General features: G+C 36.4%; 3 protein-coding genes and 1 long non-coding RNA gene across 4 annotated transcripts; 3 read left to right on the forward strand and 1 right to left on the reverse strand.

Annotated features, from left to right (window-relative positions):
- Nucleotides 1–23,929: 23,929 nt before the first annotated feature.
- LOC122833623 (neurexophilin-2) lies at nt 23,930–90,441 on the forward strand. The gene is made up of 2 exons (XM_044121343.1): nt 23,930–24,534; nt 89,055–90,441. Exons 1-2 carry the CDS (start codon nt 24,481–24,483, stop codon nt 89,859–89,861), a joined length of 861 nt encoding a protein of 286 aa, XP_043977278.1. The 5' UTR covers nt 23,930–24,480; the 3' UTR covers nt 89,862–90,441.
- Nucleotides 78,870–83,369, forward strand: LOC122833624. The gene is made up of 5 exons (XR_006371003.1): nt 78,870–78,931; nt 79,277–79,439; nt 80,201–80,272; nt 82,957–83,016; nt 83,330–83,369. It is a non-coding gene; the product is annotated as an uncharacterized LOC122833624 (long non-coding RNA).
- Nucleotides 90,442–93,235: 2,794 nt separating the features above from the next.
- Nucleotides 93,236–118,898, forward strand: shmt2 (serine hydroxymethyltransferase 2 (mitochondrial)). The gene is made up of 12 exons (XM_044121344.1): nt 93,236–93,389; nt 101,004–101,195; nt 105,255–105,334; nt 107,226–107,426; nt 107,672–107,753; nt 110,471–110,593; nt 111,707–111,846; nt 112,502–112,664; nt 112,962–113,061; nt 116,024–116,179; nt 117,061–117,168; nt 117,346–118,898. The coding sequence occupies exons 1-12, from the start codon at nt 93,357–93,359 to the stop codon at nt 117,471–117,473; spliced, it is 1,506 nt and encodes a 501-aa protein (XP_043977279.1). The 5' UTR covers nt 93,236–93,356; the 3' UTR covers nt 117,474–118,898.
- An 8,929-nt stretch (nt 118,899–127,827) lies between these two features.
- On the reverse strand, nt 127,828–137,624 carry LOC122833823 (NADH dehydrogenase [ubiquinone] 1 alpha subcomplex subunit 4-like 2). The gene is made up of 4 exons (XM_044121737.1): nt 137,364–137,624; nt 132,931–133,016; nt 129,992–130,055; nt 127,828–128,974 (listed from the first exon to the last, which is right to left on the reverse strand). The coding sequence occupies exons 1-4, from the start codon at nt 137,403–137,405 to the stop codon at nt 128,918–128,920; spliced, it is 249 nt and encodes an 82-aa protein (XP_043977672.1). The 5' UTR covers nt 137,406–137,624; the 3' UTR covers nt 127,828–128,917.
- Nucleotides 137,625–144,179: the final 6,555 nt, after the last annotated feature.

Below are 144,179 nucleotides of genomic sequence, written 5' to 3' on the forward strand. Positions count from 1 at the left end.
TCTGCTTTTGAACCTAATAAAATGAAATTATTTTTTTTTTCTGTGCTTGTAATGGAATAAGTGCAGTCTGTACTAACTCAAGCAAACAAAAAAAGAAAGATTTTAGTTTGAGCTATCCTAAGTCTGAGATTGGGCCATTTAAAGGTGTTACATTTCCCGTCAGTAGCCTTGTTGTGCAACAGCTCTTGTTATTGCAGAGTGTAAGAAAAGTACATGTGAGTCAGAATTCCAGTTCTGCAGCTTTGTAGACTTTTTATCAACATCCATAAGTACAGAACTTTTCCTAAATGGAATGCAGCCTTCATTGCAACATCTATGTCTTTACCCTTTACTATAAGAAAGACCAAATCCAGCCTCACTGCTTTTTAATCTCCAACTAATTTCAAATCATATTGGTTTTTCTACATCCTAAAACAAAATAGTCCAATCCTGGCTCTCAACCTATTAACTAGAAATAGTTTAGTTAACTTCCAAAAGAATAACAGCCCTTATTTTTCATTGATTAAGCAAGTTTAAGGTATATAATGTTTAAAGTAACATATCCCATTGATCAACAAATACTATTTTTAGAAACATAAAGAATTCTAACAAAATTAGAATAGCATAGAAATATCATTGGACCAAATGCATAAACTTGGATATGCTAAACTTTGTTTCTATTAAATACACCATAGGAACGAGAAGCCAACATGAGCACAATAACTCTTAAAATAACTTCTTCAATAATGTGGGCCAGGTTAATGTGGATTTTTACAGGTACTGTGAGTAAAAAGTGGTCAAAGACGATACCAATAAGTTTCTTTCCTAACTGTGGTTGTTGTTTTGGTGTTTGTCTAGAAAATGATGTTGTGCCTTAAATCTCACCGAGTCAAAAGTCTAACCAGCTAAAAGAAAGTTTGGAGGAAAGTCCTCAGAAATGAACCTTCTTAAAACGATTATTTTGTTGTATTTTGAACAAATGCTTTTATAATTAGACATAATTTGAGTTTTGTTGCAATGTTTTGCAGAGGGTTTGATATTCCTCAGAAAAAAAGCACTCACCACATTGATATCATTGGTTTTTACATTTGTGCTTTAAGAACAGAAGAAATTTATCAAGGTTGAGAGAAAACTTGTTGCAGGATGTGATCAAAGTTGCTATTCTTTTTATCAGTTTAATCACCATCATGTTTCAGTTGCAGTCAGAGGGAGGGAGTGTTTTGACAAACAAAAAAATGTAATTCCCTTTTATCTTAATTTTTGTGTTCTTCATATTAAAGAAGACAATGTCCACTTTGTTTCCAGAAGCTGATTGTTCAAAACTCTGGCAGTAATTAAGCAGGGAGACACAGAGATAGAGAGCATAAACAGAAAGACATCCTCAGTGGTTTTAATTGGAACAACATCTCACACCAAACAGAAGTGTTGTTCCTTTCCCGTCAGCAGCAGCAGACCCTCGGATTGTCTTTGTGCCCGTGCTTGCTCCTCTTTTTCCCACTTCGTCACTCTGGTTTTCTTTGTCTTCAATTAGCGCTAGCCAATCAGTTGACCAATTAAGCATTTTCATGACTTCCCGCCTTTCCTCTCCTCTTGCTTATAAACCTTCAACAACTTCCTAATTAGAGAAACATTAATTAAGAATAGTCTGTACTGTGATAGCTTTTGGAACCTATTTGTTAAAAACTAAAAATGTCACTCTTCATGGAGACATCATAGCAACATCCCGATAGACTCATAATCCATTCAGCAGAATCGATTTGACAGGGAATCAAAAGGGAATCTTGCAGGTCCATCTGCGCCCACTGTTTTCTTTCTGCTGCTGCTTTTTTCAGCTGCGTTCCTTCATAAGCAGACGGAGGAGAGGCAATGAGTCAAAGCGGCCATGCATGGCCCTCCCGTGCTGCTCCGTGAGCTTTGTTTGAGCTCGAGGATGCTCAATGAGACGCAAAGAGTGTCATTTCTCAGGCCTGTCCCGCAGGCATGCCGAGAGGGCGGAGAGGGGAAAATAGAAGTGTTACAAACAGACTGTTCAATTAGGGGCAGGCTGGTGTGAAATTGCCTCCGAATGATAAGCTTCTATTATAGCTGTGGCTGCTTGTTCGCCTGGTAGGTGAGTCGTTTTCGTATCACTTATCAGTGAGTGTATCTTCATGATAAAACAAACATGACGGCTGTTATACTTTGTGCTAAAGTCTTATAAATGAAGCCATCAAACTGACTTAAAAAACAGTTACAAGGTGCATCAAACAAAACCTTCTCCCAGAAATGTTGCCTTTCATGTTCAGCCGTGGAGCCTGTCTATTTCACAGAGAGATACTCTTATTTAGCTCTATCTAACTCCACTGAGTTTATGTTGGAAAAAAGCCAAGATAGCAGCATAGCTACAATCAGTTGCCTCTATAAAGGATTAAAATTGAATTTAAACACAATCTGGAAAAAAAAAATCTCACAAAATCATGCTTAGATTTTCTAGATCAAAGATATTCTTTCCTTACCTGAAATATTTCTAGTCAGCAATATAAATGTCAAAGATAAACATGAGGTAACGTGTGAAAGCAAAATGAAAAGCAACTTCTGTGAACAGAGAATCACGCTAAATTGGGTCTTTTAATTATTTAAAGGCAATTAGAAAGATAAGGGTTCTGTTTATGGCTTCCTTGCCCCCCTTCTGTGCTGTCCTCCACTTCTCTCTGACATTATGGATGCACCGGCCTACAGCCACTCCTCTAAGCTCATATATCACCGGGTAAAGGTTACAGAACAAAACTCTCTTCAGACAATGGCTCAGGAAAGGGCATATGTAAGTTATTCTGTGGAGTTCTTTCTTTTTTTCCCTTCTCCTTTCTACAAAAAGTTAAAATTTTAACTTCGCAGAGTAGCATTACTCACAAAGTTGCAGTCACTTTGCAAGCACTTCTAACTTGAGAGGAGCTGATTAAGAGTTGCAGTGGCTGTGGAAATCAGGAGGGGGCACTATGATGACTTCTCTGGCTTCTTTTTCACCTCGTCCCCACCGGATGTGAAGCTTTTAACTGTAAAAAGAGATTTTATGTAAACCGTTGAAGGAAAAATATGCATGAATCACTTTTTGTTAGACTTGTGGCTGAGCAGTGCTTGACCTAAAAGGACATGAATTTGACTTCAGACTTATTGATGTAAATGCAGCATTAAACATCCCAGAGCATTACGAGGCACATATAATTAGCTTAGATGAGGACATAATCTACTCACCTGTTCTCTGACCTGATATATACAGTATAAACAGCAACCCGTAGTTCCATTCTCTGTTGACATCATTGCCCACTGTGGATTTAGTTTTTGTCCCGGATTTTATGTTTTATGCAGATTTCTATTTTGCATTCACTTTTCCTGTATGTATGACTATTTAATGCAGTCCCCATTGCAACAATTAATAAAACTTGAAATTCAGAACACAAAAATAGTTTTAGAAATTAGTTTTAACCCTTGTAATTTAATGCAGTGATAAAAAAAACACAGTGGAACATTTTTTAAAATTACTTTTCAAAGAAACAATAGATCTTTCCACATTGTTGAGAAGAAAACAATAAACACTTCTGCAGGTTTTTGAAAAATTTACTATAAACATGCATGTATTTTAAAAATAATAGAAGCATTAGGTGCAGCCTCTCTGGGGTGACTACTGGCTACAATCAACAATACAATTGCTAATCAACATTAAAGTGTGGTGGAAATTGTTAATGACAAATGTTTAAAATCGAAGGGAAAAAAGAAGACTAAATCTGGTATTCAACTCCTGTTTGTTTACAGGACAGTGCTTGAACTGCAGCACAGGCAGTGGAAGCAGGAGTATAGAAACACAGCATAGTAATGATTATGAACTTAAATCAAGATTACCAAGCATTTTTCAACATCATTTAGAACCTGTTTGTTGGAGAAATATATCTATAAATCTGATCCCGTGGATTATGAAGAACAAATATGGTTAGCATAGTGGTATTTCTGATAGAAAAACATTTTTCAGGCAAATCAAAATTATATGACTCTTCACCACAAAATAAATTTTCATCCATTGTGGCTGCAGCAGCCACATTTACGGTACATTTTTTGTACTCAAGTACAGAAAATGATGCTTGTATTTATTAGTTTCATATCAAAATAACTGTCAAATAGCTAGTTTCCCTCCTATAAAAATAACTATAGAAAAGGTTCAATATTAATGCTGGCTCACAATAACTTATGCATTCAGTCGTGATGGTTATTGTCAGGGTTTGGCCCGAGTCTTATCTACAAATGTAACGGGGGTCAATGTGCTGTGTCCCCAGTCTGTTAATACCCCAAAGAGATTTTAGCTTCACTGCCCACCACTGCTGCCTATCGCCAGCTGCCAAAATCCACTAAAGAGAATAATTACATTTTTACGGATGGCTTTATCAAGCAGAGTAAGGAGGCTCTCCCACTAACAATGCCATGCAGGTATGATGTTTAAATCCCAATCCTGCTGAAATCAGCAAAGCATATCAGTGCTGTTTTTCCTCAAGCAAGTTCCTGACAATGAAAAATGTCCATATCTGCAACTACAGACTGAGATGTCTGTGCGTGTGTGTGCGTGTGCATGTGTGCACATGGGTGGGGCTGTATGAAAGACGCATAACAAACTACTTTAGAGAGACTGCCAGCAGTGGATAAAGATCCTCTTCGTATTTGCATGAGTCTGTAAGCGGTTCCGTATAGAGCTGCAAAGTGAATTTGTTAGTTTAGTTAGCTCCCTGCCTCTGTTATCCTTAATCAGTGGTGTAAAATAACTCAATGGGTCCCTGTACACTGTGTTCATTACCCTACCAGCTGGCCCTTCCAGCACCCTCCTCAGACAGATAAAAACTCCACCTGTATGCGTGTCTGAGCATCTCAGAGACACATTACAATCCACACCTATAAGACCACACCAGACAGGCTTTTAACAGACCGAGAGGAAGTGGTAACCACCCTCACCCCCAAAGCTATTATACAGTCGTTCAATTTGTGAAGAAGTTTGAAGATTTATGGCTGACAGCTTCTGAGTAGGTCTTTTTATGCATTCCCTCACCATTTTTCTTCCTCCTCTTCTTCCCTTTGCTTGCTGCACCTTTTGCTGATCATGCTGACGTAAGCTGAAAAGTCTCGCCGAGATGTTTGGGTCTCTTGCAGCTATGATTAAAAACCCCTCAAGAGAAGGTTGTGACCTCTCCATGCAGAGCAACACCAGATGTCTCAAGGTAATGATGTCTTTAGTGTCAATAGAAAGATAAGAGGAACAGAAGTTTTAAAAAAAGCAGAGAGCCGAAGATATTTCCTGCTGGTGATTAACTGTTTGATTCATCCGCCCACCCTCCCTTCTCAGGATTGCCAGATACAGCAGGTGTTCATACACATTTTTTTTTTGAAGCCATGTTACTGCACGACAAACATGATTTAATTAAAAAGTACAATTTTCTGATTAAAAAAACAACAAAGATACTGAGATGTCAGATCATTCATACATATTTAATTATAGTGCAGATATTTATTAAAAATTTGCTACATTAGCAACATGTCATCAAAATAAATGTATCTTTGGAAGTGAAGGCTTCTAGCATGTGTCTACCTTGACTAGATTGTACTTCTTTAAGTTAATTTGAACAAGTTCTGCTAAATGTTAATATTAATGTAAATGTTAATTATTAGCTTTTCTGAAATATTCTGATTAATGTCCATTCAGTTGTCCATCATTTGTATTCCACTTATTTCAGATAACGTTTTTAGGGAGTCAGATCAAAAAAGGAAACCCAGACACCCAGAGGTAGGAAAAAAACCTTGGTTTGATTACATTACCTTACCTGTACAAAATAACATTCAATAAATTAAATATATTTGACCATATTAAATCTTTTGCTGTCGCTTCTGTTTTCTGACTACCTTCAAAAATGTATCTAAAGTGACACATTTTGGTCGTAATCATCAGGTATAATTTCATCTGCTTATAATATCTGTTTATAATATTTGCTGCACTTAGTGCAGCAAATATTAGTGCAGCTAATGCACTAATATTAGTGCAGCTAGTGCAGCTTTTCAAAAGAAAAGCTTTGTCTTCTTTTTTGGTAATAACTTACAATAATACAATAGTTGTTTTTACTTTTAAGCAAAAATAAGTTGACATTAAAAAACTTAGGGTGAAGTGATGCTTTTTCAAAAATAGTTTTGCCTTCCATTTGACTGCTTTCACCTAGAGTGAAGGAGCAAACCAAGAGTTCACTGCAGTTGCAGAAAGAAGCTAATAACACCCATTGTGTTTTTGTAACGTAAGAAATGTAATTGTCCTAATATCTCTCATTAGCAGTTGGATGACTTTAGGGCATGAAAATGAGCTGGTATATGATGACAATAAAGGCCGTAAATTCAAATATGAGGCCTATTTTTTGCCTTACACTGCAGATGATATGGAGGGACATAGCACTCTGGGTCCAGACCCCCAGGAGCTAAAAGAAGCAGAAAATTATTGTCTATTTCTGTTCATCAGTATCTACCGTTTCTCTTTCACCTCCCAGAACTTTTCTAACACTTTGACTCTCGGGCTTTAATTATGCCTCGGGCGCTATCAGCAAGCAGCTCTCTGAGCATAAATACATAAATACGTGACAAAAAATAACATACAGGCAGTTGGACAAAAAGACAGAAAAAGCTGTGGACCTCAGAGATCCACAGAGACGCATCATCTGAGCTGCAGCAAACAGCTCATTAATCCACGTCATTGAAATGTAACAAAGATTGTGTCAGCTGTGGTTCCTCAATCCAGCTAGACAGTTAGGTGTTGTCTGCACTAAAACCAACTCTGAATATAAAGCAAAGCAGTCATTGTAATATTGTCTGACTCCGTTATTATGGGCTGAGCATCACAAACAAAATACACACGTGGGGAATACAGTATGCATGGACCATTAATCAGGTACAGGGCCTGGAATATGATTTGATTTGAATAGGGAGCACAAATCCAATACAGGAATGTAGAACTAAACAATAAATTTCCGTTACCATGTACTGTGCATGCTGGATTTTCTCACTGACAACCAGAGCAAGGAACGTTTCAAGACTGCATTAAATCCCCGATCAGACACTGGCAGTGTTTCCAGCACCTTCAGACTCCATCATTACCTATTCAGAGCCTATTCCACCGGACTGTCATGGGACTCATTACTCCATCGCTTTGTGAAGCCAGAGACAGCTGCAACGCTGTGCGGTGGGTGAAAAAGAGAAAGCGTGCGCTGACCCAGGGCACAGCCGCTGACATGGAGTGTCTATCAAAACACACACCGAGTATACAGGCTTTGACTGCACCGAGGGAGGTTCAGAGGTAAAACAGTGGCACACACAGTCAACCAAATGTTCAGGGGCCTCAGTGGAGTCCGTGTAGGCTTAATGTGGGGAAAAGATGAGATTGTGTGAGGCTTTTGATAATTGGGAATGCAAGTGTTGTTTGCCTCATGCTAACTTATCTACATGCAATGGAAGCAAATGCTTGCCTAAAATAATTGAACTCTACATTATTGCTTTAGTAATGCTGTAAACAACTGAAACACATATCTTCTGAAAAGATATGTGTTTGCTTTATACTTGCATGTTTTATTTTAATGTAGAATTAAAACATACGTGATAAAGTAATGGCAAAATTCAGAGCCACATTCTGATATAAATCATAAAGAACAAAAAAGCTATGTTGCACCAATGAAGACAATGTTCCTCCGAAACATTTAGAAACTTATATAGGTGCAAATTTTTCAACCAGAAGCCACTGTTCAGACATCTTTTCCTCCGTTCAGTCTGTGTCTTCTGCTAAGGTAAAGTTAAAATTGCTTTAAAACACATTTGGTGGGAGTTTTGGTGGCGTAAAGATAAAGCACAACCCATGTATGGAGGCCTTAGTCAAACCTGTGACACGGCTTGCCCAATCACTCCCCACTTCCTGTACTAACATCATAACACAGAAAAGAGAAACTCTGTACTTGTTACACATATTTGTGAACAACTTTCAGTAAATTTGTTTTTCCAGTGACCTAAATTGTGATATTCATTGTGCGTAGTAAAATGAGATGGTTAAGTATTTCATCTTGGCATACATAAACAATGAAAAAAAAAAAAAAAATTGTTTCCCAGAACCAGAGGCGCTGGTTAAATCAAAATGGGATGAGTCTGTCATAGGCCTCAGTTGATAACAGTGAAATGAATTTTAACTGTAATGAAAAAATTTTAAAGAAACAAAAGTGGCACAAGCCGGTACCCTATGCACACATCAGCAATTACAGCTAAACACATACGTGCAGCTCAGTGTGTTATGATCCAGAAAGAGTGGGATAATGGAAAAGCCCGGGGGCGTGAGTGGATTGTGTCTTCTCTCTAGCTACAACCCTCCACTGTCGGCTGCCTCACAATCTGTCAGGCTACTCCACTGAAACCCACAACCAGGCTTCAGAACGCAGCTCATTACAGGAGCTTTGCAACAAAAAGAGCAGGAACCCACACATTGCAGCAAAGCCTATTTGTTTAATCTGTCTTATACCTAGGGGGTGGCTACTCAGGCAGTGATTGCTGTGATCATGCTAAACAATGTCTTCTTGCGCTGAATGTGAGACGATGCTGATAAAAAAAAAAAACTAAGTGTTGTGCACTCAGCCTTCCTGTTTTAACCCCGAGGACTTCAGATTTTAAATTTTAAATACCACTTTCTTATATAGGTCACATTTAATCACACATAGAGGAATGACTACATGGATGTTTTTTGTGTCTATGTGTTGCCCTCTGATGAACTCCTGACCTGTCCAGGAAGTACTCTGCCTCTCTGCCAATGACTGCTGGATATTTCAATAGTAGGGTTCCAAGACTGTAGAATCAAGACATGTGAGGCAATACGGTTTTTTAATAACTACTAAGCCATATATTCCAGCCTCAAAACTTTATGTGTCCCTAATTCTTGGATTATTCAGGATCATCTGACATTGATCATGCCTATTTGCTTCTAACTACATTTTTTGCTACAACGGGACAAAGGCAAAATCTACTTTTTATTACTGTTATTAATTATAAGCTGGCCTTTCCTTCCTATGCCATCTGCTTGATTCAAATCTCTCTTCAGTGCTCCATCTGGACTTTGTCCCATTGACTTGGATGCCCTCTGGTAGATTTTCTACCGGGCCAATCAGCGACCAGAAGAAGTTGTGAATGTAGATTTTTTGCACTGTTTTAGAATTGGAGTCTCTTTGTAAATTTTAGCAATGGCAGCGGTCCCTATGTACGAAGCAACAGAGGGTTTGGGCTTATTTTTTACCAGACAAATTATAAACTGGATCAGATTTTGTTAATCTTCTGTAGATATTTGGTTCTGAGTCTGTCTTACTGAACCTCCACTTGTGTTCAGCATGACAGTTCACACTGCTCAATTTGGCCTTCATCAAGTTCAAGGACAGACATTTATTTGTCTTGGAAATCTTTAGTTTTAAACTGTTGTTAAAAAAAAAAATCATCTTTTTATTTCCCCCATTAATTGTGTTATGATGGTCTTTAAAGTCAAACTGAGAAGCTGAGCTGCATTAACACTTTTAAAAAAAAACTTGTTAATGGCTCTTATTTTTTTTCTGTGAAGCATTCTCACACATCTCATTGAACTGATGACACAGCTTTATTAGCAAGAATACCCATGTGAAACAAAAAGCATAAGTACTGAAAGTTATGTGGTAAATATAAAAGAAATTCTGAACTTTTTAACAAACTTTTATTCTAGTGTCAAAGTGAAATCTTCCTAGCTGTAAAAACATTAGTTTTTTTTTTACAGATTTCTCTCAAGATGAAGTATTTCTGCCAGGGGTGTCAAACTCCTTGTCCTGCAACTTTTAGATGTGCCTTTGCTGCACCACACCTGAATAGAATAATTAGGTCATTAAGGCTCTGAAGAACTGATCTAGACAAAGAGGAGGTAATTAAGCCAGTTCATTCCAGTGTTTTGTACCTGTGGTACATCTCAAAACTGCAGGACACCGGCCCTCGAGGACTGGAGTTTATGATTGGACTGTGATTTATGCAGTTCTTGGCACAGAAGTTTGCAAGCTTAAGCAAACTAAGCCACTACATTGGATCCGCCAGATCAATTAATGAAACATTAAAAATCAAATAGATTTGACAATGTGGAAACACAAAAATGTAAAAGAATTATAGTTTGACATTATTGTTTGAACTTTCAATACAGCTTTACCAAGTCTGTATTGAAAATCTGAGTACAAGAATAAAGTACTTTAGTCACCTACTCTATTTTTTTTAAACATATGAATGTAATATTTTTTCATAAATAAGGTAAAGAGTTCCTGACTTGTTAATTAGTCAAATGATTTACTTAAAAAAACTAATTCATTGTAATGCAAGCAGCTTAGATTTTACGTTTCACCTATAAGAGCTGTCCTTTTTTCCAGATCTCTTTAATTTTCTTGTTCTATTGTGACATTTTGGGGGACAATATTTAACAAATTAAGATTTTTCCAAGTTTTTATAACATCCTTTTTTCCTTTTCCTCCTACATTAAAGTAATTAATTATTCAAGAATTAAAATTTAGAAATAGGCAATAAAATCTTGTTCTTTTGGACTGAAAGATTACATTTTTTTTCAATTTAGGTAAAGATGATCCGTAGTAAATAGAGTTTAGTTGATTAGAAATAAATTCTTTAAATTTTCATTCTAACTACTTCGCTAAAATGTTAGTCACCCTTGCACCTAGTTCAAAGAAATTTAAAACGCAAAGAAATTAATAATATCAAAATTGCTATTTTTTGTGTAATCAAATAGAATGATTACATAAAACATTTTTCAATTTAATTAAATTTGAAATTTTTCAATTTCAAATTTAAGTTTTGATGAGTTATGAGACTAACTGACTTATTAGCAAGGACACTGCACATTATCTACTAATGTGGTACTGTGGTAAAACTCTCAAATCAATTTCTCACCAGCCCTGGTTTGCATTGATTTTTAAGATGTATTGTTTGCAACTTTTGCTGCATTCATCCTCCACTTGCTGTCATACTGATCACTCCTACATATGGCATATGCTGTGGATCTGTTCTCCCAGGAATCCAGAGCTATCTTCAGATGACTCCAGGGAAATCTAACTGATCTGAGTGAGGCTAAAAGAGATGGTGGGACATAAAAAGAAAGAGGTGATCGAGTCAGGAAGAAACAGGCATGACATAATTTAATTCTATTTAAATATAGAAACAAATGAAGGAATGGGATGACTGCTGGTAGACAGTTGTTCCAAGGGGATTGCCCCTTAACAAGCTCCCTGAATGTAAGGGTAACTCATCCCATTGATAATGAGAAGACACAAAGGAGCTCATTATGAGCTACAGCCCGTCTCTGCTAACCTGCCCCGTCCTGCTCCATCCACATCTCTAAATGAAGGACAGGACGTGAGCATTGCTTCCTCTTCTGGACAGCACATGATAATGAAGCTCTGAGCTGATGTTTGATGCTGATGTCTTGGTGTATAATTACTCACTGTAGAAGGCTGAACTCTTCATGGCTGCCTTCAAGTGTTTAGATATTTCAAGTGTATTCCTCTTCTCAGGTGGATCATGATAAATTCATGGTCTTTGCAGCAGAAAGCTCTGACAATAACATAGACGGCACTGCTTGTGGAAGCAGAGAGCTGCTATTCAAAATCACAGCAAAACAAGATTTCATTTATTGGAGATGAATAAAATTTTTTTTTTATTTCCTAACAATTTTTTTTTCTCTTTTCATGCTTTAGTGTTTTTGTGTCTACAGTTCATGGTGAAAAAAAAAAAAAAATTCTAATCAAAGGCTTCTTTCCACTTGTGACTTTCAAACACATTTAATTGTGCGCATTGAATGATTTTAAGGGCTTCAAGCCTTTGTACTTAATTTTGAAGATGAAACCACTGGACTATTATTAGCTGTATTTTGTGCTGTAAATCTGTACTGGGTGTTTGTTCTGCCTGTCAGCTAGAGCACATAAGGTAGCGTAATATTATTTGTTTTATAAGTTACCATGTGGACGCTGCTAACGTTACATGAACTCTCAGCTTTACTTCAAATGACTAATTATTTGAAATAAACAATAACCAGAATCATATGCAACCAGTATCAGCCTCTTTAAATCATGTCAATGAAATTTATTCTGGGTGAAACATGAATAACACCTCCCTATAGAGTTTTTATTAACTACCATCTTAAAGTTAAAGACATTTCTTTTTCATTTTCATATTTAGATTTTGAAAGAATAAACAGTAAAGCAACAGTCTAATAAAGATTACAGAAACAATTATACCATATAGGCTGCATGGCGATGCATTTTGGGGTTGAATCTTAGCCTGGAATGTTTCTGCATGGAATTTGCATGTTCTGACTCTTGCAAGCATGTGTTCTCTCCAGAAACTCTCCGGTACGACTTGAACTTTCTTGGTTCTTGCATTTGCACCAAATCTCATCAACAAATCAAAGCTGACTTTTAGACAATGTCATTGTTTCATATTATCCAGCCAATGAGTTGACAGGAATTAGGAGTTCTTTCTCTTCAATGTCTCAGATTTCACAGATGAGAAACTCTAAAAAATCAGGTTTTCAATAAAACCATGTCCACCAAAAGTTACTCTGCGTGCTAAGCATATTTTAAACACTTCATCATTTCACAGGAAAACAGCAGCTGCACGTTCAGAGTGTTATCATAATAAACAGTGTGTAATTTTATAATAATAAAATAATGGGCTACTTTGATTAAAGTGAAATAGACTCATTTTTTTATGAGCTTGTGTTTTGTCATGAGTCCAATGTAGCTGCAACTGTCTTGCATAAACAAAGCGATGCAACACTAGTTTCTAAACATCAGAAAAATCAGACTCATTTGGAGAAAGAAGCTGAATTTGATCTTAAGTAGGAATTCATTTTATCAATTTAATCCACAAAGCCATTTAAAATGGGGAGAGAAGCAGTTTCCTTCTCAAGATAAAGTTCAAGGTTTTGTTCACGCTACATGTAATGTTTGCACACTAGTGCTAATAAGACAGTTTGTGGTGATTAAATTGTGTTAATTGTATTTGATCAAAAATATATATTTGATTCATGAAAAAGTCCTTCATCTGAACATATTACAAGGTTTCTGTCCAAGGTGTTTTTCAATGACATCTTCCTTGTGCTGCACCAAAGTTAAAACAAAGACAGTGTATGTATATTCAATAATATACTCTTCTGTTTACATTTGGAAAATAAAATTAGTGTGATGAGACTAAATTTCCCCACATTAATTTCTTACAATAGTTGCTCTACAATCAAAACACAACTTTGAAATTTCATATTTATCCGAAATGGACTTTGATCCCTGTAAAAAAAAGTCAGTTTGATATTATTTACAGGAGGAGGGTGACTAAAGACTACCAGTTTGAGTTAAGAAAATAACTTTTTGTCGACTGTAATGTAAATAATGAGAGAGAACATCTTTAAGACTTTCACCTGATTTTCTCCTACACAAATCTAAGGCTTAAAATATAAGACATGATGTCAGAGAAAGCAGAATTATCTCCAGTGTTTTCTATTTAAAGTAATTTTCCAGTTTTTAAATCATTCTACAACCATAGACCTAACCAGAGTCATTTTAAATTTCAAGTAAGTCTTGCATTTATACTCTAGGTATATAAAATTAAAAAGTCACCTTTCCTCTCCTGAAGAATGAGGCTAAAAGAGGTGCCACCCTGGTTCTCAATAATGAGAGCAGGGTGGCACCCAGATCTGTACTAGCTGGCAGCACATTCCCTGGAGGGGAAGTTCACACTAATCAGCCTGGTGTGAAGGTATTATCCTTGTTGGTGTGCTTGAAGTGCCTCATTAAACACCTCACTTGATGGTTATACCACCATCTAGAACTTTATCTTCAGTCTCTTAACTTTGCCTCTCTCTTATACAAGCAGCCAGTGCTTCCAGAGGAAGGAGAGCACCAGCAGGGCTGTCCACTGTTTACAGAGCTGCTTTTGCAAATAAAATGAAAACTAAGAGTCACGCTGTGATGCTTTAAAGGGATATTTTTCACCATACAGACATGATCTGGGATTTTTATTCCTCCTGCAGATTTACATGTGATACAGTGATGTATTAACCTTCCATCTGTCAAAATAAAACATTTGATAACATCAAATTTACAGAAGGAGATTAGCTTATTGTACATTTGCTGTCTAAAACCATCAATAACACTAACTTATCTCCAATAAAACTAACGTATGTAATAAAAACATCAAAATTATATGGACAACCATAAAAAAAGCAGCATTTAAGTAATCTGTGAACCACAGCTTAGGCATATAAACATTATGAAGAAATCAATAACTTTTTATACATCTATATAATTATGCGGTAAAATTCAACACAAATCCTAAAAGTAGACAATGAAGCAACCCATCTAATAAATTCCAATTGAAGAAAAAAATAAAGAATTACAATTGACTCTCCTCCTCTGCCCGCTCTATTTTGGGTCCTACTTCCATCGACAAAGTATGATTGTTGCAAATGTTTGAGAGTTGTGTGTTTGAACCTTTATTCTTGTATCTATTGAATTTAGCAGCGTCTGCTTCCAGGCATTTCCAGTATTGCTTAAATGTCATTTCTTCTAAGATGGTTTATCTGCATTAAAAAGTCTTAAGAGGTATTGGATAAACCTTTCTGTAAAATACAACACAACGTACTTAAGATGTAGTTTGTCAGATATGAAAAAAAAAAATATATATATATATATTTGTTCATTTCATATGTATTAGAAATTCAAGAATGCATATCTCTTGTGAGAAATATATATATGTCCTGAGTATTTTCATGTGCATTACAGTTTCTTCCTCCTGTACGTGTATATTTTAAACTCAGTTTCAAGTACAATTCACCAAAATTGTTTTGATGGCCTGTGATATTACCTGCACAGTGGATTTGAGATGTTTTTAAAGGTTGCAAAAGAAAATCTGTTTTTTTATGATTAGGTGTTTCACAGAAGAGAAGAAATGCAACAGCAGCTGCAGACAAACCTGTTTGAAAAATAGCAAGTGCAGAAAAAACAGGCACTTTTCCTAACCTACCAACCTCCCTGGTGGCTGCTGTGGGCAGCAGCTTATTTGCTTTAACAACACAGTGAATAAGGAGTCAAGTGGTTGGATTAATTTGTTGGAGTGCAGAGGGAGTGCTCAAAGTTAGGAGTGCTGCAGGAGAGGACGAGAGGGAATGAGTGTCGGAGAATAAAGAAAGATGGCAGGCTGTAGGAGTTCAGAGGTAGATAAACCTGGAAAGAGAACAGACAAGCAGACTAAAGGCAACACAAGTAGGAAGAGGACAAGTGAGACGGAAAAGAGAGGCTTCAGTTCCCAGAGCTCTCTGACAGCCACTCATCCCCTGAGACCTCTTATCTACAGGGGGCATCTTTGACTTGATAATCCTGCTCTTCGTCACCCGCATCACCCTGAAACCCTTTCTCTCTACACACATCTCTAGATCTACACCCCTTCCCAGGAGGGCGAAGCGCTACCTGTCACAGTGCCTATACCTCCAGGCTGCTTGTGGGGCAGGATACTGAGGGAGGTGGGGGTAGTAGAGTTGACACTGTGCCCGACTAAGAAGTCACCTTTCTGGGATATGAATCCTAATGAAGGCGACGATGAAGGGGGTGGAGGAGGTGGAAACAAAAAGCATGCTGCTGCTGCTGCTGTTGCAGAATGTGTGTGTTTCTCTGTGTGTGAGACAGATGGGGAGTTGCAGAGTGCTGACAGGCCCTCTATGCTTCCTGGCTGCCAGATTATTTTTGGTAATTTATAACCATTGTTGCTTAAAGGAGCTTTTATTTCTAACGGTTACAGAAGCAGCAGCACTGCAACAACAGCAATGAAACTCACTCCAGCAGATGATGTGCTTCTGCTTTTTGTGGATTTTGTGGATTTAAAAAAATAATTATATATATATAAAGAGAGAGGGAGAGAATTTTTTTGCTTGTTGGCGAGCACCAGAGATACAAATACTCATGAGCAAGTAAACAAAAGGCCTAAAATTATATTGCAGCATTGCAAAAATAAAAATAAAAAAGAAGCACAGGAGACAGATAATATGGCATGAAAACGTATTTGTTTATTTGCAACCTCTACTTTTTTTTGGGGTTGTTCTATTGACACTAATTTGTTAATCTGCGGCTGAGCCCAGAATTATTCATACCCCAAACAAATTTGGTTTTAAAATTATTTTCCTTCAACCAGGAAGTTTGTTTCTGGCTGGAAATTATGCAGCTATCAAACAATACAAAAGAGTCGACTCTTTGAAAAATAACATCAGATTTAGTACAAGTGCTTTAAAAAGAGTAATTAATTAATATAATCAGAAAATAAGAAAAGAAATACTCATGCCAGAGGCACAACCTAACCATAACATTCAACCATGTAATTATTTATCAAATGAAGATAAAACCAAAAAGAAACAAAACAATTAAGTAGGTTTAGGAATGAAGTTGTTCAGGAAGACCTCTTAAACCGCTTGTCAATTTACTTGTGGCATATACTATTGTATTATGTCAATCTGAATTATTTCTGTGGCATTATGGTTAGGTTTCACTACAAAGATATTTTGTCTAAAGTTGATTGATAAAAGTAGTTAGTATTAAAATCTAGCTTATCTAGACTTGATTCAAGACCACAAATGTCATCCTGGAGCTACTGCTGGAGAAAAAGCCATGAGGTTAATGATATGATGCTTCATTCACTGGCCATGATGTATGTCCACCAATATTTCAGTAATAATCCAACCAAAAGGTTAAGATAATTTTGCATTTCACTGAAAAACTGGCAGACAACCTGCAGAAAAAAATCAGACTAAGAATCTGTTTTTTATACGTCTGCACAGCTACAGACTTTCACACTGTGGTCAAGTCAAAATCACTTCAGCCGCAAATTATATCCTGTCCTGTTCTGACATACGTAATCAAATCCAATTATTCCACTCCTCCATTTGATTCCCATCAGTGTTCATCTCTCATTCTGCTCTCAAATTCCCATCCCGCAACAAAACATTTGAATGACAATGGCACAGGCATAACACCCGCAACAGGCTCCCTCCTCAGGCTCAGGCTCTTCTTGCCAGCGTTTCTCCCTGTTTCTCTCCTCCCCACACCTCCTCCTTTCTGAAATCGATAAAAAGGAAAACAAAATGACTGGGATTCATATCACCACTGTGATATCTCAAGACTACACAGGGAAATGACTATTTCCACACACAAAAGGCTCCATTACTGCCAGGTGACCTCCTGTCTTTGTGTTCCTTAACCTCTGAGTTAGACACCCCAGGATCTGCGCTTCAGCGTATGTGGCAGAAAGTCTTTGTGTGTGTGGGAAGGCGTGTGTGTGTGCGTGGGCAGTGTAATTGTGTCTACACTGACGCCTGTCATGCAGTGGTGAGGAATTTATCCTGTCATTCATCCAAATATTTTTCCCTCACATTCCTGTTGCTGTCATGTTTGCGCTGATGACATGTCCTTCTATTTTTAGAGCTTAAACTTCCAGCTATTTAAAGTGTCGGTCTAGTCTGGCTTTCACTTGGAACTCACTCATACTTATATTAACCTATTATCTATAAAACAAATACAGTGATGGCCCTTTTCCCACAACCTCTTAAGACTCCCTGTGTCATACAGTGGTTTGATAAACAAAAAAAGATACATATATATAATGTTATTATGTTTGCTAAAATTAGATGTGTATTTATATTCAAAATTAATTAAATTTAAACAACATCTTCAGTTGTTGCATTAATGTAAAAGTAAAAGTTATACTTTTGTTCCATAGATATAATGTTACTGTATTCTGATTACTTAATCAAAACAAGTTTTCAAAAGGCAAACTTACATTTCTCCATGTCTCATTTGTATTCATCCCTTCCTGTTTTTTTCGTTCCTGCCCTCTGCTCCTCCTCTGTCCCCTTCGTCCATCTTTTACCACCGCCATTTTTCTTGCTGATGCACTTTCTATTTCTGCCTCCTTTTTCTTTAATCCTGCTTTTACCTTCTCCATCACACTCTCATCATTGTCCTCCTCTGTTAACCGTCTTTAAATTCCCCTCCCCACAGCCAACCCTTCAAAGAGCAATAATGCTAAACTATGTAAACTTCTTCCCACTTAGTCTTTGGTGTAATTCATTCTCTTTAATGATACATACCTGCTCATTTGTTTGCAAACACAGATGATAAACACAAGTCGCCTTTAGCTCTGCAGTTTTGGAAATGATGAAACTTTCTCTTGACATTTTAGGAGGCAAAAGAGGAATAATGATGCAAGGATGATATTTGTGAAAGTAGATGCACTCGGCTGCTGCTTCAGAGCGTGTTCATTCATTTACCATAACCATGCAGCGACTGAGTGACTCGAAATAGAAGTGTTGCTGCTAAGTGGAACAGAGAAGGGGAGCAGCTGGGCGAAATTCACCTGCCACTTCCAATGTGGATCAGAAATTGCGCTCACACCAGCAACCTCTTCTCCAGCTCCAGGAGAACAAATTTGGGAGAAACAGGAGGACAGAGCGTGCTGTGGCCAAATAAATCACAGACACTAGATTGAACGAGGGTCAGTGATGGAAACGGGAAACGGTCACATTCTTAGAGACCTGCTGTGTTTGATAGAAGGGGTTTCATGGTCCGCTAAAGATGAAGCAATGGCTGTAACACAATGATTTACAGCAGACCGAAGAGTGACAGAAGCCAAAACGCTTCATGGTCACAATTAAGGTAGAATCCAAGTTCAACCCATGTTTTGCCCATTTTTATTGATGGATGGGGAGTACTTTTCCTTTAGTTAAAGAAAAGTGAAGTGAAGTGATCATGCAACATGCTCCATCTGCAAATGAGAAATTTTCACAGTTACAAATGCTCTATTACAAGTATTTCAATTGAAATACTAGTTTAGTTCAATGCACTCTGATGTAGTATGTTATGGTTGATCTTCAGAAAACAAAACACACTGTGTTAAGCAAAGTAATGGTTTAAATGCCATTGCACGGCATATTTAACATTTCACATAAAAATTGGCCATATTTGACAGTGTATTAGCTTCTTGGATGATTTGTATCTCTAAAACCATTTTCAGCAGAGGCTGTGCTATCGAGGGCTTTGGTGACTACACACATGGATGACACAACAATGCTTTCTATACGCAATGGGTCAACAGAAGGAGTTAAAATTGAGTCATCAATTGAATCAGACCATCTTACTATCATCCTGGTTAGTTATTTATATATTAGCTGATGTAATATATGTACTTTTTCAAACATATTCATCATTTTGCAGTGATTTCATGATGTTGAAATTCCACAGAGTAAAAATCTTTATAGGTTGAGCACTGCATAGGTTGAAATAGATCACAATGCACTTTGACCTGACTGAGTATCCCCAAAGCAAAGTCATTCCCTTGATATCTGAACTGCTAAACTATTCATTTCTCTCCACAGAAATTCAAACGTTTTTGAAAACGAGTCAAAAACCATGACAGTAAAATTTAAACACTAAAAATAAACTGTTAGCACAAACATAAAAAGCCAGATATTTCAGGAATAATTTTGCTTCTGATCTATTTGTACATGTGCTAAGACTTTTTGGTGTGAAATATTGTGTATTTTTTGGAATAATGTACATTTCCTGTCCTGACGGTTGTGATACAGTTTTAATTTTTACAACAATGCAAAAGTCGTAGTTATGAAAAAACATCTGATTACAACTATGTGATCTTCACTCAAAAATTTACAAAACATCATTTCCATCTTAGCAGATTTGAACAATTTTTATCCTACCATGTATAATTATAATGTATTTTTTATTTTTCACTAAGGACTCTTTGCTGTTCACTTCAGCTGGCCAGCTGAATTTATGGATTCAGCCCAAATGAACCCTTAGTTTAGAATGGTTTGCTAAAAATAGGATTATTTCTTGAGAAATTAATAATCTTCTTATTGTCCTTCTAGTTTTTTTTTGTTTTTGTTTTTTTTAAATCACAGTTTATGAGACGTTTTTAGTTTAGAAAATGTATTTAAATTTATTGGTCAGTTGTCTAGAACAGTGATCTCAAACTTCACTCCTCGTGGACCCGGAGTCTTGCTACTTTTAGATTTCTCTCTGCTTCATCACACCTGGCCGCAATATCACCTCATTAGGGGAGCTTGACTATACTAGTGAGGCAGTTTATCCATTTAATTCAAATATATAGGAAAAGGAACACATTTAAAAGTTGCAGGATTCTGGCCCTCGAGGACAGTGGTATGAGACCACAGGTCTAGAACTGGTCAACCATACAGCTTCTTGAATGGCTGCAAGAAGCTGGCACTTATATTCCATGAGTGAATGGTGAGGTAGACCCTCAACAAGTTGCCAGTGAGTCATAGGGCAAAAGAAACAACTGCCCAGGTACACACTCTTACCTCAGGACGAGATACATTTTTAATTGTTATATTATTATATATATGGGCTGCTCAGAGGTACAGTTAGTAGAGCTGTTGCCTTGCTGCAAGAAGGTCCTGAGTTTGATTACCGGCCCAGGATCTTTCTGCATGGAGTTTGCATGTTCTCCCTGTGCATGCATGGGTTCTCTCCGGGTTCTCCGGTTTCCTCCCACAGTCCAAAAACATGACTGTTAGATTAATTGGTCTCTCTCAGTTCTCCCTAGGTGTGAGTGTGTGTGTGCATGGTTGTTTGTTCTGTCTGTCTCTGTGTTGCTGTGTAACAGACTGGCTACCTGTCCAGGGTGACCCCGTCTCTCACCTGGAACGTAGCTGGAGACTGGCACCAACAACCCTCCTAACCCTGCTAGGGACAAATAGATGGATGGATGTTATATAAAAAAAGCCCACCATGTTTTGATAATAAAGCAAGTTTACTGTTGGTCAGAAACTGCCTTGAGTACTTGTACTGTTTGTAAATTGGATTTTCAGCACATTTGAATATTCAGGTGTCACTTTCTGTGGAGTCAGACACTGCAGGGTATGCATATTCTCTCATTGTAGCTTGCAAAGTTATTAAACAGCTGGACAACTGTTTGATAGACATTTTGCTGCAATAGGTATGTCATTACAATAGGCATAGACATACTAGCATGACAGTCTCTTGCTGGTTTTCCACAGTTGTTCTGGTACATTTTGCTGAAAGATCTTGAGTTATTTAAATCTTTCTCGCACTCTATTTCCTCTATCGTGAAAACAGACAGCTCTGTCCACTGAGTCTTTGTGTTTGCCCCTGTGTGCAGTGAGACTTTGGCTCGCATGGAGGCAGTGCTGTGTCATCCACATACTGAAGAGAGTGAGTGAATCATTGCAAAGAGCCGGAGTTCCAAACACTGATCCTGGATTCAGAAGAAAGAGGAAAGGTGGTGTCTCATTCATGAATTGTTCATCATGGTAGATGTTTGGAAAGCTCAGACACAGAAGCACATGGAACAACAATAGGACAGAAAGGTAGTCAAAGGATATTGCATACAAGAAATTGAGAACAACACTTTCCCTACATAGGCTTTAAGATGAACTTACTGCACTGAATGTAAAGAAACACTAATTACCCCAAGAGCATCAAGAGCATTCAGGACAACATAAAGTACTGATTTTCTCACAATGGTCACTTTTGAAAGTGAAGTAAGAGTGAGTTTTTTGATGAAATCTCGTTTGTATAATTTGAACCAGTGGCCTCCGTCACAGCAATTTCAAAGAAGTTGAGTCACATTCAGCATTTCTGGGAACTTTCAAGAAATGAGCTTAATGTCAGTAATTATGGTTTTCCTTCAAATTTGTAATGGGTGCTGAACAAAAAATGAAGAAAATTGCAAACATGGGAAAAATAAATTCAAAAAAGTATTTTAATCCAAGCTATTTGCTCACTTTACTATTTACTGTGCTGAACCTTATCGTCTGTATATTTCCCATCCATACACTATAAAAAGTAATTTTTATGAATTTGATTAAAATTAGCCATAGAAATTATGTAAATGTAAGGCTTTTAAGTCAATACAGCTTGTAATGTGACTGTGTGAACTTGGTAAAAGTTTAAAACTTGTCATAAAACCTCCACTGAAGAAAGTTTGTGCTCTGAATCAAGAATGTATATTTGTATCCCACTTTAAACAGCTTAGCAAGAGGAATAAAATTTTGGTATAAACTGAGTTTATCTTCTTCTTTAAGTTTAATCATAGGCAATTCTTATTCTCCGAGATCCAAAAGAGAATAGAATAGAACTTATTGTCTCACAGTGCAGGAATTTGTCAGGTGTATCACCAACAAATGAAAGGTGAAAAGTAAAGAATTGTGATAATTTAACTAATTTACTTGTGCATTCCAAAAATGGGATATATTGCATTTATTTTTTTAATGTTGTACATATATAATTTCTACAAAGAACCACTAACCAAATTCTAGTCAAATAAAAAATATGCAAATTATTGCACCAAATTAATTAACAGTTTGTTTAATCAATGTATAAACCTGCTGGTTATATCCTTGGAAATGAAAATGTCTCATGACCTCAAGTTTGCCACGTGACAAAAAGTTTAATATAGAAGGCTTATGTACAACTACAAAATACCATATTTTAAATTAAAGTGGACCAAAGTGCTGCCACCATGTGAAAAAAAGTTTCTTTGAAGAATATTTCAGCAAATCTTTGTCATAAAAAGTTAGGTAGTCAAAGTTGATTGTATACACACCGACTCATGCTTTGCTTTTACATAAGAGATCTTACTTGGTTTACTGTGGCCAGAAGATAAAACTGTTTGCAGACATCTGCTAAGCTTCTTTTAGTGAAGAGAGTTTATTATTTTAAATTTACAAGTAGCGTAGCATCTTGAAGTATTTTAATTTTATCTTCACCTTTGTTCTTAATCTAGGATTTGATGATCTATATTCATGTTGTGCTGCCGTTGAAGTCACTGTAATTGTTAGTAAATCTATAGAGCTCCTAATTCCCCTCAAACATGCCTCTTGTCACACTGCAAAACCTATTTAATTGGGGTCAAGTAAGGATTAGAAGACAGTGTTAATTATTTTAGACCTTAAGCAGAATTTCAGCCACTGATACACTCAGATAAAAAAAATCTATGTAAATTGTTTGAGATTGATTCATTGTGTGTTGAGTATTTAACACCCCTACTGCCATGAATCACTCATTAGTAAACAGTTAAATTAATCAGAAAATGTTTCCTTGACCCTAATTTGTGGTTATATACACTATTAATTAAATAAATAGCATTTTCAGTTTGGAGTCAGGCATACTTCAGTCTTAGTCATTTAGTCTTCGATCTTGACTCAGTAAAGTAAAAGTGTGTTTTTGTGGGCAATTCTCAGTTACTCATTGAAAATTATTTGTATAATTATAAAGTTATTGTAAAATAAACACAAACATAAGCACTGACTGGTTACATTTGCTGTTTCACATTAAGATTGTCACCATACGTAAAACTACGAATATCACATGGTTGTAATGTGTATTTTTCTTTCTTTATTTAAAAAACCCCGTTAAATTTCAATGTAATTTAATGTAAATGGTTTTTAATTTTGGTATTCAAAACTCTTTTTTTTCTGAAAATGAACACCTATGTGCAATGTCAATGTAGTCAAATATTAGAATTTTATATTTTACCAGAAATTATACGTTCTTGGGGGCCCCCTGCTGACCTGGAGGCCCTAAATTGGTCCAGATTTATTAAAATTTGACTCTAATTAGAGAAAGTGTAACAGACTAGAATATTAACTGAATTATATAGTAAGTGATGAACGAATTAAACGTATCAAGATGATAAAACGTTAACAGAGACGTTCATTATAATAACTAAAAAAACAAACAAAACAAAAATCCAACATTATAAAACACCAACATAGATTTGGATATCTGGAAAGGATTTATATGTTTACCACAACTCACAGTTTTCTGTAAGTTATCACCTCATTATTTGAACATCGACTGGACAAACTGCTCCACATGCAGCAGTGGTTAGAGTGGTTTCCAGTTAGAGAAAAATCAGCTGTGCACAATCAGTTGCGCTTGGACGGAGAGAGAGGATACAGAAGAGACAGAGCTGCTGTGCGCGACACATCTCATCTCTCAAAATCAACCAGTCAGTATCCCAAAACACGAGAAGAGCTTCTGATCATCAAACGAACCAGCTCGCAGACTGACTTCGGTCTCCGCGCAAACTTCGCGCCGAAGCTCCAGCATGTCCAGCGGGGACCAACGCCGCGGATGTGCCACATGAGGCGGACCCGAGAAACTGAAAGCAGTGCTCAAACTTTGCCCACGGAGACCTCTGTGACTCTTAACGAAGCGCGCACGCAACTTTCAGCGTGGTTTCTGCTCCTGTGACACTTTCCGCCCTTCTCCTGGCCCGTCACTTGGGATTGCTGGGATTCAGCGGCGTGTCTCTTTTATGTTCAGCCGAGGAGACGTGTAGTTTTTCAGGGTGGTCCGTTCTAAGGAAGGTGACATGCAGGTTCTCGGTTGGACCACAGTTCTCCTCTGTCAGTGGATCCTACAGAAGGTGAGTTGTACTTATGAATAGATGAAGAACAAACTGATATTTTCCTTATTTCCTAGAAATCACCTGCTGAAAACTGCACAGGTGCATGCTTTCAATGCTGATTGAACATGTTTACAACATAAGAAACATCCGTAGTTAAATGAAAAATAACTACAGACAGCCTATAAAACATGAAACAGTCCTGATATGTCTTTGTTTCTATTGCTTTCTGTATTTTCTTTCTTTCCGTTTTGACTGGAAAGAAAAAAAAAACGCATGTGCGCCTCCGCTTCCAAGCGCGCAGATTTGTGCTGCCTGAGCGCTTCCTTTTCATTCCCAGTTAAGCAGCCCTCCTTATCCATTTATCTATTTGCCCTTCCAGCAACTTCCTCTAAAATTTTCTTCAGAAGTTGAATACGCCCGTGGCTTGGTTTATTATCTTCCCATCGCTATGTGGCAAAGAGTTGGTGCGCTCAGTTGTGTTTGCTGAAGCTGCTGCAGTGTGAGCTGAATGTGTACGCTTATGCACACACATAAGCGCAAGTGGCTATTTTGGAATCAAAGTTTTCATCAAAATCTCACTTTGACCGTAATGTTGCTCTTGTTCTGTCTTTACTCCCAGGAATAGAAGATTAAGATACACCTGAAGTGAAAAGCTAATACACAACGCACCTCTGTCTGCTTTAGCTAGAGATTATATTTTTAAAATTTTTTCTTATCTTTCACCAACTCAGCCTCTAAATATCACACGAACTTTGCTTCCTTTTTGTCTTGTTCATCTCCATCTCTCCATATTGCCTCAGCTTAAATGTTATAGCATATACTTTCTTATAGTGAAAAAAGGAAAGCCCTTAATTTTTTCGTTTTCTCTTCTCTGAAATTTGTTTTACATAAGATGCACCTTAATAAATTTCAATGATAACAAAATGTTCATTTATTTTAATAATTCAATGTAAAAAATAAAGTGATATATTCTCTAGATTTATTGTTCACAAACGGATATATTTCAGATATTTAATTCTGATTTAAATGATTCTGTCTTACAGCTAATAGAAATCCAATATTTAGTTAATCAGATTTTTTTGTTGTTTTGTTTTCAGAAAAAAAAGAAAAAACTTTTTATGCATGAATGTCATCCAGTTGAAATGTCTGCGTATGAAACTGTACACCATATATCATGAGGACCTGGTTGGAGCTCCTTTTACGTTATTTGCTGCATCAGTGCAGTGTGGCGTAGAGGTGATCAACCTGTAGCTCTGCTGAGATGTTAATGAAGCCCAGATTGCTTTTATAGTGCTTTCAGCTGGTCTGTGTTGTTCGGTATCTGAACTTCATCTTGAAAATCATTCATAGACTCTCTATGTAGTTTAGGTCAAGTGAGTTTGTGGTCTAGTCAGGTGCAGTATCAAAAAATGTGGAATCTTCACACTGAACCTTATGCACCTCGAATTTTGTGCTTCTCAATCTTCCTCCAGTCTGTGGGACTTTGTTTTCTAATTCAATTAAAAAATCACTTTAAATAAAGGTTCTGTCCTGTTTCAAACCTTTTCTCCTCCAAGAGTGGCTTAACACAGATACTATTGCAACTAGAGCACAGTTCTTGGAGACATCTTCCTGTGGCTGAAGCTTCAGCCTCAACCACAGTTTCCCCTAAAGTCGTGAATGAACTTTACTTCACAATTCTTTCATAACTGTGGTTGTGCCTGCTGCTTGTGCAACATTTACTACCATGCATTTTTCCTTAAACTTAACTTTTCTTTAATATGCTTGAACACAGTAAACTGAATAGCAACTTTATTAACAAGGACGTTAGGTGACTTATCTTCCTTATTAAGGATGTGATTGACTGTTGCCATGACTACTGTCAGGTCAGGAGTTCTTCCATGATTATGTATACCAAATTACTACATTTCTGTATCAAATATATTTTTAAATCATTCTTATGCAATGCTATATTCAAAATTTGTAAGAAACAGAATTTTTGATTTTTTTGTTTTCCTTCAAATTAATGAAAATAAAATTATGAAATAAATCTCTGTACGTAATGGCTCTTCAGTAACATTTAAGAAAATAAATTAACTATGATAGTATTCTAGTTCAACGAGATGCAGGTCAGGGTTCAATGAGCAGCCCTGATGTGTAAAGCAATTCTTATTAACAGTCTAATGTTACTTGATTCAAGTGACAAAGTGAAGGGTTATGAACCCAGAGGTGTGGATGAGTTGGGAATCTTTGCTGCCCACAGATTTGCCTGGTGACAAGAAACCACCTGTGTTTGTTTTTTCCTAAAAAACAAAAAATTCATACTTGTTCTTTGTTTTTGATGGATTGTTCACAAATCAGGAGATGGGGAGGGGGTTATTTTGTTTAGTGAAAGGTGAGATGCAAGCCTGTTGTCAAGACTGAATGCAAATAGTGTCTCTCACAGGGGGAACTGCCACAGCCGCAGTTTGGGGTTCAAGTGTTAGGATTGATTCTGTATTAGATTATATCAGCCAAGCGTTGCAGTCTTTGTGTCTGTTGGTAAAAAAAAAAAAAATCACCTCTGTGGAGCTTGAGTAATTTGGCTGAGATTGCATGACAAGTGGCATCTTTGAGAGCACAATTAGTTTGAGGGATATAAATGTAAGGCGGTAAAATATGGAATGAAAAAAGCTGAACACAGATAAAATAAAAAATGAGAAAAGGAGGTAAACAGCGTGGAGACAACCTAAATTTGATGATTTGTTTAAACTAAACCAACCCAAAGTCATTACTCAAGATGACATAATGACATTTTGCAAGAAAAGTAAAAAGCGGGTGGCATTGATCTAAATTTACAAAACTGTTTATTTTTAATTGAATTTTAACCGTTTTAGTATATTTACACAATTGATCAAATTTTTTGGTAAAGAAAGTAATGAAACTGTAGTTTCCTTATGCATGCACTGCGACATTATAATATATTTCACCTTGTTCTTTGAAATCATATCTCCAGTAACAGCACTACAGAAGAAGAAAAGATGTGTGAAAAGCTTCTTTGCTCCTTTATGCTCCCAGGAGAAACAATAGCATTAGCCAGCATCTCAAACTGACGAAATCCTCTTATCTCCCCCCATAAAACAACTATCCGTATACCCCAGGGATATTACGGCAACCGAGTCACTTTAATTTCATTGTAAATCGCCCCTCTTCCTTCTCAATCGTGTCTCATATATTCTGCATAGCTTTGCATTTCAGCGGTATCTGCGTCTTTGTAAAATGTGCATGAGAGATGCACCCGTGCGTTATTCCGTGCCCACATGTTATGATTCCATTCTCAACATGATAGTGGTGGAAAGAAAAAATGATCAATCAGCAAACAGCGGGATCAGATGTTTTTCCATCATGGATTAATCCAGGTGGTTGGTGCTTTTCCTCCCACTCTTGTCCTTTCGCCCATCTCTTCATCTGTGGATCATCTTGACTGTAAAAACATTCCAGCTTCAGTCATCATGAGCCACCACTGCTCTGTAATCCGTATAAATTATATTCTCTATTCACTGATTAGATGTGTAATCTGTTGAATCATGATGACAGAAGCAATCACATTACTGCCATATCTGTTGTCTCTGAAATTGCTCCCAGAGATCAGATACATCTTTAACCTAAAAAAAACCAAGATGGATTCATACAGTATTTTAATGAATTCTGACATGAATTGCTTGGGATTAACCAACAATTCATTTTATTTAACTTCTTTGCTTCCTTTTTAACAGCTATATGTCTCATTTTTGAGCCACCATTGCTGTTGAAATGAATCATCACGTTTCTTTGTGTGGTGAATGTTTAATTTTTTTGTCGTCCTTATAGGAGAGATTATTCTGTGTAAAGATTATATATGGAAAAGACATATACATTTTATCTTAACATAATTTAAAGCATCATGGATTCTTACAACTGACAAATGAAAGCAAAACCAGAGTCAGGCGTGCGTGCTGCTAGAAGAGCTTCACTGCCGCTCTAACAATAACACTTTCTGTGAGAAAAAAAAGAAACATTGGGGGTTAAAGTGGGGCGGACGAGAGCTGTTCAAAATAACCACCCAGAATCTCTTTTTATTCACATGTAGTGAACATAAATGTATTTGCACATCATTTTTGTTTTGCTCAACAAATCATTCATGAGAATTATCTGTATGTTATGTCACAACGCTTCCATCATTGTAGGAATTAGGGACATACCAGTCCATCATGTTTGAAATATGCCAATTTTCCTTTTTACTAGGTTTTTATCAGTTTCTTGCAAGCAAAATAATAACCACTTAATTAAAAAAAAAAAAATCTTCACAATATTTTATTTGTAAACACAACAACATTTACTTTTGTGCACTTTAGTTTAGTTTAACAAAGATCAGATAAAGGTTAGGGAAATGTGCTGTGGCACATGAACAGAAAAATGTAGTTGGGACATTTTCTGTTGGGTTTGAAGATACTATTTCCATCAAAGAACCTGGAGTGTATATCTTTTTTTTTTTTTTTTCTTTGCTACATCATGCTTCTAAGAAATAAAGTAAGAATCTTACAAAATCAAAATTGGCAGGTCAAAGGTATCGGCCATGAAAGCAGGTTGATCACTAACAGAAACATTTCATTATAAATAAAGTTATTTTCTACCAGATTTTGGATGGATTTACAGTAGGATATTTTCTACAAGAACAATTGGAACTAATTTGAACCAGCAAAAGGAACTGAGAATTCAGAGGTTTCTGCTGAACCCAATCTGCATCATCTCAGTCTCGTCTTAAAAGCTACATAAAAATTAACGTAACCCATGGCCATATTAGAGCAACATAGATCCTAAAGAAGCAACACTCCACTACCAGCAGCTTTCCTTTTTGTCTATTTTTTTTCAGAGAGGCATCTCTGTCAGTGGTGTTTAAAAGATGGAAAGTAGAACAATAGCAGCTCGGACGGTAAAGAGGAAAACACTGGAAACGGACACAACCGAATGTGCAAAGAGTTGCAAAAATGAGCTCAAAATTAGAAAGATACAGTGAAGTTGATGAAATAGTTAAGGTAAACCACTGTTCAGTCAAGTTAATGAATTGTGTAATGTTGTGGCATGTATAACATAACTTTGCATAATTTAAATCTTTTTATGATGTGCGCACCATAACTGTCTTATGGCCCCTCAGGCAGGTGAACAGCGTTAAACACCAGCCATGGTCAAGAGTGGAGGTAGGATTACTTATACAGTAAATGTTATTAAACTTAATAGAATAAGTATGGTGGTGAACTGCTTTCTATTAGAAGAAATCTGAGATGCTTAGATGATTCAGCTCCTCACAACTGAATTGAATTGATCAGAAAACTAAGAAAAAACGGGATTTCTGCTGAAAATTATGACCATTTTTAAAATGTGATTTAATGTCATTGTCAAAAGAATTTCTCATGTCTCTTGACAATTATTCTGTGATAAACAAAGTCACAGAGACCAGCCCACTGCTCAGGTGTCTATGAATGTTTTATGGTTGTTATGCAGAGCAAAAAAGATTATAAGGTCATTAGAAAGTTGTGTTGTACTCTCAATAATAAACTTGCAGAAAATATTACAATTGTTTTAATGTTTTTAATAATAAAGATCAGATATCCAAGAACACTATAATTCATTCTGGAGAAAAGGAAATTCTGATGTCTTAAAGAATAGTGTTGAAGATTTACCCTGTATCTTTTATTCTCTTATTTGTAAAAATCTAAGTTGTGAGTGGACTGTTTCCTTGCAGAGAAAAAAGAAATAATTGTGTTAAGAGAAAGTGCAACAATTGCATATATATATATATTCTTTTTTATTAAAGGGATTTTAAGGTTCCGACATGTCCCTGAGTTCAAATAACACAATATTCTAATATTGTTGAAAAGAATGTGTTGTGAAGAATATTGTTGGATATGGGTATTGAGAGTGTTTGTTTGAGTTCATATTCTTTATTAACTACTGTGTGGGGAATTAGGCCCTTTAAAAGAAAAAAAATATTTCTAATGACTAGTATGCATGGTGAGGAACAGAAGAGGAAAAATAAGGTAGATTCATTTTCTTAACTTCCATCCAGCTATGCTGAATCAGATGCGTGAGGTTTAAATACAGATACATATCAAAACTTTTCAACCATAACAGAAAAGTCCAAGTTGTGTTTGAAGCTCGTTTCAGGGTCAGGTCACTAAACATTTTTAAATCAAGATCTAGATTGAAACTATGTTCCAATTTAGGCTTACTGACCCGTCAAAACAAGCCTGGCTGTGCTGCTTTCAGGATGTGAGATCCAAGGAGATGCTGCTGTACTTTGGAACAGTTTCTTTATTTTGAAATAAACAAAATAGTCAAAAATAAACCCAAACATAACCTTGCTACAGATGATTCAAAACAGAAAAGCTTATTTTAATTGCTGAAAAAAAAAATCTAACTCATTCTTATTCTTTGTAAAAGCCATGTTTTATTGATCCCAGAAGTTGCTTCCAAACCAAACTACAAAACACTTTAGGACATTGAAAATCAGATGTGCTACAATAATCAGATGAAAACTTGCTTTAAATGATTGAGCTGCATATAACAGGCTTTGTCCATCAAGTCAACAAGTTTTATGCTTTATTCCTTTAGAGTCACACAGACAGCAATGTTTGAAGCCTCAAACAAGGACTGGCTTTTTTTCATCATTCATCATTTTGTATTTTGCATCCTCATAGAGTAGTTTTTTTAAAGACTGCTGATGTTTAATCTTCTCTTCTTGGTTAGTACTGAAATTCTCAAATATTTTTTCTAATTTCTACTGGTTTTTAAACACTTTAATCTAAATGTTTGTTTTATGGCCCACAATGTAACAAAAACTTATCATTTCACTCAGCCAGTAACTTTTCAGTTCCCCAAAAAAAGATTTTCTAATTATTACGTTTCTGTTTAGTTTAATATTGTTATACATTAGGCTTTAAGTTATGATCAATAAATGCTAATCACCGGATGCACCAAGCTAAACCTTTTGTTTATCTATACTCCTGCACCATCACTATAAACTACTAAAGTCTATTTGAACAAGCTGATAAAGATGTCTAATGATTGTAGAAGCATAAACATCCACAGAGAGAGAAGCAGAATGACCTTTGGAAACTTTGTTGACGTTTTATTGATATTATGAAAAATGAAGTCTTGAATTGCAGAGTGAAGAGTCTTGCAGTTGCACTGACTAGTGATTTTCAACTTGTAACCTGTAAAAACACTTGATTACACCTTATTTCTAAGGAATCCTGCTCGGATTCACTTCAAATGACAGACAAACAAAAGCTCACCAGATGATAACCCTGTTGAAGCAGAATCTTCCTCAACATTTTAACCTAAGAAATGTTTTTCTTTACCTTGACATCCAACCCCAAAATACATATTCTGCTTCTGTAATGGTACCTAAGTGCATTAGTGAATTGTATAGATAATTTTAACAAGCCAACAAATGGAAAGAAGCAGACATAAGTGCTATATGAGAGACATGACTATTGAAGTGGCAAAGGTTGCCATTAATACAAGAATGGGTCTGCACCATTCCAAAAAGACAATCCACAAACACTTTCACCTCTGTATTTAGAGACCAAAGCTGAGAACAGTCTTAATGTGTTATATTGAAAGAGTAGTCTTTTCCTTAAATAATTATCAGTTTTGTTTGTTTTGGGCAGTAAAAATTTTGACTAAATTCTAATTAAATCATATATCAGTGTATTGGATTTGTTTTTATTTGATTATTGAAGCTGAAAGTAGGAGGATTTTCACATTGTATAACAATTTGCTTCTGTTTTCATAATTCTTTTTATATTTAACCTTAAGAGGGGGTTTGTAAAGACTGGCAAATAAAACTTCAGAGCTAAATGGCATTTTTATTTGACTCTTAAATTAGTGAATAGTTTTACAATCCTAGAAGTGAAGTTTTAATTGCATCAATTTATGTTCAGCAGTATTTCATAATTGACTTTCTTAAATTCAGATTTTGTTCCCAAAACCCAAAGTTAAGGGTTTCTTAAATATACAAGTTTGCAATAATCTGTGTTAATCTACACAGTCTTTCACTCTGCAGTACAGATGGATAACAGATCATTTCAATCTGGAGAGACTCAGAAAAAACAGCGATTAAGAGGTTTATTGACATACACAGGTTTAAAAGTCCTTTGGCGCTCGAGGTCCGGCGGAGGACATCGAGCTGTGAATTGCAATAAACTCGGATGAGCATTCCCAATGTAGGTTAGGAATGTCATCCCCCGGGGCCCGACACTAGGTGGTGGAGGTCGGTGGATGATGAGTGCCTGGAGAGCCAGGAGTGCTGGAGGACTCCCGGTGGAGGTGGGTTGAGCGCGGCTGAAAAGCGGAACATGCCATGGATGGAAATCCTTATCAACTGGGCCTTGGTCGGTGATTGGACGTGATGTGGCTTGGTCCGGTGTTGATGGGTCAGTGGCGATGAGTGAGACGCGCCAGTTGGATGATGCGGGTGGGGTTAAAGGGTCTACAAGTTTGAATTTGCGCCTAGGCTTCATTTTAGAGAAGGGCAATAAGACAGAGCACATATGCACAGCGAAGAAATGACTTGCTTCTGTTGTGTTTGTGATAAAATGCAACACAGAGGTGAATGGATACAACGTATCGGGAATGACATAAATCATCCCTGAACATGTTCATAAACATGTTCTGAGCTGAGGGGAAAAAAAATCAGCAAATGCTTTAAGTACTTTCCTAATTGTCTCCTGTTGTCGTGAGCAACATGGGGACCACAAGGAGATTGTCTTGTCAGAGCATTACCAAATACTAATGTAGCGAGGGAGGGAAGCATAATGATAGAGGTGGGCGTGTTGTTGCCCTGTACAGTCTGACAAGATCAAACATCAATCACTGAACAAGGCCATATGCTAAGCAGAAGACCAGAGGGAACTGTTTATCACCTCCCTTGATTAGAACTGATGTTAATATTAAGGAAGATCAGTAGATTAGTACATTGTTGAAAATCATTATGCGTGTTTCGTTATGTGTAGAAGTTTCCTAATGTGTAGAAATTGACATTATCACTGACTTAATCATTTAATTTATTGTAATTATTATTTACCATTTTTATGTTTGTCCCTGAGATAACAAAGAGCAATAGGTTTGGTATGAACAAGGAATTTTTTTAAACAATCCCATCCCTGCTTACAAGACAAAAAAATAAATAGGGATTTTAACCAAAAATGGTGGATTGAGGGTTCAAAGTCACCTAAAAGAGCCTGAGGTCACGTGGTATCGAAGCTCGTTAGACATCAGTGTCATATGATCTGCATAAATCTGATAGAAGTAAGGACCAAAAGGTCTGCAGCCAACATCTATAACAAGCATCTCAGGAGACCACCAGGAGCCTCACTGGTCAGGAGTTTGTGCGTTGGACATTTTACAACCATTTATCAAGTTAGACTGATATGGCTTCCTAATTTTGTTTTTGTTTTTAATTTTACTGTATTTTAAAACACTGAATTCCTGATGTAACAAAGCAAATATGACAAATATACTTTTAAAATGCTACTGAAGCATAAAAGAATGATCTTTCTCTTTTTATCCTTTAAAAGTAAGGACATAACCATTTTTCTTTTGTAACATTATATTAAAGATAATTGGCAAAACAAACCAACAACAACAACAAAAAAAAAAATCAAATGTCTCTTGATAGGATTTGACTAGTACATGCAGTAGCAGCAATAGTTGTAGTAGTAGACATGCAAGCATGAGCCAGGCATTAATAAAAATTAAATGGAGGGTTCCCTTAATTTGGGAACTTGATGTGCACAGATTCAGTTAATGTTTAAAATGTATTTTAATTGGGTATTGATATCCTTAGTTTTATGATTTGTAAATGTTGGCCTGCTGTTGCTGTTCCTGGCCACGTCTCTGTTGAAAAAGAGATTTTCATCTCAACGAGGAATACTTAGTTAAATAAAGATTATAAGCAAACAAAACAAAATAAGCAAATTATCATCATTTTGGTTTGTGAAATTAGAGTTTAGAACAAATTCATACTTCCAGGATAAGAAGCAAAACACCTTTTTATTCATCTACAGAATAAAACACAAATTTACAGAAAAAGTATGACTTCAGTTTTCTGTTAAATTCACAACAAAAAAAAACGTGTCGCCATTTGAAGACAAATTCATACACTTTGCAAAGGTATATATTTCACTGTCCGTAAACAACGTTGCAACAAAGAAATAATGGACCAAACATAAATATATGTTCATAATTGTATTGTTGGTTGATATTACCCAGAAACGTAAGTCTTTGATACAAACATTTTATCAATTTTGGCAACTTCTCAGTTGAATGTTACTGAAAATAGAAGAGAAAAGAAGAAAAAAAAATGTTTATTTACCCTCCATGCGGAAATTCTGTAAAAGTGAATCAGAAATGAGCAGATTTGCTCAAAGGTAAAACATTGCAACAAAATCTAAGAATAAGAGAACAAGTTAACAACTCAATAAATTATACTTTACAGGTATTAAAAGTAGCATACTGAGATTAAGAAAATGTGTAGGAGTAGGAGAGTGAAGTAATAAATGTCCAAGTGTATTTGTGCATAAAAAATTACAAGCCAGTTACAAGATATGGAAAACTTTTCACATAATAGAAGTCTGAGTTTGTTGGGAACTATGATGGTAATAAAGTTTAACACCTGCTGTCTGGAAGGATTTATAGTTATGCTCACAAGTGTGCCTAGGATCCAGCAGTCTGTCAGTAGGAGCTCTGCAGTCCAGCAAGATATTGTCCAAGAATGATGTTGTAAATAACAGAGTGCTTTAGTTTCCCACAACCTCCATTGGATCAACGGGGCATCTTAGGAAAAGAGCTGGCTTTCCTGATGACCTTACCTAATCGCTTCCATGCAGCTGTAAAAATCTGCTGATCCAACAAACTACACCGCAGAAGATGGCTGATGCCACCGCTAAGTCAAAAAGGCCTTCAGGAATGCCCCCTATAAACTCGAAAAGATCTCAGTCTCCTCAGCAGGAGAAGTCTGCAGCTGGCCCTTCCTTCAAAGAGCATCAGTGTTGTGATTCTGATCCAGTTTCTTACAAATGAACACGCTCTTCTCTATTCTGTATTAGTGTCAGACATCGTAATTTATAGAAGGTCTCAAAAATAATTTTACATAAGATTTTCTTCCTCAGCTTCACAGTGACAGACATGCTTTTATCAGAAGAATTTTAACATAAACTTGTGTTTTTGTTCAAGTGCAGTGTTGCTTTTCTTGCAGCTCTAAAAGTGAAGTACCATAAATTCTGGACTATAAGCTGTCTCACGCTTTCAACCCTGCGGCTTATACAATGATGCTGCTAATTTATGCATTTTTTCTAACGGCCACCAAGGGCGCTCGAGCAGAAAAGGAAGACGCAAGTTTAATGTAACTTTGTGCTTTGTGCATGAATAAAATTAGCATGAACAGACCCTCATCATGGAAAATGGAAGAAGAAATGCATATGACGCAGCTTTCAAGTTGAAAGCAATCGAGCTGGCCAATAAAGAAGGAAACAGAGCTGCTGCATGTAAACTTGACATGAATGAATTGATGGTGAGACGCTACCATGTTGCTGCTGTGTTACTGCTGCGTCACAGGCACTGTTTGGAAAGGAAAGCTAAGATATATTATTAAAACTTTGAAAACTCTTTCCGTCTTTCTTTGTAAATGTTCAATGTAGGCACATGCGGCTTATAGACAGGTGTGGCTTATATATGTACAAAATGGTTTTTCCTTTAAAAATGTACTGGGTGTGGCTTGTAATCAGGTGCGCTCTATAGTCCGGAAATTACTGTAAGTATTTTTCATTTTAACAATAAAATGTCTGGAATCTCAGTGTCCGAACAAAATGGGCATGTTTTTGTTATTATGTTGGAATCATTATCATCCTCTGTTTGTCTGGAAATTTCTCTTCATATGGGGTGAAAATGTTATTTGTTTTTCTGAGGCATTTCTTTTTCTGGTAAAAATATGCCACTCTTGTTTTGCCTAATTTTCTTCCAGAGTTTTGTTTTTGTCCTCTTTTGCATTATTTAATAAAATAAAGCAGCAAAGGGAGGTTATGGGTAAAATGGTCAGCCCTATTTACTCGTGTTGCTCCACTTTGAGAGGTCCCCAGTCATCTTTGTGATATGGGGAGGGTGTAAATCTCCCTCTCCCCCCTCTGTTTTTCCTGGCTGTGAGGAGCACAGTCGAGCTTTGGAAATAGATCACATCAGAAGGGACGGTTGGCTCTCGATGATGGGCACCATGTTTGTTTCATACATGCTTGATGAGTAGCTCAGCTCTCAGAGGGGGCCACCAGTTGTAGAGTAACACCACTGCTGATGGTCAATGTGTTGCCGAGTCTCAGCTTCCCCAGGGAGGAAATGCACACTGTGCTTCATACTCTAGCTATCTGATCCACCGGTGTGGCCCTGTGTTTGCTGATGTGAGAAGCATGCATTATAGCTCGATACTAGCTCACATGTTGTACTGAAAGGAAACAATTGAATATATATCATTGTGTATGCAAGTTGTTAATATATTTAAATGACCTTCTTTGTCTTCATTTTCAAATATCCTAGGATTAATATCCTCTTCTGAATTTGTGTGTAAACAAAAAAAAGTGTCCCTGTATTTTTTTCTAATGATGGAGCAATCTTTCATTATGCCAGTGAATCAACCATTAATCAATCCCAGTGTTCTGTAGGTGAAATTCAGGAATACTATTTTTTTTATTCCTTTTAGTTTATTCCATCAATAAACAATGTGTTGATCGATGGAGTCTATTTTTAGATTAGTAAATTTATGATAAAGGATGGGGACATGTGCTTTCTTGGCTAACTGAGGATAATCCTGCAATTTATTTATTTCTTATCAAATTTAAAACGTCTACCTTTATCCAGGAACCTGCCGCTCCATTTCTCCTTATAAATGTTGATTCATCGTAATGCTTCAACTAAAACAATCTTCTCAGAAATCAGTCTGTATGTGTTTATTGTAGTTAGAAAATTTGAAATGGAAGATAATACCCTTTAACCTTATGCAACAGAACACCTGTATACTGTTTTTCTATCGTATTTTTCAGGGGTGGGGGTTAACTTTCACCCCCAAAAAATACAATAGAAAAACAGCATGTGGGGTTAAAGTTTGATTGGTGCTTCTTTATTCTGTTTCATATGCATTTAATTTCACGTGTCAATGCTTCAATTCATGTGTTTAGAGTTGAATAAAACTAATGTGTCCACAGGAAAAAGAAAAAGCAGATTAGGTTAGATTTGAACGCCCTGAGTTTTTCGGTTTTGATAACAATGGTCGGCACAGAATTATCTTGCAGCTACCAAGAAAATACTTGAGATTTAAAGTTTGTAAGAACATACCCCAAACGAGAGGAACATGATGATCCAAACTTGACTCTTTGACCTACAAAGCAAATTACAATGTGTGATGAAATATTAACATCACCATGAAAACATCATTACCGCAGTGAAACATGGTGGTGGCAGGATCATGCTACGTGGTTGATTTCCTTTAGTTGAAGGGAGGAGTTATGGGTGGAGTTATGTGCAGGATAAACTACATAATAAAAAAAACAGATTGAGGGTGCAAAACATTTGGGACTGAGGCAAAGTTCAATAACACTAAACATTACAGCCAGAGCTGCAATATGATAGATCAGAGCATGTTCATGTGTTAGAATGGGTCAGTCTTAGACGTAAATCTAATTGAGGACCTTTGGCAAGCCTACAAAACAATCTAATGTATACCAATCTGACTGAGCTTGAAAGATTTTGGAAAGACAAATGAGCAAAATAACACTGTAGAATAGAAATCATTAGAAAATAGATAGTTTTCTGTGGGTAAAGCACAAAAAGCTAGAAGAGTTTTCTACTTTTCCTTTGTAAATTCTGTTGACATAGTCACAAAGGTGAGAATTATACTTCTTAACTCTTTCTAATTTATGCAATTCTCGCCTTTTGCAATTAATTAGCAGGGCTTACATTTTTAGGTCTAATGAATACTAGTTACTTACTTGAGGGAGACATAGGACAGAACTTTATTTGAGTAATGAGATATTGAAGTATAATCCAAGCGACATGTAATATATAACTCATGGCGCAGATGGCAGTGATTGTTCGGGGTCAGATCAGTGTGAGGACCCTGGCCCACGCAGGGTGTGGAGGATGGATTAGTTTTTAGCATTTTTTTAATATCTCTTACAGAGCTTGTAATGCATTAATTCATACAAGCATTGGATTTATTTGAAAACTGAAGCAGAATGAGAAGAGGAAACACACACACACACGCACGCACACCCACACAGCTAGATTGGTGACCCCTTTGGTAAGCTCCACTGACGTTCAGACAAACACTATCCTAATAAATAAAATATTCTGTTCATACCAATCCACTGGTGATAAAATCTGGGGGATTTGATGCTGTTGTGTTGTTTTTTAAGAAGACATGTAATAACAGACCCTTGTTTGCATTCCCTTTTAGTCCAGGCAGCACTGCAGGATTTGCATTGGATGCATTATTAAGATGAAAGCAAGACAATATGATTGTGTTTTTTCTTTTTTTCACAGTTTGTTCACTGTAGTTTGTTTCGCCAAGTCAAAACTTTCTTTATATATTGTTTCCTGAATTCAGGCATATTGGAGAGAGGAGATTTAAGTCCCGATCGGGGCACTCAGCAGAACCATTTGGTCACAGATCCCTAGCACATCTCTCAGTCTTTTTCTGTCTTTCTTTTTGGCTTTCATCTTACACCTCTCTCACCTGCCACCTGCCTGTCAAAACCTTCACAATTGAGCTTCTATCTTTCTCTATATTGCTCTATTTCTCATCCTGAAAGCTGTTCTACCTCCAAGCTGCTTTTCTCCAGCCCTTCAACTACTTGGCCAATGTCTTTGATTAAAATGGAAAATTAGAAGAAAAAAATATATAAGCGTGATATTCTTGTGTTAGTTTCCAGCTTATTTTGCTCTGAAAGTTTCTACAGTAGAGACAAGATTTTATATTTCCCTGTCGCTCTCCTGGTGGTTTCTGGCTCCAGTCGCTGGGTTTCTCCCTGGGTGTTTCTGAATTAAGACATGGCTCTTCCTAGTGCTGAATTATATAAAAATCTCTGCTTGGTTTTTAGTTAATTAGCCAAAGCAGAGAGCAAATGGCTGGGGGGAGAGATGGTTAGGCTCATGGCAAAAGCCGCCTGTGTTTGTGTGTGTGAGTTGATGTGGCTAGGATAGACTCTCCCTCCTTTAACTTGGTCCAACTTGGCTGAAAGGAGGCTGCTGGGAAGGGAGACTGGGTCAGAGCTGTGGATGAAGAAGAGTCCACAGCAAAATGAACTTGAGGCTGTGTGGGCAGCAGGCAAGATCAGAAAAAAAAACATCTGATGTCTTTAATTCTCACATTTTGGCATTGTGATCCTCACAGATAGCTTAACTGTCATAATCTTGTGGCATTTATAGGGTTTAAGGTATACCACTGCTTCAAAACCTAATTTTGTCCTGTTGTGCACCATGATATGACCAGATATGACACTATGACGGTTTTAAATGCTTTCCAAACAACATATAACAAAACATGAATGCAAAAATTCTGTCAAATTTTTTCAGGGCTTTGACAGAAAAGTACTTTTCATCAGAAAAGTACCAAATTTCACTCAGACAATTCAGGTGTAAGTGTTTAAAAGTGTATTTGCCAACATAGGAGTAAATCTGACTTTAGCATCTAGGCTTCAAAGTCTTTACTATTGCTCATGCAGCTCAACATTTCATGGAGTGATGAGCTGACCTCTACCCCCTGATCGTGCCTTTCACATGTCAGGCAATGGGGAGAGGGTCTCTGACCTCGAGTCCAAGGGATGTGCTGGGGTGGTGGAGACTCTGAAGAGAACCAAAGAAAACCTGCGGTAGCACCAGCAGCAATGAAATGAAATGCAGAGTGCAGCAGGACACTTTGTAGCTTAAATACACCCTACTAATGCAAACATTGGTAAGGTGTATTTGATATTAAGGATGAGCTGATCCAGATATCTGTATCAATATAAGGTACCCCAGGATAACTGCTTATGCCATTTCTCAGGCTTTGCCTCTTTTATTAGAATATAGGAGAAAAACATTATCAGAATCTAAACTAAATAAGTTGATTTGTAACTATACTGATCCCAAGTCATTGACAAAGAAAAAAAACCCTGGTCGCTTCTCATGTCCAGTGTCTATGCCAACAAGTGGAGGAAGTGGCCTGGTCACTCTCAGGGTGCTTCCACACCAGGATAGTTCAGATAACTCTTTTTCATTGGGGAGGGGGATGCCAAAATTCAATGAAGGCCAAAAGACCTTCATTGAATTTTGATTCTCTTTGAGCCTGCACTTTAGAAAGCAGACAAAACTGCCTGGACAACATGGAGAAGATACAACAGCTGCTCTCTTGGAGCACTAGCACGAGACGTTGCCCGGTATGAGCAGCAGACAAGGCAACAAACTAACCAACATGTTGCTCTGCATAAGTTAGATAAATACAGCTGTACAGAAAAACGATGAGGGAGAAGAAAAGATCACCATGTTCTGCTATTCTTACATAGACTCAGCAAAGTGTTGAAAGGATTTAAAAGTTTGGAGCTCAAAGATGTCTGTAAATCATGCATTGCTTCCTTCTTTTGCTTTACTTTTTTTCATTGTTTGGTAGACAGTCTAGTAGGTTTCCCATTGAAAATCAACTGTACCAGGGTTCACTTTAAAGGTAACCTGAGACCGATGTTTCCAGGTGGATCAGGTGGATAGTTTGTTTGGTCCACATCAGAGATTAGATGAGCTTTCACAAGTGCAAAAAACAAAGTGGTCAATCCAAGGAAACGCTGGTCTACACCAAACAATACAGTTTAGCAACCCCTTTGTAGCTGTAGTTATTTGGTTACCTATAGGGATTTTCCTCAGGGTTTATGCTGCTTCTTAAACTGAAAGAGAGAGATGGCTTGTCCTCTGCAGACAAATCTCTGTAAATAAAACTTTCTTGCAAATTAAAGACTTGCAACCATTTGTAGAGAATACATGCATCAACTTTATTAATGAGGAATTCCCTCTGTCCCTAGCAGTGAAAGGGCAGATCAGGGCATTTGCCTCTGAAATGCCCTGAACAGATGGACCTTATAGACAAAAAGCTTGATCATTATGACTCTGGTTATAAATACTGTTTAAAATAAATTGCATTGTTCTGCTATAGATTCTGTGGCTCTCATAGTACATCACGGCAGTGTAAGCTCATAACATAAATACTGCTGTGATATATATTTTATGGAGCTTTGATATTGATATCTGTTGCTGCTCTCAATGGAGCAAACAGTGGAAAAGTGGCAAAAATAACAATTCAAATGATATTTTTAGTTTTGAGGGTTTCTGAACTTTATAATCTAAAGTTTATTGCTGTCATGCTAAATCTAAATTCTTAAGAAAAATATCACAGTAATGATAAAATGATTGCACATCCTTAGTCCACAACTTAAGCTGAAAGGGAGGACAAATGTAATCATTTCCACAGTGGAAACAGATGATGAGTCATGACCATTTGAAAGAAGTGCTTTCACAAAAAAGGTCCAAATTTCAGAAAAAAAGTATTTTATGTTTAGTTAATAAAAACACAAAACTATCAAATTTTTCTATATTTTTAGGCTTTGTAACAAGATGCTGGAAAAAGTTATGGATTAGGCAGAGTTGTGGCAAACTGCTTCCCCTCCCCTTATATTTTACTTTTGCTGCCAGTCAGTTGGCTGACTAAACCATAATTTTCCTTGCTTAGAGACACATTTGTCTGTTTAAAGCAACAAATATAGTTTTGGTTGTTAAAAACATGTCATTAAAACTAAATAAGCACCAGGCGTCCAACAACAGTAACTCTGTTTTCCTGGTAAAACCCAGTTTTACTCTTTCAAAAGGAGAAAATAAACAAGAGATAGTCTGAACAAAAAATTATGGAAAAGTACTGCTATATGTTGATGTTATTTATTCTGTTTTACTCCAGTATCAATAATTAAAATAATAACAAATGCTATTAACAACATAATGTTTGTAATTACCAATATGAATAGCAGCAGGTTTAAAAACACTTATAAAATATTTTGTAGATTTTTACACAGTGAAAATCTAATGCCAACCTATGCCTTGCTTGTTACTGAGATCTCATACATTTCACATGTTGTTACACCACATATTAGTGAAAATGAAAGTTTATTTTGTTCAACCAACTTCATTTGGGATTTTTCAGAGAGACAGAATATTATTACCAGTACCTAGATCATTCCCATTTAAGCAAAATAAAATTAATTCCCTTTAATCCAATCAAATCAAGTGCACTTTTCGGTTTTAAGATTTAAATCAGAAAACTAACTTTCTTCTTTTTTTTTTCTACAATGATACTTATTGAGAGGGTTTTCTTAGTCACATTAATGGACACAACAGACATTTCTTCAACCCCCTTTTTTCTCTTTATGTAGACCTGAATAACAACCTTTTCAAACCAGGATATATGGATGGTCAATAGGCTGGTTTAAAATCAACCTCAGCAATTATTTTCCTCTCTTAGCAAGAATGTAATGAAACCTCTGAATGTGAATTATTCCCATTGTTAAAAGTCAATTAGCCGTCTATTTAGTAACTCCATTCTGTTCATTTTTAAACCACTTCTCCTGCATCACTGATTAATCACTTGTTGACACTCGGTCAACGTTTTCAGTGTGCTTTTCAAAAAAGACTTGTAGAATCTGGAGACTAAGTATAAAACCATGATGTCCTTACTAATTACTGCATTAAGAAATGTCGATGAAACTTGAATTATCTGATCTCTTCATTATGCCTCATTTAGACAAAGCAGTCACTCTTGAAAACTATGGGTCAACATTCTTGATTTAACCCAGGTGAAGTTACATTTCCCCAACAAGATTTGGAAAAACAGAGAACAGAAAACCTTTAGACAAACTGAGTGTCCCGAAGCCTCAGTTCACTCTGCTCAGCAGATGTCACCCTCCCCTCAGCAAAGTCTCTGAGCAGACCCTAACCTGCAAGTAGCAACATGACCAGTCAGTGACAGTGACATAATGTGGCACCTAGAGGACCAGTCAGAGAGAGAATGAAGGATGAGAGGTGATAGATGGGGAAAGAAATGGAAAAGCTACCACATATGCTCCAGCAGCGAGAGGCTGGACACCTCTCTGCACAGGACTGCGCTACAGTATGTTCAGCCAAGGAGAGTGTGAACAATGTAAATCAGCCTTTTCAAGAAGGGCAACAGCAGAACAGCTTGATCCCTTAGTGGCCGGCTCCGAGACTGTCCTTATAACTCTGAACTGAGTAGATGTTTGGGCACTGCCGAAAATATGTTGCATGAGTGAGAAGGAGGAAAGGTTAGTGTTACATCATGACAGTCTTTCCGATGAAACTGATGGGAAAGTGAAAGGAGCTCATTTGTACAGAATAAAATAGTCACTAAAATTTCTCCATGTGTAAGGTTGAAGACTTTTTATTTGAAACTTCCAGGAAAAGCAAAATATACAAAGTGCTTTGAATCATCAAGCAAAGCTCCATTTAGTAAACTGCAGAATAAAGAGAATTACCTACCAACAAAACATCTCTTCTGACAATGAGCCAACAATCCTCATGTCACACCTGAGGTTAGCTGCCAAACAAACCCTGCAGGAAGTGTTTGCACTACCCACATCTCTAATTAGCCAATTAGAAAAAAGCTTTTCTTTTTATGTTATTGTCATTATTCTGTTTACATGCTAAACAGCACTGTGTTCATAGTCAATACCATTGGCAAAAGAACAGAAAAATGCTAAACACGCTAAACATGCTTGAAACACGTAGATATCATGTACACTGCATCCTTATTGCTCATCGACTCAGTGACTTCTTAGTTTGTTTGCAGCCCATTTGACATTTACTTTTTAAGAATTGCCTGGTGATTTTTTTAAAAAAAGGTATTTGAATAAAATCTTGTTTGCCTCAATGGATCAAATTACAAAACAAGGAGTTTGTCAGTTATTGACTTCAAAATGAAATCACTTACAAAGTCAGGTAAAACCTGGCTTGCCAGATAAAGAAAGTTTCTGCAAGAAACAGTCAATCTGACCTTGATTAGTAAACAAACACCCATATTTAGTACTTTTGTACAGCTGACGGTAATATAATGTACCTACAACGAATGTAATATAAAATGCTTTAGAAACAGAGGAAAATCTTTCAAACAAAGGTTACCACAATTATACAATTTGCACTGCATATAGTGAAATATACTTTTAAAAGGTTTTGCATGGAGAAGAAATGGTGTGACTTGGTTGTAAGTTTGCACTAGTGCAGATCAGTAATTTGTATGCAAAATACTTCATTTAAAAAAAGCTGGTACTTTCAGAATAATCCCTGAGGGCATAAATGACAGCAATTGGCCAGGATCTGGCTGATACAGTAGAGTCTGACATGACATAGGTGCCCTCATTACCCACTGGATGAAAGATCTGGTCACTGTTTATTTAACCATTATGGCAGGCATTTGCAGAACCTCGTAGACAAGTTTGTGACCGTAATATGACAACTTTATGTAGCACTATGGGGTGTGGTGGCTGTCCTAGTGAAGATGAAATGGAGCTAAGTGCCCAACTAATTCATCAAATTATCCCTTCCTTTCAGATTATAAGAAATAAAGGACTTTGTCATGAGAAATTAATGCAAATGTTATGTTTGACTATGAAATTTCAACTGTCCATGGACAGATCTTTGCAGCTCACAGATCACATAGTATGCCTGAGTGGGTGTGAGCCTTAAATTATGAACACTTTGCAACCACAGAATATGGAACAATGAGACCAGAACCCAGAAAGATGTAGAGGGCACAAGACTTGATCTTACTTGTGTTTGGTTGAACAACTTTGCAGAATATTTTGATTTTATGAGATCTCCTGCCAGTGCTCTTAAAACATGTTCATGCATTGTGTGGAGGAAAAGGAATTACATAAGAGTCATCACCTTTAAATTGTCAAGATAACTGGTTTGGTGAATACATTTATTATGTGTTTTTTTTCTTTTCTCAAACACATTTAGAAAACAATAATTAAAAGAAATACTGGTGTTTTGTTTGTTAATTCCTCTCACTGACTGTCTTGGTTTATATCTCATAGACTTTTGCATTGCTCCAACTTATATTGTATTCCAGGTAGTCATATCCTCCTCCTTTTTTCTCTGTCACTGTGTGTGGTGTGGTGAGGTGTTTTTGTGCAGTCTAGATAAGGAGGCCAGGGTGAAACTGCGTCTTGCTGCATCAAGCAGTGGAGTATTGAGAGGCCAGCTTTGTGTCCCTGCGGCCTGCTGAGACTCATAAATCAAACAAATGCACACACAAGGACAGAAAGAAAGAGATTAAAAAGATATCTGTGAGTGATTGAGCACTATGTTACCTACTGAAAAAGAAGGCCCAACACAAATACTACTGTAAATATACATATCTGTGCAGGAGTGCCTGTGTGAGACCTTGAACGAGTAAACCCTGACATCAGGAGGGACATGTGCTCAAAATTTATGTCTTTTGCAAACATAATTTCTGGGATCGACTTGACGGCTTAACCTTAAAGTAATATCAGAAATGACAAATCCACAAATTTTGCCCCAGTATAATTGTCTGCCTCAAGGTTTATTACATCTAACAGAATCTCATCAGCCAGAGCAATTTCTGCTAACCAGAGGTGCTTTATACAGAGATTGCCACATCCACTGGATCGAGATTAAAATGAGGTTACAAATGAATGTGCCTGATAAATGCTTTGTATTTTTTAATCCACAAGGCCAGTCTTTCGTATAAACCCCACCACACATCCAAGCTGACGTATTTTTATGTTAACATCAGTTTAAATCAACAACAAAAAGGCGTATGTTACAAAAATATTCAAAATCTATTACTTCTATTTTTGTAAACTGTCTCTAATAACTTGCTATGTTTCTTTATATCACATACTGATTTCTGTTTTGATTTTCTCCTGTCATAACAAATGTTTTTTTGTTGAGATATGAACCTACCTTCACATTTTCATTCGCTACATCTCTGGTTGTAAAGATTAGATTCAGTTGCCAAATGGCTTGGTTAATGATTTCATTCTTGTCCTGCATTGAGATATCAGACCTCTCTGTCACCTTTTTATTCATATATCCGATGCTGCACAGGCTCTGCTACGTAGGAGGGTAATTGTATGCTCATTTTATACATCAGGTTCAATGTCAAGTTGGATAACATGCTGTCACAGTTCAGGCTGTTTTATTTCTTTGGAGATGTTTCGGCAACTTTTTCTCAGTTTATCAGTCATGTTTGTGTTTTTTTTCTTGCAAGCAGAGTATTATTTTCTTTCCTCAGTGACACAGATAACACAGTGATGTGTGACATAAAGAAAAATGTGAATAGCTGCAAACACCTTTGATGCATTTTATAGAAACTTTAAATTTGTTTTATTATAATAAATTCTTCCTGGGAAATGAAAGATTATGCCTATATAGTACTTCAATTAGACTTTTTTAATGTAAATAACTGTCAACTAAAAATGTGGTACCATGGGGAAAAAAGCAGTGAATGCATCAATAAAAATCCGACAGCTTTTAAATCAATACCTTAATGGACTTCTGCTAGTGCTACAACTGTGCGATTAAAGTGGTAAGAGTTAACCTTCGTTATAAATACTACGGGTTTATGATGTCATGGTTTTAAATCTGACGCCAGTTTTGGAGCATTAGCATAGACAATAGCTAAAATCCAACAGCATTAAATGTACTCAACACTGCAAAGTAAAATGTTACAAGCAAATGTGCTAGAATGTGGTATATTTTAGCCACAGCATTACTTAAACTGATCACAGTGCAAAGTAAATATTTATGTCTTTCTTATATACATCAAAATGAATAATCATACTAGCATTCATTACCCTGCAGAATAGCTGCGTTGTATTCATAGCTGACATGTCTAGTCTTCTTTAAACAGACCAGAGTTTGTTTTACTTGTTGCTCCAGACTTGTTGTGCAGGTGTAAATACCCTCAAGTGAATCCTGATGTGAACCAAACAACCAGACCGAGACCTGCTTTTTTTAGGTAGCTTCCGTCTGCTTCTGAATGAATTTAATGCAGTTTACTTCTACTCTGATTAAAAACGTACCTCTCTCTGGACAAACTATTGGAAATATACATCTTTTTGGACTCCATGAGCCACCATTGGTGGGAATTATGGTAAAAATGCTAATGCTATTGCTGAATGCACTGAAATTGCACCTGATCTCTGTGCTTTGTAATTGTGCTTGCAGCATGTTGTGGGTCAGGACATGCAGAACATGTCGTCTCATTTACCCTGCAGCAGCATTTTTCAGCACCATTCCAAATTAAATATCCCAGAACAAATTTAGCATTTTATGAGCTCCTCATCACCTGTAGGACCCCACCCATGAGTTCTATTTTAGTGGTAATAAAAATATTTTTTATATTTCTATTTTAAATAAAAGCTGCTGGATAATGTTTTCCTTTTTTTTCTGTGATTTTTTGCTCGGCTTAATTTTTCTTAATGGCTTCTTCTGAATTCCCAATAATTTTGGCACCAAAAGGAGGGGTTGATATCTGTTTTTTTATTTCTTTGTAATTGAATTTCCTTGAAACAAAGTGAGCAGCTTTAACAAGAACAGAAACAAATGTGTAAATAAAGACCAGACTGCTGGCTGTATTGACTTTGGAGTGTATTGGCAAACCTAACAGTGTGCTGGATTGGTTTGTTTATGGGTTAATTGCCCCCTTGACAACAAAGTAACCATAATGAGAGTATCTGAAACTCTCAGCTGCTTCAAGGCTGCTGGAAATGGAGGATGGTTATGATCTGAAAAATAATAAGAAACTCATAAGATTTTGAAGAGAAAATCAATGCCTTCATTTTACTTCACTTTATGAGGAAGTGTCCTTGCTAATATAAGATATTGTTGTTCTTAACACTAATTAACCCCTACAGCACGTTAGGTTTATTAGCAAAGTTGTCCGTGTGGTTCCAATAAAAAATACACAAGACCCGTTAGGATTTTATGTAAATTTAGCACAAATGCTGTCTCAAAATTATTGACTAATTCACATTTGTAACTCAAATTTGCTCCCGGGGATGCATTGAGAAGAATAGTCCACAAGTTAAGAGTTAAAAGACAAGTGGGTAATCCACCCACTTTCTTTTTAATTGAATTTGTAGCAAAAAGACGAAGCCATCAGAAGTTACCGCCAGAATCTTGAGGAGGTGCCTGGTCAAATATTTTTGACTGACTGCAAAGGAATTCAGTGGCAGTAGCCACTAAGGTTGAAGCTTCTACAGTATAACATTAACTAAACTATGAATGCCGCACCTTAATTTCTAGACATCCAACACAACTAATTACCCCAAATCACTAGAAAGGTGGTGTTCAAATAGTTCAAAACTGAATAAACAGGCCAAAAAAGTTTCTGTTTGGTGGCAGGAGATTCAAAATTAGATCATTTTGTGTCTATGGAGCAGCAGTATATCTGTAGGAGAAAAAATGAAGCATAAAAAAACATCATTCCTTCTGTGAGACATTGGTGTGGCTCAGTTATTTGCTGTGGCTGCTTTGTTTGCTCTGGAACTGGAAACACGTGGGGAGCCAAATGCATTCAATCCTGGGAGAAAATGTCATGCTGTGTGCACTGGACCTCCTAATGAGACAATGATTTGGCCCAAATATTAAAGGCTTGAACTAGAAGAAGTTCCGGAAGACACTACAGTGGTGATTATTGTCACTACTATAGTGTGACAATGAACTTGAATATAATTCAAGTATTGCTGACTTGAATTTGTTTAGTTTAATATACGCAGTGCTTGCATAAAAAATAAGTAATAACAGATGATCCGATCTCACTTGCCTGGTGCTGGATTGAGGTTAATTTAGAACCTCAGTTGAAATGGTTCCTTTTATTGTCTTCCAAGCTTAAAAATACAACAAAAGGAGCAGCTTCTAGCAGGAAGAGAAATACATTTTTAGACATAATTTCTAATGCTGACTGAATCAAAATTGATTCATTTTAAATATACAGGCTGTACAGTTTGGTAACATACAAATAAAACCTATTTTTATTATTTTAATTGGGGTTAAATGTTGATGAACAACTGTTCTTTAATATGACATATCTCTCAAAAGGGGCTTGACAAGTAAAACACATGCACATTGCTATCTAAATTACATGTTTTTCTTAGTGTGGTGAAAAGGTGATATCCAATTGCCAGGAATTATTGTTTGCTTTGCTGAAAGCTTCAGAGTGCAAGACGCATAATGTCATTACCGATTCAGTCGGCAGAGGGGTTTGTCAGGAAGGTTGCAGGGAAGGAGGAGAAGAGGAGTGAGCAAAAGGGGGGAAAAAGTCAGCTGAAATTAAAAAAATGCCACAGAATGAAATAAAGATGAGTGCTCCACTGAGCCACAGACTGAATATAAAAGACAATCCTGTGAAATATACATGGCTGGCATGAGAGCTGAGCCGAATGCTAAGCTCCATTTTCTACCTGTTACCCACAATGCACGCCCTGATCCTGAGCCTGTTGATCACCCCGCAACATTCAGGGATCATCCCAATGGCTCTGATCTCTCCAATGGTGCAGTTTTTTTTTTTTTTTTATCACACAGGGAACAAGAGACAGGAAGAAATGGAAGAGTAGAGACCAGCTCCCATTTTTAAAAAGATTTAATGTTATTTTTCCCTGTCAGTAATGCTTTTATTATTGCAGATCGGCTTAACGGTGAAAGGTATTGATTGTGAGCAAGAGCTCCAACTGGGACTAAAGGAAGGAAGAGATGGGAGGAGAGGGCTTTTAATGGCAGGTGATTTGTTTTTGTTTAAAAAAACATGTTTTTTTTCTTTCTTTCCCTGCTTTGTGTAAGATTTTGTTTTCCCGCATTTCATCCAAATGAGGAGAGTGCATTTCTGTATTGGAATAAGTCATTTCAGTCATTCTTCACTCACTTAAGAATCAGCATCTGGAAGATTCTGACTAACAAGTCCTGACGTGCAGACTCAATCTAACAGCAAGAGCAGGTGTTTGGAGCACGAAAATATGACCAATAAAAAATACATTTGTACTGGCATTGCAGTGTGAAAAAGGAAAAAGCGACTTGCAAAATTTATTATTTATTTATGTAGAACTTTTTTGCACTTTGTCACATTAAAACCTATAAAGTTTAAGACATTTTTTGGGATTTTATGCAACACAGTAAGGTACAATTGTGAGGTGGACGGAAAATGATTTCGAGATGTTTTTACAAATATAAATCTGAAAATAGTGTCATGGAGCATACACCTGACTTAATGTTTTGCAACCTCTTTTCACTACAATCACAGTTGCAGGGCTTTTATAGTATATGGTATTTTATAGTATAGTATCATACTATATATATTTTATAGTATAATAAAAAAAATAAAAAAAGGCTTAAATGTTTTCCCGTTCTTGCAAAACTGCTCAAGTTCAGTCTGATTGAATCAACATCTGTGAACAACAATTTTCAAGATCTTTCACAGATTCTCAATTGCTTGTAGTTCTGGGTGTGACTACTAGACCATTGTAGCACAAGAATGTGACTTGATGAATTGCCACCACTGTGTTTTACAGCTAGAAGGTGTTGCAGGTCAAACAAATTATTTGGTTCAGTCTAACTAACCAGAAAACCTTCATCAACAGGTTTGCTGTGTAACAAACTTTGGAATAGACTTCTTAAGACTTTCAACAATGACAAACTTTCTCCTTGACCTTTTTGTGCATCCCTTCATGATTCTCTATTTATTATTTTCTAAAAAATACCTTTGAGTACTTCACAGAACATCTTTACCTACAGTATAAAGGGAGTCTACTTGCTGACTGCTTGACTTTTGAATGACTTTGGTTGCTCTAGATTTGCACTAGATTTTGGTTACTAAATCTAGTGCAAATCTGGAGGTTTTACAATAAACAGGGCTGGATACACTTGAACTTTACACTTTTCAGATTTGTATTTGTAAAACCTCTGAAAATCATGTATCCTCTTCCAGTTTACAATTATGCATTATTTGGGTTGGTCTTTAATAAAATCTGAATAAAATACATTGATGTTTGTAGTTGTAAGTCAACAAAATACTATAATAAATACGGTATGGTGATGAATATGTAAAAGTATCAATACACCTTTTAATACACCTTGTATAAAAAGTATTAATACACCCTGCAATACATTTTGTAAACAAAAAGTTTTAATGCATTAATAACAAGGTGTTATTAATAAATTATTAATAATTAATAAATTAATTAATAAATAATTAATAAATAGTTAATAAGTAAATTGCACTGTTAATAAATTGTGTTGTTTGAATAGAGACATATTTCTCATTTCTAATAAAATTGTGAGTGCTAACAAATCCATAACTTTATGCTTAACTGATAGGTGGATGCTTTCTTGTTTTTCAGTTACATTTATTCAAGCCCAATTTACGATTTATTTATTTAATTATCTTGGCCTTTGAATTACACCCTAAGCAGAGAGATTAAATGAAACTAAAGAAAAACATAGAAGCTGAGCCACAGAAAGATGATGAGTGGCGAACCATGTTCCTATTCTCAGCCATGCAGTTGGGAAGCAGGACTAATGATCTTCCTAACCTTAATATGAAGCAGTCAAGGTCAGTTCTTCACTGTTGCATTGTGGGCAAGGTGTCCCGGACCTGGAGGAGCGCTGCTGTTTGCAGTTGTCTCAGTTGTTCTTTGTGTGTGACATTGCCGCAGAATTGATCAGAGAACAAGCAATTCATCCAGCAGTGCAGCACTTGTCCTGTGAGTTATACACCTGATCTGTCACTGTTTTCACAACTTATACAAGGATTATTTTACACCTGCTCCTGGTGGAAAAATAAACGTCGTTTTTTTTGTAGACATTTTTCTTTAGAAGAATAAACCATTGAATAACAATCAAGGCTTAAAAATGATTATGACCACATTACATGATTATTTTTCATGATACTTAGCTTTTCTCCCAGCTGAGGACATCATTACCTTTTCTAATGATATTGATAAACTTGATATATTCCAAATTTGATGGACTCCAAAACAACACAGGTCAGTTTTTGTTGACAAATGTAAATACTAGTAATACAACTTGAGATTAATTACTGTTTTACAATAACATAATCTTTTATTGGAAAAGTTAGAAAAATCAAGCCTTTAATGAGTGATTTGAGAGGAGACAGGACTTTTAGATCGTCGTGGTCTGGCTGTGAAACAATGTGAAAATGGAGGTATATAAGGGTGTAAAATCCTTTCATTTTCATTGTTAATCATGGTGGAAGGTATGTTATTCTGTAGGTCTGTTTATCTTTTAAGGATCATAGGATCCTTGTTAAAGTGGATGTCATTGTTAACCCCTTGAAATACCAGAAGACTTTAAATGAAGTCTGGCTTCCTTAACCAGAAAACTGAAAGAGAGTCATGCTTGAGTGTTTCAACAGGATAGTAATCAGAAACATTCTCCAACTTTGCAATATGCCATAGAAAAAAGAGATTGTACAAAATGTTAACAGTAGAGATGCCAATAAGATGCCAAACTGACCTTTATATCATGTTATGCTCTTCACTCATCAAAAACATATCTGAAGTGTTGCTATAATTCATTCATACTGCTTTGAGAAATCCTTGAATCACCAGCAGCAGTTAATCAAGCGTGCCGTATGATGAATTTCATTTGTAGTTGGAACTCAGAAATTCTGACTTTCCAGTTATAAAAATCAACTGGAAGGTCCTCCAAAGTTGGACTTGCACTTATTATTTCAACATGGCCGCTCCTCGCATCGACAGAAGTAACCTGAGGTTTATTTTACACAACACATTTATAAGAGTTATTCTAATATTAATATTACTGTAACTCTAACCTAGACAAATTACAAATGGATGGAAAGTAAAGCTTAAAAAGATGCTCATAAGAGGTATTGCAAACAATGTTTACTTACTCATCACCATGTTGAAATCCTGACTTCTACATTTTGTTTTTAAAACAGACACTGTGTTGTATCTCGCACCGCGTTTGCTGTTAGGGTTCTTTATTTTTCTAAGTATTAGATCAGAAGCTGATTGAAGAATTTCACCTGGCATTAAAGAGCAAAAACAAATGAAAAAAGACAAAATATGAAGCTGTGCAAACACTTTAAGGAAAGCTAATGTGGTTGTAGATGGAGCTGAAGGGAGGGTGAAACATTGAATAGAAAGAGGAAGAGTCAGGCTGTCTCTCATGCTTGGATCATTAATTTGTGTTCTAATTAGCAGGAATGCCACAGTTGAAATGTGACGCCTGCATAAGGACGTCCGGGCGTGTGTGAATGTGTCTTTGACCTGCCTGAGCTCTAAGTCTCCTGGCTTGTTAGGAATGACAGATTGACGCTCTCCTGCACCCCTCCATGCAGCCCATCCCCCCACGCACCAGGCCCGATTCACTCCTCTACCCCACCCACCCATCTGCTCTGGAAACATGCCAGATCTTTAGACCTGTCTTCTGTTTACACCATGTGGGTATTTGTGAGAGTGTGTGTATTTCAGTCAGTTCAGTTTTGTTATTATTGAACTGATTTCACCAGCAGGGAGTACAAAAAAAAATAAAACGTAGTCATGCTTTGGTAGCATCCATCATCGTAGCTGCTGGGATTTTCAAGGCCGCCTAACTTTATGTGATGTTTTGCTTTCGCATCTCAAAAAAAAAAAAAATCTGTTTCTGCTCCACAAAATATTATGCCAATGAGATCTATCAATAAATCAGGTTTGTTTGTTCAAGATGAGAAGAATTAGGAGTCCTTGAGTTTAAACTTTCAAGGGCCCAGCCCAAACATCCCGCTCGGTTCTCTGAGAGAGCTGGAATTGACTCCGTAGGTCACTGTTCATTTCCTGTGTTTCTCTTTGTGGATAAACTGCTTCAACCAAGCTTTTCATCAGCTGTCCCCTGACATTTTTTAAAGACCCAAACTGTGCAAAAAGCATTTGCCTCCCCTGGGCCTGAAACATTAATTTAGATAGTGCCAATATCCAATTTTCCAATACGTTTCTTTTGGACATATCTTTAAGGAAGAGGGCAGAAAAATGTATCAGTGTTGCTATCCTCTGGTCAGTGACATCACATTTATTAAGGCTGAGTGTTTGTGCGCTTAAGGGGGGGTTGTTTGTTTTTGTGTGTGCGTGCGTGTGGGGGTGTGTATGGGCCTGTGTGCGTGTATGTGTGTGTGTGGGTGTGCGTGTGGGTGTGTGCGTTTCAGCTATTTTACAGGAGCGTCTAGCCCAGGGACAGAGCCGAGCTGGTCCTCCCTGTAATTGCACTAGAGATCCTGCCAGACTATTAGTCACATGTCTCGCTCTGTCCAGAACCTTTTATCGTTGTTGAATCAACACAATCTGCACGAATGAGAGTCTCTCAGTAATACAAATGTAGCTCTCAAAGAATGTAGCAAAACATTTTTCTTTAGGCAAATGCTGAACTTTACTCTTTTTGTGCCAGAAAAAATAAAACATTTAAAAGATAACTTAAATGCAGAAAATTCAAAAGATCCCCTAAATTTGGTCAAGGGTTTTGATTTATAAGTTAAGATTAATTTCCTTATAATAATAATAATAATGATAATAATAAGTGGTTTCTTTTGAGTACTTGTATAATTATTGGCTATGTTGTACAACACTATAATGAAGTAATGGTTAAAAATTATCAAATAGATAGAAATGAAAAAGGAAAATACACTAGAATCTGTTGTAGTTCAAGCACCTGCATCTCGGATCAGATAACTGATATTAACATCCAATATATCTAATACTTTTTCCAGGCAATTAAAACACATCAGAACATGAAATCTGAGACAAGAACTTTAGTTCCCCCAGATTTAAGTTATACTTGACAACCAGCCTGAAAATACTTCAGGTTGAACTGAGCCTTTAGAAAGACAGAATATTCATGTCACTTCTTCTGAAAATATTAATATAGAATGATGCTAAGTGTTGAAAATTCTGTATTTTTGTCAGTTTGTATTTTAAAATGATACTTAAATCGTATCAGAATTGAGAATGTTTGCTAAATGTATTCTATTTGAACATATAACACTGCTTTTCCAGTCTAGGCTGCACCCCACTGCCCGCTCCACCTCCTAACCTCTACATAACACCGTATTGAGCAAAACTATTTACCTCAATAACTCTATAGAAGACTGTTAATCATTAATTTGTAGATTGCAGTGTGTTGTACCCTGAAAACACCCAAATCATGCAAGGAAAAGTGTTTCAAGGAAGACACTGAAATAACTTGTAGGTATTCTTGCTCATCTTCTGTATTTTATTTCTTCTTAAGAAACTTGAGCACTTCAGAACATCCAACATTCTGTTAGAATGAGAACAAGATCAGGAGCACTACCTTTAAACTTCTTCATGATAAAGTTATTCAAAAAGGACTTTTCATTGCATTTTGGAGATATTTCTGTAGTCACCAATAATTTTCATGTGCAAGTTTAAATGTCAACAGTGACCAAATAATGAGGATCTGTGCACCGCCTGCAAGTCAGATGATCTAAGATGAACCAGATTTGTTTGACTATGCTTGTCTGAGTAACAATGTGCTTCTTTTCTCTCCTCATGTAAACTTTAATATTGGTTCTTAAAATGTAAACCCAAGTTATGTACATACATTTCTTAATTAAAGAGAGCAGAACAAATTGGGGGTGATAAGAAATGTTTCAAATCACTTAAACCAGCTTCAAACATTTCCTTTTCTTACCATCTTATCTTTTTTTTTTTTTTTTTCCACTTCAAAATATCTTCACCCCTGTTACCTTCCTATCCCCCATTAAGATTTTATATGACGTCTGGTCATGCTAGCCCGTCGTGGGATTGATTGGGTTACTATATGCAGTATATGCTCAACACCCCCCATGTTGCAGTTCATCCTAAGAACAGAACAGAATGAAAGCAGGGCTGCTGGTCAGCACTCTGGTTGTCTGCATCCAGATGGTGGATGTGAAAGATCCCAGTATGGGGTCCCAATGCTGCGTCCTTGAAGCCAGGTGATTTATATACTGGCAAAGGCATCCGAAAGGCAGCAGAGGGGGGAACTGACTATACATTGTGCACTCAAATAGTACGTGCTGCATTACATCAGTTTTTTTCTTTTCTTTCATTTGTGTGTCATTTTAAATTCTGTAAAATTAAATTATCCTTGCAGATTAGAGTTGTGGTGAAGCTAATCTTGTTCACTTTGCAATAATAAACAAATGTTGTCAGTTCAGCCTCAGCAGCAGATGTGTGGTGTGTTTGCAGAGAGTTGAGGTGAAGAGGGGAATGTTGCAGTTCCCTGCTGCCTGCCTGTCCTCAGAGTTTTATCCTCCAGCACCTCCCACTGTTTCCTCTTCAATTAACCCCAGCCTTGGTTGTGGTTAAAATGGTTCTCCACCCCACCAGAGAGCCATGGTTCCCCTCTCAGACTTAAGTTTGAGTCCTATCCCTGAGCCCCCCACACATGGAGAGCATCTTCCACAGCAGGGGAGGACCAAACATGGAAGCACATAGTCTTTTCATCTTTTATCCCATTACATCCTAAAAGTCAACTGAATCCCAGACCATGGAACCGAGGCTGGAAGGCTTTTGGTTCTGGCAGAAAGATGAAAGGAAAATGTAGAAAGAAGCAACAGAAAAGGGAAAGAATTGATGATGAAGAATGAAGGGGTAGGAAAGTAAGAACAGAAAGATGGATTTGTGGAAAAATGGAAAACATTAAAGAAGACAGACAGCACAACACAAAGTATTGATACATTTGGATTGGAGAACTCTGGGTTTCCTCACTAAGCTTTGTAACCAATTTCAATAATAAACATAATTTCACTAACTAGGATCAATTTGAAATTATACGAATTAATTTTGAATTTAATTAATTCAATAATATATAAAATTAGATCAGTTTTTTCCCAAGAATTCAAATCAAAGTGTGGCTAATGTACTAAACATGTAGATTGGTTCAAGTTTGGTTACATATTTCAAGCATTTGTTTTAGTTAATTTTGTAGTTTTTGCCTTAAACTGAACAAAAAGTCTTGATTAAGTTTATCCTGGGCAAAAAATGTCCCAGTTTTTGGATGCATATTTGCATAATGGATCTTGAACTACAGATTGCTGCTGTTATTCCTAACTTTTTTTACGCCACTATTTCTTCCACTCAACTTTTCATTAATATGCTTGGACAAAACCCTATAAATTTTATTTCTTCTGTAACAACTGATTTCAAGGTTTTCCAAAAGTTTTGAGGGGTCACAGTTTTGAAACAACAATTTGGGGTCCTAATATTTTTGCACTTCAACATTTTTTCTTTAAGATATCAGAATAGTATACGGTTTCTCTCCAGGTCTCCCCAAAACGTTGTTGCAGACTGACAGATGTGAATAGAAGGAACCCCCTATGATTTTCTCTCATTTAAAACAAAAAAAAAGTAACAAGGAAAAAAATGAAACTTTTTATAGAAGACAAAAACCCAGTCAGTCATAGGTTTATATAAAAATGCATTTAGGTGTGAAGAAAAAAAGAAAAGCTACATCTTTTTTTATGGCACAATACTTTTTCCCTCTCTGTTTTGTTGCAGTTGTAAGAATTTCAAATTAAATTTTATGTAGTAAATGTAAACATGTATGGTTATAAAAACACATATACACACATCATAACCACGCCCCCGTATCATTTTCTTGTATTTCCCTTCAAATTCAGCGGATATTTTGTCTCACCCACCAAAATGAACCCCTGACCCTTAAGCAGGATGGAAATCACTTGGGGATCCTGCCAATTTCCCACCTAAATAATGAAGCTTTTGAAATGTATTATTATGATCAACACGGCTGAAGACGGCATTGAGACTAAGCAGAGGTAAAAATCAAAGCTCACTGTTATTACTGTTGATCTTGAGGTCGTCATTGAATTTAATTAAAGCAGTTTCTGTGTGGTTTCTGATTGTCTCTAAAGATCATGTGCCATCCAATATACTCAAATATAAAAATGGATCTTAAGAGAAAATACTGGAATCAAGAAAATGGCAAGGAGGGAAAAGGAAACTGAAGGAATTAAAAACAAAAGCCAAATTTATAAAATCGCATTACAGCTAAAGGTAAAGAGCAAAAAAAAAAACAAAAAAAAAATTAAAATACAAGAGAAGAGAAGAGAAGAGAAGACATTAGTAAATAAAGTAATAAGATAAAAGGATTGGATGAGAAACAACTTTTAGGCCATTCAATAATGATATAATAATGGCATTGAAAATAAAGAAAACAAAGACACAGCAAGTCCTAGTCAAGGCTGAAAAAAAATCTGTTTAAATTTATTTACAATCTCTGCAATAAACAATTCAGATTAAATATGGATTTAATTTGATTTAATCTCTACAATGATTTATATGCTTCAACATCAAACTGATGCAGACCAAAGATAGGGTTTATACCACTGATGTCTGTTATTTATAATCTACACATAACCAGGGATCATTTTGGAAGCACTTTGCTGCCATCTAGTGGCCAGTTATACCTATAAAGCTGGATTTTGCTCATTTCTGTACCTTAAAATGAACATTTTTAATATATATTTATTTCTATATTCAGGCAAGAAGGGATAGACACAGTATCTTTCTCTGGGAGTTGTATTCATGACTGAAGTTATAGTATTTCTGTTTTGGTATATGTCCTCTTTATTTTTCATCACATCTAAAATTCTCATAATGATGAATATGGAGTAAAAAATAAATACAAATAATTTATTTATTATAACTTTCATCATTCTGAGGTTTCCCCTTTGTACTTGTGTTTTCCATTAAGATAAAAGATCTTTGTTTAAAACACATGCTTAGAAATATAATAAATTCCACATTTGTCTTATTCAAAGGTTTGGAATTTTGAAAAAAAATATCCAAAGAAGCAGCTCTAAAAGGTTGCTAAAATCTAAATGATCTAAAGGTCTAAAATTTTGCCAGCCATATAGTAACAGGATGTTTTATTAAAGGGATAAAATATGTTGTACCATTTGGTTTCTTACAGATGTTCTTTGATTACATCAAACTTTTTTTGTTCCGTTCCCTGTGAATCTGAAAATAAATGAGTTCATGCCAGCTGGGGTTTTGAGTGTGGAAGTGATAAGTGACCTTTGTGTAAGCATCTGTAAAAATGTGACTTTATCTCCTCTTGAAGCATCTTTCAAGACTGTTTATAAAGATAAACACATGGAGCCTCTGGGTCTTTTAATAAGTCTTGCTGCTGGATATGTGACCTTTTTTCTTACTTTGGGTTCCGGTTTGCAGAGTACGTTTAATCCTGATTGCTGTACCTGCTAGTTGTGGTCATTGTTTGAATATGTCTGCAGGTAATAACTTTTTACTCAAAAGATGCACCTTTCTATGTTTGTAAATTTTTTAACCTTTAAAGTATTATTGAAATAATAAACTTCTTTACAGAAATAAATACCAGATCAATTTAGTCATATACAGACAATCTGCTAAAAAGGTTTAAGTAATTGACTGTGGAGCAATCCCTCCCCTTGAACAATGGATGGATGATGGTACTGAATTATTAACTTTCAGTACCTATATAATGACAAAGAAGTCATTATATAGTGAAAGGAGTAACTTATTTATAATAATAACAAATCTGGCTCTGTATGGTCTCTAACATCATGATCTCAGGATAGAACAGAATCACAAAAAACATGGGTCCAACAACGCATCCACCAACAGTGTTTTGAGTTTATCTTTAATTTTATGTGCAATTTGAGCTTTTGGACACTTTACAGAAATTACTAAAGTTCATTGCAAATGCACATTCCACTTCTTCGTATTGAGTTTGGCGACTTCCATGTTTTTTGTATAATTACATGAATTTGACTTTAATGCAACTATGTACCAGTTAGGGATGAGTTGGACCTGTACTTGAAACAAATTACTGATATATTCATATACATCTATGCTTGATGTGCAAATGAGTCAAGTGAATTTTTGAACTAGTTGTCTAGTTTTTGAACAATGCATTGTCTGTGTATTGTGAATAAAGCCGATCCCATAACAGAATGTTAAATTTCATATTTGGGTTCCACTGGGCCTTGTATTGTATTTAAGCAAAGCAAAATGATCAGTAAACACACACTATTAACAATCACAGATGTTTCCATCACGGTCTACATGGCAGCAATATGTTTTCAGATTTTTCAGGGCGTGACTTTACAATGCGCAAAGCTTTGCATGTTCTTACCCAGTATGCATTCTTTTAATTAAACCTGTAAGCAGTTCAACAAGCTAAATAACTCTATGATGACAGAACTGAACAACTGACAGCTTTATAGATCTTATTCATGCTCACAATGGAGAAAATTGAATAAACAACATTTAGTACAAATAAAGGGAGAGACAAACATTCAAAACTAAATATGAAAATGTTGCACACTGTGGAGAGAAAGCAGGGCGAGACACAACTGAATATAGTTTAAAATGAAATGAAACAAGTTTGCGGTAGCAGAACTGCAGGTGGTTGGAGAAAAGAAAAATCCAACGGAATGAAAAAGAACAGGTCTTTATTACAGCAAGTAACTTTGACACACTCGCGTTGTGCCCAGTGCCAGTCCATCCGTCATCCGGCTCTCCTACTGATGAGCACTGGAAACAAATCTGAGGAAGCCGGGCTTTAGTTTGCCGCCTGGGCGACTTGACGGAGTTGTCACGAGCCTGCGTGTCCCTGTATCCCTCCCCAGCTGACGTCTCCCGGGCTCAGTTTCACCCGCTGGGAATCTTTTCCTCCCTGCTCCATCCTTCTTTCTATCTCCATCTATTCATTATGCAGATATGCTATTTTTTTCTGTTCCAGTCCCTCTTGTTTATTCGACTCTTTATTTATCTCCAATGTTGCTGCTGTTTATCTGTCGGCAGAGTGTGTGTGAATTTGCGCTTGGTAAGTTACGAAACACAGGGCATCAATCACTGTCACTTAGCTGCTTAACATGTCAGCTGCAGACAGAGCTGTTCCTCCACACTTTTACTGCTTCGTCTAACCTCGATGAATTTTCAACTCCTTCAATACATAAATCTACAAGAAGGGGAATGAGTGAGAGAAGAGGAGGGAGAGCTGGATGAGGACAAGTACTTTTGTGCTTTTGCAATCTGAGTCGAATATATGTTTACACATTTACAAATGAGAAATCCTGGAGCAGAGTGTCAGATTTCATATTCTGGAAGCCCCTGGCAGCCGGCCTGGCTCTGCAGCTGCTCCTGCAGCAGACTTCTGCAACAGTTATTTAGATGAATGATTAAAGTTAAGCCACAACCACCAAGAGTCTCCCCATTCTTATTTAAGGGAAGAATGGGCAAGCTGTCATCTTTTGATGCATTGCCTGTCATCCTTCATGCAAAAAAGACATGCTCTGCCTACAATCCCTCTCTTCATTTCATATATGTCCCTAAAGACATTCCTTAGTGATTGATCAGGTACTACTGTGGCATCATTGGACACACATGGGAGTCTGCCCACCCAGATACCCTGGGGGGAATAAACACCTCCACATGCTGATCTGATCAGTAGGAGGAATAAAGGAGGAGTACTGTCCATTGTTAATCCATGTGTGATAAGGTCTGGTTGCTGAAAAGGACAATCCAGCAGAGGCTTTAACTAATTGTGTAGAGAGATTTTAAACCAGACTTTGGTAAAAAAAATAATACATTAATTTGTATTGACATTATGCAGTTGGATTATTTTACATAAACAATTGATTGGTAAATTAAGTGAGAAGCCATAACAACATATTTAACCTAATTTTATTTTACTTAGTCTATTTTAGTTAAGCACCATACTTCACAACATTAATTTGAACATTTGTTGGATGTATCATGACTGTTATTTACTAAGATAAAAGATAGGTTGGACTGGTAATATTGTGGTATCTCAATAAAAGCATATCCATAAATCTAAAGTGTGTCTAAAGAACCCAGAATAAAATCTGAAACACATCAAGTGTTAAACTTGAAGTTCACCCTAAACAAGAAGCTGGTCTAACTTCAGTTCATAGAGGACAAAACTAAGTTCTTTTCACAGTTCACCATTTGTTTTAAATTCACATTCAGAACATAAACCTGTTGTTTGTTTACATTTTTTATTGAATAGCATAAAATTATATAGAATATGGCATCAGCCACCAGTAAACATATTAAATATGTCATTGCATAGCATTTGCAACATGGCCTTTCCCATCTTATTTACATCTGTTTAATTCTCCTTCTCTCACATAAACTGTATTTTAATTTGAGCTACCATTTACATATTTCTGTTGTATTTGTCAGAAAGCAATCTTACTAAAATTCTGGTTGGAAAGCGATTCATTAGACTACAATTGTGAATGTAGTCACGTTCAATACTTTGAATTTAATGTAAGTCTGACAAATAAGTCCTAATTCTCTTTAAACATGTCAATATACAAAAATGTCTCTCAATTAAATTTGTGGCATGTATTTTTTAATTTCAACTATATTTAAAATAGATGGAGGCCATTATAAGCTGTGGGTTCTTTCTTCAGCTCCACATTGTTGTGTCTGGACTCAGCCTGTGGTACTCAGAAGCATATCAACAACAAAAACAGGATGCAGACACAACCTTGCATTATCTATGAATTTTGTTGGTTTGGGCCCTTGCATTATGTTAAAATTTAAGTGAGAGAGAGACATAGAGGCATATGTTGCCAATAGTGAATACACACACAGACGGCTGTGAGTGCATGACAGCAAAACATGCTCATAGAAGTCACAAAGCTTTGATCCCTGAGAAAAATGTTTTAGCTTGTTACTCTAAAAAGTAACCACAATTTACCGTAAAAGTTAAAAGTCCCCCAACAAGTTAACACTCCTCATGTACATACTAATCTTAATTACTTTTTTTCCCAGCAAAAATGGTTTGGTATTAATGATGTTGTCAGCTATCCTTGTCATAAAGAATTACTTTGGTGACAAAAACATAGCTTTAACATTTAATACGTAAGACAGCAGTTTTTATCATTTGTATTCTGCACAGCATCCCAAACATTTTTAATTACTTCCACTTAGTGATCACCATTTCTGTTTTTCTCATCTGTATATATATATATCTGTTTTCTGTATAAAATCTAGAATTTAAAGACTTCTAAACAGATTTCTGTTTTGTTAAAGATTATTTTAACAAATAATCTTTGTTAGATATAAAGATATAAATGTATATCTTTTACATCTTTTGCCATGTAAAAGATATACATTTTGTTTTAGCTCTTTCACTGTGGAAGCAAATCCACCATTTAAAAAGCTAATGCCAACTTTGATGATAAAGCTGTGGGTTTATTTGGCACAAAGAATTTTTTGTCTTGTCCTGGACTAATATCTTGTGTAGCTCTATCTCTCAGTCATTTACAACAGACAGTGTTAACAAGAGCATTAAACTGATTATGTAATGCCACTAATCTCTAGAAGTACCAACCTTGGTGGATTATCTGTGTGAAAAAGAATGACTTTATGTTAACTTTGTTATATTCATGCATTTTGTCAGTTTTCAGACGTGTCTAAAACTGTTTTTAAAACTACTGAGTCACTGGTCGATGGGTACAGGGTTGAGGGTGTAACTTTACAGCTTGGGAGGGCAGATGGGACTGGTTCAGAATATGAAGCAAAAAGAAAAGCCTAATTTGGAGTGAAATTCAACAACATGAATTCTTATGAGAGATGGTCAAAGGGTGAATGATTTCATTGTTGAGTCATCTTTAGCAGATGTTAATTCAAATTGGCATGAAAAAAGATCTTTTTCTTTTTAATGAGATATGAATGTGTAACTGTGTTATAGCCATTATAACGACATGTTATAGAATTAGGAGAAAAAAATCTGAGCAAATGAAAATTTTATTCTTATCAGCATGCTAGAGGCAGACACATATGGCACACTGTTTTTAGGTTTTAATTGAATTTTGATTGATTAAAAATATTGGGAGGATTGTGAACACTGTCAGTTTCATAAGGTTAAACTTGTCCTTTTACATAAACGTTTTCCACACCATTTTGATGGTAAAGTTTAGTCTATCTGACCTTTCAGAAACTCTTTTCCACTCCTTAATTTCTAATACAGACTTTATTTTATAATTCATTTTTTGGCCTAATGTGAGGCACTAAAGAGGTTAGATGCTGCTTTTACCTCTGAAATAATTCATTTGTTGCTGTTGTGTTATTTTAAAACTAAACTGGTTAAAAAACAAACAAACAAACAAAATAGGAGGCAGACATGTAAAATAAATTTACAAATCTTCTAATGGGAAGATTTGTAAATATTTATATAATTATATAATATAAAATACAATTTTAACTAAATAATCTCTTGCTTTTTAAAGTTTCTTTACATTGGTCTATTTATGCTGTTAAAGTTGTTACATTTCCATGATAATACACTTCTATGATTATGTGCAAAATTATTACTTGAGGTATGATGGCCTCCTTGCTATCACCTTAATCCTTTGCTCCCTTGACAAATTTACATACAAACAGACGGATTCAAGGTGGGATTGTGGTTGTGTCATACCAAAATGTAAATAGCCAGAAAAAAACCTATTAGCCAAGTAAAAAGATTTGCTTAAACCTAAATAAAACAAAGAAAAATGGAAAAAAATACACTTTCTACCTCAGAATACAAAACATATCTGGATATTTGTTTCCTTATTCAACCCTGATGACATGGTTTCTTTTAATTGGACAAGTGGATTAAAAATTACACTTGATGTTTTGAAGTCCTTTTACAGATGGTTGACTCATCCAGAAGTGGACTAAATATTAAACTAGAGGGCACTTCAGCATCCGTTTGAGCCCATTGAATGTATGAAAGATTAAACTGACATATCCTGCTCAAAAATAACACTCAGGTTCTTTACTTCATTATTAGAGGCCAAATAAGCCCATTCAGATTAATCATGCTTTTCTTCTTCAGGGACAGGGAAGCTGGTGAGAGTTATTGGAAAAAGGGGTGAAGCAAAAATCAGGACAATCCTAAAGAAAAACCTATTGGAGGCTGCAAAAGACTTGAGGTTAACCTTTCAGACTGACAACAACTTTTAGCATTCAACCAGAAATGCAGCTGTGGTTTTATACGGTATTATAGCTTATTTGAGTGTTGGAAAGGATCAATTAAAGTTCAAATTTAAACCCAGTTCAAAAATATGGTAAAGCTTATAAATATGATGATGGTGCAACCATATATGCTGACTTTTATACACTAAAAGGTGCAGTCCCACTGTGGTAGAATCACATTTTACATTCTAATGTACTTTTTCAGTTTTTTTTAACATATCTAAAAAATTGAACAGTAAGGTGCGTGCAAAGCTGAGATAAGGTGATTTGTTGCTGACTGATTGATGAAATTCAAGCAGCAGATGGAAAAGCAAGTAGAGGGACATGATGCATCATGATCATGATGGTGTGCTTTAAACATCTTCATATCATTTGGTGACTTTTTGTGACTAAACAAACAAACTAAAGAGTAAAAAGACAGTTGATTCAAAAGCTTTAGTTTTAATAGATACAATGGGATTTCTCAACTTTTCTCTTTCTGAAATTATCTTTACTATGACATCTGCATATTGCACTTGCACTAGAATGTATATATCTTACCTCTTTCCTTTCAATCCCATGCCAGATAAATGAATTAACAATTTTTTTAACCTTTACACAATCATTTCTACTTTTGGTTCTTTCTTATAAAAACTTAAAAAGAGAAAGTTTTTCTCATGAGAAAACTTATTAAGTTTTCTCCCAAATTCAAAATAGAACTTCAGCCTAACTAAAATTATTTCAGAACTGAGCAGGTTTTCTTGAAACAATATTAGAGATATTACTTCTCAAGAAACCTCTGATTATTCTCTTTGGGCTGAAGTGATTCTCATTTTTGTATTATTGCACTCATAATCTCACTGTGTGTCGTATATATATTGTCTTTTTACCTTTTTTCTCTTTCTTTGCACTTTCGCCTCATATTGTCTTACACACCTCTTTTCTTTTTTTCCCCCCCTTGGACTTTTATTCTTTTATTCGTTTTCTTTTTTCTCCCTTGCTGTGTTATCTGCCTGGGCTCCATTTCCTTGCTCTCTGATACTCCCTGACTCAGTAGCTTTCATTTTCATGATAATCCAGCGACGCCACTGGACTGCGAAATCGCTTTTACTGCCTTTTCTTCTCCTTGCCTTCTTGCCTCTCTCTCCTTCATGCCTTTTTTCTGCTTCTTTCCCTCACTCTGTTTTCCCCCCACAGGTCTAGTTTATCTATTTTCCTCCTGGCTTTATTGTGCTTTTTGTAATTAAATTTAATTTTAGCACTCCAGTTTTTTTTTTTCTTTTTAAGCGTGTTAAAAGTTTGCAGTTTCCTGTTATTTCTTTATTTCTTAAACACAGTGAAGTTACTGCTCTGTTTAGTGGTAGATCAGGCTTATTGTGACAATTGCTCATAAAACAATACGGTAGGTGATACAAAATTTACAACAATAATTCGAAATGATATTCTAACAATGTTTTTCAATGAAATTATATGAAATTATAATCAGAAGATTGTGTTTTAATCATTTGACAATTCTAATGCTTTTAACAAAATAAACCAAAGCAAATTCCATCTCAGTTTCATAAATTTTTCATACAACTGACAACTAGGGCATAAAAGTCTGTGTTATAAAATTTTCACTGATAAAGATATCCTCTATAAAAACATATGGTGCCCTTCAAAAATATTTACCCCAATACAGTATGCACTGATGACTTTAACTGATGAGTTTCATGAGATGGTATTTTCTAAAAATTGGTTGTCATAAATTATATGTTTTGAACTATAGCACAGGCTGCACAGTGGCGCAGTTGGTAGAGCTGTTGCCTTGCAGCAAGAAGGTCCTGGGTTCGATTCTCGATACTCTGCATGGAGTTTGCATGTTCTCCCTGTGCATGCGTGGGTTCTCTCCGGGTTCTCCGGCTTCCTCCCACAGTCCAAAAACATGACTGTCAGGTTAATTGGGCTCTCTAAATTCTCCCTAGGTGTGAGTGTGTGTGTGAATAGTTGTTTGTCCTGTCTGTTTTCTGTGTTGCCCTGCGACAGACTGGCGACCTGTCCAGGGTGAACCCCGCCTCTCGCCCGGAACGTTAGCTGGGGATAGGCACCAGCAACCCTCCTGACCCCATTAGGGACAAAGGGTGTATAGAAAATGGATGGATGGATGGATGGATGAACTATAGCATACAGAATCTCCATTCTTATATTACCACAAAGAGTTTAGAAACAAAAAGTGTAGCGCTGGTGGTCTTTTTTGAGAAATCTTTAAGTTCTAGAGGTGAACAAATGAAGTTAAAACTTCTTTAAAGAAATGTTCCTTTTGATTTAACATTAAGAAACACAAATACAACCTTTGGTCTGCTGTGTGTATGAATATTTGTGTTATGTCTGCTCATTAATAATATGTATGCATCTGTTATCACTTTACACTTCACTGAAAGGACTATAATGATAGTCACATAACAATCAAAGGGTAAAGACTGTGCTGAGTTATATCTGCGGTGGTAACCCACTGGGACCTGCTTCATTCATGGAGTGATTTAAGATGTCTATTCAGAATCACAGCAAAAATCAGCCAATTGCTGGAGAGAATTGTGACTGTCATTTGCTACGTCTGGCTTTTCCAACATATTTTTGAAGAGGGCAGAATAGAAGAAATTACAGAATCGAAGAAATTACAGTACAAAATTGACAATACATGTAAATTAGAAATATTGCTACTAATTTACATAAATGAATATTTACTATTGATCTTACAATCAATAGTAAATGTCATGCTGCTTTGACAGTGACAATAATTAAAAAGAAAGTCCTAATTGTCGACTTTTTAACATTTTTAGAGTCTCAATTTGCTTTCTGGAAAGCAAAATATGACATATGAGAGACGTTTTCTAAAACAGCCTGATGTATATGTGAATAAACCTGGTAAATGTTACTCTGCATTTACTAGGTTGTAGAAGAAAAAAGAAAAAAAAAAAGACCCAAATCCCCTGGAGGATATTTCAGGTCTTGCTTCACTGAACAGAATGAAGAAGTCAAAAATCCAGAAGCAATTTGCAGTGAACAAAGACCCAGATTCTTCCAATAAAACGGATCAGTGACGGTTGCTTTAGGCAGTTTCAGTGTACCAAACTGTATAGCTTGTTTGTAGGAGCACTGTGCAGATGCAGCGATATCTATGTAGCAACTGCAAATACAGTTAGTCTTGAGCATGGTAGGATCCAAAAAGGAGGATAGGACATTGGTTTAAAAAGAATAGGAAAAGTTAGTCAGCTGTTGTTATAACCATGTCTTGGAACTGAGAAGTTAAGATCATGGAAATAATTACAGATTATTTAGTTGATTAATTTATAGTTCACTTTATTTCCATTGTTTGTGATCCTGATCTCTATTTGGGCCTATTGACTCTAACATAACACAGAAGATGCATGGCCTCTGCATCTTCTGCATTTAATCCATACCGAAAGATATTTTTATTGGAGTCACACAACCACATATAAATTCAGTATTCTGTAAAGGGATTATAACATTTACTTAAAGCTTTTGGTTGTCAGAGTGCAGAAGAAATAACCTGACATGGGGAACAAATTAATGCATGGTCAGAGTGAATAACTAATTTTGTATACCCGTAATAAATGTGGTATAAACTTAAGGAAACTGTTTATAGTCCTTCTAATGTGGCACCCAATGTATCAAAAGTAGGTTTTCTTCTGTTTTGTTGACTATTAAGTAATACAACTCTGTGCCTCCCCCTCCATCACTCTTAATTTTAACTTGATTTTTACTAGTTTTTACTCTCTATTTTTGCTTTAAATGAAAATAAAATCACAACTTCTTGTTTTATATGTTTCTACCATGTGAAATTTGTACTTACCATTATATTCTGAGAACCTAAGCAATTAAATTAAATTCTAACCATTTAAAATGGTTAGAATTTTGAATGATCAATAATTTTTTTCTATTAAGTTGCAACAAGGTAATTTGATAAACATCATTAGCCTTCTTAATGGGAAAAAGTAATTCATAACAGGGAATTTTCTTCCAAACAAATGAATCTTCTGTTACCACACATTTTCTCACTCACCAGCTTCTGACTCTTAAAGTTTGGTAACGCTCCTGAAACAGGAAAACAATCTGTAAAATTAGAATCTGTGGTTTGTAGTGTGGTGGGCGTGGAGTTGTACATTTGACTCGTCTGTGTGACAGCGGATCAATGCACCCCGGAGCAGGGGTAGAAATGAATTGATTGTCACCAATAAAATTCCAATTAAACTATGGAGCAGGCCTCTGAGAAAGCTTGGAGACATCAACTCTCATCTTCACATCAGTCCTTGGTGGGGTTGGGACTCAGATATAGGCTGGAGAGCCTGCTTGTTCATTTCCTCTGAATACTTTTGCTATCATGGGTGGAAGTTATAGATGAATGGAAGATTGAGCAAACTGCAAACGGGGGATCAGATAGCCGATAAATAGAGCATGAAAGTAGTGAGAGGAGAAGCAGCGGTGTTAACAATTGATCCAAAGCATTCTTAATGATAAAAAGAGACCTTAATTGTGTTGATATGTGTGAGATCAGCTTTCAGCAGTCAATTGTGGAGCTCATTTGACCTTATTTAATCAGGAAGGATCTTTTTCTCTCTCTAAACCAGTCTCTATATTTTCAGCAAGGTGAGTCTTGTTACTTTGGTCTAACTATCTTTGCTGTTCCTGCAGTCTCCTTATTGAACAGACATTTTATTCTTACATGTACTTTCAAGTAAGTTAAAGGCCTTCCATCGAGGCAGCAACTAAGTATGCTTTTTGCTCATATGAAGCTACAAATGAAGTTATAAGATGATTCATGTTCTCCTTTCCAAGAAAATGTACAAGATCTCCTTACCCTCCCCTCTTCTCCGCTCTCTTCTTCACTAATAACATTTTCTTCACTATATCCTTCTATCTCCCAAGCTCAGTAATCTGATTGTTCCTTTTATGATACTGCTGTTATTGAGTTGCCTGCATCATACATATGTATAAGTCTGCCACCATACTTATTTCACCTTCTGCTGCTGTTTCCTCCAGGATCCAACCAAACAGGAATATTCAAGCTAATGTTGTGTTAAACATGTGTAAAGGAATCTCTCTGTGGGGAGTTCTGCAGATTTCCATCACAGGGGACTCATGATATTCAATTTGCATTTTTCTGATGGTTTTGCTGGTGCCATTTGTGCAGTCTTGTGCAATGTCACACTTAATAAGAACAAGATTAATACTTAGATTACTCAGAAAAATACTGAAATGTTGAATGCTCTAAATTCAAGATTGAAAGTATTATAAGTGAAATTACAGACTCTAAATTTTGGTAGATCTTAATCTTTTAGAAACTATGTTTATTTGCATCTTTGTTTTGTCCTCATTTGCATTTTTTTAATTAATTTTGTTAATTTTTGACACTCAGGACTAATTCTCATACAGCTGTGGCTGTAAAAACACTGTGAGTTTAATATATAATTTCAGAAAAAAATCAGACTCAGCAGCCATGTACGCACAACTTTACATAAGCTTCACTTATGATCAAAATTTGATTTTGCAAATTTTAAGTTCTGTAGTCTCCTATTGAAACACTCCATTGACCACAGAAGATCCCTTAAGGTACGTTGTAGTATCAGTAGATGGTAGTGAATCCTTAGATGCTGTAAATTGTGAGTTGGGGCCTCTATGGATTGGAGTTATTAGTCTAGTTCAACTCATAGATAAGAAATTGAGATCTAGATCAATTTGAGAGCCAAACCAAAACCTCCAACTTATTATTGTGCTTCCTCGATCTTTATACTTGGGTGTATTATACAGCTGAAGAAGGTCGCAGTCATCTGAAATTACTATTTTAAAAAATATTTATACACTGGATAGTCTGCAACAATACATATGTATTGTAGTTGTTTGTGTCAAATCAGTACCTACATTAAAGGCTCAAACCAAATGTTTCTTACAAAACATTGCACAAAGCATCACATGTCTTCTGTTGGCTTGCATGTCTTCATACACCCAGTCATTCATGTAATGTAAAGGAAAGTGACTCATCACACCAGAGCACTTTCTTCCAGTTTTGAAAGTTCATGTGCCTATATTTTTGGATATCAAAATAAATTAAAATTTTATATTTTAAGGATCCCACAGGGACATTAAATGTTCTTGTAACTCATAATTTTCTTCAAAGAGTTGTAGATGCTGATGGGTGTCGGCAGAAAGGACCTCCTGTACTGGTCAGTATTACATCAACTTTGAAGAATCTCGACACAAGACAGTGATGTTGTCTGGGATTATGATGAAGAGGATGCTCAGCATTGTCCACCAGGTTCCTGATTTTATGAAGAGTCTTTCTTCAAAATATAACTACCAGAGGTTCCACAGTAGTCCCCAGTACAAAACCAACCTTCTTTATTAGGTTGTCAAGCCTTTTAAGCTCCTGGTTCAGATGTTGCTATCTACACAGATGACGGCAGAAAAGATTACACTCTTGACAACAGACTTGCAGCATCTTATAGCAAACCTCTAAGGACCTAAACTCAAAACCTAACCTAAAAATTACGACCTGCAGTACGACATGCTGTACTTCTTGAGAAAAATATGAACGAAAACTTACTGCTAAGAGTTCAGTACCTAGGTTGCAGAGATGGCACTTCACAGTAACATGTCCTAGATGACACCATTTGTTATTGACAATGTTTCCATTTCTTTTCCTGCTTCTCTTCAGTGGATGTGATCTTGCAGCCATGTCTCAGTACAACACATTATCTGAGTTCTTGTCAGGGCATGGAGTTCATCCAACTTGTTAGCTAACAACCTGACAGTGTCCTATTATGACTGATGGAAGAGATGGTTTGAACCTCCTCCCTCTCTCTTTCTCCTCTGCTTCTGCTCTGTGTCCATGCTGCCTCCTTTTCAACTCTACTGGGATTTGTGGTTGGGGTTGGTTCCAGTTGTGGTATTCAGTTTTTGGATGTTAATCAACTGCTTCTCAACTAGTTGCTATAGTTACACAATAACCAATGACATATATATATATATATATATATATATATATATATATATATATATATATATATATATATATATATATATATATATATATATATATATATATATATATATATACATATAGTACAGACCAAACGTTTGGACACACAGATGTGTCTAAACATTTGGTCTGTACTGTACATATATATATATGTGTGTGTGTGTGTGTGTGTGTGTGTGTGTGTGTGTGTGTGGGTGTGTGTTGGTATATGTGATTTAGCAGGACATTTCGTCAGAATACACACCACACTAGAAGGACATTTTGAATTAGCAGGACAGGAGCGGTGTCCTGCTAAAACAGAGAAAAATCTAAAAACGTAGAAAGGTTTCTATTGGTCTATTAACCCCAAAATGCAAAAAACGAGATGTCCGCTTAATACACATAAACCTGATTTTGTGTATAATCTGTGTATCACCACAGTGCCCCCTATGGCAGGTTTGTGTAATAGCAGGACCTCATGAATATTCACACAAGGTCTTAATCTGATTGGTTGTTTACCGGAAGGTCCTGCTAATTATTACAGTGTCCTTCTAATTCACGTCTTGCAATTTACACTGGGGATGAGTTGGCAATATGATTATTCTGTGCTATAAGATACAGAAATGAATATATATTTTGGTCAAATATTGTTTATTTAAAATATTATGACTAATAAATGTGTGACATAAGTGCATGGATTAAAAGAAATATAAACCATAAGAGAGCCATTTTTTCACCAAACTATTTATACACTCCACTGCTAACATTTTGTTGATTCTGGCTTGCTCTGCATCCATAGAACCAGAACCAAGCATTTTGAAGCAGAATTTAGCTTCAATGCACCACAAATCTTGAATAAAGCTTGAAAACAGCTGAAACAATGAATTCCTTTAAATCAAGGCAAAAACACAACTATTTACAATTGTTTCTGAATCTTAATCAAAGGTACATGTATCATTATATTTGATGTATATGATTTTAATTTTGATTTTACTTTGAATTTAATTTCTTTGTTTTTCTTTCTTAAGGTGAATGCACACCATGTTCTAAATTATTATGCAAATTGGATTTAACTGTTATAAAGATTACATTGTTTGTTGTGCTATTAAATTTATAGATGGTATTGTGTGTCAGGGCTCTTTTAATCACTATAATTAATTTCGGATTAGTTTGTCTGGTGAGCTTAATTAAAGGAAATCTACTTAAGAAGGATGTTCCACATTATTAAGCAGGCCACAGCTTTCAAGCAATATGGGAAAGAGAAAGGATCTCTTTGCTGACCAAAATCATCAGATAGTGTAGTGCTATATGACAAGATATGAAAACATCAAATATTTTAACTGAAACTGAAGCATTATTGTACTGTGAAGAGATTTGTGGCTGATTTAGAACAAAGATGGGTTTGTATAGATAAAGGCAGAATGAGGAAGGTTTCTATTAGACAAATTCATCAAATTAAGAGAGCAGCTGTTAAAATGCCCTTGCATAGCAGCAAGCAGTTACTTGAAGCTGGAACCACAAGGTGAAGGGTCCTCCAGAGGCTTGCAGTGCATGAATCTACTATTTGGCAGCTCCTAACCAGAGCTCACAAGCAGAACTGGTCGCAGTGGGCCCAACTGTACATGAAGATTGATTTTCAAACAGATTAGTTCACTGATGACTGATGTGCAACCCTGGATAGTCCAGATGTTCGCAGTAGTGGATTGATGATGGATGGCCACCAAATTCCAAAACAGCTGTGACATCAACAAGGAGGTAGTGGAGGCTGAAATCATGTGGAGAGAGCTGGTCAGCCCCTTCAGAGTCCCTGAAGGCTTGAAAATGACCTCAGCAAAGTATATGGACTTTCTGACTGATCACTTTCTTTCATGGTTCAGAAAGAAGAGCCATACCTTCCATACCAAAATCATCTCCATGCATGACAATGCATCATCTTATGCTGCAAGGCCACTGTGTATAGGCATGAAAGGGGAAAACTCATGGTGAGGTCACCATCCTCCTCTGATCTCTGACCTCAACCCTACTGAGAACCTTTGGCGTTTCCTCAAACAGAAGATCTAAGGGTGGGATGCAGTTGATATCAAAACAGCAACTCTGGGAAGGTATTCTGACATCCTGCAATGAAATTCAAGCAGAAACTATCCACAAGCTCACAAGTTCAATGAATGCAAGAATTGTGATGGTGATATCAAAGAAGGGGTCCTATGTGAACACGTAACTCAGTCTATTAAGAGGTTTTTGATTGAATTAGGTTTTGATTTTAGTACTTGTGATGCTGCACATTCAAATATTGATTAGTTCAGAGAACTGTTTGCAGTTCTTTATAATCCATAAAATGTTTAGAAAATCTGCTGTGCATATTAATTTGGAACAGTGCATTTTGAGTTTCTTTTTGAAAAATACTGTTCTCCTTGGGAGCTTTGTTCAGTAAAATTGTATTTATACTGTAGTAGTTCTTGACTTGACAATCATACTGACCATCATTTCCATTGACCATTTAATACAATCTGAGAAGATATCAATTACATAATAATTTGGAACACAGTGTATGTTACTTGTATGACTTCTTAGTTCTGTGTTTCTTTGATGTAAAGCACTTTCAACTGCCTTCCAGCTGAAATGTGCTATACAAATAAACTTGACTTGACAGCAGTTTTCAGATCTTGCCAAAGATTCTCTGTTGAATTTATGTCTAGACTTTGACCTTGCCACTCTAACATGAATGTTTTTTAAACCGTTCCATTGTAGATCTGGCTTAATGTTTAGGGTCATTGTCTTGCTGGAAAGTGAACCTCCGCCCCAGCCTCAAGTCGTTTGCAGACTCCGGCAGGTTTTCTTCCAAGATTGACCTGTATTTGGCTCAATCCATCTTACAATCAAGAATGAAGAAAAGAAATGTTTGTCAGTGGGGAAGGTGTGTTCAGAGTGATGTGCAGTGTCCATTCTCCACCACAAGTAATGCTTTATGCTTTTTGCCAAAAGTTCAAATTTGGTCTCGTCTAATTGTTTTTGCTGTATCCCAACATGGCTTCTGGCAAATTGCAAATGGGACTTTTTTATGTTTAGGTGGATGGCCTTGTCTTGGTAGGTTCACAGCTGTGCCATTCTCTTTCCACTTCCAGATAATTCATGGAACCTGTTTATAACCTAAGCCTGCTTTAAGCTTCTCCACAACTTTGTCCCTGAGTTGTCAGGTGTGTCCCTTGGACTTTGTGATGCTGTTTGCTTCCCAATATTCTCTTAACTAACCTTTGAGGCAGTCTTAGAGGAGTTGAACTTATACTGAGATTAGATTACACACAGGTGGACTATTTAGTCATTAGCAGTCATCAGGCAACTTCTGAAGGCAATTGGTCGCACTTAGGGAAAGGGGGCTGAAGATTTTGTACACTGCACTTTTCAGCTTTTATTTGCAGAAAATGTTTTGAATCGTGTATAGTTTTGTTTCTACTCCACAACTATATGCCACTTTGTGTTTGTCTTTCCCATAAAATTCTGTAAAAATATGTTTGCGGTTGTAATGTCAGAAAATATGGAAAAGTTCAAGGGCTATGGATACTTTTGCAAACTACTGTACCTACAATAAGTAAGGCAAGTCCAATGAGAGAAACAAGGTCCAGCAATCAACAGCTATGCATTGACAGTTATCAAATACCATGCTGGAATGATAAGATGGAAAAGGAGGAAACTCAGTCCACTGATATAAGAATTCAAATGCTGCTTATGATGAATGTAAAATTGTGCCTATCAAGGTTGTATCACATGTGAGTAGCCCTGTTCTTTCATTGAGAATTTATCTTTTAAACTTTCATTCCTGCCTTTCTGGGGAAATATAGCTTTTGTTTGGACAAAAGTTCCTTCTTGTTTTGATACTGTGTATTTGGACTGATTTTTGTAAATATTTTTATACTTTGCTATTTTGTTATGATGCATAATCATAACAACAGGGTGTTTTACAATAGCGAGCAAACAATACTACCAATGGACAAAAGGCTTAGACTGAAACACAGCACAGAGGTGGTATTTATGGTGGCACACAAGCAGGTGCCTAGTACCGTAGCAATAGAGGCCAATCCACATAAGTGGATGACTTATTTTGGGCTGTCTAGCCCACAATAATAAATTTAGCTCTACATGGGATTGGGTGTCCATATGTTAGGTCATTATTTTATGACTTAGTGGTAGTGGAAGATTATTACATATTACAGGCTAGACCCAAGATGTTCAGTGTTTATTGTTGTGGTGTAAGTTTACAAAAGTTGGCAACTGTAGAGATTTACCATGGTGCTAAACATGGTGATTTAAAAGGAATAAATATTTTTCTGAGAAGAATTATGTCCACATATCATGTAAAAAGATAACTCTTTGTTTTTGGAATCATTAGGGCCCAATCAGCCCCAATATTAAAGATGAATTAATAATGCATGCCATGCAAAAGGTTAAAAAGAGTGTGGAAGGTGTGGGCAACAGTAGTGCCTGTGGTCACTGAAACCCTTGGGGTAATGACCCCTAAACTGGAAGAGTGGCTCAAACAATACATCATCAGACCTCTTGATACAGAGAAGCACACCTTTGGGAACTGTTAATATACTGTGAAGACCACTCACACTCCAAGGCCTGTGGTAGAGGACCCAAGCTATTTTAAATTTAATTTCCTTTTTAGGATCAATAAAGTATTTTTGAATTTGAAAGAAGGGATAACCACTCATGGAGTAATACAGAATTACAAATATAAATATAAAAAGCATTTATTTAAAAATATTTAAAGTGCCAAAATATTATGATTACTTATGTTACTGTTAGCACAAAACTTTAGATTGATATTTTGTCATTATCTCAATGTCACTACTCTGCATACATGCAGATTGTCTAGGTAGTCTAATTTGTCTGTAGGCAGGTACATAAGACAACCTTTTTCTGCTGGTGTTGTCTGCCATTAGACAACAGTTTTGTTTTTATGATTTAAAGTGTTTTGAACACTTTATATCATAAAGTGATCTAGTGTGTATATATATATATATATATATATATATATATATATATATATATATATATATATATATATATATATATATATATATATATATATATATGTGTGTGTGTGTGTGTTGAAATGTGCTATAGAAGTAAACTTAAATAATTGATTGAACAGAAATGATTAAAAGAAGTGACCTTCCTGATAAAAGATTAAACATTGCTGGTGAGAGATACCATCTTACTGTTGTTTCCTAATTAAAGAAAGATGTATGATAAACTATTTAACTTTGAAATATTGAATGAAAGTTACAAAATATAACTCAAATAAATTTGTTTTCTTGTTTCTGAAAAAAAGTCTGACCTTGTGTGCTTCAGAAACAAAATGGATTTCTCCTTTTGTTGTACCCCTCCTACTCTATCAACATGGTACAGTCCATCAAGGCCAGGTGCAAGCCATTAGTATTAATTGAACTTCTTTTGCGTGGAAGAAGAGGTAAGACTCATACAGAATCTCTTAAGACATTTAAGTACATATTGATTTGTAATTCTGAAGAATGTTGTAGGTTACTTGATGTTTGGATGCACCAAAGCATCTGATTTGCTTCAGTTTAGCTAGTTATCACCAACCATCTTAGTCAGTGTACCAGAGTTTAAAGGGAAGGTGGCTCACTCCAGAATTAGACAAAACTGTATTTGGACATTTTCTGTGCATCAGTGAGTGATATTCTTTCACAGGCACAAATTATCCTTTGTAATAATCATTACTATTAAGATAATGTTTTAATATTTGAAGGTTTTGAGAACCTGTCAATAGAAAGTCAATTATGTAATACTGTGTACTTCAGTACAGGTTTTTCCGCATACAATAAAATCAAATCATATTGTGTACAGCAGAGGTGTCAAACTCAAGGTCTTGAGGGCTTGTATACAATAACTTTTAGATGTGTCTGTGATGCCACATGGCTGGATCAAATGAGGTGGTCATCAGCAGGTCATCAACTTGACTGCCCTTAGAAGCTAATTCAGTCATATAATTCAGGTGTTTTGGACCAGAGGAACATCTAAAAGTTGCAGTACACTGCCCCTCGATGCCTGGAGTTTGACACTCCTGATGTACAGCATCATGTTGTTACTCAACAACAAATTACTCTGATCTTTGCAGGAGATGTCAGCAACAAGGTCTCAGAGAGCAAAAAGAAATCCCAAACATGATGCCAGCTATTATTCTCCTTGGGTGAAGATAAAGAGGGATTTGATGTAAAATACATCAATTCATTTAAAGGTGAGTTGTGACTTTTTTACGTACAGGATTCCAGAGTTTATTAAAGGATTGTTTTTGTTTACTTTTGTCTTGCTTTTTGACTTTTAAACTATTTTTATACTGCACATTAGCATAGATCATATATGTATAAAGGAGGACTGTGTTTTGAAATTCCAAGTATAAAAGAATGAGTGACATTTAGAAGCACCACTCAGCTGACAAACAAATGTTCAAGTAACACAGAAAGAACTCAAATTAGATCAATTAACTGATTTTGAAAAATTTTTAATAATCTCATTTGCTACTATTTGAAAGATATGCATTGTTTAAAGTTTATTCAACCTTACTCATTATGTTTACCTGCAGGTCGGGGTGTGTTCAGCTGCCAGTGCTTTCAAAAAGGAGATTTCCTTATTGAGTGCAGAGGGGAAGTCATAAGTAGGAAGGAACAAGAAAACCGATTGAAAATTTACCATGATGCACTCCAGGCTTTTATGTTTGATTTCAAGTTCAATGGACAACAGCTTTGGTATGTGACTGTTTTAATGTTGTTTTTTATTTTATATTTAATCAAAGTGATGTAAACATTTTCAGCTTCATCAGTAAAAGTAGTTTTAGTTGGAGGAGGAATATTCTTCTGACATGCAAACACCAAATATGCAAAATCATTTCCCTTGCATGGTATAATTATTCTTATAGCATACTTAATATTTTAGTGTTGATGCTGCCAGAGAACATGGATCATTGGGGAGGCTGGTAAATGATGAAGAGATGAACACAAACAACAAAATGAAAGTTACAAGGGTGGATGGAAGACGTCATCTCTGTTTGTTTGCACTCAAAGATATTGGTCCAGGGGAAGAAATGACTTATAATTGTAGTGATTCTGACTGGCTATGGAGAAGAAGGGTACTAGTAAGTGTGAAAATACTATCACAAGTCATTCTACTAGCATTGAAAATATTTTTGAAGGAAATGTCAAGTTGTAGCACAGAGTTTCATTATAGTTGAAAACAAGAAGTGATTAGCAGAGTGCCTAAAAACCAGATTTTGGAGAAAGACTTAACCAGACCACTATTTCAACTTTTTCAGTGCTATCCAAAATGCTAGAAACTGTCATATGTAAATTAATATATTTTGACCTTATATTAATGAACATTTTATAGCAGGAGACATATTTTGCAGTGTCAATACATAAAATGTCTGTTTAACAATCAGCTGGACAAGTTCATTAAATAGGTGGATTTTATTTTTCTATGGACTCATTCAGTATACATCTCTTCATTTCAGATTTCCAAAGATGAATTGTGTCAGGCTGGTGATGTGGAAACATGCGGATCCTGTTCAACCAACCCTCCAGAGGTAATTTTGGTGTCCAACGACCAACATATTATCTAAAACTAAGTCATTGAAATGATATTAAGTACTGTTCAAACACACAGGTATTGTCTAGTACTTGATATGTAAAGCTGCATTAAAAGGGAGGACAGAGGTTTGAAATTACAAGTACAAAAGAATGAAAGTTACATGTAGAAACGCCCACACACAGAGGTCCTGTGTAATACTCATCATGTAAGTTGCCAGAATAAGGAGGACATAGTTTTGAAAGAATGAAAGTGACATGTAGAAATGCCTATACACGCAGGTCCTGAGTAATACTCAAAATGTAAGGTCCCTGAATAAGGAGGACTGTTTCCTACATTGGGAACAAACTCGCATTCAATGAGTGTTCTTTACATTTCAGATTTCCAAAGATGAATTGTGTCAGGCTGGTGATGTGGAAACATGCAGCTCCTGTTCAACCAACCCTCCAGAGGTAATTTTGGTGTCCAACGACCAACATATTTTCTAAAACTAAGTCATAGAAATGTTATTAAGTACTGTTCAAACACACAGGTATTGTCTAGAACTTGATATGTAAAGCTGCATTAAAAGGGAGGACAGAGGTTTGAAATTACAAGTACAAAAGAATGAAAGTTACATGTAAAAACGCCCATACACAAAGGTCCTGTGTAATACTCATCATGTAAGGTGCCAGAATAAGGAGGACATAGCTTTAAAATTACAAATACAGACGAATGAAAGTGACATGTAGAAACGCCTATACACACAGGTCCTGTGTAATACTCAAAATGTAAGGTCCCTGAATAAGGAGGACTGTTTTCTACATTGGGAACAAACTTGGATTCAATGAGTGTTCTTTACATTTCAGATTTCCAAAGATGAATTGTGTCAGGCTGGTGATGTGGAAACATGCGGATCCTGTTCAACCAACCCTCCAGAGGTAATTTTGGTGTCCAACGACCAACATATTATCTAAAACTAAGTCATTGAAATGTTATTAAGTACTGTTCAAACACACAGGTATTGTCTAGAACTTGATATGTAAAGCTGCATTAAAAGGGAGGACAGAGGTTTGAAATTACAAGTACAAAAGAATGAAAGTTACATGTAAAAACGCCCATACACAAAGGTCCTGTGTAATACTCATCATGTAAGGTGCCAGAATAAGGAGGACATAGTTTTGAAAGAATGAAAGTGACATGTAGAAATGCCAATACACGCAGGTCCTGTGTAATACTCAAAATGTAAGGTCCCTGAATAAGGAGGACTGTTTTCTACATTGGGAACAAACTCATTCAATGAGTGTTCTTTACATTTCAGATTTCCAAAGATGAATTGTGTCAGGCTGGTGATGTGGAAACATGCAGATCCTGTTCAACCAACCCTCCAGAGGTAATTTTGGTGTCCAACAACCAACATATTTTCTAAAACTAAGTCATTGAAATGTTATTAAGTACTGTTCAAACACACAGGTATTGTCTAGAACTTGATATGTAAAGCTGCATTAAAAGGGAGGACAGAGGTTTGAAATTACAAGTACAAAAGAATGAAAGTTACATGTAAAAACGCCCATACACAAAGGTCCTGTGTAATACTCATCATGTAAGGTGCCAGAATAAGGAGGACATAGCTTTAAAATTACAAATACAGACGAATGAAAGTGACATGTAGAAACGCCTATACACACAGGTCCTGTGTAATACTAAAATGTAAGGTCCCTGAATAAGGAGGACTGTTTTCTACATTGGGAACAAACTTTGATTCAATGAGTGTTCTTTACATTTCAGATTTCCAAAGATGAATTGTGTCAGGCTGGTGATGTGGAAACATGCGGATCCTGTTCAACCAACCCTCCAGAGGTAATTTTGGTGTCCAACAACCAACATATTTTCTAAAACTAAGTCATTGAAATGTTATTAAGTACTGTTCAAACACACAGGTATTGTCTAGAACTTGATATGTAAAGCTGCATTAAAAGGGAGGACAGAGGTTTGAAATTACAAGTACAAAAGAATGAAAGTTACATGTAAAACGCCCATACACAAAGGTCCTGTGTAATACTCATCATGTAAGGTGCCAGAATAAGGAGGACATAGTTTTGAAAGAATGAAAGTGACATGTAGAAATGCCAATACACGCAGGTCCTGTGTAATACTCAAAATGTAAGGTCCCTGAATAAGGAGGACTGTTTTCTACATTGGGAACAAACTTGGATTCAATGAGTGTTCTTTACATTTCAGATTTCCAAAGATGAATTGTGTCAGGCTGGTGATGTGGAAACATGGATCCTGTTCAACCAACCCTCCAGAGGTAATTTTGGTGTCCAACAATCAACATATTTTCTAAAACTAAGTCATTGAAATGTTATTAAGTACTGTTCAAACACACAGGTATTGTCTATAACTTGATATGTAAAGCTGCATTAAAAGGGAGGACAGAGGTTTGAAATTACAAGTACAAAAGAATGAAAGTTACATGTAAAAACGCCCATACACAAAGGTCCTGTGTATTACTCATCATGTAAGGTGCCAGAATAAGGAGGACATAGTTTTGAAAGAATGAAAGTGACATGTAGAAATGCCTATACACGCAGGTCCTGTGTAATACTCAAAATGTAAGGTCCCTGAATAAGGAGGACTGTTATCTACATTGGGAACAAACTGCATTCAATGAGTGTTCTTTACATTTCAGATTTCCAAAAGGAACCGTATCAGGCTGGTGACGTGGATGCATGGGGATCCTTTTTAACCAACCCTCCTGAGGTACTATTGGTCTCCAAAGACCAACTTATTTTCTAAATGAAGTCATTAAAATGGTATTAACTACTGTTCAAACAAACAGGTCTTGTGTAATATTCATCATGTAAGATGCAGGTATATAGAGGACTGAGTTTTGAAGTTACAAAATGAAAGTTACATGTAGAAGTGCACAGACACACAGGTCTTGTGTAATATTCAACATGTAATGTGCAGGAATATGGAGAACTGTTTTCTACATTGGGAAGAGACTCACCTTAAGCGAGTGTTCTTTACTTTTCAGTTGATTAACCCCATATTTTTTATATGTTCTTTTCAGCACAAAGTAAACACAGATGGTAAGGGGAAAGAGCTCAACAGAAAACTAAAACAGAAGGACATAGAGCCCCGCAGAAAAGGAACACAAATAAAAATTCTGGTAAATCACCACACCTACACAAGTCTTGAAACACCAAGCTAGTTAAGCTCAAAAGCACAACTGAAGCATGGTCAAAAGTAATGATCTACACCACTGAAAGGCAATAGGGTGACCATGTTCTTCTTTATGCATGATATTTTGAGCAGACATTATCCAATATGTCATCTGGCTTAAATTACCACACACATACCATTTAACTGTGCCTTGTATTAAAATGATAAACTTTCACACAGCCAATGTTCAGATGCTAGAAAATCTAATTTGGTGATCAGTAATGGGACTGTTTATACTACTTTCTCTATCCCAATCTTAATCTGAAATACATTCACATATTTATATTTTTTCAAAATATCAAAGCACCACAAAACTAATAAGCAAAGTAATCAGAGTATATCTTTAAATTTGGTTAATTTTAAGATATTAACCAAATTTAACATCTTAATTTGATTAATCTCTGGTTTTAGGAAACCAGAGATCTCAATAAATGGCCCTTTGCTGATGCTGCACCTGTACAGAACCTGTATTTTGGTGGAGTCAGTGAGATGGTTCAGAGGATCTCCTTCACTGGAAAAAGACTAGGCACCAGCATTAGAAGGAGGAACAAGTCTTTTGGCTTTGGATGGTTCTTCACCAGCTGCTGAGGCCTGTTTGTCAAACAAATGCAATTTTAAATTATGAAAAAAATAAAAAATTTTCTAGAATTCCCTCAAATAATTAATCATACATACCAAGCAACCATACCAAGTGTTAACCTGTTTGGCATTTGCAGAAATTAATTTTCATCGATGCAACCTACATGCTCATTTCTGTAGCTTCTCCCACTAATGTATGTTCTTTATGAATGCTTATTTGAAAACAGGCATTACATAATTTATAACCAAGAAAAATTAACAATTGGAGTTGGTTTTCACTAATGAATTATTTCTTTTTCTAGCATCTATGGAAAGTGCTAGGAGAGCAAAAAGCATCCATGATCTCCTGGAGATTGCTGCGGTCATGAGGCACTTTGGCTAACACATCAAGAAAGGACAACTGGCCACTATAATAGAATGCCAGCATTATCTTTTTGATTTAACAATAGACCCGTAATTCATTTAACTTTGCCATTCACAGATTTTCCTTTATGTTCACAAACAGAATTGTTGCTCTAGTTCTTAGTGAAGGTGCTGTAAATAAAGTCCACTTTCTGTGTAGCCATATTCCATATTTCCATGTTTGGACTTAATACATATATATTTCATGTTTGTGTATGCTGTGGTCCTGATAAATAAAATTGGCCCTGACAATTACTGTTGGTATCATGGGCGGAGCCAAGCACCTCATTATCGTCTGTCCTTCTAATACAGCATTGCATCAGGTTCTTGTATTTTGAGTTCTGATGTGTGTATTGAAGTTTTCAAGTGAGATCTATGTTGTGTAGCTCAAACAAGATTTTTGACAACTTACTAGGTCTTTCTAGCACAAGTGGAAAGGGGTGACTGTTTAGTGTTGCAAAAAACTGGTTTGAAAAAATTGTCCCTCTAAACCACCAAAACCCGTATGTGTGTGTGTGTGTGTGTGTGTATTGGGTATTCTTATACAATTCTCTAAAGTAGAAAAGGCATAAACTTCTCCCATAGTTGGATTGAACAACACTTGCCAAACTTTACTCCCTATGTCTATCAGATGACTTTGCTTCCTTTGAGAGGCAGTGATGCTCCTTCCTTGAATCAATACTGAGAGAAACTCACTACTCTAGAATATCTCAAAGAGCTGCAGTTTTGTTGATAATTTGACCCAGTTATCCAACCACTGAGCCCTTCCCTAAAGCTCTCAGACAAAATATTAACTTTTAACATGTTATAACCATCCACCATGCTTACCTACATAAATACCTTTTGAGATTCTTTTCTCAAAATACTTCTGCTAAGGTTGTTAGTAAGATGTAATAATTTTTTAAACTCATAACTTGTGGCATGAGCTTAACATCTATAGAGAAATCATGGTAAGAACTGGATGACTTAAGATAATTAGAATTTGCAGTAACATTTTGCATATTATTTTTGTTCAACAATGTAATATGACCTTATGACATGGTCAGAAATGTTTTTCCATTAATCTTATTATTCTGAGTTGTTTTGTTGCCAGAAAGTTCTAAAATTATTCGTCTTCAACTTATAGTATTCTTCCCATAGATGACATGAAACAGCAGAGTTGAATTGAGGATATAAAATCCAGCATTAATTATAACTCCTGAGAAAAACTTCATCAAAAGTTGTCATGTTGAAAAATTCTGAAATATAATAATGTAGGGTTTAGGTCTCTCTTCCTCTCCATATTTCTAACCTTAACTTCAACAAAATATATAATTTGCTGATGTTTCACCAGGCCTTTGAATATAACTTTTTATTTTTGACTGCAACCTAAAAGCTTGAGTTTGATCTTATTGCACCTTCTTTTTTTGTCCCTTTATCATGCCAACAGTACCCCTCTGGGTACCACTCTACAAGTTATTGTAATTTAACTGATTGACACTTGAAGGTAAAGAAAAGCACAGTGCTTCATTTCTAAACCCTTTCCTGGATGCAACAGCCTGATATGACCTTACAGCAAACATTCCCTGTCTCAAAAAGTCCATAATTTATAGATTTTTATGTCAAGAGAAAATATCTGATATTTCTTCTAACAAACCCTCACCCTTTAAATGGATTTACTGTCAGCCACAAAAAATTTCATATTTATGCTAATGGAAAGTCCATCTGTTTAGTCTCTGCTGGCATTTTATTACTTCCGTGCCACAAATGAAGAGCCCCTTCCTCCACACTCTTCTAGCCTCGAACTCCATCTCCATCCCCTTCCGCTGCCTTTGTGTCAATGTTTGTTAAAGTTGCTGACCGTGAACACTCTCATTCTCCATCTTCAGTCAGACTTACGTCAACCTGAGACCCGATCATAAAATCATTTTCTTTTCCAGCTCCATCCAGTTGACCCTGAAGGTTAGGTTGCACTTCATGTTGCGATGTTGCTCCTGAAGATGTTAAGGATTATGATGATTATGCTACTCCAAGCTCTGTGCCATACACCAGAGAAATGATTAGGAGGACTGCACCAGCAGAGTTTTAGCCTGACAGATGGCAACACATGGAGCTAGCTGACAGCACTGCTGACAGCGCGTTCACAAGAAGTACCCATATTGCATGCACTGTGCACACTGTTTGTTGCTGTATATATTTTGATGTTTTTCCTGTCGTCAGCCGAGGCTTATTCCTACCTGTCAATGCCAAAGTCGGCTCACGTCGCACATTCGCCGGCTTAAAAATTGCAAGACCTCTGCACGCGCTTTCCGTCATGGCACAAAAGGGAATAAGGGTGTGTTGAAAATCTGCAGTAAGACATTATTCCAGTCACTTGTCATTTATCAAAACCTTTCTTATTTGGTAATTCATTCCTCCAGCGGTCAATAAACTTTCTGTTATTTTCCCTCCAATCAATCTACTTAGAAATCTGCTCTGTAGCCATGTTAATGAATGGGAAGCAGAAATAGAGAGTTTAATTGAATGACTGAATACATTAGGAGCTGTATTGAGCGCTGTACTTTTACTTCAATGAGTAGCAATATGTGACTGCTATTAGGGTCAGTGATTGATGAAAATGAGACTAGCATAAGCCCTATGGTTACTGTGCTCTGGATAGGAGTGATGGAAGACAGAAACTGTCCTCGCATGAGTGCACACAAAGATGCAGTCCTTTTGACTTGAAATGCTGATTTGTCTCAGAAAGTGGTTGTTTATCAGCTAAAAAATAGTTTTTAACTCAATCCAAAAGCATCCTCAGGGGAGGAGCACATAACCCCTCTCAATAGTTGTAATAATTCTTGCTGTCACTTCATGACAGCTTCGAGCTAGAAGTCTGCATATGTGCAAATGCTATGCTGTGTGTGTATTAGTTCCGTTTTTGTGTGTATGGGTGGAAGTGGCATAGTTGTGATTGATGAGACATAAAAGAGAGCAGACCGAGATTTCCAGTCAATCAACTCTGCGAATAACCACCCAGGCTGTGGATTAAAGGCAGAAAGCTGTCTGAACAAAGACCCACAACTATTACCTTACACGCAGTTGTTTTGCTCTGCCGAACAACTGTGACAACAAAATTAAAGTGTGTTCACAAAAATAGACGGTTTTGTTTACTTGAATTGAGCAGATGAAATGTAGAGAGATCTAACGACAATGCCCAAGGAGATAAAACTTGTGTGAGGTAAAAAAAGAATTGAAAAGAGTGACCCCAGAAGCATTTTCCAATGAAAGAAATTGTGACTTCAATGAAAATGGAAACTCCAAAAATATCATACATGGTTTATTTTTGGTTGTATGTATACAAAACAAGATTAAACAAGCACTAGTTGCAGCTTCTTTGTATAGTTATCAAGAGTTCCCTGTTGTTACAGGGACAAAGAGGGTTGGAATTATTGCCTCTCAACTAATTAACAAATAAAAGCATGACATAATGTTAGAAATAACATTTGAAAAGTAATTATGGTCATCTGTTTTGACTATGAGACCTGAAATGTTTATCTACTCAAAACTATCTTCCTGGAACTTTCTTTTACCCTGACCATTTTTGTGAGCATTTCTACTGTGGAGGTCAAAACTGGAACATCCGTGTCAGCAGATGCTAAGGAGATAGATCCTCTCAATGCAGCAAGGTTAGCTGAAGCTTGCTGAGGGACTCTGTGTGTGAGAGAGAGGTTCACATTGTAAATTAAAAGCTGTCATTTTCATTACATAACCTACAGTAATGATTTTGTCACTGCCACTACCGGTTATAAGTTACTAAGAATCAGACTCCTCATAAAACTTTCTGTGAATTACAGTACCTGGGGTGGTTGAAAATGGAAAGATGGAAACATACTAAACATACTAATAAAAAGCTCTGACATGGCTCATTCAACATGCAAGTTATGGGCAGGACTTTGCTTGGTCCACCATAAATACAAGCCCAGAATTGTAACAATATTGCTACACTAATTCAATACGTCTTTTTGCTTTTTTAATTTTTTTTTAAAATTATTTTTATTTTTTTTACTAAATGATTGAAAGGGTGTTTATATTTCTGGCTGGGCTGAAATTTGATCTCATCTGGATTATGCCAGCTTTAGACTGTTGTCTATGAAAACAAAAGAGTTTTTCAAAGTGTTTCCCCTTTCTTTTAAAGTTGGGTTTGTCAGAGATCAATATGTTGAACACCAGTCATAGCAATCCCAGTTTGCAAAATCAGAACCAACATCTAATCAAGGTTCAAGATTACCTGTCTCCCATTGGAGACATTTGTTTTGGACAAAGGATGCTGCCTCCCCCTTTCGATTCAGAGAATAAGAGGGGAATTAATCCAACAGCTGCACATAATGAGACCCATTCAAAAGTCAACACTGGCCACATTCTTTACAACTTTTCCGTCTTTCTTCCAGCGCTCCTGATGACGCTGCAGCAGTCCTAATTCCTATAAACTCAGTTAATTGAAAATTAACACATCTGAAATGTAAATTCTTTCTATTTTTGTTGTTGTGTAGGAGAGTATGTAAAAAAAATATTAATTTCAAGAGGCATCTGCATATTGATAAATATTTTCCTGTTTTCTTTTGTCTTTTCAGGTCCAAGGGTTGGAGAAGCAAGTGGACCTCTCAGAGTTGGGCCCGGTTGGCTCAGTAATGAAGACTCTTCCTTATGGCATGGGAGGAGGCACTGCTGGAGGAGTTGCCAAGCCTCCATACCAAACACGCATATTTTCCGCATCCATTGACCAGACACCCCTGAAGTCCAAGCCACCCACCTACACTTTCTTCAACCCCTATGACTCAGGCCGGAACCAGTCCATGTCACTGGATCAGACTGGCTACCGCTCCAAGCGCAAGCCATCATCAAAGACAAACATAAAGACCAAGAAGATCTTTGGCTGGGGAAACTTCTATTTCAGCGTTAAGACCGTGAAGTTCAGCCTGTTGGTGACGGGCAAGATTATTGATCACATCAATGGTACATTCACCGTTTACTTCCGCCACAACTCATCCAGCCTTGGGAATGTGTCAGTGAGCATTGTACCACCGTCAAAAGTGGTAGAGTTTGAAGTTCTACCGCAGCAGCATATGCACCCCCACACCCAGCAGGACGTCCAGATCCAGGAAACACAACAGGCCACCATCGACCCCAGAGAGGGGAAGACCCTCAACTGTCGGGTGGAGTACGACAAAACCGACAGGTCGAAGAAATCCAAACCCTGCCTGTATGATCCGTCTCAGACCTGCTTCACAGAGCACACTCAGTCTCATGCTGCCTGGCTCTGTTCCAAACCCTTCAAGGTGATCTGCATCTTCATCTCTTTTTTAAGCAATGATTACAAGTTAGTTCAAAAAGTGTGTCCGGACTACAACTTCCAAAGTGAGCGCCCTTATTTCGGATAAATACATTAGACTCAAGCGAGGAGGAGAAAAAACGACAATGTTCATGATCTCAGTGATGAGTAAAAGGATGAATATGGAAATGATACTCATTATGATGAAGAAAAAAAGGGTTGTTTACCCTTCTGAACTGACGTGAATTGTGGATTTAAATAAATGTATAATCAAAGCTATGGAATGTACAGGAAATGGTGGATTTCTCTGATATATTTTCCAACTTTGTATTTGTTAACCTTCGTTTTTATGTTTTCTTTTCTGTAAATAATGTACTCATCCCCAGCAGACTATATTGTTTTTAGATCTATGTTTCTCAGTGTTATTACTTTCTGCAGTTGGAGAATTCAGTTAAAAACAGCCCGAATGGGTATTATTCCCTCTGAGTACAGACTGAGCCTCTCAGGCAGCTGTGCTGTGCCATCACTGTGTGGCAGATATAATGTTATGGTAGACTGACTGTTAATCATTCTCTCAGCTCTACATTTCGACCCATGGATATAAGAGAGTTATATGTATGAGAAATGCTATGCTGGATATGCATACAATATACTGTTTGAACAAGCACATTAAAATCTCTTTAACTGTCTCTCTCTCACTGACTGAATGTTTTCATTTGTTGCTTAAAGCATGATTGGTTAGCACAAGCTGTGCAGAACATGATCTAACTGTGCAAGGCCACTATAATGAATTATGACAATTCACTCTGATTAGAAACTCATATTCAAGCTTTCTGTGGAGATACACTATTTCAATTTTCTAAAATATATTGAGTGAAGCTTGTTATGGGCTGGATTTCCACTTAAAAAGCTACCATGACACTGCTTTGAGACAAAGTTCTACTTCTTTTGAAATTGCTAATAATGGAAATAAACACCTGTAGAAGGATATGTTATGTCTTTTACTTGCCAATGCATACTTTGAAGCTTATAAAAGTAGATGATATTTTCTAATTTATGAAATCCCACAAAGGATGAAAATACTGCAGAAATGGAAATAACACTTTGCTGATTCTAAAGGTTTGTTCATTTACAAAGACATGACCAGTATCACTTGGCATGAAACAAATTTTTTTGTAAAGTATCTTCAGATGACATTTGTTGCAGAATGGTGCTATGTGAATAAACTGAATTGAAACTCAAATGAATTATTTAACTTCTATATCAACTTTATAGGAATGAGCCAAAAATGCTGAAAAGATGCATGTAATTAAAACTGTAAATTGATTAATTGAGCAGCATTATCTATTGTTCTGTCAGTAAAATATGACATTTAGCTTGAAAATTAAAAGTTTCTAGAAGTCTAGGGCTACATTCCCAGGTTTCATTTGGGACTGAGGTTTTTGAGATTGGCAGACATCACAACAGGCTGAACATGATTCTTCTTAAGGGACTAAGAAGAATCAAATGAGACTCAGTGCTTTAGCAGTGAGTCTCATTTTATTGTCACACCAAGAGACCCACCACAACCCATCTTGGTAAACTAAGTGAGAGAAGGTTTTTGTCCTAGATTTTATTTAATATGGCTCCTTCTTTTAGAACCCTTTATTCAGTACGCTTATTTAAATAGTGGCAATTTCTAACAAACATCTTCTTAAGGCACTTTTCATCCATTTCAAATACAGAAATATATGCTAAATATGTAGCCAGATTCAAAGTCAAAGCAATGCAGTTCCCTTTATCAAACCAGTTAGTATTATCACCTGTGTTTCCTAATATTACCGAGTGCCTGATTTTCCAACCACTTTCCAGCAATATGGAGCATTCATATGGCAATGGTGGAAAAGAGAATTCCCTTTTTACAGGATGAAATCTCCTACAGAACTTGGCTAAGTGTGAGTGTCCATCTACTGGGGGTCTAAGAAGACAAAGCCACTTTTGGCCAAAATCATTAAGATGTAGTCACATAGACTAAGAGACTCCAAAATCTTCATTATGTTTTTTTACAAATCACTCACTTATGATAACTGCATAACGCAAGTGTACTTGAGCTAAAGCTCAGAAACTAAAAGTTGGGCTTTTCAGATAGGGAGCAGAATTCATAGTTTCATTAAATACTTATTGTAATTACTCCCTGAGGCAGTAAAGCAGTCCCGACCATCACACCACCTTGTTTGACTGTCAATATGGTGTTCTTTCTTACTGTTGAATCAGGACCAGTGACTTTGCCTGAGGTAAGTGAGCTGTGCAGTGGTAAGATGTTGCTCTGGGTTGATTTGGGACCTCTTGGATGAGTACTTCAATGTCCTCTTGTCATCACAAAATTTCACTGCCTCCTCCCTGCCATGTGTACTGACTACATCGTTTTTGGATACGCAGCAGAAAATGTTTTGGAAGCATAGTGTAAGCAAGCTCTGTCGGTAGTCTTAGAAATAAGCCTAGTCATTTGCAGAAATCTTCATGTAATCAGGTGTTGGGATGTGACTAACATAATTAAACCAATAAATAATAAACCAATAATTGCAGTTATTGATGATGTAATATCATTATTTACTCAAAGTATCTTATCTATTCAAATTTATGTGGTGAGCTAACATACATGACAGTACACTTTAAAAATACATTTTAAAACATTTACGTGATTTAAGAAAAAAATCTATATGGGACAAACACTTTTTCACACACTTTTTTGTTACACCTCTATGCCAAAACCTGTAAAATGAGGTTTTAGGCATGTTTGTGACATAACATTATCACCTTGTGGGGGTGTTGTTATATTTGGAGTAAAAGGCTTTTTTGGTTTTAGATTTGATGGAATGGTTGTGCATATTAGAGGATAATCAATCACACAGCTCATTGGTTGAGAAAGATCTTTAATCAGTTTAAGGGACTTTGGAGGGAATGTATACTGTTTACAATGTCTTGAGGGAGGAAAGAGCACATATCACCATTTTTTGATTATTCCTTAACTATCAACTAACTTTTTATAGTTCAGACTAAAATATTACTTTAAATAAGTGAATTGAAATGACATTCCTCAAGGGCCAGAGTCTTGCAACTTTTAGAAGTGTTGAATTAAATGGTGAAACTGCCTCACTAAGTTATAAAGAGCTTGGCTAATGAGTTAATACTGGAGCCAGCTGTGATGAAGCAGAGAGACATCATAAAGCTGTAGGACACTGACCCTTGAGGAATTAAGTTTGAGAACCCTGCTTTAAATAGCTTAATTTCTAACATTGTATAACCTTTTGTTTTCTCTCTTCAAAGGCCTTAATATTTATGTCTGTGTTAAATCATAAAACTGCATTTCATGCTATTAAAATGTAGTAAAATTAATAAAATATCAACATATCAAAAATATTAAATATTTTGGAGAGGTAACTGACTACATTACACGCCTAGAATGGATAATTATGTCATTTTTGTTTGACTGCCTACAATACCCATCGACCCTTTCGGTGGAAGGAGAGTAACCAGCCATTGCAGACAGCTTGAAGCTCCCTGTTGGGTCTGTGTCAGGTTTGCTTGTTGCATCGCTTTACCCACCAGTCTCACAGGTGTAAACATGCTGTCATTCGCTTTCAAGCAGCTCACACGGGTAACTATTATTCTCTAAAATATTCTTGTTTGTCACGTTTTCCACCTCGGTGTTTTCTGTTGTGTAACTAAGCTAGCGATTTTGCACAGAAGTCCTGTTAGCTAGCTGCAGTCAGCGTGGATCATTACTAACTTGGAGTCAAGGGGTATAAGTAGAACACCTTATGGCAAACAGGGTTTACAGTTACTGCTTTAAAAATTATCGCGTGTAGCAGTACACAGCTAGCTGTCTCATCTGGCCTTCTCTGTAGCTACTTTTTATACATTGGCATTTGCTTTCTGTCAGATGGGCTAGTAGGTTAGCTTTTCTAGTTGCAATGCTTACTAGTTACTCCTGAATCTCTAATGATGCAACCTCCACTGCCTTGTGTCATCATGAGGGGAAACTGCAAGAACCTAAATACATAATTCAGAAACAGTCCTTGTTATTCGTTAATAGTCTAATGGCGAACAAATCAGATAGCTGTTTCTAGGTAGAATAGCTGTTATATCTTATTTTTATTTTTATCTTATTTTTATGCATTTCTACACATCAGCGAGTTTGTTTTTAGATTGCATTTGTAGTGAAATCTACTAGACTGTCAAAGAAAATTGTATTTAGACCAAGGGTACACTTCCAAGGTGGATGCAAGTGTTCTACATTTTATTTATCTTTTCGTAAGTTCTCCCAAGCTTTTGAATTAAGTTAAAGGGAGGGTACATTTATTGTGCTCAGGGCTGGGGGTGTAGCCATGCGTTTTTAACAGACTAAGAAGAGATAAGCTGTTGCCTCTTGCATTTACTATGAACAGATAAAACAACAAAAGTTTTAGCTGACCTGCTCCAAATTTCATTTGGAAAGACGTTTAAAGCCCAGAAGATCCACCTTGGATGAAACTTATGGTTATTTATTCTTAATTGAGAACTGTTTTAAAATGTTCTGTATAAAATGCTTTATTAATTATGTATGTTTTCCTTTTTTAAAAAGTATGTGAATATGTTTGTAATTAAAGTTGTGAAATGCACACAAGGATATGATTCAATTTCTGAGTCACACTATTTAAGACTTTGCAATACAACAAAACTTTCCCAGTTTGAATAAAGTTATTCTTGCTCAAGTCACATCTTTGACTGAACTCACTATGTTGAATCAGGTCTTTAGTTGTGACATATTTTAGTGAAACTTTCATGTCTTAACAAAAGTACAAATTTAACAAATTTATTTTGTATTTCTCAGTATTTCTTTAAATATATGTATTCCCTCATTTTAACTTTTTGTTGACTTATCTGTGCAAATGGAGTTGGTGGGTTAGTTATTTGTTTACTGTTGTTTCTTCTACATTTTTTAACATGTACCACACATCCTTGTTTAAACAAGAATGGGGTTTATTAACTTACAAATGTCAGTTTCTGATAACTTTAATGTAAAGTTGGACTGACTGTAATGTTAAAACCAGATATGACTGGTTCTGTTCCAGCACTATTGAAAGTGCAATAGAGCTTAACATGTTCTCTCAAAGCAGAGAAATGATTGACTTCCTGACATGCTGCTTTGATATTGTTAAGCAGTACATAAAGGTTTAGTGTTCAGCATTGGAAGTAGTTGTCAGCAACTTCTTAACTTGTATTAACTAAAATTAGCAATGTTGGTATGAGTAGCTGTCAGTGCAGTGCAATCATATGTTGAATGTTCTACTGTGACAGCTGTCCCCACTGTCACACCGAGACAGTAATGGTTTTTTGTAATAAATTAAGACTATAATTTGGAATTCTTCAACATCTCTCTGACTGGTTTATGCAAAACTTTCACAACATCTTTTCAAAAATATGCAAATGGAATGGACAAATATAGTTCTTTATGCATTAATTTATGACTCTGTCTAACTTTTTAACTTCAACACTTCACGCTTCCTTACATTAGCTTCTCAAAATACACAACTGAGCTATTCTTACTCCATCAGCATAGTAAATTGCATATTATAAGGTTATTTGCTTTTAATATATGTTGTTTTTTCTTAAAATGACAAACTCTTTTCCTTTTTAGTGTGTGGAGATATTCTCTCATTTTCAGTTTAGTGAGAAGCTTGGAATTTAGTTAAAAATGTCATAAAAGTTAGCTGATTAACTCTAATTTTGGATCACACAACCCATTTATGAAATATGGCAAATTTCACATATTTACTCAGAAACAGTCTGTGACAAGTTTCAGCCAAATTTTTGTGGCATGTACTCAGCCCTACTTTTACAAGTCACTACTTTTCAGTGCATTTCTTATTAAAGACTTCTGTCAGTTCACATGCATGCAGTCACATGCATGCATGCTTTTCCTGTTGTTGGAAATTAGTTAAGTAAATTCTGACAGACACAAGATATTTGTACATTTGTGCTGTCTTAGTCGTGTCCTCATGGGACACACATTAGTGAGAGTTTTTCAGTCCGTAGCTATGGTAGACATCTGATTTTCAGAAGGACAGCAGCAGAATTCATCATAGGTCATTTGTGGTCTTGAAAATATAACTTCAATGATACAGGTCCTTCATACGTGTTTTGTTTTTACCACAGATTATCTGTTTTGCATTATGCTATCGGGACATAGTTGCAGTTTTAGCAAATATGTAAAATATATTTTTTTATAAAAGTTGCCTCCTGGACCTTTAGAGCCATCAGTCCTGCTTATATTTATTTTTATATAACATTACCAACATGTGCTGCATCCCTACAGCATTTAGACTGTACCTTGAATCTCCCAAATGCTGGTATTATCACACAATCGAAATGCAGTCCAATTGCCACACATTCCCACATGTGATGGGTCGTGGTGACAGAGTACTGAAGTACTAAGGTACAATGTTCATTGTACCTTGTGTGATATTAGAAAATCATACAATGTAAATATCCTCTTGAATATTGCAATGACACTATGACATTTTTCACATCGCTTCATTTGTCATCTGTCATTATTATTATTCTTTCAGTGTGCTCTCTGACCTTCTGCATCTTGGGCACCATTAGCTGTTTCAGTGTGTTTCAAACAGTTTAAATATATTCTTGGCATGCAAAGCATTAATTTCTCACTCTTAGAACATGATAACCAATAATAACTACAGTCCAAATATCTCATTGTAGTAGAATAGCAACTTGTGCAACATACATGTTTAAAATTGAATGGAGGTGGTCAAGAAAACGGGGTTCTTTAATTACCTCACATTGTTGCTGTATTCAATATCCCAATATCCCATTCTTTTGAGTGTTGGACTAAGGGCAAGCAACCCAGATGTTTTATTTGTATTTTCCTTTTAAAATTTTTCTTTATCTCTACAGTTAAGACCAAAATTATTTATATATATATATATATATATATATATATTTTTTTTTGCCCACCAGGGGGTCTTTTGTGGGCTCTAGTGTCCCTTATATGACAGTAAGCTGACAGGAAAGGGGGAGAGAAAGGAGGGAAGACATGCGGCAAATGTCGCCAAGTCCTGGAATCGAACCCGCGATGGCCGCGTCGAGGACTCAAGGCCTCCAAATGTGGGTCGCGCTATCCCCTACGCCACCACAGCACACCCAAAATTATTTATATCTTTAGCAGATTCAGATTAATAAATGTTTTTATTCAGCCAATATGAGATGGGGTTGAATCTTAAAGACGTATAAATGTAAAGGAAAATGTTTTGTCCAAAGATTTTTACCCTTCTCATGAAAGCATGCTTTTTGCATACATTTTCTGTATTTTGATGACTTATCTTTGGTGATGAGCTCCTTGTAGGGCTGAAACGATTCTTCAAAAGATTTGAGTACCTTGATCATTAAAATTCCTTGAGGAAAATTTATCTGACTCGAAGCTTCGCTAAATTATGTTTTATTATGTAGCACACCGTTTCCAGCCAGATGATTTTTTGTGTGTGTGTGTGTGTGTGTGTGGTGGGCAGCGCTTTTCCTTGTGCCTATGAGTTGTTGTGAAGTGCTAGCAGCTTCACAACAGGGTAAGGGTTTGGGGGAGAAATAAGAATTATTGAATTTTGCAGTGCAATGGTTGGAGTACAATAGCTTTTGTGGCATCAGAATCGCGTCGAGAGAGATCGATTCCTCGGATAATCGTAAAAATATTCTATAGAGTACTCTAGTACTGAAATATTCTTTTACAACAGTCCTAGCTCCTTGCCATCACCCTAGTCTTTAGGTTCATCCACAGATTTTAGGACTGAGGATACTCTGAAACTTGATTACTTTAAGTCAGGAGAAAATGTTTATAAAATTGAAACATTTAAATCAAAATCTGCAAGGCCTAATTTTGGGCTTTTTTTATTGACTAAGAAGTTTCTGAAAGCATGCCCAGCCTTTGATCTGAAAGCAGTCAGCCTGGGCTGAGCCTCTGTTCCTTTGTGCCTCTCCACCCCATCCAGATTTCTCAGGCTGGTGTCACCCAGGGCAATTTGTAACAGACAGTCGGACTATTAGTCAGTGAAAGGGACATCAATGTGTCAGACTGATGGATTTCTGCCCTGTTGACACTTCTTCTCTCCTTTCTTACATATCTTCTTCGTTTTTCAATTTTTTTTTACCGTTCCACCACTATAGTCCCGTTTGTTTATCTTGTGTTGCGGGGTTGATTGTTGTTTTGGTATAGCCGCTGAAGGACAGCAGTCATCTGTAAAATTGACTTGCCTCAGGAGCTGGCAGAAAATGGACGAACAATAATACAAAGCTGGGATTAATTAAATGATTTCCTTTCTTCTGCTTTCATAATTATTGGCACTATTCTTTTCACACACATTTGACAAGAAAAGCAACAAATACGTTCTGGTCATCACAGAGATGAGGTTTGTTATCCTGTTATTAGCATCCAGGTCAATGTGGTCTATTCAACCCTTTTTTCTCTGCAGAGTTCACCTTCAAACAACAGTGTAATCTGTTGTCTAAAAATAGTCCCACTGTGACATATTTGGTGCTTGCATGCTGGCTCTCACTTTTCTTGGATCACTTTATCTTGTGTTTATTAATTAATCTTCTGTAATCATCAGTGCAGAGAAAGGAAGCAGAAGAGAGGCGGATCACAGGGACAACCTGTGAGCTGTCTGTAGAAGCCCAGAGCTATTTTATTTTGGTGCCTAATAAGGGCACCATTTGTGTATTACATGCTTGAGTTTATTTAGCAGCTCCAGCTGACAGGATGGGGACAGGAGGATGAGAAAGGGGGAAGAAAGAAGCTTACAACAAGCAGAGGGACCCTTGTCTTCCAGATAATGGATGCATCATTGGCTTATTTTGGGGTCATTTCAGGCATTGACTTTCATTGCTTTGGTTTGCCCCAGTGGAAATGCAAGAGAGCAAGTGAGAGTTTCTGTCAGGATTTAATGACCCCTCGGATTTCATTGTGAGCTGTAGATCCTCAGAGGCAACTTTACTTTTCTTTTCAAAACATCTTTCTTTTCTAAGATTGCCACTGCCACCCGCGAAGGAATGCCAGGCTAGACTTTGTTTAAAATTGGTAATTAACTTGACAATAATGTTATTTGATCTTGTGTAGATTCTGGCCTATTCTAGTTTCTCTATAAAATCCATATTAAAACCTGATTCTGATTAGCTATTTCTGCACTAAACAGTATTAGAACATTATGGGATGGCAATTTTATTGGCAGATATTGCACAAACATCTGTTGCAATAAATCCACATTTCCTCTTCCTGTTGTTATGCATGTTTCCTGCACACCTTATGACCTCTAGCATCTCGGTTATGCTAAAGTTCATAGACAGTCAGGCTATTAGTCCATGGATATATGCTACAGTATATATCCATGTCCAAGCTGTTGAAAGTCTTACTGGTAACAGTGCTGAAATATTTGAAATATTACCCAATATCTATTGGCTAACATTTCTGATATTAATCTTGTGCACACTGATGTAGTGACAACTAGTGCGTAGCCCTAATAGGATTTTTTTTTTTTTATCTTTCAGATTTGTAATTGTCTTTAATCTTATTTTAGCTATTACTTTGTCTAACATTGGTAGAACCACTCCTCACGGCAGCACAGGAGTTTGTTTTGTAATCTGTGATTTTCTGGTTTGAACACCTGCGCCGTACTTTCCGAATAATGAATCTTAAAGCACAAAATTTAAGTTGTGCTCTCTCTCACTCTTTTACAGCCTGAATAAGTCACAAATGTATCTAAATATATTGTAGAAAATTCAGTTTCTTGTAAATAAGCTTCTCACATCTTTGTGCTTCCTCAGGCTACATTTTTAAACCTTGAATTCATCCTGGTAATTAACATTTGAGTTTGTTTTTCTTAAAGAAAAAAAGGCTTCCACACTCTAGGCTGCTGACCTCAATTCTTTGCATTTCATTCTTTCCGCACTTAGTTATTGCGGATTGGATTAGATTTCTTTAGATTTCCACAAAGGGACCACTGGTCAGGCCAATCAAGTTGAAAAGTTGCAAATTCTAATCAAAGGACGACTTCTCAATGCATCTCCACTGTAGTCCCTCTCCTATCTTGCACTATTCAACCTTTCCTTTCTTGAAAATAGTTTTTTTTTGTTGTTCTTTTCACACCTTACATGTAGAAAAAGGCCTCTTTGAAAGGTAAAATGCCCTCAACATTTTGCTGCATTTGAGTAGAGGATAATTGCTCTTGTTAAATGAATGTCTTTAGTTGGTCCTGAGCATTGTGTTAATTGCTTTTTAATGGTGCTATTAAAGGGAGGCTGTCCCTCACACCCTAGCCCACCTGGACAGATGATAACTACAGGTTAGATGTGGAGCGATTGATCAAAGCACAGTTATAATCAAGTTGTTGATTAAATGTCAGGAAGAAGCCAGTTTATTCTGCATGTAATCAACCAATCATGGGTTTAATTTAACCCCCAATGCATTCTCTTACAAAGCACCACTTTTTAAAAAATTATTATTTATGTAAACCGTTGTCTTTTTGTCTGCTTGAAAGTTTTTTGGCTGTCCAAGCAGTATGTGGATAAAAAACTGAGGAGTTGAGGCAGAATTCAACCCAGTGGGAGGATTCATATTTTAAAAAGGACCCGTTAAATTTTTAGTCTCTGCACTCTTGTGTGATCCGGCATTCCAGCGGCAGCAGCAGAACTTGCCAGCCCTAGTCCAGATTAGATAAGCAGGAAGTGCTGAATCTGTTCTCTCTATACATCCCTTCTGGTACATTGAGGCAGTAAAAGTCAGTCGCTCAGTTTGTAGAACTGCTGATGGGAGCATAATTGAATAACTGTGCTGATTATTGATATCGTGCAAACACAATCTTCTAATTGTTACCAGACTGTGCATTGAAGTCAAAGAGAAAATGAGCTGAGAAAAAGTCTTGAAAAAGAAAATTATTATAAAAAAAAAAAAATCTGGCTCTTGCTTTCAAATGTGAAGTATTCAAGTCCGAGACATTATGTTTTGTGTAACTTGCCTGCATCCCTTAAAATGGTTAAAAATGTTCACTGAAACTGATAACAGAAGTATCCCCCCCCCAACAAAAAATACTTCTATAATTTATAAACCACAACCTACTTTCAGCCCAATAATCCAGTTTCAGAAAATGTTTCTAAAACTGACACACTTCAATTTAAACATTTTCCATCTGTGTTAGTTTGGTCATCCTCGTTCTGTTCCTGCCCCCAGCCCTTGTGCCATCGGCCCTCCATTCGTCTCAGTGTACGGTTCCAGCAGTCCCATGCAGCCACCCGAACGGTGGATGAAGATGGATCCTGGACCGGACAGGAGAGTCTGGCTGAGGACGACCCAGAAATGTGGGCTCTGCTGCAGAAGGAGAAGGACAGACAGTGCCGTGGTTTGGAGCTCATTGCGTCTGAGGTATTTAAAAATCCACAGTGAGAATTAATCATTTTCATCTTTTTGTTTATGGTTATGATCATCTTTATGCAGTTTTAAAATGTATTTGGCATTTTTTTTATTACTTTCTGAGTATGGGGGGAAAAAAAGATAAACTGAATCAGGAAAAAATGTTTATGCTCCTGCTCTTTATTCTAATATTTGGAAGATAAAAACTGAATTTGTATTAAATAAAGGCCTTTTCACACTAATTTATTTTTAGATGACTTACCACATCAAATCTTTTGTTTAACTCACTAATTTTGTTTTTGAGTTAGTAAGAGAAAACCACTGATTACCAGAGAAACTCATGCAGTAGTGGAGAAATTACAACTTCAGTTATTTGGTCTGTTTGTCTGAAATTAGAGTTTTCAACTGGACATCTGGTTTGTAAGCTGGGTTTAGTTTAGGTGCCAAGCAAACTAAAATTGTGTTCAATTGTATTTTTTACTACAAAGTATATAGGTATTAGAAATGAAAAACTAATTTAACTGCTACTTTTACTATAGATAATCTGTTTCAAATTTTAAACTGTTGTTTGTCCTATTTAGTACAGTAACAAACAAAAAAAGTTATTTTCCACACTGCAGCTTTTGGAAGGCAACCAGGGAATATGGATGATAGGATCCAACTATTTAAATACCTTGAATATTCAAAAAACGTATGTAAAAATTCCTAACCTGTACTGTGAAAACATATTTCAGTTCAGCAGAGCAGCTTTAGAACAACTTTAGAAAAAATTAGTGGTGGAGGAAGCAAGAAGTTATGTTCTTTTATCTGATTTAGGATTTAACTGTTGTAATCTGGAGATTAAGAATGCCTAGATATGATAAATGATGAGTTGAACATTTTTAAGACATAAAACTCTTACTGTGTCAATGACATAAATCTCCAGTCTAATATATTTTTATTTTCACCATAAATGTTGCTCTCATTGTGACCTGATCTGTTTGCATTAAGTTTATGTATTTCCTATGGAAATGTGGTTCACTCTAAACACATTATCATCCTACTCATATGCACCCCCTGGAGAGGTAATGATTACAATTTTTCTGTTCTGAAGTGCAAACCTAGATATTCTTTTCTTTTCTCTTGACCTGTACCAAACAGAAGCTTCAGTTCAATAATTTGGCACGCTGACACAAAAGCTAGCAGAGCAACAAACTCACCAGTACAAATTTTTCACTTTAGCTGGTACATTCCCTCCACAGTAGACTCTCCTGAGCGTTTCAAACTATCAGGTACAGTTGTAAGTCACTCACAGAATTAAATATTTATGCTTCAAATTTATAGTCACTGTACTGCTGTGCTACATCGACGTCACTTCCAGCTTCCATCACTAGTGCAAACGGCAGAAAGGCGTGTCTGAACACTCTGTGTAGTAGACTGCATTTGGTGAATGCAATTTTTCATATCGATTATTTAATCTCTTTTTATAAACCCATATTTACTACATATATATTCCACACAAGATGTGTTTATTCTCTGGATTACATTTTTCAAATTCACTTCAGTGTAATTTTATTTTAATTCAGACCAGCACAGTCAGATAGCTGAAGTTATTCCACTCTTTCATTTAGATTCTGTAGAAACTCCTGCCAGAGAGTGATGAACCTGGTTGTGAAACAGTGGCCCTTTTAATCTTTAAATTTTGAATGACATTCAGAGTTTTTGTCTAACTGTGGTTCCAATTCATAGCTATCCCATTTTGTTTATACTTTTCCTGAATTTTTCTTCTTTGGACCAGTCCAAAATTTTTTTTTTACTCACTCAATGTTTTCTCAGTTCATTGTGCCAAATCACAACACTTTGCCCAATTCTCCTGCACCTCATGTCCAATTTTATTTTAATTGCGAGAGACCTGGTTTCTAAAGCGAACGATGACGTAACACTTCACACAAAGTCTAAGAAGAACCAAGGAATGTTAGAAACTCATTGGCAGGCTGTATAGCTATTAAATAAAATCTTTTTATAGAAAAATGCTTAGAGAAAGCTTTACTCATTATAAGATGGAATATCTGAATACTCCTTAGAGCCAAAATTGGTCATTCTTTTTGTTTTTATTCCAGAGCCTTATAGTGTGAAATGGAGAATGTTACTATTCAGAAGAGCAGTGTTTTATCTTCTGTTGTTCTTTCTCTCTTCCCTTGTTTCTTTTTTGCCACAGTAGTTGTTCAGTGGAGTATATCAGCCTCTTCTCAGCACAAAGCCTGACCGCTCTAGTGTGAGATAAAGCTGAGCTCTTCATCCTGCTTCCTCTCTAACTCACTCTGCATGGCTCGTCAGAGCAACAGTCAGGCAGACACACCTTGAAAGAAAAGACATACACTTTGACACACGTTACCAACCCAGACACCCAACACACACACCTCAAAGCGACTGCTTTTCCTTTGCTAATACATGCACATTTATTGGCATGACAGACGGGTGCAACAGAAAGCTGTTTCTGGAGCTGTTATCTTCCTTGATCTCCTCTTTCCTCCTCTGATAAGCATTACCATAAGCACTCACAAATGATACACCAGCACCACCAAATCAAAGTGGAGGGTGGGGAACGCATTTTTCTAGGTCTACCTAGACAGACTGTACAGTTTAAAGAGTATTCACGCTGAATCTGGAAAATGTTGCAATATTCATTTTTAAATTACTGTTATTGGATGGAGTCTCATTGCCGTAGATGCCCAAACTTGACACACACAGTCATATCAGAAATAATAAAGGTTACAAAGGGTTGCACCACACTGGTGGGCATGAAAGAAAGGAAAACATAATCACTACAATTGTTACAATCATCACAATATTTAACAATATCAATGTTGCAAGATTTTCAAATGTCAAGCAACCCTAATTTATAGCCAATTAACTTTTTGGCATTTTACACTAAAGAAACACTAGCATTGTATTTCACTAGGATTTTGTGTGATGCATAATACTTGATTTGAAATCTTTTGTTCTTTGGTTGTTTGTTTTTTTTACATTTTATTTTACAAAAAAAGGTTTCCCGTGCATTTGTGTTGAGCCTCCAAACTCAACAATTTTTTTTCTGCATTTTCAGGTGCAAGTAATTTGATTATGGATCTACCAGCATCAAGAGGACTTTGTTAGAAAAGAAGTTAAAACTCAGCCGGATTGAATGTCAAGCATCCTTTAACTCTATACGTCCTCAAATGGATTTAGGTCTGGACTTTAACTGGGCCATTCTAAAATAGGAATATCTTTCAAATCTAAACTATTGTATGTTTGGGATTGTTGTCCTGTGTGAAGTAAACCTCTCAACCCTTAAATAAGGTTTTTTGCTTGTTGTCCTGCTCCATCCATTTTTCACATCAACGTCCCTGTATCTGCTGAAAAGACAAATTTTTGCAAAGCACTGTATTGCAGACCAGTGTTATAAAATACACTAGCTTTGCTGCAGAGATTAAACTGGAAAACCTAAGCTGGATGTCAGGGTATTTGATGTTTACTCAGAGATAAGTTTAGTTGTTTATTCCATCTATTGACTGTACAAATATAAGGTACCTGATAAGGACCAAAGTCTTATCATTTCACTACTGTTTGTCTTTTACTGTGATTGCACAACAATCATTTGCATTTCATGAAATGTGAATGACATGTGAGGCATGATAAAAAGAATTAACAGCTCAGGTTTTAGTCCAAATCTGAGATGTTATTTAACTTAAGGATGGAGTCTTTCACGTATGTCAGAGCTTTGTACCAATTTTTCAGCTGAACATACTAACAATACTGTATCTATGAAAGCACATTTAAACAGAGGATATAAAATGGGCCACATGAATATACATCAACATGTGTACTAACACTTATCACATTATTGTGTGTCCTCCAGCAGTGTAGAGAGAAACACACAGAAGTGTTGAGTGTTAGTCTATGGCCGACCACAGGTTCGATACTGTAATGATTGCTTCTAGCCAAAGGGGGATTTCTCACTATCACTTAACAGACTTTAATTTGCCATCCTTGTCCCTTCTATCCTCTCATGTCATTGATCTGAGGGTGTGTATGTGTGTGTTGTCATCACAGAATTTCTGCAGCCGAGCAGCTCTGGAAGCTCAGGGCTCATGTCTGAACAACAAATATTCCGAAGGCTACCCAGGGAGGAGGTGAGTGTTTATTCAGCCACACCTCAGCTTATTAACAGTGCTGATACTTTGGGCTTTGGGACATTTGCTGCAGATGTACAAAAATAAAGAAATGCATGCATGCATACAGATTTATGCTGGGTTCTGCGTGTTGCACACCCTAATCATTTTACTAATCCACCACCCCTAGGCTGCTGACGAAGATTCCCAATGGGGAACATTGGATGTATTTACAGTCATTTCTAATTGTTTTCATTTATTTTAGTGTGATAATTTTTAAAATTGATTATTCTGTTTGAATAATTCACATATCAGCAATAAAATTAAAGCTTAGTACTGTGAAACACTCATTGTTTGATGTCTTAAATAAAAGCCTTATAAGTCTCCTTTCTATTGTATTTGGTTTTAGTTTTGAACCCTTGGCCCACATTTGTCCTCTCTGCTGTTTTACACTTTAGTGTAATGAAACAAAACATAATCCGATTCTTTTTAAAGGTTTGTGCTGCGGCAGTCAGTCTCTTTTTCATCTGCAATTCCGCTGAAACGTTTTCAATATTTTCAGCCTGAAATACCTTCAGTTCGTTGTAACACATTTGGGTCAGAGATGGGAGAAGCTTTTTTTCAACTAATGATTCCATTTTTGATTAATGCTTTTGAAGTGATAAAACATTTTGATGACACGGATCTTGATGTCATGTGTTGTATAACAACCCAATTCATGCAAATTAATATGCACTTTTGCTGGGTTTTCAGTGCACTTTACTTGATTACTTACTTCATACATCAGGAGTTGTATGAAGTCAAGAAGCAACCAATTTTGCTGATCCTGATAGATTCTGAATGTAATGGACTATTTTAACAGTAGGGTAATGATGATGGAAACAAACTTGCAAGTCTGAATTAAGATGAAGGAATAAGGTAACAAATGTTTTGCATATTATGGTAGTTTTTTCCTGAACCTTTAACCCCTCAGAACTTATTATTTAAAACCCCTATTCTCTTGGCGGTTGTTTGTTGCAAGTGTTTCCAATGAACTGTGCTCTTAAAGCAAATTATATCCTCTGACTCCTATTACTGATAAAAATGAAAAATTATAAACTTGAGAGATGCTTTCTGAAACTTATATATTGTCCTATATCTTAGTGATATGTTAACTTCTAGTTGTAGAGCAGGAATGCTTATTGTTTGCAGCACAATATCTAAACCATATTATTTAACCAGTTTTAATTAGCTGGGGAAATGTCATTTTGATCTGCAATGAGAGAGATATTGTCACATCACAGAGCTTCTGCTTCATTTAAAGTCTTAAATTTCACAGTTGTTTATTAATTGCTTCTAGCATCAACTTTCATCAAGCTGATTGATAGTAGTTTAAGAATTAAAATCTGAAACTTTCTTGTAACATTATCTCCTACCAGCATCATCAAGTGAGTGTTTGTATTTGTAGTTTTACAAATCCTGATGTCCAGAGGGAGAAGAAGAAGCTTCCCTTACGAAACAGGAGAATACATTTGATTTTAAAGCCATAAGCTATTTCAGTTGCATAATCTTTATAACTTATGTAAAGTTACTTCAATTACTGCAAAAGTAGCAAATTCTGATGAGTTGCATGTTAACATATAAAAACAAAATTTTTGCCCTTGCTGCATTTGTTGCACAGAAAAGAGAAACTGCACTGAGGATATCAACTCAGTGTTTTACAGCAACAGACATAAACTTCTGACTTTTCATAGCAATTACTCTCTGAAAAATACTGCTTCTTGCCTCCTAAGGACCAAAAAAAGTGTCTCTTTCATGTTTTGACTGTTGAAATATTAAGGCCAAATAAAGATTTGCCGGTTGAGTACATGTTGTTTGTTCTTCTTCTTTTTGACAATTCTATTTTTTCCTGCTTCTTTTGCTTTGGCCTTAGATACTACGGTGGAGCAGAAGTGGTTGACCAAATCGAGCTTCTGTGTCAGAAGCGAGCTTTGGAGGCCTTTGACCTGGACCCAGAGAAGTGGGGCGTCAACGTCCAGCCATACTCGGGTTCTCCTGCTAACTTTGCTGCCTACACAGCTGTACTCAAGCCGCATGACCGCATCATGGGCCTGGACCTGCCCGATGGTGGACAGTCAGTATCAACTGCTGCTTTTTATTCTGTTCTCCCCCTTTGGGGCTTTTCTTGTTCTTATTCTCTTTCTTTTCAAAGCTGCCCCAGTTTCTTTATTGACCAAAACTAGTGTGTCACTTTGAGGCTTGAATAACCAACAGCATCGTTCATTCCTTCTTTTTTATGTACTTTCTATTATTAAAGCAATTTATTGTTATTGCATAAAGTTGTCAGAGTTCCACATTAAAAAATATTTTTTTCTGCAGTCTGACCCATGGCTACATGTCAGATGTGAAGAGGATCTCTGCAACATCAATCTTCTTTGAGTCCATGCCTTACAAGCTAAACGTAAGCAGATGCCTCCAGCATACACTTCAAAACACACCAAAGAAAGATAAGACTGATGTGATTTAAAAAATTTTAATGCAGCTAAAATTTTACACATTTCAAAAACAGAATTTTCAAATTTCTTCAAATTTGTTAATTTAGAATCTTTTTCTGCTTAACAGAAACCTTGACAGCACAGCTGTCTTTTTTTCAGTCGCTGTCCTGAAGCCTTTTCACCTGCTTCTACTCTGAAGTTATAAAAAACTGTCAGTAGCACTTCCAGGCTTTAAAAATGATAACATCTTCCAAGTTTTTGTTTTATATAAGCATAAAGCATTTATGTATTTCTTGCATTTACGTATTAGCACTATTTTGATCCCTGCCAATTTGCAATGCTTGCACAGTATGGAAATCCAACACTTAATTGGATTTCCATAACTGCTCTTATAATGGGAACTATTAGACATGTTCCTATAAAAGCATTAAGCCACTTAAACATATGTGCATAATTGAGATTTACAATAAACAAAAGCTGTGCAACCATTTAATAAAGTTACAATAAACTAAAAAGTACTTGTGAAACAAATGTGTGAGCACAAAGGTAATGTTGTGGAGACTGACCAGCTCAGTAAGCACAAGAAGTGATGATGTGTTGGACTGATTTGAATGTATGTAAAAAAAAAATATTTAAACCACACACCCTAGTCTATTTTGTTTATAACAACATCTAGTTCACAAGTCTAAATGACTTCACTTTAATTATGAACATTATGACACTTTGATATTGCATAATCTCTTGGCACCTACTATAATATTATACAAACTTAATGTATAATGCGCAACTAGCAAAACAGCTGTTCATCACAAAGCGTTGTCCACTTATTGTGCCCCGACAGTGAGTTTTGGCAGAAGGAAGAGTGTGTGTCACACTGAAACCTTTGGCTGATCTTATCGCGGTCCTGGGAGAGCCTCACTTGTTGCTCTGACCTGCTGTCACCACTCATATTTGGCCAGATTGTGCAGCAGCTGTTAATGATTAAGACCATGGTTTATTGCAAAGTCTGGAAGTAGTTTTAGTTTTCTAATACCTGTTTTTACCCTTCCTAATTTGTTTCAGCACTTTGAATTGCCTTGTTGCTGAAAATGTTCTATATAAATAAAGTTACCTTTGCCTTCTTGACAAGTAAATAAAATAGAAGAATAGTGGGGAAATTCAAGAAAAAAAAGACATGCAGGTAAAGTCTGTGAATGTCATTTCATTGGAAATTTACTTTAATGAAGGGTGGAAAAATTGTGAAAAAAAAATATTTCCAGACTATTCCCATCATTTTAATGTCCAAGGAATTCTTTCCTTTATACTTTCTTTCTTCCTTTCCTTCCTACAATTCATCCCTTGTATTTGTCCTTGCACTTTTCCTTCATTTGTGTCCTCACTCCCTCTTTTCTTGTGTATCCTCCCTTCTTGCCTTCCTTCTTTCTTATGCACCCTCCTTTTTGTCCTGTCTTCCTTCCTTGTTGTTCCTTCTCGCTCTGAATTTTATATTTAAAGCCCAACAAGTGTAAAAATAGTTGCTACAAATTGGTGAGCTGCCAATCTGCATGTTTTATATTTTACAACAAACGTAAATAACTGTGAACTCTGGAAAGTAAAGCCTATAATTGTAAGAACAACAGATGTGGAGGAATCCTTGATTTAAAACATTTATTTACTTGTTGACTTAAATTGTTATCTGTAAAAATCTGTGTCCCCGAAATGTAACAGGATTTATATCCCACAGATATGATCACTCCTCAGAATGTTTAATGTATTTTCTACCGAGGGATCGTGATTGTATGGTAGTGTTGGTAGCAGCTGATGGATGGCGATGAGGCTCTGCTTGTCCAGACCTGCTGATGTATGGGCAGGCAGGACCCCTCTGCGAGAGAGATAATGGGAAATCGACAGGCTGGCCAGCTCCACTGGTTCTGTCCTCACAATGAGCAGGTTGATGGAGTGAGGAGGGCATCCATAGATGTGCTCTTGAGATGGGAGATTATCAGGTTGTCTAAATAAAGCTTTCTCTCCTCTTTTCTGTTTTCTTTTTTTCTTGTCTCCTACTCCCTTCTTCTCCAATGTGTCTGTCTCCCACTTTGTTTTTCTGCTTCATTCAGCTGTCCTTTGTTGTCTCTCCTCCAAAGCTGGGAGGAAGATTAGATGGGTAAAGCTGTAGGTTAAGGACGCAGACAGGCTGGTCAGTTCATGTCTCCTTTAACTCCGTCCTGAGCGAAACAGATTAACTACCATGTTTCTTAAATTGCCCAGTTTATTGAAAAGGAGTGGGGGGAATCTTAAAACCAGCATGATCCGTTCAGCCTCATCTCACCAGTTTAGGAGGCCCCTGAAAGGCTGAATTAGGATAAGTAGTGGTGCATTACTGCAATTGCTCCATCTTCCTGCATGATATGATTGGTGTAAATGTCTTCCTTAGATACATTCCTTCCTCTTTTAAAAGTGCCCAAAGTACTTCAATTGCAGCTGCTTCAAATGAGCTTCAAATGGAAAAATCTCTTCTCCGTGTTGATATGTCCGCTCTTGATCTTCAAATATCTAACAGGTTTTTTTTTTTTCCATCCTCTCATTTTCTCTTTTTTTCCCCTTCTGACCCTTATGCTCCCTTTTATATTCTGATATTCCTCCCCTACTTCTTCTTCTTTCAAAATTTCTTTTCTCTCCTCTCAACCTGTCTGTTTTTACGCAGCCTGCAACGGGACTCATAGACTATGAGCAGATGGAAATAACAGCCAAGCTGTTCCGGCCCAGGCTCATCATCGCTGGCACCAGCGCCTACGCTCGCCTCATTGACTATGCCCGCATCAAGAGGGTGAACTGAGCTCACTAATATTCAAACCTCGCCTTTCTTTCACTCTACCTGTTTGCTCCACCACTCGCTGTGTTGAGGAGTTTAGAGCAGCTTTGTCCTTTAATGTAAAACTTAGTCAACCTTTTTCATTCAGATGTCTAACTGATCCTGCTGTAACAATAGGTCAGACCCTGCCAGACTTTCTTCCAAACACATTTTTACTAACTTCTATTCAGCTCTAGAAATTGCATAGCTCTAAATCCAGTAGCCCTCATTTTTCAGATATTTTGTGAAAAAACATTTCAAAACACTTTTCATGCACATACCGATGCTTTCATCCTCTGTTGCCTCACAGCAGCAACTTTTAAACACACACTTCACTGTCCTCTTTGATGGTGCACAAGGGGACCCTTTATCTGTTTTTGTTATACCAACCAGCTAATTTACTTTATTCACTCCATGACTGGTTGCCTTTGTGGCAGAGCTCTACTTTAGATAGCACCATCAGATGGAGTGTTCTACCATTGCTGTGTTTTTATCAACCACTAGACTTTGACAGTCATGCTGCCTTCATTTTTCTCCACTGTTGGCGTTCTGACACTCTTTGCCCCTGCTTTTTTCCATCAAACATACATCCAGTTTATGTATTAAAGGAAGGGAATGTTATTATGGTGCATATTAATTGTAATGCAGTTTACTGTTCTGATCCCATGCCAGAGATTCATTTACATTTTACCAAGCTATTTATTATTTGTGTCTTTTTCAATAAATGTTGGCAAGTGAAAGCATAGATTTATTGAATGTTGCCTTCATATTTCAGGCCTCTTAGGACTGCCAATGAGAGTATAATTACACATCTTGAAATATCTTGCCTCTGAGAAGATGGGTAACGTTTGCAGATGTAGAGGTAGTTATCAAATCTTAATCATGCAGAGAAAATGCTAATGCAGAACAGCTGAGACTCTGCTTCCTTAATGTAACTTTCAACAAAGGCAGCTGAACAAAGTACGCTTTACCCTTTATTTACAAATAATTAAGTTAGATGTTAAAGCAATTTCTTTGTTTTAATAATAATTTACTATACCAAAAATTTTTACATTTAAACGTTTGTTTATTCCATCCCTCTCCTCACAGCTATGTACAGATATTAATGCCTACTTGCTCGCGGACATGGCTCATATTAGTGGCCTGGTAGCTGCAAAGGCTGTCGCTTCACCGTTTGAACATGCTGACCTGGTCACTTCCACCACACACAAGTCCCTCAGAGGATCCAGGTAACGACACTTATTGTTCCATAAAGCATAAAGATTCCTACCCCAAGAACCTTTTTTTACATTTTATCATGTTACAAGCACAAACTTTGATGTGTTTGAATTTGATATTCCAATGTAACATACAATTATGAAGTAGAAGAAAGTGATGTTAGGTTTTCTTTGACCAGTTTCTAAATGTGCTTTGATCTAACCATTTGATTGAAAGGCTCAGATACAGACACAGTAAACTATGCTGTGTCTGTATATTTTGGTTTTCTTCCAGGATTATCTTTCATTTACCTCCATCCAATAGAGAATAAAAGTATTCCGACAGCATGATGATTTTTCCACCACCTTGTTTCTCTATTACGCTTGTTTTTCTACATTTTTTATTTCTTTATTTGTGTCTTATTTTTAAAATAAGACACAAAACCATTCATTATTTTCTTTCCACTACATTCTACACTATTTTTGGTCTATTAAACTACATATATGTGAAAGACATTGACATTTGCTGTTGTAACAACCTAAAAAAAAGTGTGTGAGGAAATGTTCACATTGCTCATAGAAAATAACAAATCATTAAATCAAGAATAACGTTCAGAGTTGAGTGTTTTCAACTGTAAATTTGTAATTGCAACAATGTTTTATTGGGGAATGACTTTGTTCTGTTTAGGGCTGGCCTTATCTTTTACCGTAAGGGCGTCCAATCAGTGGACAAGAAAGGAAAAGAAATCATGTACGACCTGGAAGACAAAATCAACTTCGCAGTATTTCCCTCCCTGCAGGGTGGACCTCACAACCACGCCATTGCTGGAGTAGCAGTGGCTCTTAAACAGGTCAGTTTAACAAAAAATGCTTAATGGAAATGTGAATACAAAGTTTTGATGTGTATGGAAAGCAGACCTGTTATTGCTGCTATCTACCAGAAAAGAGTAAATCTGCATCTTGTTGATCTATGTTCTTGCAAAGTGATTTAATAATTTTTTCTGTTTATCCTCTCCTATTTTTTTTATTGTTAACTGTATAAATTTTAACACTGTCTTCAGTGCTAGTAAAGACAGTAAAATACTTGGTCTTGGCATCACAGTTCTCTAAGGTTAATCCCACTGTTTCTCTGTTGTTTGTGTGTCCAGGCTCAGTCTCCTATGTTCAGGGAGTATATAGCCCAGGTACTAAAGAATGCAAAGGCTATGGCTGCAGCTCTTCTCAGCAAAGGCTACACTCTGGTATCAGGTAATCATGCATGTTTTACACTTGACTTTTTTTTAACCTGCAGATAAGACACTGATTCATCTAACAGTGCTGAAACAAACTCATGAGAACCCCCTGTCACAAAGATGCAAATTACACAGCAGGAGGAAAAAACAAAGGTGCATTTAAATTCATGATGTGTAAATGGACTAATGCCAATAAGGCTGCCTTGTCAGTCAGAAAAATCAAATCTGATGAACGTGTTCGCTCTGTGATTGTGAACAAATGCTTGACTCTTGCTTAGCATTTAATATGCTGGCCTCAGCTCCTTTTTGATCTATTGCCCTAAGTTGATACTTTTTTTTCTATAAAATGGGCCTGTTTTGTGCTTACACTGCAGCATGTAATTCCTTTCGTCATGTAAGAAAAATAAATAGAAAAAGATTTTCTGTTGCTAAAATCAAAATATAATTCAGTTTGCCAAAAGCTACCAGCTGAAGGTCTTGGTACAACATGAATATATTTTACATTAACTGGGGTCTAATCCATCACTGCCTCAATGTGTTGGATTGATTAACAAAATGGAAAAAAGTCTGATAAATTAAATGATGGAATTAAATAAAACAAAGATATTCAATGGTTTTCTTATTTTGAGGATGATGTTCTGCAGTAACTAGACAGCTTTCTTTAGTCCATAATAAGATCTGACTTATGAATCTTTAGGGCATAATAAAGCCTCAAACTGTAGTATTAAACATGGCAACTGAGAAAGCTTCTTAATTGCATTTATGCACTTAGGTTCTTATTAGTTGTAGAAAACATTTTCTTGAGTAATAAACTAAAGCAACTCTCCAGATTACCAAGACCTGGATGACTGATGGGAGCTTCATCCGGTTCAAATGCTGCACAAACAAGCTAACATAAATAAAAAATCTCTTTAAGGTGATCCTTTTTAAAATAAGAAATTTATTTTTTTTTTATTTAAAAAATGAATTGTTTGCTTATTTATGTATCTTAATGTATTTCTAATACTGTGTAAAAACAAATTTGGAAAAAAAATGAAAGATTTACGGAATATGCCAATTTTTTGTCTAAATAATAAACAATTACTGTAATAATTGGTAGTTGCAGACCTAAACAGTACTAAGCTTGCTGAAACTCATCATTAGAAATGTGGAGGCAGTTCCACAACAAAGCTATTGTTGTGAATATCCCTGTCACAAAAAAGCAATAAATTAAAGGCCAAGTTCAATAATTTACATTTGCATGATTTATGGTTTTTCTCATTTCTCTCTCTTTCTAGAATAAATGGTCTTCATTCTGGTGCATTTCTCTCAACTAGTCTTTTTTTTTGTTCGTTAATAATTTAGAAGACTATCATTATTTTTTTTTATTTGTTGTATCTGTGGTTTTGTTTATTTTTCCAGTGTTAAATGTTCATTTGGATGTAATGTTTATTGATCTTTGAGAATGTGTTCTTGCACTACTATGCATTACCATTATATTACTTGAAAATGTTCTCAAAACAACATTATTGTTTATTGCAATAACTAACTAAGCTGGAGGCAGCTTTTACTAACGTGCTTTAAAAAACGGGTGTGTGGTTTCTTTTTGACATTTAACTGTTAGTGATTTAATTGTGGATCATTTCGAAAGCTTGTCGAACAAGCAGAATAAAGTCATTCAACTTCGATAGATAATTGGACATGTATTTACAGGCATATAAATAAACCTTTAATCACAGAGCTTCAGAGATGTACACATAACATGTTGAAGGATTCAGCATTCGCTCATCAAATTAGCTCAATCTAATGTCACAGTGACTATATTTTTTCCCAAGTTTGTTTGAGGAACATAAATGTGCAGTCTGATTTCTGAAGTTTTCTAATGCTGTATTTGCACGTACCATGCTATGTTAGAGATGCACTGCCAGCCTTCTCTAAGTCCCTGTACATTAGCCTCAACTGAGGTACAACAAGCCTTTGTTGAAATATGCCACCTGCACTATAATTAATGTGTAATATGTTTAATAACCCCATTGTAGTAATTAATTCTCTTGTATTCTAAAAAGTCAAGTAATTGTACATGCAAACTGTATATGACCAGGTTTCAGAAGACCAAAATGAACAAGATTACTAAATGCAAAAGTTTTTTATAACAATATAGCTTTAAAATAAAATGAAAAAAAAAACTGAGTTTACAGTGTTTAAACTGTTTAAAATAGATCATGGCAAAAGAGAAACATCTATGAACCTAAGAAATTCATAGAATTAATACTCAAAAAGCACTTTTGAACAGTTTTCAACCTTGGCTACTTTAAAGAATATATCTTAAGCTAATGTAAAACAAATAACATGAAAATACTAATAAAGTATGGTTTATAACATGTTTTTAAAATTAATCTAAACAATAATTTTGTCAAATTAGACTGAAGATATGTAGGATGCAACCCTAAGTCCAGGTATTTGAAGCATGTCTGCATCTAGTCTGTATGGAATGAACTCCCTCTATCCTGCCTCAACTTGTATCTGATTTGGTAAAGAATACTTACGTTTATTTAATGGCACCTTTTTGATAACTGTGATAAGTTGGATTTTTAAGTTTCCAGTCCTGCTCTTTCTTCCTGGAGGTTCACAGCAAGTTGATGCATCTGTTTATGATATATCTGCTGGGTGTGGAGTCTGGGAAGATTAGTGGCAACTGAGGTTGTGGAAGCTATTCAGATATATAAACTATTCATTTATCACTTTGATTAGATAAGTTTCTCTGCACACTACATGTCAAGTGGGAACATTTAGTTCTGTAGCATCTGTCAGATGTTTCGTACAAGGCGAGCGTTAATTAAAACATCTTGAGGTCGGTTTTTGAAGGCTGCATGTGGATATTTTTCATTTAAAGGTAAAAATAATGAGGAAAGCAATTGGTTTAAAAGCATTTCTGAGAAGGAATGTGATTAGATTTAGTCATACAGCTGTCTATGATATGTTGGATTAAAATGTTTCAGGTGGAACTGACAACCACCTGGTTCTGGTGGACCTACGGCCAAAAGGCATTGACGGCGCTCGAGCTGAAAGAGTGCTGGAGCTCGTGTCGATCACGGCCAATAAGAACACGTGTCCTGGAGACAAGAGCGCATTGACCCCTGGAGGCCTCAGGCTGGGTGAGGATCGCTTTCACAATACAGTAAAATAAAAGGCTTGTCGTATCTCAGTTTATGATCAGAAGCCTTGATTAGAAAAAGATAAACCAACATATTCTGTCTTATTAGTTTACAAAAATAATGTTTTATACCGTTTTAAAAAGTAGGAAGAACAATCAGGTTCTTCAGTTTTTGATCTACTGATAAAAGAAAAATTGATCCACTCAGATTTGTGGTCAGTGCTTCTAAAACACCTGAGTATTTATAGGTTAAAGATTTTTATGATCATATAACATTTTAACCACAAGGTATATAAAGTATCTTCTGGTTAAAAAGCACTCCTGATGGATTATTAAGCCTTTCTGAACTTCATCTACTGTACACAAGTTGAAAAAGTTTATAAAAATTCCTCAAACTTTTCATTGGGCTTTTCACTTCCATATCTAGTCAAGGTTATTTTTTAATACACAAATAAAACATAAAAACAGGAAGCACTTATTTTTTATTGTTTGGACTGATAGTAGAGAAAGTGACATACTTCCGGATCTTCTGTTTTAATGAGATTTTCCACCAAACTGCTAAGAAGCATTTCTTTCTGAAACACACAAATATGTGCTCACAAGCAAAAAAACTTTTTCCTGGAAAGTATTGTTAAAGGCACAATCTTTGAGCTGCAGTGCAATGTTTTGCAGATATTACTTTATGCTTTGAACAATTTTCACAGTAGAATCGCATCAACTGTCTTAATTTGTTATTTTGACACACTGACATAGTGTTCAGATTAATTGACAATTCAAAAAGCTTATTTTCACCATAGTCTGCATAGCTGAGAGACAAAAAGAACGTCTATTACAAAAGTATGAAAGAAGCTGTAAGTAATTAGATTTTATTTTTGGTCGTAGGCGCTCCAGCTCTGACTTCCAGACAGTTCAAAGAAGATGACTTTGTGCAGGTTGTCGAGTTTATGGATGAGGGATTTAAGATCGCTTTGGATGTCAAGAAAAAGACAGGTAAGGCTGTTTGAAAAGAGGTAAATTAACTCTGTAACTCAGTGGTTGCTGTGAACATATTTATGTGTGTGTTAGTGAGATAAATCAGAAAGCTGGATGTGGGGAGACAATTTTCCAGCTGGTGGAAAGACAAAAAGAAGCAACTAAATCATAATATTTTGCTGTTTTCTACTCCAGCAAAGCTCCAGGACTTCAAAAACTTCCTCCTCCAGGACCCAGAGACAGTGGCGCGCATTGCAGATCTGCGACACCGGGTGGAGGCTTTTGCCAGGCCGTTCCCCATGCCTGGCTTCTGCGACCATTAGGCGGAGTCACAGGTCTGTAACAGCCAGGTGGCAGACAGCTGGCTGGGCAGAAGTGTGCATGGAGAAAATGGAAAAATGTCATAGTAGTGAAATGTGGATAGTGCCTGAGAATTAGGGTGACTTTAGTTCACTTTTTTTGTCTTTTTGCAATCAGACCTACAGACACATTTTCTGTTCATGCTACCTTCATTGATATAATCTAATATAAAAACACAGGCTTTTGACTGAAGAAAATAATCAGGAAAAAAAAAACTGACATTTTTTTTTGTATCACAGAAGAAGCTGTGAGAAGATTATTCTCAGCTGTCTTCACACAGTTTATTTAGTGCAAGTGTGAAAGGAAAAAACTTGTCAAATCAAAGCTACACAACACTTTTCAGACTGACTTTATACAAATTTGTATCTTCAGGACACACTCCAAGTCTTAAGTTTTGAAAGGTTCCTATAATGTGATTCACCTATTTTATTTTCACAATAGGATTTTTTTAAAAGTTTTGTGGCATCATTTGCTGTTTTGAAAAGTCTTAATTTCTCTCTGAAAAGATGCAATTCAACTTAAGATGTCAGAGTGTTATTTTTTGAATTTCAATTTAAAAATATTTTGAGCCGAAGTTATATGAAACTATATATTTTAACATGATATAGTTTATACAACAATTCCAATTATGTGCAGGATATTTTTGACTCATTTAACCTGATTTTTTGTTTGGTTGTTTTTTTTTTGTTTACACAACAGGAGCATGTCATAGATTTCAAATTTTAATTGTTCTGTGCTTTGCTATGAAATCAGTATCATAATTAATCAATTCAGTTGTACGGCTGTCGACTAATCATGCCAACCTTTCATGTAGTTTGTTTACAAAGAGTATATACTTTTCTATTCATGGTTTCTAAAAAGTAAATACAGAATCTCCATCATTTGACCATGTAAGGAGTTTTGAAAAGATTTCTTATTTAACTGTTCTTTCTGTCATGTCTAATTGATCTCATTTTTCATCATATTCTTCTAAACTTAAAACAGTAAGGAAATATAGGCTTACTAAAACATGTTTGAGTGTTTTGTAGTCTTAACAGTTTAGTGCTGCTGTCATGGTCACTGCATCAGTGATAAAGTGGGATTTATGTTTGTGAAATGATGATAAAACGGTACAATGAGGAAATACTTCTTAACTCTGAGATTGTTTCTTACTTTACACAAAGCACAAGATTCAAAGTAAATTGATTACAAAACATTTTTTCATATATGAGCTAAGCATTTGCTAAAATATACCAGTAAGTATTTTTGCCAACATGTTTATTCATCAACGGTGAATCATCTGAGACACTATCATTGTACACTGAAACCTTTCGCAGCTTTGTTTTACAGAATATTTTTTAGTAATTTTGTTTGGATAATGCTAATAAAAATTAATCATACAAAGGTAAGCTGTATGTGGTGTGATTTATTTTATACAAAAAAATTTGTTTAATTACGGTCTGATTAATCCTTATCCCTACTCCAAAAGTAGAGGCTCCCGAGTTTCTTATGTTTGGATTAGTGTCAAACAGGGACATAAAACAATTTTTAGCATTTTTAGCGTTCTCCAGCCCTGTGGAGAGGATTTCTGTGAAGGTTTAGAGGTTCGGACATGGAGGTCTCACATTGGGTTTAAGCCGTTAAACCAAAGGTAATCATCTTGAGTTTGTTGCAGATTATATGTTAGCATGTTAAAATGTATGATGTTTTAAAGATCAAAAATTTTTTAGGATCTCACATTAAAAGGTACTAATGCAGCTAATCAGACCCAAGTAATCTTTTACAAGTTTTAAGTTATAAAAATAAAACAGTCTTGCAAGTTTTAGTTCTGACTTGGAATGTAAAATATTCTATATAGCTGTTGCACATATAAAAAATTGTGACAGATGCAGGGATATAAGATTTTTTTGTGCAGTTCTGACTATTTGTGTCCCATGAAACCAGTAATGTGTAGGTTTCTTGTTTGAGTCCATAGAATAGGGAGTAATGCATTACTTAGCTGTATTTCTAAATTTCTTTAGGTCTTTTGTGGGGGTTTTTTCCGTGTTTGTCTTTTTTTTCTTTTGCTGTTGAATCCAGCCATATGTGGTTGAAGGTTACACTTTCTGTTTGAACCTGGGCTGATTTTCTTTTTTTCCAGAATTTGTACACAATGAGTGACACACATTTATACATCATTACATTGATATGCATTGTTTTTAGGATTCTGGAGTTCAGTCTCTTGCCCAAGGCCACTCCGACATGCGGCGGGGGTTAACTGAAATTAAATTCACAATCTCCAGATTGTCAGACCACTACTCTACTCCTCTGCACCTCAGCTGCCCCTGTTCTGCCTGAAAACCAAAAATGGACCATAGAGCTAATCAAAGGTCCAAATTCTTTAAGAGAAATGGCTCCTCACAACAGAATGAAATCTGGAGCTACAAACTAGATTTCAACTTGGTTTGGAAAGTTATGTTGCAACTCACTGTCAAAATGTCAGAGGAAAACTTTTCTTTGGGATTTCATGGCTGCTTTTTTATTTTTATTTTTTTCAATACCTTCTATTCACATTATCTTTGTGTCGCTGGTTTCAGGATTCACCTGGGCAATAACAAGGTTTAGCATTATTCAACTGTATTTCTGTGAATTTAGTTTTTCTGTCGCCCTTTGCCTGTCACATTTTTACCTGAGGCTTGTCTGCTACAAAGGATATATTATGTGGTTTTATGATGCTTGAATTCCTTATTATCTGCTGCAATGTTTTGGCCACTGTTGCGATATCAGGCAGGTTGCTGTTTGTTCAGGTTACTTTTACTCATTTTAGTAGTGAGATGTGGGGAAGCATTTCCATTCTAGGTTGTTCTCCAGGGTTTGTTAATGAAAGCTGGCACAGGACTCTGTTCTTAATGGGCTTCTGTGGTAGTCGGTTTTTGGCATGTGCAATGAAGCTTAAACTACTCATACAGGACTTATTTTAATGTTTTGTTTTCTTTGTCTGTTGAGGATTTTTTATTACACCCAGTTGAGTAGTTTATGTAAAACGTGTATTAAACATGTGACAGCAAAACACTTTTAAGAACCTGAATTGCATTTGTTTTGTTTTATATTTTTTGTGGTTAATAAGCAATAAAAATCTCTAAATGTTTAGAGAATTTCAGGTCTTGGGGTCAAAGGTTACGTTAGATGTGGGTTAGAGTTTCATACTAATTACATAAAAGTGAACCCAGTTTCAGCCATGTGGGATTGCAGTTTTTGAGAACATACCAAATGCTGTGTTTATAAAACCTTTTCATTTTAAAACAATTTCATGTTTTCTGTCCCTCAAAACCTGAGTGCCCCAGATCACCTCCCCAACAATCCTATGAACACTCAGTTTGCTCCTTTTGTCAGATGAAATTGAAAATAAGTTGAAAAAGACACAGTCCCCTGGCAATCTTACGGCCAATATGCCAGAAACAGAAGAAAATAAAGTAAATGTTCTTTGTAACTGAAATGCATTTGTGAGGCAGGTAATCCAAGGCTGGCATCATGTGGAAACAAAAGTAAATAAAGTTTTCAGGACGACAGGCTGCCTGCGGAGAATACTTTGCTTTGGAGATTACTGGGCAGGAACGGCTGATCCTCTCTAACACAGTGGCTTGACTGCCAAACGAGACAGTTTCTGTGTATATTCTTAGTCACTCAAATTATTTTAATTCTGCGAGCATAAAATGAAGCTAACTAAATTAATACTATTGGTTTAAAGATAATTATCAAGTGCCTTTAGCTCAAAATGATTTATGCTCAAACACAGTGTTGTCTTGTAACACATTTTAGATGAAAGTTTGCCCCACATTTTTCTTCTTTTTCTTTCTTTTTTTATGAAATGTGGGACAGAGTTTGTGTTCCTGTCATCCTTGGAACCCTCCCATCGATGCCATTTTGCCCAGTCTCTCTATTGTTGTTAAACCATGAACACTGACCTTGACTTGTCATAAATGTGGTCTGCTTTTCTTTAGATGTTCTTTTAAGCCAATTTCTGACTGGATGAGTCGTTGATATGCTCTTAGGATAATTTTGTATCCAGGCCGCTCCTGGGAAAATTCACTCCTGCTCCATGTTTCTCCATTTGGTGACAATACCAATTATGTTTCCGTGGAGTGCCAAAGCCTCAGATGTACTGCTAAAGTGTTAAATGTCACTTTTTCTCATTCATGCATATAGGTTTTAGGATTTATAATGTTTATTTATTTATTTATTTTTTTTAAATCTTATTTCATGTTGTCACACAGGATTGACTCAAGTTATTTCTTGATTCTAGCACTTAACAAGCCATTAAAATTAAAGTCAACTTTAACCCCCTAAAGTTTGGTTAATCAAAGTAAATTTATGATTTCCAAGGGGAACGTTTGCCTTTGCTCAAATTATTTTTGTCTGACTTTAAAATTATCAAAATTTGAAGCATTTAGGTGTGACCAAATAAATCAAAAACAGGCTAAATATGAGGAGGAAGCACTGGATGAGGGTGTAATAAGACACTTTAGTGTGCAAGTGACACTTGTTTACCAACAAGTCTTTTCTTCACTTAAGTTGATTTATATTAAAACCAGAATTGTAAAATAATCTGGAGCTGATTAATATCTATTAACCATGTTCCAAAACAATCTAACCTGAAATACAGTTCATTTCTTAAATTATTCTGGTTGCACATTTGAAGAATATCATGATTTTGAAAAATAAATGCTGAACTAAAAAGCAAAATTTATTTAACAGAGGAGGATACCTGCTGCGGCTTGATAAAGAACGTTAACTTCTACATCTTTTTAAAAATAACTACCTCTTGCTTGAATCAAGGCTCTGATTGACACGTTTTTTCTTGGCGGGAGGCCTTCGTCGCTGCTTCTCAGGCAAACCCACTCCTCTCTCAGCTTCAGGATTTAAAGCAAGCAGTAGAACAGTGAAGCCTAAAAACACTCAGTCTATACCTTTAAAATGACTTAGACATGTGATGTCATCGTTTTTGATTCATTTAAGTTACATGAGGTTTTCAACTTACATGTCTGATATTACAGTTATATTAAAGACAGATTGTTTAGTTGCCCTGTCCTTAAAATAGATAGATAAATTACTGCATTCAAAGCCCCAAGGTGGAGAAAACATGTACAAATAGTATTATTATTTTTAGTGTTTTCATCAACTGAATCAGCAGCAGGTGGATTACACAGGAATTAGGAGTACTGCCTTCACATAACTCAAACTGAAGCGATGCCCTCATACTCTCAGGACCACTTGTCTTTTACTAGGAGATAATTGCATAGCATTAGCGTGGCTTTAATGCATAAATACGACTTAGAAAACCATTATGTTGAACAGACATCTCTCCTGGTCTGTTTTCTTTAACTGGTCATATCAACTTCTGGCATATTTAATTATGACAGGTAATGAAGTGACAGAGATGCATCTATGCAAACTGTCTGTGCTCTCAACTTATCCTTACACAGACATGACGGGCTGAAGACACATTTCTAATTAATTGCTGACAGTGTCATTTATCCCTCTCATCATTAAATAGATGTGATTTATTGTCAGATCAGCCACCAGGGGGATTTAATTTGATCATCTCTCCATTTGAGACTGCCTGCATGAATGTGTTTTTGTACAGCGGCAGAGGGCAGATCAGAGGGAGTTTTAGGCCTTTGATAGATGACCAACATTACAGGGAAATGTACCAGATGGGCAATGCTGTCTACTATTATTACCATTACAACTGAGGAGTACTTTTTCATTGCACTTTCATGTTTATAAACCCATTCATTTTACCAAATGGTTTTAGAGACTCGACTGCTAGAATATATCACCAAAGTTAGTTTATTTTTCTTAAAATAATCATAGAAGTTTTACCTGCTTTCAATGTAGTGAATATATCAGTGGGAAGACAAATATCAAAACTGGGACTGTATGCAATATGTTATGGAGATCACTTAGCAAACTGTCCATAAATAATTTAAATGCATGTAGCAAAAGTGTTTTACTTTCACAATATGGCTATCCGTTGATTCCAGTGGATTCTGTGGATCAGTTTCAGAATGTGTGCAGATTTGTTGATGAGGCAAAAGTGGAACATCCTGCTTAAAATTCTTTACGTCTGACATAAAACTAACACAACATTTCAAAAAACAACAATCAAGAATGGCGGTAGTGTGATGCCATGCTTTGCTTCACTCGGTTTAGCATCACTGTTTTTTTGTTTGTTTTTTTTTTCACACCTGCAGCCAGTGACTACTCTTTTTGTTCTACCACTGCCACACTGCAAACTCTTCTTGCTCCTGGATGAGTGAAGGAATCTAGACACCAGGCAGAGAGATCAGCAGAAATCTTTGGCCTGCTTTCCATATGCAAGCTATTTTCATGCCATTATTTTTGCTGACCTGCTTGTTGTTTGAGTCAGTGTTTCCCAACCCTGGTCCTCAAGGCACACTGTCCTACATGTTTTAGAGGTTTCCCTGTTTTAATGTGCCTGATTCAACTGTTTGCAGTTCAACAAACGCCTGTTAATCAGTCATCAATTGAAATCAGCTGGACTGAAGCAAGGAAATACCTAAAACATGCAGGGCAGTGTGCCTTGAGAACCAGGGTTGGGAAACACTGGTTTAAGTCACTTAGAGATTATTATTCCTGTGGGGTTTTTTGCATTTTGTGGTGGGTCATGCAGTTTTCTTTTCTTTGCAGGTCTGTTCATAAATGGTCAACTTGCATTGTTGCATAACATTTGAAAAACTACACATTTGTTGTTGTTAAGCCAGGACCAACTTTATCAAAAGAGATTACGATTCTCCAAAATGGGGTTCAAGCTTTAAAAGTCACCTCATTTATGTTGATGAGGAATGTAAAACTACTGGAGGGGAAAAAGCTTAAATAAGGCCTGTCCTGGGTTGTAGCACAGAGTTGTGGACAAACCCAGGATTGATGTTCCTGCTCTGGGAGAAAACGTTAAGTGATGAAAAGCTTCGCTATCTTGGCCAGATCAATGGATCTGCCCAAGGCCTCGCAACATCCCCACACGAACGCTGCCACCGTCGCCTCCTGTTTTCAGGCATGTCCTATTTACTTATTTATTCAAACCCTCTTCCACTCACAACTTACTTCTTATCTTATCCATTAAAATTAATCCTCATCTAAAAATATCTACTCTCTCTCATCAGAGAGGATGGAACCAGGGTGGAGGTGGCCTTTATCAGTTTCCCTCCTGCTTCTCTCTCGTGTAGAGATTTGATGTTGTCTTCTGAGGAGAAAATTTTAAGAAAATGCAGCATTTGTGGAACAACCTTTATCAGACATTTCCCAATTTATTTCTCACAGAAGTCTGATTACAAGTTTAGGAAAGAAAATGGTTAACATTGTGATTAGGTCTATAGTAATTCACCCCCTATATTTCTTCAGTGCAGTTGCTCTGAGTTGGGAAAACAATCAAAAGTTATAATGAGAAGCTCTGTATTAGATAAATTTTTCCTAAAACAAAATACAATACTGTGTATAAGTGTAAATATAAAGATTAAAAAAAGTTTGAAAGAAACAGACTTAGAAAGCAGTGAGTTTCTGTCTTTTGTCTGTCTGTATTTTCAGAGCTATTCTGATCTTCCTTCCCATAGATAGTACTACTGACTCAGTGTTCCTGTATGTAGCTGTTTTTCCTCTAAAGAGCCATTGATATTAGACTTTTTATTTATTTTTTTTCATAGAACATACTGTTTCCTTTCTGTCCTCCCAAAGCTTAATGGTTCTGTTTCATAGTTCATCTTTTTAATGTTGATCTGCAAGTAACTGGATCTGTTTCTGACTTTGCTTCATCAATTTGAATAAATCTGATTCATTTCAAATTTAAACAAAATTAAGATCCATAGAAATTTGATCTGTTTTTTGTTTTTTTGTTGTTGTCATTTGAGATAAAATTAGCAGTGAATTGTTGAAAACAGCATTGATTTATGGAAAATAAATACCAGGGGAAGGGGATATGTGGGAAAATATTGAGAAATAACAATTAAATAAATTTGGTTTATGGTTCAAGTGATGATACAAGATTCCAAAATGTCTTGGATGCAAAAAAAGTTTCTAAAATGTCATAAAGGTAGGCAAACTATCCACTGTGACCCAACACAAACTGCTGGACTTGACAGCAAAAAAAAAACAAAAACAAAGCAATAAAATGAAGTGCTGATTATAATCAGGAAGCTGGTGTGGTTGAGCCTGAAGTGCTCTCTGTACCGTTTTACATTAGCAGAAGCAACACAATCACAGTTACCAGTGTAGCTGCTCAGGCAGGATAACTGTAGTGTGTGTGTGGGTGTGTGTGTGTGCCTGTGTGTGTGTGACCTTGCTATTATGCCCTGGTGTGATGCTTTGGCGTGGCTGATTACCTGTCAGCAGGTTTTCTGTATCTGACATAAGCGAATACACACACCCACACGTACACACACAAAAACAGACCGTACCCACTGGGCAGGTCACTACACTGTTGGATGAAGCATATTGCTGCTAAAAAAGTGCACACCCAGACACACATGGAGCCCTAAATGGGCCCATGCAGGGTCTGGAACATAGATTGTCTATTAAGCAGTGTATTAGCAGAGCCCAGGGGCCTGACATTGAGACCGTTTGTGTGCCATTAGGGAAGGATTTTATGCTGTCTGCTGTCTATTGATGCTAACCAAAGGAGCACACAAACGAGCTCACACAGACAAACTTCATCATCCAATGATTCCTCCAGCAGGGGACCAGGAGACACATATTTGCAGAAAGTACCGATTCATTTCTCTTACTCAGTTCCAGATTGAAAAGGATATTTTATGCTCGGCAACTGAAAACGTCTAAAAATGTTCTCTGACCCACAGAAGCCTTCTCCTCTCATGATTGATTTCTATTTTGGTCCTTTTTATCTGCAACTTCACATCTCAGCATGCATGCATGTGTGACTTACTTATCCCAGCAGTGCTGGATTTGTGAAGTGATTAGCTGAGTAAATAATGTTCTTATTCTGAAAATTATAAACAATCCTCTGAGCTTAGTAGAACACAGTCTGATACACAAGTTAGCTAAGCAGCAGTGTTGTGCTTTGCTTTTTGTTCATTGCCCAAAGTTAATTTGCAGATAAAATGTTTTCCTACATTGAACTTTAACGTGCCAAGCTTTTACGAAGGTGTTGCAGTATTAGCACATTCCCCACCACCACCAGACAACCTAATTGTCAGTTTCATTTTCATTTAAAATGGAAACCCATATGTCTACTTCCACAGCAACGCTAGCTGATTCTGGGGGATCCCAAAATGTTCCCAGGCTGGAGTGGATGTATTGGTTATTTAATTACTTTTTCTAGGAGAGAAGGTTCAACACAGAAAGACAGAATCAAGCGTATAATATATAGAAAGAGAACATAAATTCATAGTTTAGACGTTGGTTCCTTCCAGAAAGGTGTCACCGCTAAACTGAGATGCCAGACCAGCTGTCACTTTTATGCATTGGGAAAAATGGAGAAAGAGAACAGAAAGTTAATGGCAGCAATAGCTGCAGACAATGCATATATGGAGCATAGGTGAAAGTAGCAAGTGAGGAACCGTGTCCAGTATGTCCAACAGTGGTCAGGGCCCATAACGTCATAACTACAGGGAATCTAGTTATCAAAAGAAAAGTTTTAATCATAGTGGTAAAAGTAGACAGGCTGTCTGAGACCTGACTCCTCCAGAGAGGAGTCAGATAACTAAAAGATCTGTCTCCCATTCTAGAAACAACCCAGTCAAGTTGTACTATGCACCGCGGTCTCCGATTTGTAGGATGGATTCAGAAATTCACCAAAGTTGATTGACAGGTTTATTTTTGCTCTCTTAGATGCTTGAAGCCATGATTAACGAAAAAAAGAAAGCATGATTGATCACCTGATTCATTCAACTCATTTTTCTTTTCTTTGAACACAAAATCTAAATTTGTGCATAGTGATGCAGAGAAATATCTTTGCCTGTATTCTCTGAAAATAGTCAGAATATGAAACAGATGTGCCATAATGTGAGCAGTTTACTTTCCTCGTTTGTTATTTAATGGTAAATGTATAAAAAGGATACCTTTAGTTTGGATTTATTCATTCACATTGTTTTAACGATGAGAAATAATAATAGTTAAAAAAAAAGTAATCGAAGTAAAATTTAAAAAAGATCTTTTACCTTAAAGCTTCTATTTTTTAATACATATATTTGTGTCTTGGGGAGTGTCGTGAAGGTCAGTGGGCGTTTACTGCATTTTTCTCTGTCCTACTTTCTGTCAAGCTTTCAAACAATAAAGGTCACCAGCTTTTATAAAGTTATGGCCAAAAAATTAACCACGAGATTCATATTTTCATTTATTCACATGAGAATTTTATTTAAAATTTACAAGTAAAATTTAAATTTGTAAAATTTTTTCATATTGAAACTAAAAATAGCAAGTCAAATTATTTCTTAATAAACATCTTTGATGGCATTACACCAAACATTGCCACTAAACTCTGCTGAGTTCAATCTTAAGCAGTTTTTGCATGTTTCCACTGGTGTTTTGAGGATTTTATTTAGCATTGAGCTCCAACTGTTTGAGGTTGGAGAGGCTCCTTGCCATAACCCTAATCTTTCGCTCCCTCCACAGATACTCTTTCAGTTTCAAGTCTGATTGGGCAACACCAAAGCAATTATATTGTTCAGAAGAAACATGTTGATAAAATTAAAAGATCAGTTTAAACAAACATCTACCAGGGGGAATAAATAATTTTGGACTTATCTATGTATAAACCCAAATTGGCCACAAATTCGAATTAATTTCCGATCATTTGCTCTTTTCTGTGGAAGGAAGTCATGCTGCTCAAAATATGAACACACTACAAATGTAACTGACTTCATCATAAACTGAATACTACAGGAAATTATTAAATGGGCATGTGGCACCTGAGACAGACAGAGGAAATAATATGTTTTAATCAAACTAGCATTAAAATTGTCTGATAGAGCATATGTATCGGTGAAGCACAGTCAGGAGTAGTCATTGAAAATTATTGGTTATTAATGCTGAATGGTGAACTAAACACTATAAATACAACAAGCAACATAATTAAGCAAATATACATTGAATTTATTTAGATTTTAATAAAGAATTATCATTGTAAATGAAATGTGCAGAACTCTTAATGTAAAGGTAAAGGTTGTTAAAGCACAGGTAATTTTATACCATCTTCTGCAAACATCATGTGATGAGTTGAATGTTACAAAATATAGCAGATCACTCTAAAAGTAGAACCATCTTTTAATGTTTTTCTTCTTTGTATTATTTGCTCAGAGTTGACGTAGCAGAGGTACACACAGGGTTACATGAGCACAAAGTTTTACATGAGGTGAGGTGACAGCTGTAAGTGGAGGTCCTCCTGAACTTGGTGCCCCTAGACGTGCCTGGAGGACCTTTAGAAGTCGGGTCTGTCCTTCTTCAGGCTCTTGTAGTCTGTGTTGACGGCAACAAACTGTGGAGGGAAGGTGGAATACATTTAAATCTGCTTTGCTTAAATTAAATTAATCAGCGCTGTCTTCAGCAGGGCTGAAGAGGGATCTTAAAATTGTACAAACATGCTCGCACAAACATAATTTGCAATGATTTTTGTAATTTTTCTCCCCCAGATTCTCACCCGGTACAGCCTCACAGCCAACAGTTAGGATAGATTACAGTCATTTTTTTAAAAACTGTTGCTTTTTTATTGAGCTGATTATTTTCGCTGCATGTATTTTTCATGATCAATCAAACAGTTCAAGCTTCTCCCCTTTCACTCCCCCATCCTCATTATGATTATTGTTTAAACATTGGTGGAATTTCAATGCTCGACCTTTGGCTTGCTAGTGAGAATTAAACATGTTTTGTCATGACCTTTTGTCTGCAGTAACTTTTATTCCTCTGGCAAGAACACCTACTTCACAAAACTTCAGAAAAGTTATCTTTCCTCTAAAATCACATCATCTACATCAGTGCAAATCAAATGGTTTGGTTGATCTCTTTCTATTGAGTGGCTAGTGTGTTCATTTGTTTCTTATGATATATCTTTCCTTGCAAAGTACTACGTAATGCCTCTTGAACTTTTGCGTGTTTTATTGCAAAAAAACAACAAACCTCAGTGTGCTGGGTGGGACAAATATATGAAGCTGAAAGCTGCAAATAAGTGACTGTGTACTATTTTCCTACACATAAAGTCATAATAATTTACACTGATGTTTGCAGTTGTAACTTGGCAGAATGTAAAAAAAGTTTGAGGTGTGCTTAATTTTTTGAGATCATATTTAAACAGACTTAATATGAAGTTTGTTTAAACAGATTGTCTTGTGATAATTTGCTAATGCTAAATTATCTTACTTTATTAAGGAAAAAAAACAATATGCCCTTGATGTTTGCTAGATTTTATGTGACTAATAGAGAGCCAGTGGTGGTTTTGTCAAGATTAGGATTCTGTGAACAGGAAAGCAGCTGTAAATTGTGAGATGGGAATTGTCACCTTGTACTGATAGGTTGAATCGAGCTTGTTCCAGGGCTCAGGGTTGTTCTTTTTGTCCCAGAAGCTGCAAACATGGAACGATTCACAAAAAGAGAAGAAAGGAGAACAAACTATAAATGTAAGAGGAAACAAAAGAATGGGTGCAGAATAAATAAGGGCAGAATTACAAGATGTCAAATAGTGTATCAAATAAGGAAAATGAAAACAAAGGAGAAGAATGACAGAGGCAAAGCGAAACTCACAAACTGAAGGGAGACAAAAGTCAGGAGAGAAAAAAAGTGATTATGAGATGAAGTCAGCCCAGTGAATTGGCAATCCTTTCCCTGTTCATTAACCAAAGTCTGGATTTCACAGCACTCCAGAGCGACAGTCCATTCCTCCACTTCCCCCTCCAGCAGCATATTACGGCGCCAAAGCACAAACAAATGGGGATGGCAGAAGGAGCGCGTCTGTCCCCCTGTGTGTCCATTACAACAAACACTGGGCAGCCTGAGAGGGAGGCAGCCACTGACCACAGCACTCATCACCAGCTGGTGATGAGGTCAGGCTTTATGGCTGACCCTCAGAACAAGAGGTTCTGTGTGGCCTGAAATGGGACGTGATCTATCTACATTTACTCTACGTGAGTGGTCACAGAGTTCGCTGCAATTGGTGTGGCTCTGGCACACAAAATTATAATTTTTTATTATTATTATTATTATTTTATCTTTACTACTAGCTTATCATTCCATTTTTAAAAAAGATCATTCCTGAGGCTCTGTTTGAAGGATCATATGAATTTAATGTCTTAACCCGAGGAGATAAACAACTATGAGATGAAATTACTATTGTAATACTATTTTAAAAAACCCGATCACAGTTGTTTATCCAAATTCAAGATTTGTAAATCTTTAAACTACTTTGATTACAGTGAATAATTGATACGCAGTAGAGGTTTATTATTTGCAGTGGAGGCAGAAAGCCGGGTGCCACCAAGTATCTTCCTGTGTAAAACACTTCAGTGTTTCCACACACACCTGTTGTATGTGCATGATGTTTTTCATTTGAACTTTATTTTTATCATTATGTAATATAGTGATCCTACTAAATTTGCTATACAAAAAACTAGTTGCTATATAAAATGTTTGTCTTATTGGTATCTTGTAAATGGATGGCGCTTGGCAAAAATCCAAACACTTACTTTTAAAATTCATACACTAATTGTTGTTTCTTGTTTTGTTTAACTTCAGTTTTCTTGCAGCTTAAAACATCTAAAGCTTTTTTGATTCATTCATTGATTCATTGATGCATACTTAATATGCGGCAGGTGTTTTAAACACCATAGCAGGTTCATGCACATGTAGTATAAAAAACTTCTAAAACATAACTTTGTTTTGTGTTTTAGAAGAAGAATGTGACGTATCAACCTCTTCGTGTTGAACTCAGAACCCAATCAAATTTTGCATATTTCCAGCCACTTGTTTTGAATCTTGCATGTGTCGACTTTTGACAGTAAGATAATTAGAAACATGGACCCAGTCCCATTAAAAATCCTCACGGTGTTCCTCATAGTGTAAAAAGAGGAAAAATGATAAAAGATTGTCAAACTTTTTCCTCAAAAACAAAATCCATGCTACTGGACTGCAAGGAAGACATTTGTGAAATCTGTCTACTGCCAGATGGGGGAGACAAAATTTCTTCTTAGTCTAAGCAGCTCTTTGTGGATTATGAGCTCAGCTTTCGGTGTGTTTTGCTGAAGAGGCTTTTAGTTCACTTTTTAATGACTGCATAACATTTGGACCTAGATTCTGCTAACATTGGCAGAATCTATTCTTCCATTTTATTTTATGTAAACTTAAATCCTGTGTTGTCAGTTACTTCATGATCCCTAAGCAAAACATTACCACCCCCCTGCTTTTGAGTTGGCAACTTTGCTAATCTATTAATTTTTTTTTTCTTTTTTACACAGCATGTGTTTGGTAATGGTGGCCAAAGAGCTGCATATTGCTCTTCTGACCTACCCAGATGTTGCTGTGCACACTTCACTTGCTTTTATGAGAAAGTTGGTCAGCTTTCCCGCTTGTGATTATTTTATGTTGTGTCAGTGCTGCAGTGCAGTGGTCCACCTTTGTCGGCTAAAACCAGGAGCTTTACAGTTATAAGCAAGGAGCATAACAATATTACAACTTCATGATTTGGTGTCCTAACATAACAAGTACAACGTCCTCAACATTTATAGGCACCTGGGATAAAGTTCTTAAAAATGTAAAATAAAATGAAAATAACTAAATACTAAATTCACATTTTTAATGTAGCAGCTTAAAGCATTTTTTTTCTAAAAAGCCACACTGCCATTGCATAAAAAATTTATTAAACTTGTTTTTTTGGTCAAAATTACAGGTGACACACTTGAAACTCATGTCAGTACTTACAGAATATGAACTTACTGACACATTTTAAAATGTACCTTATTTTTCTAAGAATTTTAGCAATCCAGGATTTTCCTGCCGATACAAATAATGTGATTCTGATACCTACTTCTCTCAGCCCCTCTTTGAGATGGAAAAGATTAGAAAACATGCTATTCAAGTTAGGAAGATCTTTTGAGCTCATAATACGAGGTGCTTCTCATTGCATCGTCGGTAAAAATGTTGCTAAAGCGTCAATAAATTACGGATGTTGCGATGACTTCCTGAAGCCGCGATTTCAGAAAGACCAGGTTCTCAAGAGATAGAGGCACAATTTTAAGGCATTATGTAACTACTACTATGTAACTTTTTAAAAACTCATATTTGATACAAATAGCATTTTTACAACTACTTAAATTAACATAGTTACTTCATTGTGCTATAAAATGATGCTGTGTGGCTGGAAAACACATAATACTGCCCCGTTAAAGTTTGTGGTCGTTTGGAGACAAATTGCAGCAGAAGAAAATTCACTACACCAGGCAGTCTTACGTGACATGGGGCCCTCTTGCCAGACGGATCAGGTAGAGCGTGGCACCTGAGATGCCCAGAGTCACAAAGAAAAACTGAGGGATTAACTGAAGACAGGAGAGAAAGGACAAATTAGTCTCAGACCATTATGACACATGTCATAAGAATAGTTCATCACATCACTCCATTGGCTATATGAACATGCAATTCTGTGAAACCCATACACCCACATGCATGCGCGCACGCATACACACACGCACGCATACAGGTAGTTATTATCATTCTTCTTTCACCTCTCGGTGCCCTTTTGCATATGCATGAAGCTCAGGCCATGTGCGAGGTTGCTCACTGTCAGCATGGGTTGAAAAGGCAAGGACACTAAAGAAGCAAGAACCATCATCTGCACGTGGGTGTGCGGGCGTGTGTGTGTGCGTGGGTGTGTGTGTGTGTGTGTGTGTGTGTGTGTGTTTGCAGCACACTTTCTTCCTATAACACTATACCTGTCAGATTGAGCAAAACACACACTTTCACACAAACTCAGTAAATTTAGACACTACTGTCGGCAAATGTGTGTGCAGAGGTGCTGACTGGTGACTCAGACGGGAATTAAAATGAAAAAGCATGTTAAGGGGACAGGAGGATTATGTGATTTGTCATCTTAAACACCTAAGCTTAGGTGAGAGAAACCTTAAACCGCGCTGCATCTATTTGTCGACACTTAACTGCCTTATATTTCTTGCCTGTTTTTACCATGCACGAATCAGAGGGAGAGCCGCACCGCTGGCGAACATCTGTTTGCAGCACACACAGATCTAGTCAAGCTGTAGAGAGCTGACAGTTTGATCAGGTTGAACTGAAGGATGTCTCTACTCAGCTGCATCCAGACATCTGTACTCCGCTAAACGCAATGCCACTCGCCTAGTTGTTGATTAGAAGGATGTCTAATGATAAAACTTTAATTTTTAACAACATTGAAAGTTCTGGTGGATACAGCAGCATTCCCTCAGGTACACAGAACCACATAGGACTGCTAGAGGAAACGCTTCTCCCAGAAAGGAAGGGACATGCTACAATAACCTTTACTTTACAGTCACAAGAAGGAAATTATTCCAGAGTGTTCCCTTAATACCAATGTGTTTAAAGTTATACGTATATAAATCTTTTCATGAATAAATCCAACTTTTTACTGTTTGGCTTAACCCATTTCACAGTGTTACCTCTACTCCTATTCAAAGATTAAAACTTTTCCCTGAGCCCCGTGTTCATAACTGTGAGGGCTACAGGTCAAAATACACTATATTACCAAATGATTTCACTTGTATGCCTCCTCACACAGATAAGCTTGAGTAATATCCCCTGTTAATTCATAGGGTCTAGCATGATGTTGGCCCAATCTTTTCCACTAAAACAGCTCACACTCTTCTGGGAATTTCTTCCACAAGGTTTAGAAATGTTTCTGGGAATTTTTGACCATTCTTCCAGAAGAGCATTTATGAGGTCAGACACTAGAGTCAGACAAGACGGCCTGGATCTCAGTGTCTCCTCTAATACATCCCTGAGGTGTTCTCCTGGGTTGAGGTTAGGACTCTGTGCAGGCCAGTCAATTTCTTTCACAACAAACTTGCTCATTTATGAGTTTCTGGACCTCAACTTTTGTACTGGTGGCCAGTCACCATGGAACAGAAAGGGGCTCCACACTGTTCCCCATCTGAACATTTACTTTCACAGGAACTAAGGAGCTGAGTCTTGCAAAACAGTCCATCTCATCTATTGGATTACTAGAAGGAGATGCATGATTTGTGGCTCCAAAGAAATTCTCTCCTCTGCTTTAAAGTCCAGTCAGCGCTTCACAACACTGCATCTGATGCTCTACATTGCACTTCCTATTTCACCTGCCTGGCAACTGATGCCACTCTATCAATTAATCAACCATGTTTACTTGTTAGCTACATTTCAGCTGCAAGGCAGTTCAAAGTGTTTTAAGTCATAAAAACACAAAAATAAAAAGTAATAAAAACATCATGCAAAACATTCATTGCCATCATCAATATACGTCACATAATATGCTGGTCAATGTTCTAATTATAATAGTTCAAAAGCAACTCTAAGCAGGTGTGCTTTTAGTCTTGATTTAAAGGAACTCAATGTTTTTTCACATGGACTACAGCTTTATGTCTGAGTAGCTATGGGTTTGATTGGGACATTTAAATTCAATGGCTTGGTTGCTTGAATGAATCCCTTTTAATAAAGAGCATCTTCCTGTATGAGACAGTCCACCAAGATATAGATGTCATAAATAATCACACATGCTCTCAGTTTAAAGTAGGAAGCAAGCTGTTTCAAAAAGTTTTGGTAATCGTGCAAACTAAAAATTAGTTCCCTTTCATTATGAGCATAAATATCATATTAAATTTGGGATTGTATTGGTGTCTACATAAAACCAAACTTTTGGCTTTTGTCCATAGAGGACAACATTTTGCTATTAAATAGCTCCAATTTAGTAAATTTGAATTTAGTAAATTAAATTGAACTGAAGTAGCTCAATTTAGTTTACATTGAGCTAAACTAGACTAGAGTTCAGTTCAATTTACTAAACTGAGCATAACTTAATTTACTAATTAAAACACATAACACAGATTAACATAGAATGATGCTTTTAAGTCTTTATTTCTGTTATTTATGATGATTTTCAACTTACAGCCATTAAAACCATTTAAGTACTTGGATCATAAGGGCAACACAGTTCGTTTGTTTTCAAAAGGTACTTTTAATCAGACAAATGAATGTCATCACGTGCAAACTATGTCAGGATATTTTAGCTCTAAGTGGATTTTTAGAAAGTAATTTGAGAAACCCATTGTAAGCTTGATTTATCCACTTCAAAACAAGTTCAGAAGAATATTTGAAATCCATCCATCATTAGTTTGTCGATACCCATCATCCATCTCTAAATTCATTTATCACAGTTGTGACTCTTGCAGCACACTCGTTGTTAGGTTGAGCGTTTACTTTTCATATGCAACGCTTATTACTGCTTTGGAACATCTGAGGTCCTGATGCTCAAATAGCTTGTATTTGCTCTCCTCCATACATATGCTGCCTTTTGCTTTATAGATTGTCTTGATCGCACATTCTCTGTCTGCCCATCTGCCCTTTTGCCGTCCATATGTCATCCATCCATCAGTTTGTCCACTGATTTATCATCTGCAATCCATTTGTCTGTCCATAAGCCAGTCATCTCCTCACAGTTAAAGTTATTCCAGGTCCCATGTTTAAACAATGCTCTCATTGAAGCTATCTGCAGAAAATTCAAAGACAATTTTATATATATGCAAAATGTACTTTACGATGATTAATTTGAAATTACCACATACGAAAGTGTTTTATTTTAACGTTAAAATCGTGTGGGAAACCCTACTTTTAGTGTAAAGCATCTCTACAGACTCCATGACCTTGGAAATTGGTTCATAGAGCACACACACACAGGCACACTGTGCGCTGAGTGCAGAAGCATCAGCTCTGTCATCGCCAGAGTAAACACAAGCAGCAAACACACACACATACACACCGAAGCAGGTCACCTTTGATCTGACACATACACACAAACAGGGACCAAATAATGAAGACATGCTTGTGTATAGGAAGTCATCTAGTGCATGGTTCTGATATCTTCACACTGAGCCACAAACTGAGAGGTTCACCTTTCACCATCCAGCCTGACCAATATAGGAAGTGTTTTATACTCGCAGGGGTTCGATACTGTTGCTGCCCTTATTACTTTTCTGGTGTACTGCCAAGCCAGCCCTGTCAGTCCATGAATTTGGGTCACCCTCAGTATAGCTCTGAGGCAACAGAGGAGGAAAAAAACAAGCGCACACAGCTTGTGTCGTCCTTTCTTCTTTTTATTTATTAAGATAGTAAAGCAAATTAAGAAGCTAGGGAAATTTTGTGCTGTCACAGTGCTAGTTTCAAACATTTTAATGTTATTTTGGAACTCACACTCAAAGGTCTTTTAAGTTTCCAGAGCATCTGAAGCTTTCTGTGTTGGGTGTATTGCATTTTTTTAAAAATTCTCATTAATGGGTGTTGTCATGGCAAAAAAGTGTTGGAGAACTGGATATTTGTTTCTCTTTGGCAACACCACTAGCTCATACATTTAGTAGTTTTCTTTGTCATATTTGCATTATATTGTAATATATTTCAAACATTCTATGTTAAGCATTATTGTCTTTGTTGCATATTGTTTTTCTAAAAAAAAAAAAAAAAATCCCGTAAATGAAAGAAACAGTTTTGTGCATAAAAACATTATGCCTCCAGTCCATACTGCTTGTCTATACTGCATGCATTTATCCAATAGTTTTAAAAATTTAAAAATCTTTACAATTGTGTCTAGAATTGTAATTCATTTCTCAGAAAGAATTAAGCTTCAACAAATAACATGTAATCCAACCTACCCCTGGATGTTTCTTCGCATGCTGAATCATGTCCTTAATCATCTTTATGATTCTTCTGAAAATGTGTCCTCCTTAATAAAAGCCAAACCACATAAAACGAGGAACCAGCTATTAGTCACTTACTGATGACTGTATCCATGTGAGATAATGCCTCTGTGCAGATTTATTGAAATAGTTTTTTGTTGGCTGACGTACAGTTTGTCCCCCAGAGCAGTGAGACCTGTTGCCAGTCTCCCAGCTGTCCTGCCTCCCTCTCTCATAAGAGAGAGGGTCAGAGGCGACAGGGAGACAGAGACAGAGACAGAAACGTAAGTCCTAATCCTGATAATCACATCTGTTCGAGGCACTGTATGTTTCTACTGAAGCTCATTCAAGCTCTCTGTGTTCTAAACCTTTTCTTTTTTGGTAATGAAACAAGTGCAGAACAGTTTGTTATTGTTAACCAGTCACTGTTTGTATGTATTGGTACTGCTTAGAACTTTGAAATCATCCCTCTGGAGATGCTAGATTCTGCTATTTTTATTTTTTATTTTTTTTTTGCAGTGCATCATGTCAACTCTAAGGAGGAGTTACACCAACAGCCAGCATGTCCCTTGGGTCCAGACCTTTGTAGTGAGCATGATAATGGCAATTGATCAGTCAATGGTGCTGCACTTGCAGATTTTAAAGGTTCCCTTACAGCCCTCTGCAACCTAATGAACCTAATGTAATTAATACCTTAATGCTATGCAGGGTAAATTGCACAACCTACTGCTGTTCTTTACTTAAGGTAACTGCTGTGTTCACATCATTTATCATGCTTATGTGATGAGTGCAGAGTCACTGTACTTTATTTGTCTCACATCAGCATGATTTTATCTTAATTTACAACCAAAATCTTTATTCATAAAAGTCTTGGTTGTAATGAGACAGCTGGTCTGTCACATAAAAATTTTATTGTATATGACAGACCAACGCAAAGTAGTTTCTTGATGAAAGTTGTTCGTCAAGAGGTTCATGGTAACTTTGGTCCCTCTGACAGCAGAAATATTGGCAGGAAGACCACGAGTATTTAAAAAAAAACCAAGAGAAATCTTTGTAGTTTTCCACAAGCCAAAAGGGGAAACAAACGGTTTGGGTTGCATGAAAATATGTGGAAGAAAACTACAACTCCACATCAGTGTGAATACCAAACAATCTCCAGTGTGAAACATGGTGGTGATGTAAATGCTTTTGGAGGAGACAGGGTAGGTGGTCAGATGATGAGATTATGGGTGGAGCTAAATATAGAGCAACACCATAAGAAATCCTGTTAGAGGCTGCAGAATACTTTACCTTCACCTTCTAGCAGGACAGTTTAATCCAGTTGAACTGGTATGTAAATCTCTATATAATTGGTGCCAGCAATTCACAAAAATGTTGTCTTGAGGTACTATGCAAACAGGTCATTTGAATTCTATCATACATAGATCCTAATTAATCCTTGTTATCAAACAGGGCATTTTGTTCAGCTCATTATTTAAGAAGTTTGGTATATAATCAACCCCAGGCAGGTTGCATTGAGTCATTGACAATGACTCTAAACATACAGGCAGAGATACCAAAAACTGGTTTAGAACAGAGTGCTTTTATGTGCTTGAATCAATCAATCAATCAATCAATCAAATTTTATTTGCATAGCACATTTCAGCAGCAAGGCATTTCTAAGTGCTTTACATCAAATCAAACACAGAAACACAATGAACATAGAATCAGCAATAAAAACACAACATTAAGTCAAGTTCCGTCATTAAATTTGTAATTGATTACGTTTCAAATACAACTCTAAACAAGTGGGTTTTTATGGAAGTAAATATGTTCTGATGGCACATATTTACTTCCATAGGTTTTTAGTTGAGATTTGAAGGAATTACCCTCTGATGATGTGAATGACCAAGTGTTCTATTCTCTGCATTTGACAGTAGGAATAAGAGGGCAAGACAATAAGCAAAGCCCAGGAAATGAAAAACCAGAAACAAAAAAAGTATGAAAAGGCTTACATTTATAAAATAAAAATATATATGTGAAAGACAAGAAAGGACAATTTGAGGATTCGAATATAAGATTCTGAATATAAAAACAAACAGACATTCAGTAGAGAATCTGAGGCAAGAATTTCTGTTAAGGTGCTCTCCATTTAATCTGACTGAGATTGTATGATTAAAGTACTTTTCCAAAGAATGGTGACAAAAACTGTATTTTTCTGTAAATCCACAGGTGGTAGAGACGTGATAAACAACATACATATGTCACTGTTGAGTTTACTATACCTGCATCACTTTAGATCCCCCATTTTACCCACTTTTAACTCGTGCCTGCTGATTAAGGTTGTATAAATGTTTGGGAGTGATTTGTGCTACGCTGCCTTCATACTATCTTATGAGTCCCCGTAAGTTGTTTTCCCTGATGCTTTTTGGTAGAAAGAATGCTATTTCTGTGTACTACATGTCAAAGGTAATTGGTGTAATTTTTCACCCAGCAAGAATAAGGAGATTGATGAAGGCTGATGGGGAAGGAAAGGTGCTCAACAAAAGAGGTTCGAAGGAAAATGAGATGCATTAAGACGAGAGAGGTGAGAGAAAATGTCGATATGCCTCCTCCATTCACTCATCACTCTCTCTTATTGTTCTCCTGAGCAGATTGCAAACCGAGTGTTTCAAAGAGACAAAATGCAGTATTTAAATGCATTTCCTATTGGTGATAATGCTAAGAGGAAGGGTGGCTTTAATGAGATTTTCTTCTTATGAATTGATATAGCACATTGAAGCTGTCTAGAGTCCTGACCCCACCCTGTTTGCGGTTTCCCATAACCTTCATTAAAGAACCCGGGATTCATCTTTTAGTAAATTGTTTTTACTGCTCTTCAGTCTCTATAGGTTACTTTAAGACTGCTCTGTAGTTCATGTATTTAGTTTTCTGTAAGGCATAACACAGCCTAAAATCTACCAAGAGAGTGGGACCCTGGTTCGTTCATATAGTATAATTTGAAAAGGTTGTGAACAGCTGCTGGATACAAATTGATACGTTGGGTAATATTGATGATAGTTTTATACCTATAGAGTATAGAAGCTATGATCATTCACATAGCTTCTTTGAAAAAAATACTTCTTTAGAAATGTGGATACTGACATTAGCAATGGGAAAACATGTTTTACACTGATTTTGTATTTTAGGTTTGAACAGCTTTGGTGACAGACCAACTTCTTTTGCACAACTTACACACAACAATTGTCTCTTACAGTATGTCATCAAATCATTTTATGAATCAAAAATTAATCCATGGTGGCCATGACAAGCCATTTTGTTTGTCTTAATATATATGTATTAAAAATACATATGGGATTTCTGTATAGCAAAAGATTAATTGCAAAAATTAAAAATTTTAACTTGTGTAATGAAAAATGAACACCTTAAAGTCCCTGACCTAAAAATTTTGATGTTTTAATTTTTCCCAGATCAAATTATAAATTATTAAAAACTTTGTCACATTTTTTTCAGCAGACATTTGAAAATATTTAGTAAGGAAAATATTTATTTGCTTTATTTCTTGGACCTTTCTTCCAACATGCACACTTGGTTAAATAAACATCTGTTGCGTAATATTCCTGAAGGTCGCCTTCTGACCCGTCACACACATCATTAGAGTTTCTATAAATTTTCAACAAGCTTTTCCGTTGTTCAAAGAAACCAGAGAGTAATTGGAGCCACATGTCTTTAGACACATCTGAGGAATACGGGAGGCTTTTTCAAACCAGGTCTGTCACCTTGGACAAACAAAGAGTGACCCAAACATGTGAACCCACCCTGATATCCTCCAGCTAATATATGACTGTACTTGTGAGAAAAACTCTTTGGTTCTTACTTCTAACATGTAAAAATTACAACAATTTTCCTGTCACACAGAAATTTTTTTAAAGTTAAGGCCCAGTAATTTCAGACCTAAAAACCACATTGAGTTTCTTTTACTGTCAGTTTTGTGATTTTGATTATTGTGAAAGTGTCCAGATTTTACACCACGGTGTAAAATGTACTAACCACCCAAGGTGATTTGTACATGTAACCTGTAGTGAGAATGTCAAATTTTGGTCAAATTTCCACTATTTCAGATAGAAAAATCTTTGTCATTACAGTACATTATATTCTAACATACTTTTGAAAAAAGCAAACATATTTCTCTCTATAATTTCCATCCTTCTTGGATTGGTTGCACAACTGGCACTGTTGCCGTGCAGCAAGAAGGTCTTGGGTTTAAATTTTGACCAGGAGTCTCTCTGCATGGAGTTTACATGTTCTCCCTACGCATGCATGGGTTTTCTCTGGGTACTCCAAATTTCATCCACAGTCCAAAAACATGATTGTTGGGTTAATTAGTCTTTCTACATTTATAAGGAGTGTGTGCATGGTTCTTTGTTCTGTATGTTTCCATGTTGCCCTGTGATGATCTGGTGACCTATACAACATCTGCCTCTCACACAATGACTGCTGGAGACAGGCACAACCTCCAACTCCCTTAAGACAACCTAAGACGATAAGTGGGTATAGAAAATGGATTGATTAACTGATGGGTTTACATCTCATTTGGTTTAAAGCAGGCCAGGAGTTCAGAAGCAGAAGGGAGTGTGATGATATGGGGCTCCATGTAGATTGCAAGTAGTGGACCAGCCTTTACATGTTAGTAAATGCCGCAGTCTTTGAATCTGATGACTGATAAAACACTGAATGGAAAATGATCGAGATTTGAACTAAATTGAAGGGTGTTATCTGGACCTTCAGTGCCCTTTTTACAAGTTCTTTTGAATACCAAATCACCACAGAAACTGCGTGCAGTACAGGTTGACTAATCAGTAGATGAAATGTTTGCAGCAGCAACAGCATGAGAGCTGATTTTTAAACTCCACAGAGATTTTTTAAAAATTTTATATAAATCCTGGACAGGAATTATACAAAGCAGAAGTTGAGAGGAGCGTAGAGCATCTGTGGGGAATTATCCATCTGCAAATGATCTTGTTTTAGTTTGATAAAGTCAGTGAAAATGTAGAAAGTCATAGTTAGACTGTGACCGTCGTCATTTGTAATTTCTCTGAGCAGAATGTGGAGGAGAAAGTTGTTTTTAAAGCAGATGCATTCAGCTAATAACCATGTGTGCCTGTGAGCATGAAAAACATCCCAAGCTGTTAAAAAAAAAGATAAATACCAGCCACCGGTAGTGACAAATTGTTTCAAACATGTGCACAGATGCACACGTTTTACATTTCAATTAGCACATGCACAGAGATAACCAAAACTAGTGTTTTAATAACATGCGGGATGTTTTTTTTAAAGTAGGAAAGTAGTGCATTTTGAATCCCGACACTGTAAGCAGCCGATGCGTTTCACACCACAGAGGTTTGGATGATGGTCATAACTTTGTGTGCCCAAAACCGGGTCCCGTGAGTTCTGCAATTGCTTTGATGCATATTTCAAAAGGACTGTGACATGAATGCCAAAAAACATTGCCTCCCATTCCTCCAGACACGACACACAGTATCTTCACCATTTCTCTTTTGTCATTTATTTTTCTCTACTGGGTCTGAATTCTTGTAGTAATTTTATTTTAAGTTCTGTGGGAACCCAAATAGTGTTCTTGCAAATCAACAAATGACAGAACAATGTGGATACTGCTGAAGAAAATGACAAATTAAAACTTGAGTGCAAGTCCATCAGGTGACAGAAATCTTTTTGTTGACTGATTTTACATTAAAAACATTCCCCTGCAGCTTAATTGAGTAGATAATTACCACAAGTGATTTATTGTGCCAAGCTATTTCCTTCCATTTATTGTTTAGCTATTTAAATAAATAAAGCTGTATTAGATTTAGAGTGACCAATTAACCTGTCAGTCATGTTTTTGGACTGTGGGAGGAAGCCCAAGAACCCAGAGAGAACCCATGCATGCACAGGGAGAACATGCAAACTCCATGCAGAAAGACCCCGGGCCGGGAATCGAACCCAGGACCTTCTTGCTGCAAGGTAACAGTGGTACCAACTGTGCCACTGTGCATTCCTTTGCTTTATGTAATATTGAAATTTGCGTCATATTTTAGCCGTCTGTAGACGTTGGGCAGGTGGGAAAAGTTGAAAATACAAACTTAAACAGTTCACTTAAGCTACAACTACAAGCTAAATGTTTTTAAATATAAAAACAGCGATGGAGAGTTCAAGCAAACTTTCAACAGTTTAGCCAAAAATGTACATATTCCAAAGCAACACGCTCACCTTTCCAAGCTGAACACAGTGCAAAGGTTCAGCATGAGAAAGAAAGACAGTTTAAACACGAGAGAAACCCTGTTTACAGTTGCAAAGAAAAATAAACCCCCACTTGTTTTTATAGATAACTATTAGAAAAACACTTATGAATTAATGGAAAGTGTTCTGTTTCTCTGAAGCACGATGTCTTATCCCATCATAGAACAAACTAAAAGATGAGGTCAGTCTTTTCACAGCGAAGTTGCTGGAGACATTTGGACACAATCTTGTTTGTGTAATGTTTTCTTCATCATTATATTTCTTTAAACTACATAAAATTGTACATGTGTTCTGTGAAAACATATTTAGAATGTAAAACATAACAGCAGCCACTGATTTGTCTTCATTCAAAAACATCTTAGTGTGTGTAAATATTTACACAATTTAGCTAATATATATTCCTTGCGACTACTTACTATGTTCGCAATAATTTGCAAGCAACTTAGTTCTGATAAATGGACAAGATTAAATATGGAATGATATTACCACTTATAAAAAATAACAAAAATTGTT

The sequence above is a fragment of the Gambusia affinis genome, linkage group LG07 (genome assembly GCF_019740435.1).
Source record: "Gambusia affinis linkage group LG07, SWU_Gaff_1.0, whole genome shotgun sequence".
NCBI lineage: Eukaryota > Metazoa > Chordata > Actinopteri > Cyprinodontiformes > Poeciliidae > Gambusia > Gambusia affinis.

What these genes read in the sequence shown, in the direction of transcription:
- LOC122833623 (XM_044121343.1), top strand. Translation starts at nt 24,481, where the DNA reads ATGCAGGTTCTCGGTTGGACCACAGTTCTCCTCTGTCAGTGGATCCTA. An exon ending in GTCAGTGGATCCTACAGAAG is followed by an intron (nt 24,535 to 89,054) that starts GTGAGTTGTACT and finishes TTGTCTTTTCAG; the next exon opens with GTCCAAGGGTTGGAGAAGCA.
- LOC122833823 (XM_044121737.1), bottom strand. Translation starts at nt 137,405, where the DNA reads ATGATTAAGGACATGATTCAGCATGCGAAGAAACATCCAGGG. An exon ending in ATGCGAAGAAACATCCAGGG is followed by an intron (nt 133,017 to 137,363) that starts GTAGGTTGGATT and finishes TCCTGTCTTCAG; the next exon opens with TTAATCCCTCAGTTTTTCTT. An exon ending in GCAAGAGGGCCCCATGTCAC is followed by an intron (nt 130,056 to 132,930) that starts GTAAGACTGCCT and finishes CCATGTTTGCAG; the next exon opens with CTTCTGGGACAAAAAGAACA.
- shmt2 (XM_044121344.1), top strand. Translation starts at nt 93,357, where the DNA reads ATGCTGTCATTCGCTTTCAAGCAGCTCACACGG. An exon ending in CCATGCCTTACAAGCTAAAC is followed by an intron (nt 107,754 to 110,470) that starts GTAAGCAGATGC and finishes GTTTTTACGCAG; the next exon opens with CCTGCAACGGGACTCATAGA. An exon ending in AGGCTACACTCTGGTATCAG is followed by an intron (nt 113,062 to 116,023) that starts GTAATCATGCAT and finishes AAAATGTTTCAG; the next exon opens with GTGGAACTGACAACCACCTG.